This window comes from Panicum hallii, chromosome 1, assembly GCF_002211085.1.
Source record: "Panicum hallii strain FIL2 chromosome 1, PHallii_v3.1, whole genome shotgun sequence".
Lineage (NCBI taxonomy): Eukaryota > Viridiplantae > Streptophyta > Magnoliopsida > Poales > Poaceae > Panicum > Panicum hallii.
The window spans coordinates 56,584,170-56,723,723 of record NC_038042.1 but is presented as its reverse complement, the minus strand read 5'-3'; the positions used below and the strand labels follow the sequence as shown (position 1 = coordinate 56,723,723).

The following is a 139,554-nucleotide window of genomic DNA, read 5'->3' as shown; positions in this document are numbered from 1 at the left end:
AGACGCATGAATGTGTCTCAGAATTTCTCAGGTTTAAAATTTTAAGGAATAAGCCCACTTTTAGCCCCTAAATTCTTCTGTTTGTCTAATTGATTTTGACCCCTAACTCTAGTATTGTTTAAATCTTACCCCAACTGTTAAAATTGGTGCAGTTTGTACACTAAGCCTGTCCAAAGCTGTTTAGGCCTGGCGTGGCAGTGGATTTTGAATCCATGCTGGCATTGCCACATCACAGTGATGTGTGTCTCAACTGACAATTGGTTAAACTCTCACTCTCACTTCCCCTTCTCTTTCCAATCCAAATCCCTAGCCTGAGCTCGAGCTCCACCACCCAATTGTTCTCCCGCTGCCCCTGTGCCTCACACTTCACCTCTCACACCGCCACCTTGCTCCACCTTCACCAGCCACAATACTCAGCTGAAACCAGCAGCAACACTAACTCCCATCGTCGTCGCCGCTGCCGCCGCAGTCACCTGAATATTCCAACATTTGGGATGCCCCTGGGTGTCTCACTGAGCCTGAGATGGAACAGTGGCACACAGTCCGTGATGCTCTGCGAGAGTGGCCTGGACAGCGCGTTGCATAGCAGCAGCAACTTGCTGAGCTTCTGTAAAATGACACCCAGTTGGGCGTTGGGTATTCCACCAAAGAACCGGTTCTTGGGCAGGTCCAGCATGTAGAGCTTGGTGCAGTTTCCCAGAGATGACGGGTTTGAGCTGGACAACATGCTGCCCTGGAGGAAAAGCATATGCAGGGCCTTGAGCTCCCCAAGAGGCTGTTCTTGTCAAGCTTGAGGACTGTGAGGCTGCTCAAGTTGCTGAGCTCTAGCAGAATGAGTTATATGAGCTGGTCTTCCAATAGGTGTAGCTGCTCGAGCATGTCAGTGAGGCAGTTACTGGACAAGTCGAGCACCACCAACTTGGAGCCCATGAACAGAAAGGGAAAGTGAGGGAGCAGCAACTGTTGTATTTAAGTTGAGACATGTCACAGCTGACATGGCAAAAATTGCCATCATGGATTCAGAACCTGTTGCCACCTCAGGCCCAAACCACTTCTGACCGGCTCAGGGTACAAATTTTACTGTTTTTAACAGTTGATGAGGATTGTGGGGATTTAAATGGTATTGGAGTTGGGGCTCAAAATAATACAAATCTAAGAGTCAAGGGGTCAAAAATGGACTTGATCTAACATTTCAATAGCAGTTGAATTCTTGATTTTATGTATTTTTAAATGTTGTATTAAAATCTAAATTCCTTCATCAGGTTTCCATCAATGGACATAAACCATATTAAGAAAGATATAATGGAATTCTTCGAAAAACTTCCAGATGTACCAGTTGTGTGTATTAGTATGATTGGAGGAGATTATGTTGATGTCCTCGAGGAATTTCTTCTCCTTCCTTCCTCTTTTCCTGCTTGGATGTTGCTTTCAAGGTTTGATTCAGCTTGCAAACCTACTACAATGCTTCTTCCAGTGATTGCTATTTCAGAAGGTGTGTAGACTGCATATTGTGATTGCATACAGTAATATAACTAAGTCTAGGACCTTTTGTATTTTGTATTTTTACTTATTGTTGCTTAACAGAAATGCAATCTGCTGATTCTTCCATCAAAGATTTGGGGAATCCAATGAAAATTGATAAGAAGTGGCAGTGCCCTTGGGGTTATGCAATTACAGACTATGTGGCCCCAATTTTCAAAAATATACTCGAGGAGAATTTTGTATCCCTCTCTAGTGCAACCATCACTACGAATGCTGTGCAAGCTGATCACGTCAGGTGGTGGTCGCATAGAATGAAGCTCAACAACTACCTTGATAGCACACTGAAGTAAGATTACCTATGCTCATGTCAAACTGCAAATTGGCTCAATTGTTGTTGGAATAGTGTCGAAACAGGAATGTATCTTAATCTTTCTTTGTTTTGATACTATCTCATCCTTTTGAACAGAAATATGGAAAAATCTTGGTTTGGACCATGGAAATGCCTTCTCTTGGGCCACCAATTATCTGATAAAGACATTGATGCAGCCTCGGCAAGCATTATCACTGGTCTGGAAACAAAATTTGAAGTTAATCCAGCACTCATTAAGGCTATCCTTGGCGGTGCTTTGTCGGTGGATGAAGTGCAAGAATGTGTTTATCAGCTCATTTTGTATAAAGGTTACTTTGGAAGGGGAGGGTGCTGTGGGAAAGATAGACTTAGAGCTTTCTCTTCCTGCCAGATTGAGGATGAAGCTTTGGAGACACTCAAATGTTTAATAACAAACGCCCTATATGAGCTACCCGAGCCAGCTGATAGAGATCCAGTCATTTTGGTTCTTGATGTCAATGTGCAGGTGAACAGCAAAATAACTTTACTGTTAGTTGTTTCCTATGTGATTTACTAATTTTATATCTTGAGACTTTTGAATCTGTATTGCAAGTCTAGAGCTCTAGATGCAATTGTTGCTCGATTGCATATTTTGCTGGTATGGTTGAATATCACTAATTATGTTATCTATCATTTGTTTCTGTCCTGACTTGGTCCATTTCAATTTTTTTGTGCTATCTGCTAGATAACTAGATGTTGGGAGGTCTGTTTGAATGGCTAATAAATTTCCTAGTCACCTTAGCATTGCTTGCTGCTAGGCTATATTGTAGCTTCATTTGTTGTTATAAAAGATGTGTTATTATTGTGTTGTTTGTTTAGCAGTGTTATACATCTTCACTGACCTCACTTTCCTTAATTATCAACTGCAGATGCTTCCTTGGGAGAATATGCCTGTATTAAGGAATCAAGAAATTTATCGTATGCCGTCAATTGGTAGCATCTTTTTAGCGTTATCTCGAAACAAAGATGACAATGCCATAGCCCCTCCTTTTCCTGTTATCGATCCTTCCAATACATTTTATCTGTTGAATCCTAGTGGTGACCTGAGCAGCACACAAGAAGAATTCCATGAGTTATTCAGGAACTATGAGTGGAAGGTAAACCATGATTTGTCACAACCTAACTAGTAATGATATTAGAAAATCATCTCCTTTCTCTGAACCAATATCTCTCTGGTCAAAATTGCTTTCACCTGATAGTATTTTTGTTCAAAATAAAAGTTTGAACTATGTGTCTTATTAGTAAATATATTTATGATGTATAGAATTGATTAGTCCACATTTTCTTTACATTCTAAAAGTAACTTTGTTAAAAATATGGTTTACTGATAGCTTTAGTTATTACTTCTACGTTACTGTATTGTCAGTTTGGCGCTTCTTTTGATTGCACTTGATCATAGTAACAATTCTACAAAATGTATTGCTTGCCATTTAATAACTCTAGTCTTCAGAATCTGCCAATGAGTATTTCTTTCACCGTCCCATGGCATTGGATTTCAAAAGTTTACACAGTGGATAGTGCTTTAAGATATTTTCAAAAAAGAAATGACTTACTAGATGGACTTGATGGTTTGGAGTATATGGTAGAGGCGTAGAGCCTTGTCTTGCAAAACGATGGCCCTGTACTATGGGAGGAATAAGCACTTATTTAGTGGCAACACATATATTGGCATGTTTGGAATTTGGATGGTGAGGATTGTGATCCCCGTCCTTATGATTTAGTCCAAAACTAATACTACATCTTAGAAATTCTTTAGCCGCCCCCATTTATCCATATATGGGCAAAGAAAAAATGTGCATAAATGTAAGGATTTATTCAATGTAAATGCAGCAATCTAGTATAAAGCTTTACTCTTTTTTTATGGTCCATGAACTCATGAAATGTCACTGTTGCAGTTTCCTTTCATTTGCATGCTAGAAGGTAAATTTACGTTGTGCCATCGTATAACTGAACAACACAATGATTGTCTACAGGGAATGGCTGGGGCTTGGGATGGACAAAAGACCAATGAGCTCGTCTTGGCCTTGACAAATCATGACCTTTTCCTATATTTTGGACATGGAAGTGGTATGCCCTATACAGATAAAAAACATTTGTTGCATTTGGTCAGACATTTGCATTGGTGTCTTAGTTTATTTGAAATTTCAGTTCTTCAATTTGTTGCAGAGCTAGCAGAAGGTTCATCTTAAGTTGTTTAGAATTGATGTATTTTTTTTACTTCTGGGAGCCTGATGCATTTTTGCAAAGATGTTTTAACTGTGTAATAGCCCAGGCTCCATCACCATTGACTAATCTAGTACGGCATAGCCAGTGATGAAGTTCTTTTATGCAAAATGCTCTGAACCCTACCTTTATTGAATATGTTTCATCAGTGTAGTAAACTAGACTGTTTAGGTCTGGGCTATATGACATGTCTGGCTGTGCCATCATACTGGCATAGGCATAAGTTGGTAGTAATTTGCTTGTACCACAGCCAAGAATATGATATACTCTTTCATTTTTAAACTCTACACTCTCCCCCTCATTGTATATCTTGATGAAGTAAGAGCAAAAACAGCAAAAGCAAGTTAAAGGTTGTCTTGAAAGTGTAAAATGAGTTGTAACTTGAATAGTGTGAAGTATGGTGATTTTTTGCAATTTTTGCCAATAATTTTTTTAAGTGTGTTGCAATTTTGAACATATGTGGTGTATTTTGCAATTTTTGGCCAAAAGATAAATCGTTCCATACTTTTTTATATTTTGATGAAAATTGCAAAAAATCGTCATATAGGTCACTTGTAGTTTGAACAACCCCTCAAGCCGTTTTGTTGAAAATGCCCACTCAAATTTCGAAGTGACATGGATTGCAATTTGCAAAATTCTCTATTTTTGGGCTCAGAGCCTCAGATGGGTTACAATTCAGATCCACCTTTTTGTTTGTGTATTGTTCAGATACCTCTTATATAAATGTGGAGAATAACAACAATGGATGGTGGAATCAACATAATTAGTCTGTGATCTAACTAGTCTTAAAATTGCTGCAGGAACACAGTATGTATCTGGGAAAGAAATCGAGAAGCTAAATAACTGTGCAGCTGCTCTTCTTATGGGATGTAGCAGTGGAACACTTCATTGCAAAGGGAGTTATGCTCCTCGAGGGGCCCCTTTGTCCTATTTATTTGCTGGTTCCCCTGCTGTTATTGCAAACCTCTGGGATGTTTCAGATAAGGATATCGATCGGTTTAGTAAAGCTTTGCTCAATTCATGGTTGCAAGAAAATTTCACAGATGGCAACAATTGCTCCAAATGTTCCCTGCTAACACAAGAATTTGAATCCATGAATATTGCTTCCAAGGATAATGGTAGGACAAGAAGAAAAGGCACGCGAGCTAAGAAGCCACAACAAGTAAATGATAGTACCAAGTGCTGCAGCTGCAGGCAGAGGCGAATAGCTTCATATCTAAGTGAAGCTAGGCGGGCTTGCAGGCTTCCATTTCTGATTGGTGCATCTCCTGTGTGTTACGGCGTGCCTACAATTATTAGGAAGAAAGTAATGACTGATTCTGCGACAGGAGACAAGAGATGACCTAAAGTGTGGCACTATCGCCATGGTTTTGGCCACAATGATAGGTGGGGTGATCTATGGTGTTGATGGAAACGCCACTTTTGACACGGTTCAGCACCAGCTCAAATATGCTGACTAATTTATATGCTGTCGTAGGCTCGTAGCCCATGGTTTAATGAGTGGGTTTGCTGGACGACCTGCTGTGGACATGCATCTGTCATAGATCTAGAGCTATCTTAATACGTACATAGATTTTTTGTCCTATACATGTGTTGTAAAATGATGCTGAGCATTGAATAAAACTATTATGTTATGTCACAGGAAAAATCTGTTAGAGAATGTATGGTGAGGCTGTTAATTGTACAGTATGTAATCGGCAGTTTTGACATTTTTTCTTATAACATAAGCTCTTCTCCTTGTACTGTATGTCCTGAATCATACTGGTAGTTTGGTAGTTGAAGGTTTCATTTCATAGTATGGTGGTTTGGGCTTGTTAGTAACCTAGTATATTCCATTGCATTGAGTTAACAGTTGACAGCCAAATTAAGCCAATGCTGTTTCGTGTAGGACTACTAAGTCCTACCTGAGTACGGCAGTCCCATGCTAGACTATGCACATTTCTAAATTGAACAAACTCAAGGCAAATATCCGAATTCAATATCCTATAAGTACATTAGGAAAGGTTTTGAAAACAATTATTACCATTGATTCATAATTTTTTAGACAAACTTAATGCTATTAGATTCATATTATAAAAGACTTTAGTTATGATTATAATTTTGTATCACATAAATAACATATTAATAGAGTAATCATTGGTTAGAGCCTTGCCCTAAACAAATGGAATATATCTTGTAATTTCAGAAGTAGTGGACAGAAATAGAGGCTACGCAAACCGCAAAAGATGGATGCGGTGTTTTCCTTTTCAACAAAGAATGTGAGATAACATACATTGATGAGAAACAATGAGCTGATGTTAACACAACTACTTGGTACATGATCATGAACAAGTAAATTGAGGCTGAAATTGATGAATGCTAGGCACCAGGGAAGCATTTGTGCATGTACTCCTCTGGTGGTTAACCCCACCTGTACTCTCAATTAGCACCTAAGAACAATCTTCCACGGTTCCTGCGGCGGCGGCGGCGCCGCCGCTCTGGTCTGAGCACATCAGTGCTTCTACCTCCAGCCACAACCACATCATCCTCATCCTCCCCTTCCAAGGGGTAAGAGTATGGTGTGGTTCCATTGGCACCGCTGCTCACCACATAATCATCCTCAGCATTGTCAGATGCACCGGTTGCATTCTGAAGCCTTTGGTTTTGATGATGTTGAGCAACTTGGCGCATAATAAATAATAGCATCCTTCGAGTGTTTTCTGTCCCATGGCCATCATCAACATCAGCATCACTTTCTACATCCTCCAGGTCCACTCCATCCTCCAAGTCTAGCACATAATCACCAAGAACAACAGCCCTCCCCATTGTTGCAGTAATTGTACTGAGTGCATCCTGCCGCTCTCTTTCGATCTCGAGCAATCTCCACTTCTGCTCAAGGACAGGATCCACTTCCCTTGGCTTTGCAAGAGGGTGTTCCGACTTGACATGCTTGCGGAGCTCCTTGTAGGTTCCTACAAATGAACAACCATCCTGCATGCACGTTCTCCGTTTTCCATTGAGATAGCTTCGGGCTGGTTCTACCACTGTCCAACCTTTCACCTTGCCACGGCACAATGGGCATGCAAGGTCAATGGACTCAGTTTTTTCACCTGCAGTCAAAGGTGCTGAATCCAGGTTAGTGCCAACACCATTTGCCGGAAGTTCCTCAAGCAATGCACCCTTGGTGTAGGCTTTCTTGAACTGATCCAGGCAATTCGAGTGGCGGTAGCTAGTTCCACACATGTAAGGGCGGCAGCCCTTATCATGAGATGAACAGAGGATGAGCACAGCATTATGGGGGTATTCCATGCACACAGAGCAATTGGCATCTTCCCAATCCATCTTCTGCAAGGCTGGCAATGGTTTCTTTTGGTTGGATTCTTTCATCGGCTTCCATCGGTTTGAAGGAATGGGATACGGGGTGGGCCTGAGCTGACGAGCTACATGCCTCCTTGCTCTCGCACTTCTTGCCATTTTCTCAGAAATCTGTCGGAAATTGAATGGTTACATTCTTTGCTGGGGGACGGCTGATTTTATAAACTACCATGGTAAGAATGTGCCACAGATTTCCTTAAACATACATCATTCGAGATATGCAAAGCAACAGAACAAAGCAAACCTTAAAGAGTATGCACAGATAATGTAGAAAGTAGACATTTGTGACACCATGACATTATCGTGCAAGGAATAAATATACATGTATATACCTAATGCCTTCACAAGTTGTCAACTGAAGCACATTTGCTGATATAAGTGTAGCTACGGATTACAAATAACCAAAGCAGATCTACTAGGTTCCACTTCCACGAAATAATACAAATATGAGACAATTTCCACCAGATGGTATTCTTCTCACAAAGTCACAATCCAAACTAAATAAATGGACTCTACCTGGCAAAACCAATGATATGAAGGAGCAATTAGCATCATTACCAGAGAAATGCAGCTTTACCACAGCAAGACCTTTCGACAAGCTAAGGAACTTCAGATCCAGAATTGTGGATAAAGCAAACAAGGCACAATAAGTTAGATATAGACTTTATGGGGTCCAAACTGGTCGGGCAGGCAGATAAAGAAATAGGCAGTTGGATCAACTGAATACATTAAATAATCAAATCAATGGAGCATGTTAGATGTGATCTACATTCCACATTAAAAAAAGTCACAAGCATGATCCAGATATGAGCTAAGTATCGCTCACATGGAGCATCTCATGCCTCATCTCAGATCTGCAAGATTAGAAGGGAAAAACAACAATAGATGACTTTTTAATTAAAGGGAATCAAATGATTCTGCATTTGAGCCAATGATTCCGTCCTTTTGAGAAATGCCAAGTTACCAACGCAAGAAAAGAATTTGAAGCAAAGGTAGCTTCTTTAGTTTTACTTTTCCTCTTTGTCCACCCCATTATCAGTACAGATACCACTAGCACATGGATGGCCCTTGGCAAAGGATCCTCTTTGCCACAGTTTGGTCCATAATTTACCACTTTGAAGCCAACGTTGGTGGCAAAAGCATGCCCCTTCCTTCTAAACTAAAATCACCTTATCCACTCAGCAATGCACAAAGAATTAAGCAGCAGCTCTTTACCTGCACCTCAGGCAAAGAATCACGACCTTGTTAAAGCAATTGACTGGAATTGCCTGTCAGAATGCTGGATCATCTACATCTACAGTAAAAATGAGGCTAGCAATTGACACACCAACGAACTCACGAAATGGATCTCCATTGCTTTCGTGGAACATGCTGTAACCTACACGCAGGTGATAAATTATGCGGACAACACAAGCCAGTTTACCGCTTCATAGATCGGAAATGGATAATACTAGGTGTAAGGCCGGATAATTGGTAACCACAAGCACCTAAATACGGACTGGAGAGACAAAATTTCCACAGAGAGGATCAATTCTGGTCAGCCCTTGCGAGATCCCTATCCAGACCATTCCCAGCTCCACCAGAAATTCCCCGAGACCAAGTTTCGCCTAACGCGCGCCCATTCCACCAGTAGTGACACCACACAAGCACGCAGCAAGACAACACTAAGATCACCACGGGAAAACAGCCAAAATTCACCGGAAGCATGCCGAATTTTCTCCCGCCCACGGCCATAAACACAGCCAGAACGCGGAAGCGAGCACCTTATCCGAACATTCCAGGGCCAGTAAGCAAACCTAGCCAGCAATCCATCGCAGCCAAGCAAGCAAGAGAACCAGAGGCAGCCGAATCAGAGGCCGGGGGTGGGGGGGGGGGGCGGCGGGGCGTACCTAGACCGGGGGGACGGAGTCGCCGAGGCGGGCGCGGGAGGGGCCGGATCCCGGCGGCGAGCGCTAGGAGGGGCGCTGGTGACGACGGAGTGGGAGACGACGGACGCAACAGAGGGCGGAGACGAGCACAGAGAAGGACGCAAGTTAAAAAGCCCAGCAATTTCCTCGCGTAAAGAGAGAGAAAAAAGAATAGAATAAATGGAAAAGGGAAGTTGGGAAATGGACGCGAAGATTTTCAAGGTGGGGCCCGTCGGGTTAGAGAGAGAGGGAGCCACGTTAAGGCGATGCGGTGCGTTGCTCCGGCTCGCGTCGCGATCACGGCTGCTCGCGTGGTGGGGGTCGTGCGGGCGGTCCATGCACCGATCCCTCCGCGGGCGAGGCCGCGGAAAGCGGTGCGACGGGCGGCTCGGCCCCGTGGACCGCGCCCAGGAAGCGAGCGCCTGGAGGGGGTGCGGTGGCCGGTGGGTGGGTGGGTGACGACACTGTGACGGAACCGGCGGAGTCGAGGGGTGCCTTCCACGGGACGCGTGGCCGGCGTTCACCGTACAACAGGTCTGCCCCGCCGGAACTGCAGGGGGAGAGGAGAATATTCCATTCCATTCCCTCCTCTTCTTTCTCTGGTTCCATTTCCATCTCATCCAGGGCAGGGCCTGCCTAACTTTGGGTCTCCATTCGGCGGCCACTGTGATTGTTTCTGGGTGGCCCGCGAGATTCCTGGCACAGCGAACGGCGGAAAAATGGGTTTGGATCAAATCCGGTGGGGGCGGATAAGGTTGGATTGGGCTTGCTCATCTCTGGATGGACCGAATTTGCTGCGAGGGCCATCCGCGTCACAACAACGCAGCTATTCCCTACGGGAACCGAAAGCAAAGAGAAGAGGTGATGGTGATGGTGGCGGATCACATGATCTGGCGTGTGGTGGACCGGTGTGGTGCGCCACTCGATTCCTCTGAACCCTGCCGTGCCGTGAACTTGATCCATACTTCTTTGTTAATTCACAGGCCAATGCAGAATGGGAAAATGCAACCTCTAAGTTCATATACCTAGCTGTCTCACGTAAAAAAATCGGATAAATCTTTTTACTGAAATTTGAAAATCTGTACAAATTTCATCTGAGATTAAAATGGAACTACCGGTATGGACATTTGCCCATGGTGATCAGTGGGATTGAAATTCGATGGTCTTTAACGAAATTTCGAACCCGGGCACATGGTCACACTATCAGCTATACGTCTACTAATATCCTTGTACATGCCATTGGAGTTACAGTTACAAGGGATACATAGTAAATAACCCTCAAACATACAATTACCCACCATCTTATATGAGTGCACCTTACATTTTGAAAAACTGAGGACATTGGATGACCAGAGGTGATGATAACCACGTGAGTACGTAGTACAGTTTAAAACATTGTTGAAACTCCTCTAAAATTGCTACACTCCTACAAGATAGACGATCACCCATGCCAGCATGCCACCATGGCCTCTAGAGTCATATTATCGTCTTCATCTTGTCCAACATGGTAAAAAAAATACACAATTTTTCGAGGTGATGTTTTGACATAAACTGGTTAAAATTAATAAAGAAGATGAACACAACCGAGAACATCTATATGTAATTAATAATCCTTGCGGTCTCTATATATTTTTCTAACATGTCGTCAATTATAAATATGAATATATCATGTAAGATTAGTTTGAGATTATTATTTTGAGAGATCTCTAATTTTAGTTTACACATTTGCAATATGAAGTCCTATGTATTCGGTATTTCATACCTCTTAATTTAAGATGCGTAGTTATACTAGCCATGCATACTGTAAAAGCGCACATTGTTACACTAGTCTTGAATGAGCTTGCTATAACCATGCAAATATTGTAATTTTACAGTTAACAACAATTGCAATTGACCTGTTTCAAAAGAGAAACCTGAAAAATGATTACAAGCAATGGCCCAAAAAATTTCTCCAATTTGTGTTTGCCTGCCCTATCTTGATCGATTTGTTACACACAACAATTACGAACCCCTTGATTTTCCACAGTCATCTAGCCCCCGTGTCTTACTACTGAGTACTGACTAGCAGTCACGGAGGTGGAAGTGATTCAACCACCCCCCACTTGTTACTACTCTTGCTGCTGCTACTCTCCCCGTCCTTGCTGCTCATCACCTGCCCGTCTTTCCCCATGAAACTGTTGATCGCGGCGGCGATCGCCACCGAGAACTTACTCGGGTCTGACATGACGGCGCTGACATTGTCGGGCAATGTTGCCGCCTTGTCGTCGCCGCCGGTGCTCCAAAACGGCCTCTTGCTCCCTGCCAGACCACCACCACCACTGCCATGTGAAGAGTCCGATGATGACCACGGGTACTTGAGATGCGGTGCATGATGCTGAGCTAGCATGGGCGAGTGCCCGAACAGGTTCATGCCACTGGCAGCGCCAGGGACGCTGGGCACTGACGATGGCGTGGTGAGCAACGGTGAAGCGGAGGAATGGTGGGAGGTGGAGTTGAGCAGGTAGGGGCTGAGGTAGGGAGGCGCGGCCGAGCCGCCGCCGGCCTCGGAGATGGACGAGGAGGAGCTGGTGCTGGAGAGCAGCATGAATGTGGCCGCAGCGGAGGTCGTGGACGCCATGGCGGTGGCGCCGACGGGGAGCGGGTGGTTGTGCGTGCCCTCGTACGTGGTCACCAGGATCGACATGTCCTCCAGGCATCGCTGCACCTGCACGCGTGCGCCATCACAAATCAACCCATGCACACACATTCTGAATTATTGATTCGAAGCAGCCGGTGCAACGAAATCTAGCAGACTACATGCGCTGACGTGGCAAAAATTTAGTTACCTGCTTGCGCACCGGGCAGCCCGGCGCGACGGTGCACCGGTAGTAGGCTCTCGGGCACGGGTTGCCCTTGGCGACCTTCTGCCCGTACTTCCTCCATTGGCACCCGTCGTTCATCTGCACGAACACGGATTTCTCCTCAATTTGGGCGTGAAATCATGAAGCAGGCAGGTAGCAATAACTTGGTCAGTTGCGGCAGCAGCATGTGTCTTACAGTGGGGCCTTGGCAGCGGACGCGCACGGAAACCCTAGTTTTGCGGTTGGCGGGGTTGACGCTCTGGCTCGTGATCCCGGCCGCGGCAAGGTCGCCGGCGGCCGGCGCACCGAGCTTGCTGCTCTCCAGCAGCGCGTAGCCCTTGGCCTTACCGTCGGCGCCGGCCACGGAGGCGCCGCCTTCAAAGTCGCGCGCTGCTTCCTGCAGCTTCTCCTCCTCGTACGACGACGACGCTCGCAGGCTCAGGGACAGCCCAAGGTCCTCCTTGCCGTCGTCCGTGTCGTCGCTCCCCACCGACGGCCGCCGCGCGGCTTGCTCCTTGCGCTTCGGCTCCGGGAAGCCGGCTGTGGCGCCGAGGGTGAGGAACACCTCGGGCTCCTGCGCGCGCGTAGGATTAGAAATCAAATCACGAATTCAAATGACAAGGAGCTTGAGTGACTGATCAAAGAAATTGACATGGTAATTATGGTGTGTCACGTGGGAGAGACTTATAAAAGGCGTGCACGAGATTACCGCTAGCTAGCTAGCTGCAACATGGGGTAGAATCGTAGGCTAATTGGATAACACCCTAGCTAAAAATAAGATAAATTGGTTAGTAAGCTTCGGATCATTATTATTAGCTGCTCCTATTACCTTAGGCTCATCTGCCGGTTGCTGCTGGTAAGCAGCTAGCTTCATCTGCAGCTCGTAGTAGTCACGCACGGTCCGGTCGACGACTCGCCGGAGCATCCGGTTCTCCTCCTTCATCTTCTCCATCTCCTCCTGCATCGCGCTCACCTGAAGAAATATACACGCATGTCATGTGTACAGAGGAAACAAGATGAACACCCAAATCTACTACTACGTTTGCTCTTCAGGAATAACTATAGTGCATCTAGCTAGTAAAGCCGTTGCAGATTAAGCTTTACTACGGTGCTTACCTCGTCTTGCACCATGGTTGTATGGTCCCCATCGCCGTCGCCGGAGTCCTCTACCGCCACGAGCTTGTCGTCGTCCGCACGAGTTCCGGCCCCATCGCTCTCGTCGTCGCCGCTGCCGTCTTCTTCTGATTGCTTGTCCTCCTCCATCTCCTCTCCTTGTTGAGTCCTATTTTTGATCTCCTCTTTGGTGCCGTCTCCTCCTTGGTCTACAACCACTTCAACTACCTTCTCCTCGCCGCCGGTTTCCTCTTTATTGGGTGCCTCTTTTTGCTCTTTGAACTGTTCCTCCTCCTTGTCCACCCGGGCATCCTTGTCCCGGCGATCGCCGCCGCTGCGGTCGTCTTCTTCCCTCCTCTCCGCCTCTAGGGAAAGATCTATCGCCGCCCTCTTCTTCTTGGATGACATGCTCTTGACCTCTGCTATCTGGTTAGCTTGTGTACCTTTGTCTCTCTGTACAGCTAAAAGGAGGAGCGGTCTTAAATCCTAATGCTGCTTCTCCCGAGGCATCCAAGTCAATGTCCGGGTGTCTAAGACGTATTAAAGAGGCAATGAGGAGGGGAGACTCCTCTCTCAATCTCCTATTATCTCATGTCATTTCCTATTCAACAAATAGCTAGCCTTCCTGCCTTGGTAGTACATGGCTGCATACACACACGGCCTACCAAAATTTATCTGCCCGGGGCACACATGTCAGCCACACACAGGGCATCCGGTTTCCACAAGTCAATAGGGCGATGCATGAGCAATGGCGATGGCCGATTAATTTGAAGGGTTGTGCAGCGCACGGTGGTGTGATCCAAATGACAAGGATACCCAGTCAAGTGGGGGCTCCGTCATGTGATGCGAGGAGCGCTTCCAACGCCAAGGGTTGGTGTTGTATGGAGCCTAGGTCAACTCTTTGGAATTTCTCTGATCGATCGATCAGGGCTGACGTTGCTATCATCACCCACCTTAAGTTTCTCCCCATTTATCTTAGGACAGAACAGATCAAATTGTAGGCTAGCATGTATGTAGCACAGGTTTTATAAAAGCATGCATCTGCATGTCAACTTTCAGTGCTGTAGCTTATCAGAGAGCTGGCTATATTCGAACTTATTTTGTCATATGTCACAATAGTTTAGTGTCGTCCCAGTGGTTCATGCAGTGTTAATAATTTCGATGGAGAAGAGAGGTATATATAGCTAGCTGTACAGGCTTCATCAGAATAAGAATAAAGAAATGCAACATGCATTTGAATATACTAGCCTATCAACCTATGCTCCCACACAGGCTAATAAGAATTAATATAAACTGATAATTATAATTATCTATCTCACGTCCTTTTTCATCTATTAAATATTCTAACACATACTCTAAAATATATATTTATCATTATCTAGTTGCAATAGATTTCTCTATTTTTTATATCTGCTTAGTATCCTAGATGGCTTCCAATTAGTAAAAGTAAGATATTTGCTGAAATACTCCAGTGCCTTCTGAAATAAGAAAATATTGTGATTGCAGGCCTTCGGTGTTAAGAAATGCAGACGATCGACCTGGGGTACGGTCGCTTGTATGTAAACCTAGCAAAGTCCGAAATGGTTTAGAGAAAGGAAACTAGTTAAGGCGTGGCCATTTTGTTTTCCTAAGGCTTTGTGATCCACAGCTTTTCTATTCTTGCTTCGATGTCTTAATTTGTTACTCAGACCTCTGCAACGCGTTGACTCCTGGCACGCCATCGTCTGCATCCTGTCATGCAGTAGCCATTTCAGTGCCCAAGTAATAAACACAAGGCATTCAGGCTTAGCTAGTTGCAGCCAAACATACAGAATCTTGGGTCAACTTGCTTGGGCCACAGAATTTCACTGAGAATTTTTGTGCATTAGTTTTATGATCAACTACACTCTCCTCCATAATAAACTACACCTTCGATCTGATCATGTTTTTCTTTTCCCTCTTTATGCTTTCCTCATGATGATTGAAGGTCAACTGGTTGTTGGAACCAAAAACTGGCTAACCTGTTCCTTGTGGACCATGGACTTGAAATAGATCTCAAGGTTATTTTTATTAACGCCGGCAGCATAAATGTATTCCTCCTGTGTACACAATCACGCAGCTAATTAGGATAAAACCTTACTGCAACACCTCTGACTTGCGCATGAAAATATAGTAACCCGCTTTTGTTAGGGAAAAAAAACACCAGCTCTTCGGTGGAGGAATCCCGTACGGCACCAACAAGGCTTCAAGATCCAGCGGTTTATCATAATATTTTAGAGTTAATAATTATCAAGAAATATCTTTTCTTCTATCCAAGGCTCCGTTGACGATCTACTATAGTGATCCTTTCAACTCCCTTATATCCTTCATTTTGTAATTACTCCTTCCGTTCGGAAATACAGGTTGGAAATAATGGCATACATATCATTCCGACCGGTGGAATTTGCTTAGCCTAGACCAATCATCTTGTCGGAAACAATAAGTTCAACAACCAGGAGTACATGAGAAATTCTGGATCATCTCTACTTGGCCTCTTCTCATTTTAAGTAGGAGCAATTGCGCACACGGTGCGACCCGATATCCTCTATTTCACACAAACATCCAGTCTTCTTAACTACCTCCACAGTTTTTTCCCCCTCCAAAAAGCTATGTTTTTCCATAATTTTGTGTGTACACACACATGCATCACTCGGGTCTTTACTGTATAGGGGATGCAATCTTCTCTCCGCCCTAGCCGTTTTCCAACTTTTCGGCGTCACGGCCGGCGACGACCGCTGCTCATTGGGCCGTTTTCCAATCTTGGAATTTTCCACGGATCCTTTCACGTGGCAATCGGATTCTAGATCGACCCGTATTAATCAGCGCCATACACACTCGTCATTTTTCCAGCACGGTAAACAATCAATTTGTTTTTTTTTTCGCGTACGCATGCTACACCTGCGATGCGTGCGCATGCAGGAGTCGTGGACGCCCTCTTGATTTGCCCTTTCTTGACGGTGAATGCCGGGTGACAATTTTCTAGTCGGAGATGGAGTAGATAGTCACCTCTGGTTTTGTCGAGTTGCTGATCATTCCATGAGAGACCCGTGCTGGATTCATACTTACTTGCACGGGTCTTTTGCGGTGGAATGCTTGACTCAGACCATTTCCGATCCTTGATCTGGTCCTGAATTTCCATGGGGATAAGGGGGTAGCAATTTTGAGCTTAGCGTTAACTCTCACAAGATACTACCTACACGTACACGTTTCCAGATCGCTGACAAGACTGAACCTAGTTAGCTTGGTTTTACGATCACACACTGGCAGCTTGCAGTGACAGATCGAGATTAGTTTACGAGCAAAACAAAGCACGGAACACACCCTAGCTAGCTAGCCAGAGGACAGGGTCCTGCGTGTTCTTGAGACGCGACACGTATACACGTTCCCGTCCCATCCGTCGATCATCCAGACATCTTATCCCACCATGGGTCCATGGCCAACCTCTCGATGGAGCGCTCGGCACCCGATGCGTAAACAAACAGGGTTCAACTTGAACTCTGCTGGATCAATGCAAAAGCCTGCCATGGCTATCTCCACGCCACGGTGGTGATCGGCTATCTCCAACCGTCGTTCTCTATATCCTTCATTTATAAAATTCTCTATAAGATTATCTTCTCTATATCTCATTTCTCTCCAACAACATTCTCTAAATCTCGTTCTCTATACATTAAACACTATATTAGAAACGTATTTTGTTCTAAATTTTTGTACGTACGTATTTATCATACCTCAAATGCTATGGACATATTTTATTTTTATTTAATTCAGTATTTAAAACGTAAAGAAAAAATAGAGAAGAGGAAAGAGAATCTCTATATATAGAGGAAACCTGTAACGTTCTCTATTTTAGAGGACCATTTAGAGAACGCTGCTGGAGAAATAGAGAATGAAATCTTCTCTACGTATAGGGCAGAGAACGGTCTAGAAGGCGGAGACAGCCTAATACTCTATGCCACAGCCGCCGCGAACGCTCACGTGCAGAGAGCGGAGAGCTCCTCGCATCTCTCTCCCCATCCCTGCTGCAGCTGGGGAACGTGTACGGCTGGTCATTGGCCATGGCCACTGCTGGTCGCCCTTGAATCTTACTGCCGGCCGGGCGCCGGATCATCTAAGCCCCTTGATCCGTGATCCCCCTCCTCCTGTGTATCTAATCGCAAGTGGGCCTCGTGATCGATCCGGTCTCCATTTATGACGTCGGTTCGCCATGAGTTGGAGCGCCGATTCGGATCTGGTTCGCGCGCGCGAACCGCAACAACTAACTGGATCGATCGGATTAGTAGGTAGCTAAGCTAGGGTTCATCGTCGATCGGTCCGAGAGCTGAGAGAGGGTGACGTCGGAGATGCGGCATGAGTAGACGTGCGAGGTAAACGTCTACCCGGGCTCGATCGCATCGAGGCGAGCCGGGGTTTGACCCTTGTTTAGCCTACGGGCCGGGGCACTAGTTATTAATAACCCCGTCCGAGGCACAGTGCCTGCTGCCCGAGGGTTCCGAAGATATCGCCATGTGCGTCGGCATCATCAGCACGCTTGCACTGCTGCTACCGGCCCCTAGGCTGCGGGCGTAGGACGAATAGGATAGCAACCTCCTGCTCTCTAGCGTGCACTCCGTCCGTCTAGTCTCAGATCAGTGGTGTGTGCCATGGCTGCGTCCGAGACGGAGAGAGAGGAGTGGACCTGATGACGCACCGGGCCAACCAGGAGGCCTTGCTTTGAAACCGGGCTGTTTTACCTGCGGATTGCCTGCTCAGATCGATCGGATGACGACAGCTTGACTGAGAAGAGACACCGATCGAAGAGCAGCGCTAGCGCCTCCAGCTTGGTGAGAACACGGGCCACGGACGGCACCACGCGCCCACCGCCGGGCAGGTGGGCACTCGAGAGCACGGGATAATCGACAGAGGGCGGCCGGCCGGCCGACCGCGCGCACGAGCAGGGGAGAGGGAGAATCATGGCGAGGGCGAGGGCGTCGGGCTAAAAGATGGCAATCCGTATAAAATATCCGTGTGCCCGCAGATAGCAAATCCGACAGGTGCGGATACGGGTTTGCATTTATCCGCGGGCGCGGGCACAACCTTAAATCCGACGGATATCTGCTAACGGGTTTGAAAAAATAATATCTACATCGTAAACCCGCCAAACCTGCAAACTCAATTGGACTTTTTATGTAATAATGGTTTTGAACACTGACTCGTATAGTTGTATGATTTTGTTTATGTTAATGTGTGATGTATCATGTATTCATGTATGAGACTAGTTCATTTGCACAGATTTATTTATTTTTCTTAAATAAATAATATTTATCTGTAATGTATGCTTGATTTTCTAAAACTTGCGGGTACATGGGCGTGCCCCGCGGGTACGCGGATATCCGTGGATAGCGGTTACGGGTGTCGTTTCGTGCCCGTGGCGGGTTACGGACGCGGGTGCGGCACAGATTTTAGTACGCGGATACGAATTTACAAAATTATTATCCGCACGAATTTTATCCGTTGCCATTTATTTATGCTTCCGACTGCCCCCACCCCCGAGAACAGGAGAATGGACCCAACGCGACTGTTTCTGCACTGGGCCGTGCGTCCTGGCGTGGGGAACCGGGCCGGGCTTGCATGCTTTCCGTTTGTGGGCGGGCAGCTGAGCGAGCGGCAGATATGTGTTGCGAAACGGGCTCGGCCCATCTAACCGTGCACAAGGCCCAAATGAGCCTGCCAGTCAGGAGTAATTTACCCTGCCTGAGCAGTTCAGGGTCTATCTCCAAATCTCAATTCAGCCGTCAAACTTCGTCGATACTACTAGCACGTTTTCATCAGGAAACAGCGTGGTATGTCGTCAAGGATTTTACAAGGAAAGCAACGAACGAATCCATGTCCCACGGAACACGCAAGTTCACCAGAGTTTCCTTTTTGCGGTTGCTTCAACGGCTAGCTTGGCCGTCTCGCCGTCCCCGCTTCCGTTTCATACGCGGGCCTCTCCTCCCGTTAAAGAGACGGCCGACGAGAGACCCCACCCCGCCGTGAAACAAACGCTGACGCGGCCGCAACAAAACAATCGTGCCGGTGCTTCGCGCACGGCTGGACTCAATAAACCCTACGCCCCCGCCCTCTGCCCCGCGGGCCCCTTCCCGTATGGACGGGGCCCATACCGCCGCCGGCTCGGGCTGCTCGGAGGCCGGCGGGCCGCCCTCGTCGGCGTCGTCCGCCTCGTCGTACGGCGGCTCCGACTCCCGGTTTCGGCTGCACAAGGGGGTGCACCTGCGGCGGCGGCGGCGGGTGGCAGTCAGGGGAGGGGGGAGCTGCAATAAGGGCGGCGCCGGTGACGGAAGCGTGCAGGACATCGCGCTGCCCCTCGGGATGTCCTTCGCGGCGGTGCTTGCCCAGGTGATTCTCGGCCTCTTTCTCCTGTTGGTTCCCCGGCGACCCAAAGATTCAATTTTCACGCTCCGCGTGCGGACTGCGGGTCTTGCTTGTTCGCTGCCATCTTTGGGTGGACGTTAGATTAGGAATGGTGAGCCTGCAAAGGCTCCTGCTCTGAAGCTTAATTTCATGTGCTTTTAGTCTTAAGAGTTAGCGCTATCTTGCGATCAAATGTTCATTGACATTTGGCACTTCCGTTTAGACGAGGTTTTTGGATATACATTAAGCAATTGTTTGGTATGGTTGTGGCTAAATCCTTATTCCCCTGCCATTCAAGCGGGGATCATTGAATTGTAGTTATTTGAATGATCAAACTATTGCTCTGGTCTTTAATGTGGTTCGGTGGAAAAAGGTCATTTTTGTTATTTAAATCTCCGGCTTCTTCTGAGCTAAAAAAGTCGTTTTGTTCTGTGAAAATTGGGATAATATTATTTTGATGTTAAAATTTTACTTGGGGGAAGGGAGACCTCGTCGGGAATCAAGAGAATGTGTAAGCATTTTTAACAATTCAGTTCCTACAGGGGGAAAAGCGTAGGCATTTTGGCGAGTTCAAATCCTATTGCTCTTCCTCAGTCCACAGAAAAGGGTCATTTCCTTTTGTTGTTCAATCATGGAAAACATGCCATGTGTACCCTGTGAAGCTAGCTATCTCATTAGGGGATGGATATCCTAAGGATCCACTGGGAACATGATGTATCGATTTTAAATTCTGGCCTACACACCAGTTCTGTTTGGCTTGGCGGATTCTATGGTTAACCATGATTCTTTTCTGTAAATTCTGTGATTTTGAATGCCCTTGCTTGCTAGCTGATATTGAGGTGCCTAGATAAGAACATCCCATAACCTAATTGATAGAGCGTGCCTACATGTTTGATACTTATCTAGGTTTTCTAGGAGGAAGCACATTCCGTCAATAACTTAAATTGTGTAATTTTCAAAAAATAATTAGGCGAATCTATTACAGGTTCTGAATAGGTGCAGTGGTTCTGGAAGAAGTTTACAGCCTGATGTCCTCTCAAAGGTACACATGTTATCTACTTATCTTTAGTCTTCCTGTAGATGATTATGGTTTATTGGAACAAAACTCACACCAAATCTGGATGCAGATGTGTATCTCCGCTGTGAAGGAGTCCTTGAAAAATGTATGAGCAGGCCAGTTCTTGTTCACTACTCATTTTCCACTTCCCATAAGCTTCTTATCTCTGACTAATGTTGTGCTGTAGATTTATGGTGACAGATTCGAGATTTTCATGAGAAACTTTGAAAAATCATTTGGTAGTACATTGAGAACCCTCCACCTTATCAATGAGACACCTGTCTATGAACAAGATATACCTCAATGTTCTTACCAAGGTGGTGATTATGTATCTGAAATCAAGTTGAGTGGTGCTGATTCACAAAGTTGGATACATGATGTCCAGAAAGACTCACCCTTGAGTTCCATGGATAATCAGATCATTCTTCATGCGGGTGTCAATCATCAGCTGGTTCACCTTACTCGCAGTGGATCTGCTCCAGGAATTGATCAGCATGTTCTGGGTGTATTCGAAAGATCTGTCAATGAGCAAGCTCGTTCAAATGAGCTCAAGAAACTTGAAATAGGACTTACTATGCGAGAATTGCAATTGAGGGAATCTCAGTTAGCTCTCAGCTCCGACTCAAATGAGTTAGAGAAGGTTAAAATTCGTGTGGGATTTGAGAGAGCCTCTTTCAAAGAGGAGAAATTTAAGACTCAAAGAGAGGATACAAGGCATGCAGAACTGCTCAGGAAGCTTATAGATATGCTTCTTACCGCTGTGGTACTCATGTCTGCCTGTTTTGGATATGGGACATATATTTACTCGTACCAGCGGATAACTGCTGTTACTTCAGCTTGTGCAGCTGCTTCAAGGGTATGTGCCACAATATTCCATTACAAATTAGCTTCTAGCAAATTCCGTTGGTGAGAAACTCATATCATGTCCCCCTTTTTTTGCAGGAGTATACATCTTGGTGGATGCCAAGTTCAGTGTCAGCTTTCAACTCAGGGTTTCTGATTTTCAAATGCAATTTAATAGCATCGGCGAGGATATCATTTGGAGTTTTGATGATCCTATTAATCGCTTGGTTGATATTCCAGCGTTCTGCAATGACTGGACCAAACATGCCAATAACGTTCAACGGTATGTTATTGGGAGTTGTTTGTGGTTGGTTTGGAAGGAAATGTGTCGACACACTGGGTGGGGATGGAAATATATGGCTTGTATTCTGGGAGGCCCTTTGCTTCATCCATTTACTTGGAAACATTCGGCCATCTGTTTTACATCGGATGCTCTATGGTCCTATTTCTGTGACAAACAGCACCAAGGCTGTTCGTTTACCATATTGGGCTCGCCGATATGCATTTTATGTTTTGGTGTCACTTATTCTGCCATGCTTGGCTGGTTTGCTGCCATTTGCACCTCTGTCAGACTGGATAGAACTTGCAATTCAATATGTAGTGTCCATACTCAGTGGAAGTAACATTGAGGATTGACTGTTGAGATTAGGTGTCGTTATGGGCATGATAGGAAACCTGGTAGATATTTGTAAGCTCAAATCTATTTTGTGGAGGTGGAGAGGATTTGCCCACTGTTGTCCAAGTGAAACATATATGAATTGGATTTCAGGATAACAAGGAGGAAAGCTATTTTGTTTGACTTCCTTTTGTGCTCAAACCTCGGGTACCTAGACAAACTTATTGGCTTGAAAGGAAAACGTTCTTGCCTTGTAGCGAAACATCAGATGGATCAGGATGTGGTAATTGTGCTCCTTTGTGCATTGCCACTGATATCAGGAGCAAGATACTTCATTTCATTATGTAACTTCTTGTCACCAGGCAAGCTTGAATTATATTATAAGTCTGCAATTTCATTGCCCCTTTTTGTGGCCCTTTTGTCCTCGGTGATTGGAATCTGTACGTATGATGTAATTTCATCCGTCAGTCTACCATAAGATGCAGTCTTTCCTTCCATCAGAATCCAATCCACATCAAAGTGCTGCTTGTACATAGTTTCTCACATGCATGCATGTTGTAAAGGGAAGCTTACAAGCTCCATGTGTCATTTCTGTTTATTTGCACACATCATTCAGATTTGTTTTGTACATAGCAGTGATGTACAATTATGTAAATCTGTAAAGAGTTGTATCTGCTGCCACGTTGATCAATTATGTGTACCGGTTCTTCAATGGAATTTGCTTATGTTTGTGCAATGTTCTCTTTCGGAACAAGTAGCGTTAAGAATGAGAGCAGTCGAAATATTTTTACGGTGAATAGTTTTATGGATGTTTAAATTCTCTTGAGAATGCTTTCACAGCAATATAATTTTGTAAGGTTATTGAATGCATACCGCAATAGAACTCATTATCTAAAATTCTGCAATGTTCTAAGCTTAACTATTTTATGTTAAAAAATTACTTAATAGGTTGTGTTTGACCGAAGAGATTTTTTTAGTAGTGGTAACCGCCAAAATGAAAAAAACGTCAGCAAGACCCTGAGCAAAGGCTTGGTGTGCCAGCCGGAGGCTTCTCAGCCAGAAGCTCATGGCGGTGTCCGCCGCTCCGTCTCTTGCCATCCCCACACCCCCGCGCCCCACCCCGAAGCCCCGCCGCGCACGCGCACGCTCGCCGCGGGAGCGAGACGTCGTCTCCTGGACGTCTGCCATCGCGCGCGCGGCGCGGCAGGGCGACCTACCGGCGGCGGCCGCGGCGCTCTCCGCCATGCTCTTGTCCCCCGCCGCGCCGGCCCCCAACGACATCACGCTCCTTACCGTCCTGTCCGCCTGTGCCGACTCGCCGTCCTCCCCGCTCGCCCGCCCCTTGGCGCTTTCGCTCCACGCCCACGCGCTCAAGCTTTTCCCTTCCCACCTCCTCCTCTCCACCTGCCTCGTGCGGTTCTACCTCGCGTCCCGCCTCCCGCACCTCGCGCTCCAGCTGTTCGACTCAATGCCCATCCGCTCCGTCGTCACCTACAACACCATGATCTCCGGGCTCATGCGCAACTGCCTCGTGGACACCGCTGTCGAGGTGTTTGACGGATTGCCCGAACCGGATAAGGTCTCGTGGACGGCGCTCATCGACGGCTGCGTCAAGAACGGGCGCCACGACGAGGCCATCGACTGCTTCCGTGCCATGCTGCTGGACGGCATCGAGCCGGACTACGTCACGTTGATAGCCGTCCTCTCCGCGTGCGCCGAGGTCGGCGCGCTCGGGCTCGGGATGTGGGTGCACCGGCTCGTGGTCAGGCAGGGGCTGGAGCGCAATGTCCGCGTCGCCAACTCGCTGATCGACATGTACGCGCGATGCGGACAGGCGGAGCTTGCGGCCCAGGTGTTCCGCTCCCTGAGGAAGCGGACGGTGGTTTCTTGGAACTCCATGATCGTCGGGTTCGCTGCCAATGGCCGGTGCACAGACGCGATCGAGCTCTTCGAGGAGATGCGGAGGCAGGGGTTCAAGCCAGACGCGGTGACACTCACCGGCGTGCTCACGGCCTGCAGCCACGCCGGCCTCACCGAGCAGGGGCTGAGGTACTACGACCTCATGACAACACAGTACGGCGTCACTGCGCGGATGGAGCACTACGGGTGCGTGGTCGACCTGCTCGGCCGTGCCGGGAGGCTCGACGAGGCGATGTGTGTGGTGGAGACCATGCCGATGCGACCCAATGAGGTGGTGCTCGGGGCGCTCCTCGCGGGCTGTCGGATGCACGGGGACCTGGAGATGGCGGAGCAGCTGATGCAGCACCTCCTCGAACTGGACCCTGGGGGCGATGCCAACTACGTGCTGCTGTCCAACATCTACGCGGCTGTGGGAAAGTGGGATGGCGCCGGTAAGGTCCGGACCTTGATGAAGGCGCGCGGACTGAAGAAACGGCCAGGGTACAGCGCCGTCGACCTCAACGGCGACGTGCACGAGTTCGTGTCTGGCGATCGGTCTCATCCGCAGGCCGAAGAGATTGGCCAGATGCTTGGGTTGCTCAGGCAAGAGATGTATGATTATGATGAGCATGGAGGCAGCTGCTTCGACGGGGATTGAGCTGCTGAGAACTTCAAGAATGTGGAAGATGCAAGGCTTCTGCAGGCATCACCACAGGGTTCATCATTTTGCCTGTGGGGTATTCTCTGTGTAAAAAGTGTTAGAACATCTGCTGTAGATCAGCAAGAAGTGTTGTATTGTTTCTCAGTGCATTCAGCTGTTGTTAGCCCAGTGTGATTGCCCATCGTCACCTAGTCATTATGAATGGATTCAGCATGTACAGCACACAAGAAGCTCAATTGATTTCAGTAATTTTGATCCGAATTTGATGAGCTGAATCAATATAGACAATGCATGTTGCTTTTATGTGGCACTTAGACATATATGATCGGCTACAGTCACTGTAATTATGGACGCTTTCTGAACATCAGCAGAAAATAAAAATTTGAGCTGTACAGGCATGCAGAAGTGGCCACAAACAGAACACGATATGCGAGCGTTGAGCGACAGCTGCATTACACTGCCCGATTCGCTTTTGATCTAACAGTGTGATTTCCCGTTTGGCCAAAATGTCAAATACTAGTAAACACTGGATCTGCCAGATATTAGGACGTACATGAAAGGAGCCGCTCTTGGTGGTGTGCAACCAACCTGTGGTAGCAAGATGCCACCAACACACATTTTAAGCCATTTCCCTAGTTTATCTTCATGCCAACTAAGCTGGAATAGCCATAGGAACATGGTGTAAAAACCCAACAAGCTTGAAAAGAATCACTTATATCAGCCATCTTCAACCGAACATGGAATGCCCACATTACATTTACATCCCACATAATTGCTTCCAGGTGCCTGGATGTGCTTACCGGATTGAAAATAATTTTAAATCTCCCATAAACTATCAAGCATGAAAATGGTACAGTGAGCAAGGGATGACTTCAGATTGAGGAACCATTCTCGGAATTAAGGCCAAGGGGTCATCATTATTATCAGCACCAGCTTTGACATGCAAATTAAATCTATAAAATGCACAAAAAAAACCATTAGTTCTAGCAAATTCAGCTACATCTTATATTGAGTGATAAGTTAGAGGTGACCACAGCATCCTAATTATTAAGTTAACCTTTCTATTTAAGAGGATGGTGGAAGACTTACCAGTTTATGTACTATCGAATCTGTTAGCAACAAAGGAGCACATCAGGCGCCATAATGTTGTAGCGGTCTCTGTACAAAAGGGTGCTCCAATAGCTGAGCAGCAGATGGACGGTCATTTGGATTTGCTTGAACACACTTCTTTATGAAATCACGTGCATCTTCCGATAATTTATTAGGAATTTCTGGTGGTATTCCCCTACCAATTTTAAGCAAAGCGTGTGTCTGCAAAACAGAAGAAAATTCTGCATCATACACCGCGAAAGTATAGATTTTCTACCAACAGAAGAACAGATGATAATAAAATTTGCAAATACTGAAATACAGAGAACACAGATCTGCTATTTGTGCATATCATTCATAATTTTTCTCATGAAAACAATGGAATGAATCATTTTTAATAAGACTACTACTACTGTTTTGGTCCACTATATATATCATAAATAGAACAACAAATCCATAAACCAGGAAAGGTAGCCATGGATCTTCTTTCTTTCTGAATTTGGTCACATGCACACCGTTCATGTATTTCAGTGTTTAAAACTTTAAATTACAGTGTATTTCTAGTTAGAGAATTCTTAATGCTGTAGCAGGAAACTAAGAAGGCACAGACACTCACCCATTCCATATCAGGGTATGGAACTTTGCCTGTCAGCATCTCCAAAACTGTGCAGCCAAGACTCCATATGTCTGCTGGTGGTCCATGTGGCTTAGCCTTAGCAACCTGAAAATGCCCAAAATATTAGGTCGCACAACTTGCGAGACCAAATTTTATTAAAGTAACATTTTGTGACAACGAAAAATAACAGCTTGAAGTACTATCACAATTTTTTTTGTCACAGTGCTCATAATTATAGTTGCTTTTCAGTTACAACTATCTGGTTTGATTTTCGAAAGCCAGCTCATGAAGTATCGAACTTGAGACACTTGCCGTTGTCAAGTAACTGAACTACTGAAACTATTAAGGTTGAAACACCCAGGATATTTGTAAGCAATCTCTACTTGAGTTACTTAGATTTGTATTCTGGATTGTTTTAAGAATACAACATGCAGGACCACTGAGATGTAGAAACAGCACAACACAACTACACAGACTAACCTCAGGGGCCATCCAGAAGACAGTTCCCTTGCTAGATCTTGCCTGGCTCAAAATTGACATCTTGCAAATGCAGATTAGAAAGAATCAGTACAACATGTAGATGCAGAACATATATTCGCAAGTCCAAAATCTGCCAATTTGACATCTTAGGGTGTTTAGAATGTTACGGTGAATACCTCCTTCGCAAGTCCAAAATCTGCCAATTTGACCAGCCCACATGCATCAACTAGGATATTCGCACATTTGATATCTCTGGTAACATAGGGGAAGAAGAGCATACTCAATAGCCAGAAAAATTAAACGTGAGTAAATACTTGGGAATCGAAAAGGATCTAAAGCAGACAATCAAATAGCATTCTAATTCTCCTAACTCACCTATGCAGAACATTCCGCTGATGTAGATAGAGCAAACCATTCAGAATCTGCCTTGTGTATGCTGAGACTTGTGAATCTTGTAAATGGTATTTTTGATATAAAGCTGCCAACGATCCTTGAGTAACAAGTTCAAGGAAAATATATAATTTCCCACCTTCCTGCAAGACATTCAGCCCACGAAAAAGATTTTCATGATGGACAACTGCCCATATTTGGAGATAGCATTTGGCATGAAAACAGCATGAGACCGAATACAACAGAGCAATCACCACATGGGGAAAATCTTAGTATGCAACAGATGTGGACTCTACATTTTGTTTCTGTTTTTCTCCCTGAATTTTTGTAAATTTTTTACTCTTCTCCTCTATTAATACATGCTGGACAGCAAAGCTGTTGGCGGGTTTCTAAAAAAAAGTATACAACAGAAAATACAGGATTTTTTTTATTGTTGTAATAGATTTATTCTGAGAAGGAACTTCATAACCACTGCAATGAGGAAATTACCTTATCTGTTCCAAAATACTGTACTATATTTTCATGCTCCAAACGACTCAAGAGAGATATCTCCTGAAACAGAGAAAGAAAGAAAGAAATTGACTATCATCAGCGGAAGTCAAGAAAATAATGGTTGATTGAGAAACATATCGTTTGAATCAGAATAACGGGCATCATTCTCAAGCATGCATAATCCATTACTCACATGCTCAAGCTGCAGAATGCGCTGCTTTGCGTTGAGTCCCTGATCCATTAAGGATACCTCCTTGACAGCAAAGAAAAATCCATCACTGTAAAAGAAATGTTAGAAGTCAGTCCTTCAAACAGTGAGTTGCTGAAAATGTTTGGGTTCATTCAAACATTCTGAATTTTATTCACACCAAATAGCATAACTGATTGCATTGGGTTTGAATCATAAAAAATTGTGAAGTCTGGAGTTTCTAAAGGATTGTCAAACCTATCGAAACATTGATATAGCCATATCAATCTAATACAATGATCATCTAAAACTAACATGTCGTTTTTGGCACAGAGAAACCTAATGACATGAAAGCACAGATGGAACACAAGACTCTGCATGAAATGTCAGGATAGATTCGTTTTTTTATTCCTCGAACGAAAATGCCAGGATAGACTAAAGTCCAAAACGAAGACTTGACTCACTGTCTCAGGGTCTTCTGAAAACTGATGCCTAATCATATTTTCATCTGAACGTCAGCCAACTATTAGCATGCCTAAAATGAGTACGACATCGATGGCAAAATATGGGTAAACTGTTTTTCACTAGAAGCTCCCAAGTAGTCCAAACTAAAACCACAGTTTTAGGCTTTTAGCAATACATCTATTCAGCAGAGCAAAACTATAGCTGTTCTTCCTTTGTTCCCTCTGTCCCAGTTAATTATGATATAAAAAAAATACAGCATTACAAATGTGAAGTAGGCAGATCCAAACTTACTCGCTGATGGCCTCGTACACTGACCCAAACGATCCACTTCCGAGATGCTCTCCCTTGATCCAAGTCGTAATGGTTCTCTTAAACCGCCTGTGTGGCGATGGCGAGATCCAATGCTCAATGTCACGAGAAGTTGACTCTGCTACAACTTGAACCAGAGCACCCGTAGTCTCCCTTGGCGCCTCGACAACCACCGCTTTTGTTCTCTCCACTCGCAACTGATCCACCTTGACCGGATCACCCTTCCCCTTCTCTATTTCTGCATTCCCCAACTTCACCACGGCGGCAACCTCTCGTCGGGAAACTTGCGCTGTCTCCGATTCGATCACTCTGTTGCCTGTTTCAGCTTCAGGCTCTTTGTAAAATCGAGCAGAAACTTCAACGGCCTCTGGTTGGACTACTTTAGTGGCCAGCACAGCTTGCTCACCCTCCACGACTGCCTCCAGTCTCGCTGCGACCATGGCGTCCCGTCCAGATATTTCCGGAAGCTCCTGCGGCGCTGAACCCTCGGCGCCCCGGCCCAGGGAATCCTCCAGCGACTGGCGGCGGCTGCGGGAAGAGGTTGGGATGTGCGCCATGGCGGCGGCGTAGAGGGCCGGGGGGATGGTGAAGTCCTCGGGGCCGTTGAGGCCGAGCTTCCGGAAGAGGTCGTCGACCTCTGCGCGGCCGCCGTGGCCGCCGCGGATGCGGAAGCTGGTCTGCGACGCGAACTCGGAGCCGAGGTCGGCCGGCGCGGGGTCGCCGGCGCCTTCGTCCTCGCCGGGGTACGACGAGTGCCTCATCGCGTTGATGCGTGCCAGCTGCGGCCGCGGGCGCGGCCTCGGCCGCTGCGGCGTCGCCATGGGTGGGACGGGCGGGCGGCTCCTCCGCTACGGCGCGCGGTGGCGGAGCTTGGCCTTGCGTGGGGAGAAGGGCAGAGCAAGGGGGGAACAGAGGCGCACGGCGGAAAGCGTCCGCGCCAGGGAGTGGGGTTTGACGAGGAGGGGGCTTTGGCCGCGCTAGTGCGAGCGCGGAGCTGCGTGCGACCTGGGAGGCTGGGACAGGGAGGTGCCGCGCGCGCTTTTGACCCGGCGCGGGTGCGGTCGCTGCGTTGGGGGGTAGCGGGAGGGTGACGGGAGCCGAGAGGTGTGGAGTGAAAAGGGTCGGCCGCTTGCGCGCGTGTTTTTGTCACGGCGCCTCGCTCGCGTCGTGAGCGGCGGAACGAGACGACCGGGCAGCTGGCGGGCAAGCGAGCGGTCGCGGTCACATCACCGGTTGACGTGGCCTACGCGTCAGGACTCCCGGAGGATGTGGAGCAGCCAGTGCAGTGTATGTGTACCAGGCGCCAGAGCGCCAGGGGGTGACCTGTGATTCGAGTCAGCCAGCGAGCTGGTCTCGCCGGCTGGTCTCCGCCTCCGTCTCTGGCTGCGCGTCGGCGAAGCTGCAGACAAAAAAAAAATTCAAGCGTCCGCGGACGGTCGCCGGCGAACGGATCAGGACGTCGGGTGGAGGTCAGACCGGGGAGCGCGCGACGATCGCCCCCACCGAGTCGTGGTCAAACACGGAGGTGAACCGTCAAATCAAAAGCGACAAAGAATAGTCAATGATGGATGTCGAGTCACGTGCCTGTCTGTCTATATACATATTTACTAGACGTTGAAATCTCGAATCACATTTTACAAATCCCATGCCCGAATCTAGCGTGATAGATTTTCCTTCACCTGACAATGCTACGGCGATTCTGAAACTTCCAGCAAGGATCAGTCTTGAAGCAACGAATTCATGTCCTGCTCGTTCTGAACGTGACGACGTCGATCAGGCAACATGCTGTTCTGAATCCGGCAGCGCCACGAATGGATGCCCCAGCAGTTCGTCAGCAGAGTGCAGGTCGTCAGGGTTTACCCGGAGGCACTTGTGTATGAACTCGCGAGCCACCAGGGGCAATGAGCTTGGGACCGTAGGGAGCTGACCACGACCAATTTGGTAGAAGGCTGATACCTGATCCATGGAAGTCGAGCGGTTACAGAGTTTTGTATGCATGCGTGCGCAAAGCACTACTGAACCATGTGAATGCATGAGCACACAAAACAAAAACAATTTGTGGACCAATGTTCTGCAGGGGGAAAAAAAGGTAGAATGTTTGCGAGAACCACTAACCCAATTGTCGTCAGGATAAGGAGGTCTTTGTACGAACATCTCCAGGACAGTGCACCCGAGGCTCCAGATATCAGCAGAACGCCCTTATGGAGTCCCGCGAATGACCTGAATTTTGTCAAAAGGTCATAATGGAATCATAGGCTCATACAAGAAAGTTCAGCAAGTCAAACAGATCGAGGCATTGGCTAAGCACGGTCGAAGTACAGGTTTTCACATTTTGCTACTTTGGAAAAGGAAAGATACAGCCTGTATTTGCATAGTGTTTCTTTTATTGTAGTCTTGTAGATCGCTAGCATGCATAACTGCTACAGAGTAGGTGTTCATATACCTCAGGAGCCATCCAATATACACTTCCTGCACAGGACCTTTTCTGCTTCCAGACTTTGATCTAGCATTGGATTAAACAGCTTCAGGTCTCACTGGCTCTGCTAGCAAAGATTAGAAAATACATATACTTGAAAGAACCAAAAGAGAGAGAGAAAACAACCTGCTTTGCTAGTCCAAAATCTCCAACCTTCACGGTTCCATTTAGGTCAAGTAAAATGTTTGCACATTTAATATCTCTGCATTTGGACGATATTTTACCGTTACTAATGCGAACATATACTTCACTGTAAAACAGGTGTATTGACATGGGAGCAAGCTCTAGAGCAGGAAGCAAGCAAGACTAATCATGTTGATGAAACTACACAATCTCGTGTTCTTGATGATAAATTGCAGGCAAGACATAGTGAACAAGCACTGTGAAGAACAAAGTAATTTCTTTTACGTTGATTTAAGTTTGTAAAACAAATTTGCAGGGACCTGAATTTTTATTTTGGCATAATTAGGTTTTGCAATACAATCATCACATACATTAGAACTGACTATTCATCAGAATAACCCAGAAACTGAAACTAATATATATAGGTGATATCTGATCACCTATGCATTACATTATGATGATGCAGATAAGCGAATCCAGTGAGAATCTGCCTTGTATATGCGGAGACTGTTGATTCTTCCAACTGCCGCTTCTCGTATACAGATACCAAAGAACCTTCACTGACAAATTCAAGGAAAATGCTGAGCACAGTTTCTTCCTGCAAGCAAACCCAGATCAGAAATGGTGAAATAAACTCACAGGATAAGAGTGCATGGTGACATCACAGTCATGCAAATATTGTGCTGCATCACGTCTCAAAAATCTATGGTACAAATTAAATATGAAGTGAACAAAGGGAAATAAACTCCGAATGAAGCTATTTGTAAGGAAATGATGTGCTGAGGTGATTGGGAACATATTGAGGCAAATGGCTATTAGCTAAATCAGTATCATTACCTTTTTGGCACCGAAGTAGTGTACTATATTCTTATGCTCCAATTGGCTCAGAAGCAGGATCTCCTGAAATATTGAAATGATGACTGATATGTATCAGAGTAAACCCGGTGATAAGTCAGACACAAACAGAGTGGCACACATCATAGCTGACTGAAACAAATAGCTGTATATTACTAGAAAGCCCTGACGAAACTTGCAGTTGGTGCGTCATGTTTAGTATCTTTTTCCACCGAATTAGGTTTTAAACATATAAAACGAGCAGCTGTTTAAAGAAAACAAATTGACCAGCTATTAAATGCTAAGAGACAAAACTACCTGCTCTAGCTGACTTGCACTTTGCTTTGCGTTGCTTTCTGGACCAATCAACGTTGCTTCTTTGACAGCGAATATAAATCCGTCCCTGACAAGGTAATGTTTAGGATACGATTGTATCCCAATTATGAGGAACAACATATACAATTTCTGCTGATAACACGATTACATCCTCCCAAAATACCATCTAGGCAGAAAACGAGAGCAGGCGGCCAGACAGCACGGTACAACGAAGCATTGCATCAAACATTGAACGGGCAAGCCATACGAAAGAGACAAGACTTCCTCGCTCCCCGCCTTGTACACCCTACCGAACGATCCGGCCCCCACGAGCTCCAGCTTCGTCCAATTCGTGATTCTCCTCTTCACCACGGCTACCACGCTCGAAGCTGACGCCTCCGCCACTGCAGCAGTCCCGGCTCCAGTTTCCTCCACCTCCCCAACCTCCTCTTCCTTAGCTCCCGACTCGTCTCCTTCTTCCGATTCGGAATCATCTGCCCGACTCGAATCGACCGCGACGGTTTGGTCCGGCGGCGGCGAGAACCGCGTCAGGCCTGCCGGCCGCGGCACGTACGCCGACTCCCGGGTGGCGTTGCGGCGCGTCAGCCTCGGCGGCTCGTTGCCGGGAGTGCATGTTTTGTTGTCTCTCCTCGGGAGGAGGGACTGACTGCCCCGTTTGCTTGTTGACTTGGATAGCTGGGTTGCTGGCATGATGAGGATGGGAGATAGAAGTAGAAGGGCGGCGAGGCCTCGTGGCGCGCCGGGAGGTGGGGAGACGTGAGACAGCTGGGAGCGCACGTCACGGACTTCGCGCAAAATTTAATATGAAGAATTCGATGGGCCTTTAAATGCTTGTGCTGGGCTGACTCCGCTAGTATGTTATCGGCCCGCCTAAACGAGATGATGTGGGATCTCCTCCCACGACGCAAACAGGCCGGCGTGCTTGATCAGGGCCCGGCAGATCTTGTCGAACTCACCTATTGGGCTTGTACGGACCTCGGAAAGAAGTGCCACCTGGGCTGCTATAAGGTAGAATTTGGCCCATTAAACGGAAACTAGCCGTTGCGCCTCCTGCCGTGTCAACAATATCTTCTTCTTCATCCACTCCAGCGAACTGAATGGCACAGCGGACCCAGCCGGTCACATTTACTCGGAATTGAAGTGAGCCCGCAGCACAGTGATGGCAGCGCCTCTCTCCTCTCCCTCTCTCTTCCCATCATCAGAGAGTACGGCGGATTCCACACGAGACAATAAATAGATATCGATCGAGTTAGCATCGGCCTGAGCCTGACCTCGCCAAACTGGCGCCTGGCGCCGTCGCGCGGCGGCAAGCCACTGAATGGTGTGGCGTCCATGTCCATCCATGGCTCCATGCCCGCCGGCGCCCGGTGCCGAGTCGTGTAGTCCCCCCACACGGCCACACCTAATCACCTGCGCCATCATTTGCATATAATTGCCACGCCACACAGGCAGCACCACCGCGGGGCCCAGCGGGCAGCCACCATTGATGCGCTACCTGACGCCCAGGGCGTCCTGCCCCGCGGCACATGATCGTGTCTCGCCCCCACCAGGCACCAGGCGTCGTCCTCGGCTCCTGTGTGCCCGTGCATTTGCTCTGCTGGCCTTCCTCCCTCCGCAGACCGCAGAAATTGACACTTCAGTGACTCGGTCGGTGCTCGCACAGTGGCTTGCACGTCGCTGCGTACAGGGCGCCGGTCGAGAGCTTTTGGCAACATGTCGGATGGCACGAGCGTGCAGGGTGTTGGCACTGGCACTGTTCGGTGGTGTAGTCATGACTATTTAGCTGGAGCTTCCAGATAGCTTAGCTTCATGTAGCGATGCAGAGAGAAGAGAGGAAGGTCCAGGGTGCCTATGAATTTTTGGAGAAGCCAGGGACGGACATGAGAAAACGCCATGTAAAGATAAGTTACACAGGTGGCAGCCACGCAGGTACAAGGATTGAAACCGTTGCATCGCAATTCCCAGCCGCGAAAGGCAGCCGTACGATGGGAATTCCCGGTCCAGCTCCAGCGCGTACTCCGTAGGATTGTAGGTGCAGGCCGGTCGCGTGTCCATGCTGCCTAATGTCAACCGTCCAAAACGCATCTTTACAGATCTCGAGGACGCTTTGTGCCTGGGCGTTTGACGCTGGGATGCTGGGAGTGAGCGCCTCCTGGAAGCGCCACTGGCTGAGTCAGTGCCAAGAACATCGCCCTCCCAAGACCAGGTCCATGGACCACACGTCCACACCAGACCAATTCTAAACAGTAAACATTCTGACATGACGTGTCGATGAATTCACTCACCGTAGAAACTAAGCTGGAGTTACAAGGAGCCAAGACCGAAATTCACGCGGACACCCCCAGCAGGCAGCACCGCAGCAGCACCATGGGCACATGAACGTGGTCGCCGATTCCTTCCTTGATGGATAAGAAACAAAACTTTGATGGAAACCAAATGACCGGCCGGCTGCAAGGTAATGAAGGACAAGGAGTCCGGCACCGGCGCAGAACCCAGGTGCGCAGCATACAGCTAGCTCTCAGCACTCAGCAGGCGCACCATGCCACCGCCACCACCAGGCGCCTCGCCGGCCCACCCCACTGGCCCGCGCTTCTGCCATAGAACGGGCGCCCCGCGCCGCGCAGCGCCGTGCATCGGAACGCGGGCGCGAGCGCCTCTGGGGTGCCCCGACCCCGCCGGCCTCGCCGACACTGGCTGGCAGGTCCGTCCATCCCCCCGCGCGCGCCCGGCGGCGGAGGGGCGGGCGGCAGCGCGGCACCCGCCAGGATGCGTGTTCCGCGGGAGAGCTCCCCTCGGATCGCCCACGGGTCGCGGGCGTGTGCTCCGCGGACGAGACGAACCGCGCGGCGCGGGCTCGCACAGCCCGGCGGGCAAGGACGTTCCGGACGTACACCGCCACGGCTCCACGGTCGGAGTCCCCTGCGTCTGGGTGCCCTGCCAAGCTTTACGCTGTGTCGTCTGCTCCCTCGCTTGCTCTCGCTCGTTTTTATTGTCCCACCTGCCCGGACGCCAAAATAGTTATGCAAGGCTGCGGTTCTGCAGCTGCGTTGGTTGATGTGAGTACTGAGAGGAGGAATCCGGGGTATAGCTCGCCGTCGCCTTCGTCTGGACGCGTCCCCGGCGCTTTCTGCAGGAACAAAGACGTGTACCTGCATAGGGTTGTGTTCGTTTTTCCAACTTCCCAGCTAGGAAAACTTGATTTTGGAGGGGATAGTTTTCAGCTCGTTTTACTGAAGTGTCCACGTTTGTATATCTAGGCTTTTCAGCTGGTTTCAGATTTAAAATTAAGGTGTCGTCGTTTTTAACTTAGAGATTATATGCGCCTTCAAAGCTTAGTGACTCGGTTGGCTTTGAAAACAACGACGCAAAGGTAGCCAGAAGCCAGAAAGCGTGCACGCACACACTGCATATGGTCTCGCTAGTGTCATTCTCGACAGACTCTAGGCAGCAGCTAGCTAGCTCAAGTCATGGCCGCCCGCATGGGCGCGTTCGAGTTTCTCGCTCATATTTAAGGAGGCAGAAAGGCAAGACCGCAACCGCAGAGGCAGAGCGTGCTCAGCTCTCAGCTCAGCTGGACTGGACGAGCTGAGCGCCTGAGCCACAGGCCACAGCTAGCTAGGAGGTAGTAGCTGCTACCAGCAGGCCAGTACTCCTCTCATGTGGCACGTGCCAGGGAGAGGGGCCAGAGCAAATCAACAGGTAATGATGGTGTGATCATCGGGGGCGGGGAGCTCTGTCGGGCTACGTGGTGGGGGGGCCGAAGACACTGTACGCAGTGCGCGCAGCGTCTACGGATGGTCAATCCTGCGAGGTTGACCGGGAGCAACCGTGCATAAACTAGTACAGTGCCGCGCCCCTCTCGACCGTTTGATTCAGAGTAGGATCGATCGTAGCCTGCGGTTTCAGAATTCAGATCGGGCCTGCATGTGGCGAGGGCTCTAGTCACGTACATCAACTTTTCAAATTTTGAATACTGCACAACTGGTACAGTACTAGTCCACATTTATATTACAGTACAGTTGTACTGCTAGATAGTCCACATTTATATACACATTATCATTTCTTCAGTCCAATTCGATAATCCAAGTGTGAGCGCGCGCGCGCTCTTCTCTCTCTATCATGGACAAGTGTATAATGGCAACAAAAAAGTGAAAAAAAACTCTCCAGCGTCACAATTTTAACCTTTCACTATAAAAAACGATTTATAGCAACGCCTCATTTTTTAGAGGCGGGTCAAAAGATAACCCGCTCCTACAAATAGAGCGGGGGTACTGTAGCATCCGACCCGCCCATGAAATCCGACCCGCCCCTAAAAAAGTATTTTTAGATACGGATTACGCTATCACTCGTTCCTGCAAATGGGCATTATTTTTACGGACGGGTCATGGCATCACCTGACCCTAAAAATAACATTTCTAGGGGCGGGTGACGCCACCACCCGCCCCTGGAAATGGTGGAATTTCTAGGCCGGGTGATGGCATCACCATCCCCAAAAATACGGCCGGGTGATGGTATGACCCGCCCCTAAAAATGATTTCAAGCAAAAAAATTATAACTTTTTCGTATGATCTTGGATGAAGTCAAATTTGATATCTAAATTGTAGAAAATGATTAGATCTAAAACTTCGTAGTTGATAACTTTTTCATTTAAGTTCATTTAATTATCCAAAAAATTATTATGAACCTACATGTGGCTATGACTATATAGTATATCATACAACTCAAGTCATACTTTGAGATTTCAACAATCTTAACCTTATATATACTGTTGGTATCTACAGTTCACAATAACCATAGTGTAGAAGTTTTACTTTTTTATTTATTTTGCTATATGTAAAGATTTAAATAAATTTTTAGAATAAAATTGAAAAATATTTTTAGGAGCGGGTGGTGACGTCACCCGCCCTAAAAACGATTTATAGGGAAGGATGATGGCGTCATCCACCCCTACAAATTCCTTTCAGAGTTAATATGAAAAAATAACATACCCATAGAGTCACAAGTGATTGTGTAGTGTGGTGGAGAGCAAGTTATGCGTGAGGCTTGAGGTATGCGGTTCGGACACTGAGTGATGCAAGTGTGTATATTTTATCAAAAAAAATTATAACTCAATAGTATAGGCTTGTGGTGCTGGCTGGTTCCCTGCAATATTTTTTCTTTTCTATTTTTCTATTTTTGATTTTTTTTATTTTTTGGAAATCGATCTGTAGAGGCGGATCATGCCGTGACCCATCCCTACGAATCGATTTCCAGGGCAGGTCACGGTAAATTATTTTTAGGGGCGGGCGCGTTAACTGCCACTAAAATTCGTATTTTAGCTGCGAGAAGTAGAAGCAGGTACCGCATCCGCTCCTAAAAAATATATTTTTATCCACTTCTGCAAATCTTTTCCGTAGTACTGTTGGGGAGACGTTGACATTTTGGTAATGCAATTACCACTGCTTTCCTGACCCAGGCCAGCTAGCTTGCCCTGAAGGTCACTCGGATTCTTAGCTCCTGTCAAGTCACCGATGTCTCATTCCTACCACTTCATTCTTTCCCAGAAGACAACGTTTAGAAGTTTGAGCTACCTACTAGTCTACTTCTAGTGCAACTGTAGAACACCTTTAGTTTTGGGGCAGTAAACACGAAACAGGACTGGCTGGACATATTTGGCGCGGTAATTATGAGGCCCCTCTTCTCGCAAGCTTTTCGCAGACATTCCGCAGCCTTCATTGCGCTGCTGAATCGGAGCATCTCACGAGATCACCAAACTATGGTCTCGAAATAAGCTTCAAAAATAAGAACAAGAGCAGAACATTCTTGAATTTAGCACTTCAATGCTATCCAAAAAGGAATGGTCATGAACAATACTCCATTGATTTGAAGTTGCACTAAGTTAAAACGTCAGCAACATTATATTGTGCGCTAGTACACTATTGATAGTTTAGCAAAAAGAAAGTTACATTAAAAAAATGTGCATGGAACATTTTGGGGCTTCAATTACCATTAGGGGCTGTTTGGATCTCTCATTGGAATTGAAATTTACTTAATAAACTAGACTATTTGGCATAAAATTTAACATTCCACCACTTTCCAACCACTTTTCAAAGTTTAGATATAAGCATATTCTAAATTCATAGGATGGGAGATGGAAATTGATTGTATACACCACCAAGTTACGTTTCTATTCCGTAAATTATAGTATATTTTTTGGCTTACTCATTTATAGTAGAAATATAGCACATAAGTATCTCTCTCGTATGAACAAAAATAGTATACAAATATATATTCCGTATATAATCATATTAGCTTAATAAATTTATATCTAAAATATAATTATTAAAATGGAATCCAATTCCAAGATTCTAAACGGGCCTTAGTATTATGACATGAGCTAGCGATTTTTCTCCAGAATTCAATTCAAACATGTCAAAGACATTCCGAACAGCCTTTTACCCGAAGAGTGAAGAGAGGAGCGGTGCAGTTCACGAGGCATTTCTGTGGGAATTCAAATCACCACTGGAGACTGGAGTCACTTGTTTTTACTCCAGTGCACCTTTCTAGCTAGCTCCCCTCTCTGACCCAGGAAAGTGAGAGGTGTGCGCAGTGCAAAGATCGCCCACTGGCGCCTCGATCGGGCCGGCAACGCAATGGAGAAGAAGAGAGGGTATGTAGTGCAGTTAATAGCTAGGCGTTAGGGCACCCCCTGTGGCAAATGGGGCATGTCTCCATAAATTGCCATTAGTTCCCCTTCAGTCCTCACATGTACACCCTCCTCTCAGTCCTCACTACCCCTTCCCTGCTACCTAGCTGGTGCTCCTCCTCTTCAAAAACCCTCACCCTTCTTCTTCCTCCCTACCATTTGCAACTCCTCCATCCTGCAGCTTGCTCCCTCTTTCTAGCTTCTACTTCTCTATATATATGCTCATCAGATCCACTTCCCATCACTACTGCCTTGCCCTGTATACACATCTTGCTCAGCTCGTTGGTCATGGGGGCTTGTGGGGAATGTTGGCTGGCTCGAGGCATCCGCGTCCTAGCTTGCAGCTGATCGCTGCCTGCTGCCGGGAAGATCGAGAGGCGTCGGACCAGGCTTCATTCCTCGCAAGCCAGTGTATCCATGGCGTCTCATCAGTTACCTATTTAGAAGCGATGAAGTATAGTGCTGTAGAGAGAGGGCGCAGGATTATTCCATGTGCGTGCTCCATGCTTGGATTAGGTTAAGGGGATTGTTGTCTGGCTCGGGGTCTCCGGTCGGGATCCATTGGTATCTTCTGGCCTTGCCGGAGCTGTCGACCGGAGATTTCGGACCAGGCTTCAATCCCTTTAACCATGCGGCATTCGTCGGCAACTTAGATCTCGGTGGTGTCGGCAGCCAAAACACAACACATCATATCGGGCAGTAAGCTTATCTATCTATCTTGAGCCGCACATGAATTCTCAGTTTCTCTACATGGTTGAGCTCGAGCAGCTCCGCATCTGTCTCATTTTCTCTCGCAGCTCCAGATCTCCCGTTTTGCTGCAGATACATACGATGTGGAGCCTTGGAGATGACCAACTCGAATGCCATTTGGCTTATTGTTCGCTGACTAGGCTACTACAGTTGTATCTTATCTGCAATGTGTTATTTGTAGATAGTTGAAATGACGTTAGGACTAGGGTCAGCAGTGTTTACATGTTGCTTCATGATTATGCAATCATTTGAGAGCGTCTAGCTAGCTAGGTATGTATGGTGGTGTGGTGGTGGTGGTGCCGGCGGGGCGTAATTATTGGGCGCGGCCGGCTCGGCCGTGCCGTGCGGTTGGCAAACCTCTTTCCCCATGTCATTTCCAACCACAGTGCACTACTGATCATCCAGGACGGGTCCTTCTTGAGTGTGACAGCAGAGAAAAGAGGGGAGACCTGCCCTGCGCCTGCAGCCTGGTGCCTTCCTTCAATGCGCACGCTAACTTGCTCAGGCTCGGAGCATATCTCGCCTGACGCCTCCGGTGCGGCCATCATCGTCTCTATCCTTGCACCCGCATGTACAAACATGCATGCAGATGCAGTCGTGCGTATGGGCTCCTTCCGATCCTCTACTACTTGCTTGTTGCTTCTTCTCAGTTAGCTCGCTGCTGTCTTAACTTCTTCAGAAAGAAGCTAATTGTAGACCGCTATATTAGATCCATGTGTTTGTGTTCTTGCTTTCAAAAAATGTGTCTGTGTCTTCCATTCGTGCTGTGTCCCTTGGACCGACTCGATCTACTATTTGTACCTGCGCTCTACATTAGGAATTGTACGGTTGTGCTTGTCTGCCTGTCTTAATTTGTGCTAGCTGTGCGCTTATGTGCGTGTTCCTGTTCAAAGGAAGGGCGGATCTGTAGTGTGTGCCTAGTACAGGTATGTAATTATATGTGTTCTGTAGGATATATATAGTAGGGTTTGAGCCTTTGAGGTTACAGGAGAGGGGAAGAAGGTCAGGAGAAAGGGGCTTTCGGTAGCATAGCATAAATGGGAATGGCACACCAATGACTGGGCCGCCAGCGGCCGTGATGTTGCACATCATGGGCCTCTGCGCGCACTGGTGCATCACTATGTACTTGCTCTTCGGTTCCAACTCGAAGGCTAGGGTTCAAAATGGGCAATAGGGTTTGTGTACATCGTGCCGCCGAACGAGACAAAGTACACGGTGTAGGTTTCCTGGAAGTAGCAGCACCGTAAGGAAATGGCTAATGCTTAGAAGATGATGTTTACAAAAGTACCTGGATCTTTCCCAATCCCAAAACAGGTTGCTGTTAGTCAAACTTTTTTAATGTTTGATCACAATGTCTGAAACATCATATTGATTTTTTTAAAAAAATATAAGATTGATGCAAACACCCTCATAGATATTGACCTCTTCTAAAATAAATAATGCAAACACCCCCATTGATATTGCTAGTCAAATATCATATTTAATAGAAAAATGGACTACATTTTTTTTTTGAAAGGAGAGTTGTAGCCTTTTGTCCATTTTAGTTTGACCTCGAGCTGCTAGCTCATCAGCTAGCTCCTGCATCCGTGCATTTTGCAGTTGCGCCGGGGAGTACGTTGCTTGTACGTGTTCCCATGGTGTGAGTGTGACGGCTTCCCCAGCTAAAATAACGGGTCAAGCGAGACCGAAATGGTACGTGTGTCAGGGCGTGCGTTACGCCATATGTACCTCGCTCGCAAGCTAAGCCCTGCACGCATATACCACCGTACCGTACGTACGCCTGCGCGTGTTCAGTTTGACCCGGAGTTGTTTGGAACTTCGGGCGCCGGCCGCCTCGCAGTTTGCAGAGGCGCCGTGGGTCAGTGGCCAACGCTGTCTCCTCAACGCGATGCCCGTAGAAGAGGTAGTCAGATGCATATACTATCAGTACTGTACCGTGACCTGGGTAGCTATACTACTACCTACCTCTAGCTGTAGGCTGTAGCTACTTCTTCCTACGAGCTACCTGTGTTGTTCAGTAGTTCCTGCGGTTGTGCGTGCTGCCGCTTGCCAGCACATACATGCATGCATGTGTTTCCGTACGTATAACTGACTGACTTCAAGACCAGTCGCTAGGGCTCTTTCCCACAATTGCAGGGCACTTTCAATGTGTCTAGGTATGCACACACATCAATTTGATGGCAATTTGTATTTCTGGACTGTCTTGATGATAATTCTTTTTTTTTAAGAAAAACGTGTGCGTGGCTGTATTTGGATCTCTGAGATCGTGCCGGCCGAGTAGCTCGAAACATACATGGCTGGCGGCCTGACGCGCGCGCCTCGTCGTGTATGCAAAGCAAGGAAGACAAACCCGGCCTGGAGTAGTCACGACTCACGAGCAAGGCATCCAAACACCGGCGTTGCATCAGGCACAGTGATCTCTCCGGCCGCATCACTCGCGGCGCGAGGGGGCCGGGAACCAGACTAGTCGAGGCTTGATTTGACCGGGATGCTGCCGCTCCGACGAGACGCACGCGCCCGGCCCATACCTCGCCTGTCCCGGACCCCATCCCTACAGGCCACAGCAGCAGCGTCCTAGTTGGACGTTGCGGCGGCGAAAAGGACGCCGGCCGGCCGGCCGGCAGCCGCATCGGGATCGCCCGGAAACCTTCTTTCGCTCTCACTATTGCCCTTTTACGATGCTCGTGTTTGCATCCGAACAGTGAGGGTCTGGTTTGAATTGAACGGGACGAACGCCAGCAATAGAGGCGCGCGGCCAGCTTGGAATGCTTGCAGAGAGAAAAGAAAAGGGTTATAATTTGATGTAACAGCCTAGCTCGCGTCTGATCTTGTCGCTACAGGTGTCTGCCTGCAGCATCTGATCCCATCTGCCGCCTGCAGAGCAGGGCGTACGCCTAGCCGTAGGATGCAGCTGATGCGACCGGCCAGGGCAACGTACGTACACTGGAACAAGTTATCACATACTGCGCAGCAGCTGCCTGCCGGTACAGCTACAACATCTGGTAACAAAATTTTACGAGGACGAACGGGCATACTGGTCGTCGTCAGGATGCTTGGAGGTTCAGCCAACTGAACTGAGCTTTGACTACTGCACGTCTGCATTCTGCATCGCTTGGCTCTGCTACCTGTTATTCGTGACATTTTTATTTTTATTATATCGCAAAAAAATACGATTACCGAACGTGTTGGAAGGGAAGTATCTTAACGAGGTCTCAGCCCGGCCCACTAGTCACTGGCACAGACACGGCCCATGCATACCTCACGTTTTGGGAGGGGACGGGCCATCTGAAGATTCTAACTGACGTTCTGCGGGCCGTGCGCGGGGTCCGTGCATTTCGTTGGGCTTCCTCACACAAAGGCCGTGTGCTTGAAAAGTGCTCGAAACATTCGACGGCCCAAATGTTAGAGCCTAAGGGAGAAGGACGTGAAATCCGCGGAGATCACACCTCCGGCCGTAGAGATGGCGACGACGATCAGTCAGTCCGCACGGCAGTCTAGGCAGGCGTCGTCCACACCTCCGGCCTGCCACACCCCACGCAGCTCCGATCTCAGCCGAGCCGCTGCAACCGCCGAGCACCTGCACCTCACGTCCCTCCAGACTCCAGTCCCAGCCAGCCCCTGCTGCGGTGCTGCCCTTCTCCGCTCGCCGCCGACCGTTGCGTGGCTGCCACTGTATGGGAAGGTACTGCCACAGTGTCAACTAAGTAGACCTTGCAAAAGAGAAGTGAACAGGACGCGCGATCAACAGCGAAGTGGTGTTCTGGTTACAAAAGGCTTGGACATTGACAAAGATTATCCACGATCCAGAAGCAAGTAACGAAAATGATCTTCATCGCGCCATCACCCTGGTGCCTCTGAACTCCGCTGCCGGTCGCCGCGTCCGCAGGCACCGCCACGCCAACGTATCTCGCGTTGTCACCTCGGTGCCATGTGTGTCCTCGCCACCTCTCGCCGTGCTCCGCGCGCGCGACCGCGCTAGCCTTCCTCACCTGACCTTCTCTGCCCGGCGCCCGTCGTCCGTCCCACGTCGCCATGGCGTTCCGGCAACTGCCGCGCCGCGAATACCCCCGTTCCGGCGGCTGCCTTTGCGCGTGCCATCTGCACCCGACGAGGCCGCAGCTCTGCAGCGCCGCCCGCCGCCCGCCGCCGCCGGTAGGTGTCCAGTTCGCGAAGAACAGGAGGTGCTCGGTATTTCAAATAACGTCCACCCCCATTGAACATTTCTCTTTTTTTGTCTCTCCCGCTCCCTAATTCATCTGAGCCTGAGACTCTGTGGGATGATGAAACTCTACTTCCTCCTTCCGTAACAGTTTTCCATAGAAATTTTCGTGGAGAATTGAATCGTTAATTTGGAGCACAATTGAGGCAAGGGGGTGGTCGGTATTTCAAATAACGACCACCCTTGCACATTTGCCTTTTCGTTTCTTGCTCTGCCGAATGAGTCTGAGCTTGAAATTCAGCAGGATGCTGCGGATTCGTAGCCCAAGTCTCTCCATATTTTAGTAAGCTCGTTGTGATTTGGATCGAACAAAACTGATTTACTCCTCTCCGGCTGTGCTGTGCAGCGACAGGTGGACCTTTCGTTGGCATGCCGCTGATCGTGAGCACGAGTTCATGGAACTCCAGTGCGCATCGCATAAGCGTGAGGTGACATCGCGTTCGGCTGCGTCAGTCCTGGCGGCCGGCGGCCGTCCGTGCCGCGCGGCGGCCTTCCGCTGGCGTCCTCTCGCATCTCGTCGCTGGCGTACGTCCTCCACCGAAGCCCAAGAAAGCTGAAAGGAAATGCAAGACTGTTAAACTGGGAAGAAGGGCGGCTGAGTCGCGGCCAGCTCGCATGTCGACCGTCGCCCGCCGCCGGCAGGAGCGAGGACCTGTAGCCGCTTGGACATTTTACAGAATACACCCTGACATTTTACACACAACCCCCAAAATTCGATTGCGACTATTAATCATGATCCAATATGTTATACAAAACCCCCTAGTTCGGATCGTGATTAATAATCATGATCCAACTTTTTGCATCTTAGTCCCATAGTTTACATACTATCTGTCATAAACAAAATGTTAAAAATATGATTAACATATAACTAGTAGCATCATGAGCATCTTTAAAGCATAATGAAGCAGAGTTGTTTATTTATTTAACTTCTGTGGCTGAGTGTTTCTTAAGAAAGTTGAATATCTGCTATGCAATTGTGCCCTTAAAAATTTTATTCAAATACTAGACTTGTGATAAATTTAAAATATTTTGTTGAATTTTGTGACAACTAACCCGAGACATAAAATTCTTGGAATGTTTAAAAACTATTGTTTTGTTTATTTTTCTGTGAGCAATCTTGAGTAGATTTTTGAGTGCTTGTTATTGCATTGTGTTCTTGGCGATTTTATCTTCCTTCTGTAAAATTCTGGTGATTTTTGGATCGCGAGAAGTCACTATTTTTCAAGTTTGAAGTCGACGCAACGTTTTTCCTTTTCCCCTCCTCCCCGGGCCCACCCGTCAGTCCCTCACCTCCGCCTCTTCCGCGCCTCCCTAGGCGCTCGGTGGCCAGCCTGGGAGGCGGAGCCACGCTGCCGGGCGCTGGCTGGGCCAGCGTGGCCGCGGGCAGGCGAGGTGCCGCCCGGCCGCTCGCCTCCCCCTCCCTTTAAACGCCGCGCTCGCCCTTCTCTCCCAAACCCTAGCCCTCCTCCACCATTCCGCCGCCGCCACCTCCACTGCTCCCTGCCGTCTGCCATCGATCCGTCGTCTCAATTCCTTGCATGTGCAACTTTCTCTTGCCTCCTGTTGTCGATCGAAACCCACCGGCGAGCAGCGACAGGCAACACGAGGAGCCGGGAGGCTTCCGGGACGGCTGGCGGGCCCCGGTCCCTCGGTCAACGGCCTAGCGATCTGGCGCACACCCTGGCTTGGAGTTGCTAGGCGTGCCACCTGATCCTGTACCTGATCAGGAAGGTGTGATTCGTGAAATTCCTGTAAGCACAGATACTTGTAAAGATTAGTCCGAGCCGTGATCGGCTCATTACTCCTCCCCGGTATCGGCTGTAGAGAGCCGATTGCATCGGTACCGGATCGGATCTTCAGGTCAGATAACATATGTATACAATAATAAGATGAAACTCGCTTTAAAGATATTAATCTAATCCAAACTATGACAGCTAAGCCCTCACTACACGATCGGAACATCCTACACGTGATTGAGCCTAACTAATACGCAAAGCATCAGAACGAACAACCCGAACAGAGACCCTAAGAACAGCTAAAGAGCCGATTCCTAAGGAACCCCCTACGCAAGCTAAGATCCGATACTAGCATACTGCCGGAACTTTCAACTCGTTTGCAAGGTCTAATCGTGCACATATTGAACTAAATTCCTAATAGATAGAAACTAGCCATAGCAGATTGGATCTATCAACATAAACAAAGCAAGGTGTGATCATTACATCCATGGTCGGGCATAATGATCGCGGAGCGCGCAAGAACAATGGACAGGGCAAGATCATAATACAAAAATAACATTGCTCCATGCACGCTATGATAACTAATGCTACTCGCCATCTACAAGGCTTCAGAACGAGCAACATATGAAGCAAACAAGCAAGAGTTCTGCGCCCCCTGCACTTACCCGATGGAAAAACCCTGGAACAGGGGAGGCGATGCGCCGTGAGTTGTTGATGAATGAATCTCTCTTCTTGTTTATTCATGGTACATATTTATAGTCCGTAGACTTGTTCTCCTTAACTAACCCTAACCAAACACGATACGAATCCTAACTGCCTAAGCCTGAGTTTACACGGCCTTACCGGCCCCAAACACCCGTACGGGACCCGATCTGTAATCCTGCCATCAGCTTTCCCTAGGCCCGTCTTGCTCCTTGGCCCACTTTTGGCCCGTCCAGAATATGGCGATAACACATGCCCCCTGGTTTCGGCGATGGTAATTCCGAAATCATTTAAAACTACCTCGACCCTTCGGCTTCCGATCCACGCCTTTCCGACTTCCAACCGATACGACTTCTCTGTACCACTCTCCTCGGGAACCGTCACAATGCCGATTCGCTCCACCCCTCGATTTATCTTTATAAACTCTCCTATGGCGACTTCCCCAATCGTCTTCCTCTCGCAGCCATCACCAATTACTCCCTTCCTCTTTTTTACCATGGCCTCTTCCTCTTCTGCCTCCTCCGTTATTTCTTATGAATCCGAATCCTCTCGAGAACCAACTCCGGAGTATGATCCGATCGCCGCCTACGAAGCCCGTGCTCCCCTGCATTGGGATGAAGAGGAGTGGGACTTCCGTTACCAGTCAGAGGATGATGAATCCCTGACTGATGGCGAGGATCTCGCACTCCTCCTCGGAGCCGAGCTGGAGGAGGATGAAGACGACGCGTCTTGGGGGGAAGACCTTTCTTCCTCGGAGGAACGAGCCGATTCCTTCTTCTCCGAAGAAGATCCGATGGCAGGTACCTTCCTTCTTAGCGGGTCATCGGATGATTCTTCCGACAGCAGCGAAGGAGCCGAAGGCGACGACAACTTCACCAGCAACAATAGCGGGGACGACAACGACAGCGGCAGCGACACCGGCGACAGTGGCCCAAGCATTGCTCCATCACCCAAGCGCCGCAAGACCTCCGGCGTGTACTGGTGGTAGACTGTAGTGTCCTTATTAGGCCATCTTTAGGAGCAGTTATCTCCTCTTTTGTATTTGCTGTCTCGCTGTTAATAGAATTTTCTTTTGTACTGGCAACTCTTCTTAGGCGCAATCATCTGTCTCAAGAGCCGATGGCAACGCATCGGCTTCAGAATATACCGATCCGGATCTGAAATGACCCTTCAATTTACTTTACCCTTCCACTGGCCTTTCACCTGACACAAATCTCCAAGGATTCTGGGATCTAGATCAACTCTGATCCCCTTTGCTCACAAACCCTAACCGCAAGATCCCCTCTGGCCCTTGAGACACATATCCGATCTCGCGCCGCCAAACCTAGTGAAAGGATCGATGGACCAAGAGGGGGGGTGAATTGGGCCTTTTTCAATTTCTAAAACAAGATAAAACAACCTTAACCTATGCAAGAACTAGAAAGGCTCCAATTCACCAACCGGATAACTAAACAACCTACACAAGCTAGTTAAGATGAAAAGAGATAAAACCTAGCAAGGTAGATCTAACTAGTGATTCCTAAATCAAGCACATGAATGAATTGCATGAAAGATAATGTTTGAAAAAGTAAAGTGGACAAGGGACAACCGGATTTTTTCCCATGGTATCGATGTGTTGGCACACACCCCTAATCCACGTTGTGACACTCACAAAGAGTATTGTCACCTCCCAAGTCACCAAGACGAGGGCGCTCACTAAGAGTCTCCGTTCACCATCCCGGTGTGGTGGAGATCAAGCCACGTACAAATCTCTTCTCCGGGCTTCCACAATCCTTGGCAAGCTCCGCGAGAATCACCTCGATCACCAAGATCGCCTAGGTGATGCCAATCACCAAGAGTAACAAGCTAAGACCTTCACTTGAGCAAGAACCAATCACCAAGAATGGATGCACACAAGCTTCTCTCTACTCAAGTCCTTAATCTTGCTTCTTGAATGATTGAATGAACAAGTGTATGAAATGTTGAAGCTCAAGGTGGCTCTTGACTATAGTATGTGTGTTTGGATGTTGCCTGGTGTCAAGAGTGGTAGAATGACCCATTGGAGGGGTATATATGGGCAGCTCACACGAATAGAGCCGTTGGAGAAAAAGCTGCCAGAAAACTGCGTAGCGCCGGTTAATCCGACGTCCCTCCAATAGTCATCGTCGGTTTAACCGGTGAATGTAAACTGCCACTTCTGAAAACTAGCCGTTACAGCTTGGGCAGATTAACCGTCGTTGCATCGGTTTAACCGGTGAGTGTAATCATCCATTGATCAACAGAAATACCAAGTCACTGGACAACTGCACCGACGTCCAATTTCAAATAGCGTCGGTTTAACCGGTGAGTGTAGTTATCCATTGATCAACTGAAAACCGAGTCTCTGGACAACTGCACCGACGTCCCTTTTCAAATATCATCGGTTGAACCGGTGAATTGACTTGTCAAACTCTGCTGACCTTGTTTAACCGACGTAAAGAAAACTTGAGGCGTCGGTTAATCCGGTGATAAGGATTTTTCTGATTTTGCCTTTTCTGACTTGAGTCTTGAATGAAATCCAAATATTCTTGAGATATAAGTTGAGAACCACTTATTTGAGCTTCTAGAAACCTGAGTAACCATTGTGTGCATCCATTTTCAAATGACCATGTCCATACTCAAGTTACTAAGCCTAAACCCCTCTTAATAGTGCGATCACTACAAAACTATAAAACCTATACTAACCTAAGTGTCCTTCTCAACCTTATGACACTTAGGACTAGAAAGATCCTTAGTCTTGACACATTATAGAGTTGAATGCCGAGATCGCCTTTTTGAATAATGAAAATTAGGGGCCTCTTTTGACATATAACCAAATGAGCAATAGTGATCTATAAAGCTGCACAAACTCATTAGTCACAATAATGGTTGTCATTAATCACCGAAACATACCTTAAGGGCCTAGATGCTTACACCTAGATCCGCCCTCCAGGATCTCGATTCAAGATTCCCGATGGCGGAGTCTTCGCGCACCGCCGCCGATGTCTTTGGTCTGAAGGTGAACTCCGACCCCCCATTAATTTAACACAGCATCTGCAAGTTTTATTGCGCGGTTGATTAATTCCCCCTTCGGCAATCTTGTTTTTCTTGGGATTTTTTCAGGCTTCCGATATCTTCTTGCCGCACCCTTCTTCCCCCAATTCTTTCTGCCTTGGGCCTCGTTCCTATGAGAAACCCATAGATTTGATTTCATGCGAAGCCAATCGAATCCCCTTTGTGAGTCAGGATATAGACCTTGAATCTTGGTCGGACAGCCTCCGCGCTTGGCCAAATCCACCTGAAAACTGGATAGTTTGGTACAACAGAGTAGCGAGCGCCTACCAGCCCTTATGGGAATCCATCGGGATAGCCGATGCTCTGTCTCTGTCTCTCTCTCCCCTTGAAAAAGACGAGAACCTTCTGAAGACCATCGGCTATTTCTGGTCTGACGCCTTGAATTGTTTTCTCTTCGGGCATAGCCCATTAGCACCAACATTGCTAGATGTTATGATGATTACCGGTTTGGACATATCATCAACCTGCCCCTCTGCTTATCATCAACCTGACATCTGCTCCCCCTGCAGCTGTCCTCAGTGAAACCCAGTCGAGAACTCTGTGAGGGAAAATCATGTGGCCCCGCCTCTGGTAGGTCTCGTAGAAACTGGCCTGAAGAAGCGTCCAGAACCTACGATCGACCCTGCTGTCTCGTATCACGGGAAACCACTCCTCCTCCTGTACACTCCACCTGAGCCTCTTGACCTTCGCCGCATTGGCCTTGGTCAAGTTCTGGAGCAGCACACCTGGCTCCAGACGCACGACAGTGTCCATGCGGAACACTGCGCGCTCGGCCGCTAGGGCCTCGGCTCGTCGAGCTGCTGCTGCTGCTGCGGTGGACCTGCGAGGCTCCTGTGGCTGGTGGCCTCCTCGCGTCCTAGGTCCAGTGCGACGCTCGGTCGCAGGTGAGGGCTGCTCTGCGGGGGACGTCTGCCGGGTGCGGCCAGAACGTCGTAGAGCTGGTGACTGAGTGTCCTGCCCCTGAGACTGCTCGGACTGCGCTGTCTCTGTATCTGAAGCTGTCTCCGACTCTGCCGCTGAATGTGACTGACCAGACTCAGACTCTGCTGCTGCTGCTGTCACGGCTCTGGTGGCCCTGGCACCTCTGACTCTGCCCATGCCTCTGCCTCTGCCTCTGCCCCTGGCTGCCGGATCTCTGATCGCGAACGGACGAGCACGGCCAGACGCCTGCTCCTCGGCGGCCTTAGCCACCATCTCGGCCCTCTCGGCCTCTCTCGCTGCGCGAGTCCGCTTGCGCGCGGGCTCCTCAACCACTATCTCCTTCCCCTTCCTCTTGTCACGACCCATCACGATACAGTGAGTAACACGAACGCGGCGTGGCAAGCTAGGGCAAAATGTCGAACACGTGGCGTGCGCAGCGTGGATGCGTGGATGTGGTGCAATGCGCGTGGGCAGCGGCACGGTGGAAGTGCAGGACGTACTGGCGACGGCGTGGAGCGGCACTGGCGGTGGCACTTTGGAGCGTGGGCGGCGCTGTGGTGGCGGCGACGGCGCGGTGGCGCACGGGCGCAAGTGAGGGGCGGTGCGCGTGCGCGCGGGCGGCAGGTGACGGCGGCGGCGCGCAGGGTGTGCGGGTGCGGCGGTGGATGATGCGCGGACGGCGGCGCACGGACGGCGAGCGGCGGCGGATGATGCAGAGAGCGGTGGGACAAGGCGGCAAGCGGGCGGTGGACGGCGGCGAACGGGAGCGGGAGCGGCAGTAGATGAACGGGCGGCAAAAACACGAGCGGGAGTGTGAGGTCGTGACCGGTCAAGAGAGAAATATGACATGTGGACCCCGCAGTTTTTCTTATCGCCGGTTGATCCGACGCTTAGGTTTTGAACACCGGTTGATTGCGTCGGTGTAGTTTACCAGAAACCCTGCCAAATCTGTATCTGTACGCCGGTTGAACCGATGATCTGAATCGTGAACTCGTCGGTTGAACGATGCAAATAACAGTTGATTTTCAGGTCAAAATCGTGTCCTGTTCATCGGTTGATCCGATGCTGCAAATTTTGTATACGCCGGTTGAACGCCTGAAATGACTGAGCTATGGCTGACATTTAGTAACGCCGGTTAAACCGATGGGTATAGATCCATTGAACGTCGGTTTAACCGGTGAACCCAAAAACCCTTTCTCAGCTCACTTTTCTATGCTAAGTCCAATGAACTTATAAGATTCAACTAAACTCAAGTTATTGGACTTGCATAGGCGACCTTACCCCTCAAAATAGGATAGCTTAATAACTTAAATAGTTTTTCTTTTTAAAATCAAGGAAAAGTCGCAAGAGAGACAAGGCGCCAAATTAAAATGTATGAGCCATGTCATAGGAATATTGAAGGTGGAAGGCCTCAAACTCACCATGACATTGCTCACTAGGCAATAACGCACCTAACACTTTACTCTTTTCACTTCTTATGAATTAAGATCTTGTACGTAAAACAAGTCTCATTTTCATCAAGTGATCTCCTTTGTGACCTTTACGCATGCAGTGATAATGCAAGTTACAAACACATGCGAAGGAAAGGTAAACATGAGATGCACAACTATATGACAAGAAATGCATAGCGAGAATTTAAGATCTACTTGTCAAATTTGATCCCACGGAAAGCTTCATCATGATAAGCCTTTCTACAAGCCTAGAGGGAAAACAAGAGGACCACCACCTCTAGCTAAACCCTTGCTCATCACTATCTTACCATGGTTAGACAAGTGTCCTATATGTATGCATTTTTCTATATGACATGGCAACTTACATGACGTTTGCCGCATCTAATACATTAAGCTCATTTCTTAGCCTAACAAAGGTACTCTCGTCTAAAGGTTTTGTAAAAATATCCGCCAATTGCTCCTCGGATCTCACACCTTGAAGGGAAATGTCCCCCTTGGCTTCGTGATCACGCAAGAAGTGATGGCGAATATCAATGTGCTTTGTGCGAGAGTGTTGAACCGGATTCTTGGCAATTTTTACGGCACTTTCATTGTCACAAAGGAGTGGTATTCTTCCTAGTTTCACACCAAAGTCCAAAAGGGTTTGCTTCATATATAGAATTTGGGCACAACATGCACCGGCAGCTATATATTCCGCTTCCGCGGTGGACAAAGCCACGGAATTTTGCTTCTTACTTGACCAAGAAACTAGAGAACGCCCAAGCAAGTGGCAACCCCCGGAGGTACTCTTGCGATCGACACGGCTTCCGGCAAAATCCGAATCCGAGTATCCCAAGAGATCTAAGCTAGCGCCTTTGGGGTACCACAAGCCTATGCTAGGAGTGTGCTTGAGATACCGAAGGATCCTATTCACAGCAGAAAGATGTGATTCCTTAGGGTTAGCTTGAAAACGGGCACACAAGCACACACTAAACATTATATCGGGCCTAGATGCGGTAAGGTAAAGCAAAGACCCTATCATAGAGCGATAGAGGGATTGGTCAACCGGTTTACCGTCCACATCCAAGTCGAGATGCCCATTGGTTGCCATGGGTGTCTTGATTGGCTTACATTCATCCATCTTGAACTTCTTCAAGATATCTTTAGTATATTTTTCTTGATAAATGAATGTCCCTTCCTTCATTTGTTTGACTTGAAAACCAAGGAAGAAGGTCAATTCGCCAATCATGGACATCTCGAATTCCCTAGACATCATGGTAGCAAACTCATGGCTTAGCAAATCATTAGTTGAGCCAAAGATAATATCGTCAACATAAATTTGACAAATGAAAAGATCCCCGTTGACGTCTTTTGTGAACAAAGTGGTGTCCACCCTCCCGATCTTGAAACCTTGCATGATTAGGAAGTCACGAAGTCTCTCATACCAAGCCCTTGGAGCTTGTTTGAGTCCATAGAGTGCCTTGTGCAACCTATAAACATGGTTAGAATTCCTCGGATCTACAAACCCGGGAGGTTGCTCAACATAAACAAGTTCGTTAATAAAGCCATTTAAGAAGGCACTTTTCACATCCATTTGATATAACTTGATATTATGATGCGAAGAGTAAGCAAAAAGAATGCGGATAGCTTCAAGTCTTGCGACCGGAGCAAAAGTTTCACCAAAATCCAAACCTTCGACTTGAGAAAACCCTTTTGCCACAAGTCTTGCTTTGTTGCGTACCACCACCCCATGTTCATCTTGCTTGTTTCGAAAGACCCACTTTGTGCCGATGATGTTCTTGTCTTTCGGAGGAGCTTCGAGTACCCATACTTCATTGCGGGTGAAATTGTTCAACTCTTCTTGCATGGCTATCACCCAATCCGAGTCCTCAAGTGCTTCCTCTATGCTAGTGGGTTCAATACAAGAAACAAACGAGTGATGTTCGCAAAATGAAGCATACTTAGAGCGAGTTCTTACTCTTTTGGAAGGACTACCAATGATTTGACCAATTGGATGATCCTTGGAGATGCGACCATGCTTCACTAGCGGTATTTGCGTGGATGCTTGTTGGGGTGGATCATGAGTGACTTGTGCTTGTGGTGGAACATTTTGCTCTTCTTGTTCTTGGACTTGGGGTGTTGGCGTTGACACATTTTCTTGGGGTAGTGGATCAACTTTATCTTGATCTTCATTCGCTTGGGGTGCCGTGGAGGTGTTTGGTAAAAATGAGGAAGTTCCTCCCCCTTGATCATTGTCTTCATGCACCTCCTCCGGCTTGATATCCCCAATGGACATCTTCTTTAAGGCTTCTTCAATCTCTTCATCCCCTACATTTTCATAGCCAACAACCTCCTCTTGGGAGCCATTAGATTCATCAAACTCCACATCACATGTTTCTTCAACTAACCCGGAGGTTTGATTGAATACTCTATATGCTTTGGAGTTTGATGCATAACCAAGAAAGAAACCTTCATCACATCTACTCTCAAACTTACCGAGCCTTTTCTTCTTATAGATGAAGCATTTGCAACCAAAGACTCGAAAGTATGATATATTTGGTTTCCTTCCGGTGATGAGCTCATATGGAGTTTTCTTGAGGAGTCGGTGAGGATACACTCGGTTGGATGCATGACACGCCGTGTTGATTGCTTCCGCCCAAAACTTCTCGGACGTGCCATAATCATCCAACATTGCTCTTGCAAGAGTGATGAGTGTCTTGTTCTTTCTTTCCACCACACCATTTTGTTGGGGCGTGTAGGTGGCGGAAAACTCATGTTTGACTCCTTCTTCATCGCACCATTCTTCAATCTTCATATTTTTGAACTCGGTGCCGTTGTCACTCCGAATCTTCACGATTGGGGAATTATATTCCCTTTGAGCTTTTCTTGCAAATGTCTTGAAGATTTCCGGAGTTTCACCCTTATCGCCTAGAAACATGACCCAAGTGTAACGTGAAAAATCATCAACAATTACTAGGCAATAGAGGTTACCACCAATGCTCTTGTATGAAGTTGGACCAAAGAGATCCATGTGTAGTAGCTCGAGTGGCTTGGAGGTAGACAACATCGTCTTGATAGGATGATGAGTTGCAACTTGCTTCCCGGCTTGACATGCTTTGCATAGCTTGTTCTTGTCAAAAGTGACGTCCTTTATACCGGTGATCATCCCTCTCTTGTGGGCTTTCTTGAGGTTGCTCATGCCAATACGAGCAATTCTTCTATGCCAAAGCCACCCAAGAGACGACTTGGTGAAGAGGCAAGTCATGGTGCTTGTTTGCTTTGAAAAGAAATCCACCAAATAGATATTGCCATGCCTAAACCCCGTGAATACCAATGACTTGTCTTTTTCATGAGTCACTACAACACCATTCTTGTCAAAGGCACACGTTAGTCCAAGATCACACAGTTGTGCAATAGAAATGAGGTTAAAACTAAGTGCTTCTACAAACAAAACATTTGAAATGGATAAATCTTTTGAAATTGCAATTCTATCCAAACCTAAGACTTTCCCCTTTGAGTTATCACCATAGGTGACATGTTCATGATCGCCGGGGTCTTCAAGTGAGGTGAACATGCTATCATTGCCGGTCATATGTTGAGAGCAACCGCTATCAAGTACCCAATGTTTTCCACCGGCTTTGTAGTTCACCTACACACATGAGAATTTATTTTTGAGTTTTCGGAACCCAAACAAGCTTTGGGCCTTGCACATGTGTGACAAGAGCTTTTGGGACCCAAAGTTGCTTGGGGAGCTTCTTCTTCGACTCCTTAGCAATTTTGCCAATGAACTTGGCCTTCACCATGCCCTTCACTTTACTCAAAAGAAAATGATTATTTTGGAACATTGATGAGTAATTCTTGGGTAATTTAGGAAGAGGACGTGATGGTAAAGTGCACTCCCTAGTGTGGTGCCCGGTGACTTGGTAATGTTGGCAATATGAGCCAACTTCCTTGATGAAGCTTGTCTTGATCTCCGGAGAAGGAGTTGTAGCCATGTTTGGCTCCGGAAATGAACCAAGACCTCTCTTACCATAGTCACGGGCATTGTTGAAGAGAATCTCCTTGTGGATGTATTCTCCCCTTGAGAGTTTCTCCACACTACTCTTGAGTCTTGCCACTTGATCCATCAATTCCTTTTCCCTAGAAGAGGCAAGCTTGGGCACAACATTAGTGGCATATGCATCAATGAGTAGGTCATCACATGAAGTAGAAGCATTGACCTTTTCAAGAACAACTTTCTCAAGACTTGGGTCAATTACTTCATAAGCAAATTCAAGTTCTTGATACTTGTGAGCCAATTCCCTATGCTCTTGTTTGAGCTTTTTGTGGCTCTCTTCAACTTGTTTAGCAAGTACAAATGACTCATTGTGCTTTTTGAGCAAGTCATTGTACTTACTAAGTAAGTCGGAGTGGGCAAGCTCTAACTTGGCATGAGTGCTCTCAAGAACTTTAACTTTGCCCTTTTCCCTCTTGATGACGGATGTATACTCATTGATGAGGTTAGTAAATTCATTAGGATCAAGCTCTTCATCACTATCATCTTCACTATCCACCTCACATACCTTGGTGTTACCTTTTGCCATGAGGCACATAGGAGGCGGTGGTAGAGATGGTTCTTCATTGGTGAGGGCGATGGTGACAATATCTTCTTCATCACTTGAGTCTTCGCTTGATGAGACATCGGTCACCCATTCTTGTTTCTCCACCAAGAAACTTTTCTTGGTGTGCCCTTTCTTCTTTGGGAAGAGCTTGGTCTTCTTGTCATGGGTCTTCTTCTTCCTAAATTTCTTGTTTTTGTTCCTCCTTTCCTCTTCTTCATCATCGCTTGAATCATGGCGATGCTTATTCTTGTTGTCCTTGCTTCTTTTGTCCGGCTTGGAGCAATTTGGACGGATGTGTCCTTTTTCACCACAATTGTAGCAAATCTTGTTCTTGACATCCATTGGCCGGAACATTCCCTTCTTGGAGTCAAAGTTGAAGCCCTTCTTATTGATCTTCTCATTCAAGCGTGTGAACTTTCTCATCATGAGAGCAAGCTCTCCATCATCTTCAACATCGGATGAGCTCTCATGATGATCATCTTCTTCATTGCTTGAGCTTGAGTCTTGTTTGACCATCTTGAGCTTGCGGGATTTGTTTGTCTTGGTCTTTAGAGCAATTGACTTGCTTGAAGTTGGCTCTTCGGTCATACCAAGAATGCTCATTTCATGAGCGCGAATTTCCCCCACAAGTTCTCCTACTTCCATTGTGGCGAGATCCTCCTTTTGAAGCATAGCATTGATAATGTTATACTTGGGCTTCGGGAGGAGCATGAGGATCTTGCGGTTGATGGATGCACTGTCAATTTTGGATATTTCAAGTGCATTAATGTCCTTGACAATGACATTCAAGCGAGAATACATATCATTGCAATTTTCATGAGCTAGCATTTTGAAGGAATCATACTTAGTTCTAAACAAGTGATATTTTTGCTCACGAACTTTGGTGGAACCTTCATGAATCTCAATGAGCTCCTTCCAAATATCACTTGCTAGGTCCATGCCATTAACTCTAGCAAAGACCTCCTCACTAATAGCTTCGAAAATTGCATTTCTAGCTCTAGCATTCCATTTTAATTGGTCGGGGGTGGGATCTCCGGTGAACCCGACTTTAGTTGCCAACCACACTTCGGGGGCAATCGCATCAAGGTATGCGGCCATGCGAACTTTCCAATAGGCAAAGTTCTTGCCCTCGAAGTGAGGCGGCGAACCACCCATCTTGGCCATAGCTCTAGGCGGTGAAGCCTAATGATCCAAATGAGCAACGAGGCTCTGATACCAATTGAAAGGATCGATGGACCAAGAGGGGGGGTGAATTGGGCCTTTTTCAATTTCTAAAACAAGATAAAACAACCTTAACCTATGCAAGAACTAGAAAGGCTCCAATTCACCAACCGGATAACTAAACAACCTACACAAGCTAGTTAAGATGAAAAGAGATAAAACCTAGCAAGGTAGATCTAACTAGTGATTCCTAAATCAAGCACATGAATGAATTGCATGAAAGATAATGCTTGAAAAAGTAAAGTGGACAAGGGACAACCGGATTTTTTCCCGTGGTATCGATGTGTTGGCACACACCCCTAATCCACGTTGTGACACTCACAAAGAGTATTGTCACCTCCCAAGTCACCAAGACGAGGGCGCTCACTAAGAGTCTCCGTTCACCATCCCGGTGTGGTGGAGATCAAGCCACGTACAAATCTCTTCTCCGGGCTTCCACAATCCTTGGCAAGCTCCGCGAGAATCACCTCGATCACCAAGATCGCCTAGGTGATGCCAATCACCAAGAGTAACAAGCTAAGACCTTCACTTGAGCAAGAACCAATCACCAAGAATGGATGCACACAAGCTTCTCTCTACTCAAGTCCTTAATCTTGCTTCTTGAATGATTGAATGAACAAGTGTATGAAATGTTGAAGCTCAAGGTGGCTCTTGACTATAGTATGTGTGTTTGGATGTTGCCTGGTGTCAAGAGTGGTAGAATGACCCATTGGAGGGGTATATATGGGCAGCTCACACGAATAGAGCCGTTGGAGAAAAAGCTGCCAGAAAACTGCGTAGCGCCGGTTAATCCGACGTCCCTCCAATAGTCATCGTCGGTTTAACCGGTGAATGTAAACTGCCACTTCTGAAAACTAGCCGTTACAGCTTGGGCAGATTAACCGTCGTTGCATCGGTTTAACCGGTGAGTGTAATCATCCATTGATCAACAGAAATACCAAGTCACTGGACAACTGCACCGACGTCCAATTTCAAATAGCGTCGGTTTAACCGGTGAGTGTAGTTATCCATTGATCAACTGAAAACCGAGTCTCTGGACAACTGCACCGACGTCCCTTTTCAAATATCATCGGTTGAACCGGTGAATTGACTTGTCAAACTCTGCTGACCTTGTTTAACCGACGTATAGAAAACTTGAGGCGTCGGTTAATCCGGTGATAAGGATTTTTCTGATTTTGCCTTTTCTGACTTGAGTCTTGAATGAAATCCAAATATTCTTGAGATATAAGTTGAGAACCACTTATTTGAGCTTCTAGAAACCTGAGTAACCATTGTGTGCATCCATTTTCAAATGACCATGTCCATACTCAAGTTACTAAGCCTAAACCCCTCTTAATAGTGCGATCACTACAAAACTATAAAACCTATACTAACCTAAGTGTCCTTCTCAACCTTATGACACTTAGGACTAGAAAGATCCTTAGTCTTGACACATTATAGAGTTGAATGCCGAGATCGCCTTTTTGAATAATGAAAATTAGGGGCCTCTTTTGACATATAACCAAATGAGCAATAGTGATCTATAAAGCTGCACAAACTCATTAGTCACAATAATGGTTGTCATTAATCACCGAAACATACCTTAAGGGCCTAGATGCTTACACCTAGATCCGCCCTCCAGGATCTCGATTCAAGATTCCCGATGGCGGAGTCTTCGCGCACCGCCGCCGATGTCTTTGGTCTGAAGGTGAACTCCGACCCCCCATTAATTTAACACAGCATCTGCAAGTTTTATTGCGCGGTTGATTAATTCCCCCTTCGGCAATCTTGTTTTTCTTGGGATTTTTTCAGGCTTCCGATATCTTCTTGCCGCACCCTTCTTCCCCCAATTCTTTCTGCCTTGGGCCTCGTTCCTATGAGAAACCCATAGATTTGATTTCATGCGAAGCCAATCGAATCCCCTTTGTGAGTCAGGATATAGACCTTGAATCTTGGTCGGACAGCCTCCGCGCTTGGCCAAATCCACCTGAAAACTGGATAGTTTGGTACAACAGAGTAGCGAGCGCCTACCAGCCCTTATGGGAATCCATCGGGATAGCCGATGCTTTGTCTCTGTCTCTCTCTCCCCTTGAAAAAGACGAGAACCTTCTGAAGACCATCGGCTATTTCTGGTCTGACGCCTTGAATTGTTTTCTCTTCGGGCATAGCCCATTAGCACCAACATTGCTAGATGTTATGATGATTACCGGTTTGGACATATCATCAACCTGCCCCTCTGCTTACAGCCTCTCTGTGGTCCCTTATAAACTGTCATCCAAAACCGAGTGCACTAACTGGAGCACATACTTGAGTCAACACCAGAAAAGCAAGGGCCCTGTATCTGAGAAGGAGCACACAGCCTTTCTGAACCTATGGCTCGAACATTTCCTCTTCTGTGGCCCTTCTCTTGCTCCAACCAAGAACTACCTATCCTTGGCTTATGAACTGGCCAGGGGTCAATCTGTTGGCCTTGGTAGGCTATTTCTCGGGGAACTTTACAGATATCTCCATTTGATGACTTCTAGCCTTCTTTCTCAGAAGAAAATCAGGACCGGTGGCCCATGGTGGTTTATCCAGTTGTGGGCTCGTCTTTATTTCCAAAGTTCTGACCCTGATTTCCCTTCCTTAGTCGGCAATTCCTTCCCTGATCTGAGTGGGAGACAGATTAGGTGCACTAGTTTTGGGCAGGCCTTGTATGGTCTCCCTGGCGGGAAACTGAATCCTTTAGATGCTTCCCGTTGGTTCAAGATCTTCTATAAAGGCCTTGACAACCCAGACTTCCTTCCTTATGCCGATTCTGAGCTCTTTGAGAACCCGGCTACCTTCCGATTGGCCGACATTGCCTATGATGCTGACACCAGGCGCCTTTACTCTATCATGGTTCGGCCCTGTCTTCTCCCGGTTGGCATGAGTACCTCTAACCGGATTCTCAAGCCTGGTTATGAGTTTTATCAGCCGGTCGTAGCAGCTCGGCAGTTTGGCCTTGCGCAGGTGCCTCCCCACTTCCTTCTCCATTCGTTGACATCAAGCAGGGTGGACCTTCCTGACGCCTTGACCACCCAAAGGTGCTACAGCCTGTTCGCCGACCTCCCCTTATCTGTTCCCGCCAATCTTTCCTTTACTTCTTCGGTCGTCGGCTTCGAGGGATGGTGGTCAATGTGGAAAACTCACGTTTTCCGGAGAGCTCTGGGCCCAATGCTGCAGCAGATCCATCCTGAGTACGATATCCCCGCCGGAGAGGTATCGTCTTTAATCGACATCTCTTCTCTTAACTCTTACTAGGCTCCTCTTGAATCCTTTTCCTGTTTCTGCAGCGAGAAGACGGCCCAGAGCCGATGAACGACGATGGATCGCCTTTTTGCTTTCTGGCGGTTGCTCCTGTGGTCCTCTTCGGCAAGAATGCGCCTCCTCCATCAAAAAGCGTGATGCAGATTCAGCCGAGCGCCGTTAAATTGACTCCCAAGCGGAAACGACTCTCAGAGGCCGTTGCCCCCCGAGCTTGCGCTAAGACGAGGAAGACTCTTGTCAGAAAGGTCCGGAAGGAAATTACATCGTCCTCTCCTGTTCCGCCATCTCCAGTCGTCGCCCAGGTTTGGCCCTTCCTCTCGCTTTGCAATCGGACCTTTGTTCATGTCTCCTTTAACGGCACTCTCTTCTCCTGCAGCCTGCCGTTGTAGAAGTCTCCAGCGAGGAGGAGCCCCCATACCAGAAAGGTTCATCTTCAGAGGCGCCACAGGACGTGAATGCGCCTATCAGGGCCCTGTTTGCTCTCCGTGATCCGGGCGCAACCACCTTGGAGGATCCTTCTGCGTCGACTGTTGTCCCAGCTGCCTTACCAAGCCCGCAAGCGCCGATCGTGACTTCATCCCCTGCTGGCCCCTGTTTGGAAGGACCCTCCGCTGCTTCGGCTACTGCCAATTCCCCTGCACGAGAGGTACGTCCCGCGGAGTCGACTGCCATCTCATCGGCCATCCCTCTCGCAGAGCCGACTGTTGCCCCGTCGGCTGTTGCCTCTTCTTCCGAAGGTGCGGTTCAGATGGCCTCTGCTGCCATCGTTCATCTTCCGGAAAGGGTGCACCCCCGGGAGCCGATCGCCCCTTCGTTGGCCATCGCTACTTCCTTCTCAGGACAGGTATGGCTTTTTTTCTTTTCCTTCGCAATTGCTTTGGTCTCCTCCCGCGATACTTTGCTTACCCTCTTCTCCTCCAGAACCTGGATCTTTCAGAACTCCTTGCGTTTGATCCCGCCACGATTGGGTCGACCATATTGGAAGCCGACGACTCTCCCTCAGGCCTGCCCAGCACTGCCGATCGGCTCCTCCGCGTGAAGGAGCTTCTGTTGGGTCCGATCTCCGTCCTGATTCAAGATTCCAGTGCAGTTAAGAAGATCCTTGACGAGGTCAGCTCCCAGCTCCCGGTGAGTCTCCAGGCCAAGCTCTTGCCGGCCGGATACCTTTCTTCCTTCCAAGCAAAAGTGGTAGAAGCTCGCCGCAGGATCAAGACTCGGCGTTCCCAATCGCTCCTAAGGACCATCATCGCTGAGATGTGTCAGTCGATCAACAAGAAGAAGGCCGCACTCGACGCGAAAGTTGACACGTCTGCTTCTGCCCATCGGCTTCGACTTTTGGAGAAAGAGCTGGAAGATCTTGAAGCCAAAGTCCGGGCCACCAAGCAGCGCATCCAGGAGGAGAAGGATCTCATTGCGGGTTCTAAGCAGGAGGCGGAAGCTTTGACTTCCGAGCTGAAGGCGGACTTAGCCGAGCTGGGCAACTTGAGCAAACAAGTGGTGTCGGGGGCGGACGAAGATGATGAGGCGGTATTTGCTGAGGTCGACCGTATCCGCCTTGATGCTATCGCTGCTATAGACGCCTTCCTTCAGTAGTTCTGTTTAGGATAAACTTTGTATCTTTATGTAGCGGACCTAAAGTCGATGGTGACACATCGGCTGTCTGATAATTTGTGATGCTTTGATTGCCATAAGCGAAAACTTTCTAAAGTCGATGGCACCGCATCGGCTGTTCTAACGCTTTCTGTTATTGTACGGGCCGATTAGCGCTCATCGGCTTTTTCCCGTTTTCCTGTCCTGCCAACGCTAACGTCGTCGACTCAGCCTTCACCCCCCTTCTTAGCCTGTTGGTTGCATCGGCTTCTTGCCTGATGGGTGCCATCTGCTTTACTGTTCGTCAGCCCACATACTTGGGAAATATTTCTTTAGGTGTTGGCCGTTTTACTGTTCGTCAGCCCACATACTTGGGAAATATTTCTTTAGGTGTTGGCCGTTGACTGCTACTGGGAACTTGACGCCGTCCAATTCTTCAAGCATGTATGCGTTCCCGGGTAGGGCCTGGTCAACCCTGTACGGTCCATGCCAGTTTGGGGACCACTTGCCATATGCTGCATCTTTGGTTTCCAACGGTAATACTGCTTTCCAAACCAAGTCTCCTACCTGAAATTCCTTTGGCTTGACCTTTTTGTTATACGCACGGGCTACTTTAGCCTTATTCTCCTTAATCTTCTCTAATGACCATAGCCTGAGTTCCGTGAGGTCCTCCACATTATCACTCATCAGAGTCGCATATTCTTCAGCGGACAGGTCATTCTGGAATTCTATGCGCCTGGACCCGGCTGTAACCTCCCACGGTAACATGGCTTCCTGGCCGTAGACCAAATGATAGGGGGAAGTTTTTGTTGCCCCATGACAAGATATACGGTATGCCCATAATGCTTCCGATAAGACTTCGTGCCAGCGTCTGGGGTATTCATCGATCTTCCTCTTGATCAACTTGATGAGGCTCTGGTTGGATGCTTCGGCTTGCCCATTCGCCTGGGCGTAATAAGGAGACGACCTAATCAGCTTGATACCCATATCGGTAGCGAACTTCTTAAATTCTTCTGAAATAAAGACCGAGCCACCATCTGTTGTTATAGTCTGTGGAATCCCGAATCTGTGAATAACATGTTCTTTGACGAACTGAATCACATCTTTGGATGCTACTAACTTCATTGGAACAGCTTCTACCCATTTGGTAAAATAATCTGTGATAGCTATGATGAACTGATGACCCTTGCTAGACGGAGGATTGATTTTGCCGATCATGTCCATGCCCCAGCCTCTGAACGGCCACGGTTTAACAATGGGATTCATTACTGACGCTGGCACCATCTGGATTTTTCCGAATCTCTGGCATGCCTGACACCCTTTATAATACTTAAAACAATCTTCCAGCATGGTGGGCCAGTAGTATCCTAACCGCCTGATTAGCCACTTCATCTTGTGAGCTGACTGATGAGTCCCGCACGTTCCTTCGTGAACTTCATGCAAGAGCCGATTGGACTCGGTTGGCCCTAGACATTTGAGCAACAGCCCTTCCAAAGTCCTGTAAAACATATCATCTCCTATTAGGACGTACCTCATGGCTTTATACCGTATCTTCCTGGGTGCCCCCCGAGCCGAATCCTTCAAGTAGTTGAAGATATCGGCTCTCCAATCTCCCTGGTCCTGGAAGTATACCTGATGTCTGGGCCCATCGGCTTTGTATCCTGAAGCCAGCTGCGCGAGATCATTGGCCTCTGCATTCTGAGCTCTGGGTATCCAATAAAAATTTATATACCTGAACTGGGCTATCAGTTCCTGGCATTGCACCCACAATGGGAATAACAACTCACTTTCACACCTGTAGTCCTCGGTGAGTTGGGAAATTACCAATTTGGAGTCTCCGAAGACCTCCACAGCTTCGGCTCCGGCTTCCAGAAGCAATTCCATGCCTTTACGCACCGCCTCATACTCTGCAAGGTTATTAGTACAAGTGGCCGGTAACCCAATTGAGAAAGAGTATGTTGCCCCCCGGGGCGATACGAGCAAGATGCCGATTCCACATCCATCTCCACAAACGGATCCATCGAAGTACATGGCCCAGGCTCGTACGGAAAGCGCTGCTATGTTGGTATTAACCCTCTCAGCAATGAGGTCTGCCAATGCTTGCCCTTTAACTGCCTTCGCAGGTTGATATCGGATGTCGAATTCGGATAACGCAAACATCCATTTTCCTAATCGGCCTTTCAACACAGGAGCCGATAGCATATGCTTTATAACATCCGATTTGCTGATGATGATTACCTCAGCCGATAGCAGGATGTGACGAAGTTTGGTGCATGTAAAAAATAAACAAAGGCAAAGTTTTTCCATGTCGGAGTACCTTGTTTCGGCGTCCAACATCCTTCTACTGAGATAAAACACCACCCTCTCCTTGCCATCGTATAATTATACTACCACCGAAGCAATTGAGGTGTCACCGACCGATAAATATATGTAAAATGGCCTGTCTTGCTGTGGCGGCATCAACACAGGTGGTCTCGACAAATAGTCTTTGATTTCTTCGAATGCCCGTTGTTGTTCTGCCCCCCAGCGGAACTCTTCATTGGTTTTGATTTTTACCAATTTCATAAAGGGTTCAATCCGCCCAGATAAGTTAGAAATAAACCTCCTGACGAAGTTAATTTTGCCAATAAGTTGTTGGAGCTCCTTCTTGTTAGTGGGCGGCACCATAGTGCGCACGGCCTCCTGACTTTTTAGGCCGATCTCTATTCCTCTTTCATGGACCAGGAAACCCAAGAACTGCCCAGCTGTTACACCAAAAGTGCATTTTTTCGGATTCATCCTGAGCCCGAATCTTCTGGTTCGTTCCAAAACTTGCCGTAGATCATCTAGGTGCCCTTCAACCGATGCTGTCTTGACCACGACGTCATCGATGTAGATTTCTGCCAGATTGCCGATTAAGTCATGGAAGATGTGGTTCATGGCACGCTGATACGTTGCCCCGGCATTTTTTAATCCGAAGGTCATAACCACGTACTCGAACAGTCCCACCGCTCCGGGTACTCTGAACGCCGTTTTGTGTATGTCTTCAGGAGCCATGAAAATCTGATTGTACCCAGCATTGCCATCCATAAAGCTCAAAATCTTGTGGCCGGCAGCCGCGTTGATCAATATTTCTGCCACAGGCATCGGATATTCGTCCTTCGGAGTGGCCCTATTAAGATCTCTGAAATCCACGCAAACCTGCCACCGGCCATCTTTCTTCTGCACGGGTACAACACTTGAAATCCACTCAGCATATCTGCAAGCCCTGATAAACCCGGCTTCTATCATTTTCTCTATCTCTTTTTTTACTTCGACCAAGACATCGGCTTTCATCTGACGTATCCGCTGTTGGAACGGTCGAAATCCACTTTTGAGAGGGAGCCCATGCTCCACTATGCTCCTATCGAGCCCAGGCATCTCTGTATAATCCCAGGCGAAGCAATCGGCATACTCCTTCAATAGAGTTATCATCGGCTCTCGCAATGACGGATGCAGTTTCTTACTAATGAACGTTGGCCGCGGCTTATCCCCGAGACCAATATCGATCTTTTCAAGTTCATCAGCCGATGTGAAGCCATACCCTAGCTTCCCGTCCTCCGTTAGATCAATGCTGTAAATCGGAAAAGAAGATAACAAAACGATCTCCAGCCGATCGGTGGTATCGGCCGATACACATATCTCACTATTTTCCAAGTGTTTAAGAAAAGAATCAGGCCGGCTGTCGAAGCCGGCCATCTCATAAGAGCTACGTAAAACACTTGCCACCAAAAATTCATTTTTTTGGGGCCGATTGCGCGAATCGGCCTCCATGGGTACATCATTGCGACTTCCTTCATGCAACTCTTCTACTCTGTAAGGCCAGTGGATAAGACCAGCCTCACTCCGTTTTTTGTAGCCTCGATGCGGTCGCACCCTTCTAAGCTTATCCCTGAAATCGGCTCTTGGTCCTCCGCATCCCAGATACTCATGGCAGCATGTGAAATCTCGATTGAGTCGTCTGCCTGGACTACCTCCACTTCGTCTCCATCCCATTGGATCAAACATTGATGCATTGTTGAGGGGATACAACAGTTGGTGTGGATCCAGTCCCTGCCAAGTAAGATATTGTAGGTGCTTTTGCTGTTGACGACGAAGAAGGAAGTCGGGACGGTCTTACTCCCGATGGTGAGATCCACACTGAGGACGCCCTGCGCTTCTGAAGTTTGCCCGTTAAAGTCACTTAACGTGACATTAGTCTTGATCAAGTCTCCAGTGGATCGCCCCAATCGGCGCAGAACTGAATACGGCATAATGTTGACTGCCGCTCCCGTATCCACCAGCATTTTATTAACGGGCTGACCATTGATATACCCTTTGAGATACAATGCCTTCAAGTGCTTGTAATTCTTGGCTTGCGGCTTCTCGAATATCACCGGTCGTGGTCCCAAATCAAGCTGGGCTACAGATGGCTCCTCGTAGGTCCGAGCATGAAATTCTGCAGGAAGCATAAAAAACCATGTGTGTATCAGCCGATACCTTCTTCTCGGCTATTGGTTGACTTAGGCCGCCATTCTTTCCTTGAGGCATGCGGCTTCTTTCCTGCTCATAACGAATTTTGTTCTGCCAGATCCGGTCGCGCTTTTCTCAATGTCTCGATGTATCTGGTCTCGGCTTCCTCCAAGCTCCGTAGCCTCTGAACCCGACGCTTCTGCGAACGATTTAATCCATCCGGGCACCAACGTGGGCGATGATACCTATCCTCCTCTTCATCTTCTCTTCGTAGTGGTTGAATCCGCTGTTGCTGAGTTGGCACAGGTCCTAATCGCCCAAAAACCGATTCCCTTGCCTCCGTCTTCATAGGTGCACATTCTGGACAGTCCTTAACAGTAGGCAATCGGCTCATACCGGAATCCTAACAGTACCTGAAGAATGGACAGTGCCAATGATCACGAGCATCCTCATGCTTCTTCAAACGCTTTCCGGTGCGATGCTCATATTCTTCGTCTTCAGACTCCCGCCGGAGGCGCTGCTGGTACTGATACTCGTATTTCCTGAGAAGGTCAGAAGAAGTTGGACGTTGATTCCTGACATACCTTACTCGCTCTTCCGTAACATATCCTTTTTTCGCTTTTGGGGCCGATTGCTGGAATCAGCCTCTTTATTGTTAACCTGGCGTCGCGATGCCATTCCTGCCATGTTTATGCCGAGCGCGAAGTCCAGCTGCCGCCTTGCAGACCGGTCATTTTGTTCCACCACGTTTACACCAGGAAAGGGCTGAGTGTCTACCTTCATGGCAGTCTTCCCTAAGATCAATCGGCCCTGCTCAATAGCCGATTGTATTTGCCGACGGAGCTCCTTGCAGTCATTCGTGCCGTGGGTAAAGGAATCATGCCATTTGCAATATGATCTTCCTTTCAACTCCTGTACGGTGGGAAGTTTATGTCTCTCTGGAAACTTCAACTGCTTTTCTTTTAATAATAAGTCGAAAATTTGTTCGACTTTACTCACATCAAAGTCGAATCCTTTTGCAGGACCAGTTTGCTTCAGCCACTTACAAGGCACACGGTTCGCGCCACGAGCCCACTCTGCAACCGATACCTCCATGTCTTCTTCAGAGTCATCGGCTTCCTCCGTGTCGGCTACCGCCACCTGACGCTTAAATTTATCTTGGTATAACTCAGGATGACGCTGCTCATACGTCGACAGTTTCTGGACCAGATGCGCCAAAGAGGTGAATTCCAGTTGAAAAGCCAGATCTCTGATCGGCTTTAATAATCCCACCGATGCTAATTCGACAGCTTCTTTTTCTGAGATCCGCGTTGAATAACACCTGTTCTTCATTTCTCTGAAGCGTCGAATGAACTCTGCTACAGTCTCTCCACGCTTCTGTCGGAGCTGCGCCAGGTCGGCAATTCCTGCTTCCGCGGCTTCTGAATGATACTGAATATGAAATTGTTCTTCCAGTTGCTTCCAGGTGCGGATGGAATCAGGACTCAATGATGTATACCATCCAAAGGCTGGTCCTGTGAGCGACTGCGAGAAGAACCTTACTCGCAACGGGTCTGACACAGAAATCATACCCAGCTGAGCTAAATATCGGCTCACATGCTCGATGGAGCTGGATCCTTCTGCCCCACTGAATTTGGTGAACTCGGGGAGCCGATACTTGGGTGGTAGTGGGATTAAATCATAATCTCCTGGATACGGCTTAGTATAGCCGATTGCCCTCCTCTTTGGTAAGATGCCGAACTGATCCCTAAGGATAGCGCTGATTTGATCCGCTGTTTGTGACCCAGGGGCCGAGTGCATATTGTCATGACTTGGCCCGGTAGCATAGGTCGCTAGCCACGCTTGTTTATCTGCGTCGGCTCCAGAAACTCCCCCAACTGTCTTCTGTACAGGATGTACCGGATTATTACTGTCCGGTATATACATACACACATAACCATGTGGGATCTCCTTAGGTGGCTCGCTGAAAAACTGGTGATCCATGGGATGACCACCTTCTTTATAAACTACATAAGCTGGAGCACCATGGGACTCTGCAGCTGCAAGTGTATATGGTAGTGGTGGTCTGGTTTGGAACGGCAATTCTCCTCTATGACTTCCCAAGGTAGGTCCAGTTGGGGAATGTTGATGCTTCATAATCTCCTGGACCACACGCAGGGCCACACGCTCAAAAGCATTAACCAAACTTTCCGAATGTCGGTGCAATGAGTGAGCCACCGCATAATTCACTTTCTGCCGCAGCGCTCTAGTACGATCTTCAGACGGAATGGATAAATCCACCCCATCAAGAGCACCTTCAGGTGAAAATCCCTTCCACCTGACACCATGGTTGCGAGTCCTTTCGAAAGAGCCGATGAGATCGGCTTCAAACTGAGTCTTGATTTCGTCATACCTCTGCTTGTGTTCAGCAGAGAGCTCGTCGTAAGTAATCGGATCTTCCCTTGCCATCCTGTTGATCACCGCTAACGGAGTCGACGAAGACGACGGAGTCGATGAAGATGATGCCGATGACGATGACGAAGTCGATGAAGAAGGTCCCACTGGGCGTGCCAGAATGTGTTGTCGATCGAAACCCACCGGCGAGCAGCGACAGGCAACACGAGGAGCCGGGAGGCTTCCGGGACGGCTGGCGGGCCCCGGTCCCTCGGTCAACGGCCCAGCGATCTGGCGCACACCCTGGCTTGGAGTTGCTAGGCGTGCCACCTGATCCTGTACCTGATCAGGAAGGTGTGATTCGTGAAATTCCTGTAAGCACAGATACTTGTAAAGATTAGTCCGAGCCGTGATCGGCTCATTACTCCTCCCCGGTATCGGCTGTAGAGAGCCGATTGCATCGGTACCGGATCGGATCTTCAGGTCAGATAACATATGTATACAATAATAAGATGAAACTCGCTTTAAAGATATTAATCTAATCCAAACTACGACAGCTAAGCCCTCACTACACGATCGGAACATCCTACACGTGATTGAGCCTAACTAATACGCAAAGCATCAGAACGAACAACCCGAACAGAGACCCTAAGAACAGCTAAAGAGCCGATTCCTAAGGAACCCCCTACGCAAGCTAAGATCCGATACTAGCATACTGCCGGAACTTTCAACTCGTTTGCAAGGCCTAATCGTGCACATATTGAACTAAATTCCTAATAGATAGAAACTAGCCATAGCAGATTGGATCTATCAACATAAACAAAGCAAGGTGTGATCATTACATCCATGGTCGGGCATAATGATCGCGGAGCGCGCAAGAACAATGGACAGGGCAAGATCATAATACAAAAATAACATTGCTCCATGCACGCTATGATAACTAATGCTACTCGCCATCTACAAGGCTTCAGAACGAGCAACATATGAAGCAAACAAGCAAGAGTTCTGCGCCCCCTGCACTTACCCGATGGAAAAACCTGGAACAGGGGAGGCGATGCGCCGTGAGTTGTTGATGAATGAATCTCTCTTCTTGTTTATTCATGGTACATATTTATAGTCCGTAGACTTGTTCTACTTAACTAACCCTAACCAAACACGATACGAATCCTAACTGCCTAAGCCTGAGTTTACACGGCCTTACCGGCCCCAAACACCCGTACGGGACCCGATCTGTAATCCTGCCATCAGCTTTCCCTAGGCCTGTCTTGCTCCTTGGCCCACTTTTGGCCCGTCCAGAATATGGCAATAACACCTCCCTCGTTCCATTAGAGGCCTCATCCCTCTCTTTCCCCTCCTCCCGCAGGGCCTCCACCGAAGCTCTTCCACCGGCACCGCCCTTCCTCATCATGCCACCTCCTTATCACCATTCACTGATCTATGACCCGCTGGTGAGCCTCACGCCCCCTCTAGTGCAGCCCCTGCGTGCGCCATCCCTGCCTTGCTCACCTCGTCCGCTTCCCCTGCCGATCGTCGCGCCGTGCTGCGCCACGCCGTGCGCGTCGCGGGCACACGAGATCGCGTGCGGGCCGCACCGTGGCCGCGGTCAAGGCGGGCTGGTCGTGCCTTGACCCGGTCAGGGGGTTGTTTGACCCTTGGGGCTCACCTGTTGGCGCCTGGGGATCGATAGATTGGTAGATCTAGCAGTTCAGGGTGGTCTTAATTTTTTTTGTTGTGCTGTGATCTTGTAAAATTTATAGAAAATTGTGTAGATCTTCAAAAATTATGAAATTTATTTTGTTGTATTCCTATGTTGTAGATCTACTAAAAAAAAATATTGTATTGCATGTTACTTTTCTGTAAAATTAGTTATGCCTTGTCTATGCGAAAGTGGTTTAATTGCTTAATAATTTCTCTGCTGATCTAAAAATACCAAACCTAATTTTGTGAGAGTCCCTGTTAAATTCTCTTCCTGGTGGTCCATTTTTTTCAAGAAACCAACTGTTTGTTAGGTTTTATCTTAAATTTATATTTGCTGCCTGTAAGCTTGTTTATTGCATAATTTTTACCTAAAAACTGTTAAATTGGTAAATTTAATTTTGTTAGTTTTGTCTATCTGCCTAGTCCTTGTGGTAATGTCTGAAAATTGTTTAAAGTTATTTGCATATCTTTTAAGATTTAATTTATTTAGAGTAGCTGAAAATTTTCATGCTTATAAATAATTCTATAAAAAATATTTTGCTACAAATCCAAATTTTATGATTTCTTATTGATGTTCTCGGTATTCTTAAATAAATTCATAATTTATGCTTGCTATATAAAATTCTTGTTAATAATTTTTGCTTGAGGTTTTCTTGCTTTAGTGCATGAGTATGCCTGATTGTTTTATGTTAGTGCTTGCAATTGCATATCATTGTATGTTGTTCCATTCATTCTTCATGTCATATCATCTCATGCATGAGTCATGGCATATACACTCATTCATGCATTATAGTGATTGAAACGCCGGAGAGCGAGCCCGTTGAGCCCACCGAGGTCGTCGAGCCCGAGCCCGGTGTTGAGTACCTGGTTGAGCTGGAGGAAAATCAAAGCAAATAGCTAAGCATATTTTTCTCTACCGCCAAAATTCATTAAATTTAGTTATCTCACTTGGGTATATATGGCTATGTATTTATATCTAGCTATTGCATTGTTGATTCTACTTTCTTGTATTTACTTTTCTTATTTTATATATCCATGTCCTTGTAGTTAGTAACTAATTAATTAATTAGATGCTTAGTCATGCTTAGAGTTGATCTATATATTGTAATGAAATTTTGTGAATAGGATCACACTATTCTCACGTGCTTATCCTTGATCACACTTGTCCGGTTTTGAGAATGTTGGAAGGATCGGGACGGTTTTGTTGGAAAAATAGTTTTGTGGTTTGTGCGGATGGTAGAGCTTAGAGAAAGAAGTCTTGGAGGCATAGTCCGCTTGAATCGTTCAAGGACCGTTCGTGGATAGCCTCGATTTTGAGCAACTTAACATACTACCACATATCCAATCATGGTATGGATGATCCTATTACTTTCTTGTTTTGATCATTAAGGCACGGTCCTAAATGCGTGGTCATAGAACTTTGTAGAGAGGCTTAGAGATATTCTCGATGGACCTAGGTGACTCTCCCCGCAAGTTAGTCGTAATTTTCAATGGTTGAGATTTGTTGGGAACGGTTGATACGAGTACCCCTTACCTATCGTGATGGTTGGGTGAGCCGCATGGTCCTTATATCGTGTGGGTAAAGAAGTACACCCTTGCAAGATTAAATGATCAATTCAAATTGTCGCGCTCTCGGTTATGAGCAAGCGCAATATCCAATAAATTCTTCATAGACGCATCGTGTATGTTTGGTCATGCCTCATGTAACCTTATGTTACTTTAAAATGTTTATTTCGTTCAACAACTAAAATTGTAAGATGGATTGGACAAGATAATTAAATTGCTAGAGTGTTAGATGTTAGATTGGAGAGCTCATGCTTATGCAAACTTTCTTAATCCTAAAGTTTTTGTCTTGTTGTGCCCTCATTGCATACTCCTTGGTTATTAAATTATGTAAGTCTTGCGAGTATCTTTTGTACTCATGTTATTTTTTAAATTTAAACTAAGTTGCAGGTGAGCCGAAAGTTATGTTTGGCCACTTCTACCCCGCCGATCCCGGTGCGGGGGAGGAATAGGTCGTTGTGGCATCGATGGTGTCCTTGAGCAAGACGCTATTATTTTATCGTGTTTTTATCAAATTTATCCGCTGCATAGTTATTTCTTTTGGGAGTGCATGATAAACACTAAACTTTAAGTTTTATGTCTATTTTAATGCTATTTGTGAGTTCAAAGTTTGTAAGTTGTTGTTAAACCTTTAATATTTAGACCCTTCTCTGTTAAATTTGTAATGTTTAAATATCGAACCTTTAAAATGCTTAATTGCTCTTGTGATTCATTATCAATATATGTAAATATATGTAATTGTAAACGGTATGTGTATACTTGGTCTTAGGCATACGGTGAAGCACGTACCCATACTACTGGATTTGATATTATTTTTAACAAATGACGTGTCGGTTATTTATGTGTTTAAATATAGCTTAACACGTAGCACGCTCTCAGACGAGCGCGTGTTAGATCTAATCTTATTAATAATTATCAGTGATTTGCTTAAAATAATATTAAATTATTCGGTTCTTACACTATCCTCCGTACCCTCCATGACTGGCCATCGCTCCTCGCTCCCTCCTCCCCGGCGGCCGACGGCGACGTGAAGCGATACGTAGCCACTTATACAATCATATCCCCCCTCCTCCGTCCGGCGCTCGTGCCCTCGTTCCCTTTCCCCATCCAGGTGGTCCAGGGCGAGACGATCCTCGACTTCCTGGGCTGCTGATCGAGACGGTTCAGAAACAAGTTAGGCGACGTCCGGAAAGGCGGCGCCGCCACCTGCTCCGCTGTTCTTCAATCGCTGGCACTATCGCTGTGCAGGGGCGAAGCCCAGTAGCAACCCGTGGGTGCAGCTGCACCCCCAAAAAAGAAAAATCAGTTATTGCACCTAGATTTTGGCCCTGTAAGCACCCCCCTCGGCCCAATATTCTGCACCCCCTACAGGTTTGGCAGCCCAGCAGTAACCTTGCAGTCCAACTGAGCATAGCAAAAGAAACCCGTATCAAATTTCCATGTACAGAAGAGTGAGTATCGCCGTTCCATCTCCTCGTATGCGACTCCTGGTATTCGTTTTTCGTTGTGCCGCCGTTCCGTCTCCCTTCGCCTTTTCAATCGCCGCCTGCCGCCTCGCGCCCTCGCCGGCAAGCCGCAGGTCGCAGCTACAGTCCGGCCGTCTGCCCTCGCTCAGTCCCTCACTCGTCGTCGCATCGTTGGCTGCTGCGAGCCCTCCCATTGCCTGCCTGTGCGATGCACTGGCCGGCGGCCGGTGCATCACGCAGTGTCGCAGCACAAGCCAGCAAGCAATCCAAGCAGGGAAGCATCAAGGTACAAACGCTTTGCCAGTTTGCCTACAAAGTACAAAAGCTTGTTGCCTTGTTCAATGTATCTATTTGTTTATCAATTAAGATGTATTTGTTTATCAATGTCATCCGATCCCTTTGCCTATGAGGTATGAAATTTCCTCTTTTAATTTCTTAAACTAAGAAACCAGGAAACAATAAATTCAGTACATATTTATATCTCTTTTTATTTATATCTCTTTTTATTATGCACTTATGCAGATTAATTGATGGAACGATTTTTCAAGAGAAAAGCGCTAGAGCCGGACAGTGGCAATAATGCTAGGAATTCATGTTTGGATGATATCAACTGGGAAGAGGAGATTAAATATGATCCAGGATAAGAAAATTGATGATTACCATCCTATTCCTAAAGAGAGGGTGAGAAGAAAGTATTTGGAGAATGGACCTTGCCAACCTCGCACACTTCGTTTCCCTGCGACAAAGATCGGAGGAGGTTCAAGAAGATTTGTCCTAAAATGGTTTGATGAGTTTGGAGGCTGGCTCGAAAAGACAGAGCATGTTGCTTTTATTGTTTTTTGTTTAGAGAAAAGAAGGATGCCGGATATGATTCTTTTGTTAAAAATGGTTGGAATGGTTTCCATAGAAAATAGAGGCTGCGAGACCATATTGGTGATGTTGGTGACTCGCACTACCTAGCAATGAAGAAGTGTGATGACCTGTTACAAAATAATTAACATATTGATGTTGCTTTCCGTAGGAGGCATAAATCTGGAATTACGAACAACCATTACTATCAAGTAGATTGTTTTAATGATATTATTGATTGGCTACTTCAAGTGCTTGACAGCTGTTTTAGTGAGATAAGCTCTGAACTGCTTCTTTTGCTCGGCCGCTTTTAGTCCAAGAGACTCATTTCATGATTTTGATATGGAAAAATTGATGAGCTTAGCAAAGCTTTATCCATATGATTTTGATTCTGGTGATTTAAGGGACCTTAGCCACAAGCTTGGACTCTACATATCTGATGTAAGAGATGACGATAGGTTCTCTAATCTACAAACTATTGCTGAGCTTTTCCAAAAAATGGTGGAGACTAAAAAACATGATCGTTATCCAATGCGACTTTTGAAGCTTGTACCAGTGTTACCTGTTGCTACTGCTACAGTTGAGAAGCGTTTCTCAGCCATGAAGATTGTGAAAACACATTTGCGCAATCGCATTGGTGATAAATACATAAGCAATAGCCTTATTTGCTATGTGGAGAAAGAAGAGATGCTGAAAGTTACTAATGAGGCTGTCGTTCATCGCTTCGTAAAAAATGCAAGGTCGTAGATTTGATGATGAAAATTAAAGGTAATGGATTATTTTTTAATTTGCGACATTCTTTCTTCTTGAAAAAATACTATTAAATTAATTTATGAATCATCTGTTTTCTCGTTTAGGCCATTGAATCATCGATGATGTTGTCAAATTGATGTGTTTTGCCTATATTAATGTTATTTTGTTCATGCTACACCAACTTATTAACTATTATTAGTGGACTTCTTCAGTTTACCAAAAACTATTTTATCTCTTCTTCGTTGTTGCACCCCTCTTCATTTTGCTCTAGCTTCGCGCACTGTCGCTGTGCACAACGATGAGAGGCAAGGAGCTTCATCCCTGTCCGGATCGGTCCGTGGCTTCGGAGACCTTGTAATATCTAATCTAGTTGCGCGCTGTTCTTGTCTCTGCAGATGCTGACTCCTGTACGCCATGCGAGGTCGTCCTTTCCAGCCACCCGAGCATCTCGCAATGCCAAAATCGTTTGCATCTGAAATCTTCAGAGTGATGCTGCATTGCTGCTCCTACGTTCCCTTATCCTACTGAAAGTCCTTTGGTGGCTTTTGCACCTTTGCGCCCCCCACCCCTCCCGCCCAACGACCGATAGAAAGGTGACAAGCTCAAGCTGCTGCCAATGTAGAACCCGTTCGTGTGAGCTCTGAAATCACTTCTCTGTTTTGTTTCTTTTGAGGGAAAATCACCTATCTAGTTCTCTGTTTTGTTTTGCTGTTCTGCTTTTGCGTTGTTATATAAACAGTGCTGCAGACCAAATTGGTGCGTGATTGTTCTCTATACGGATTGCCAGTGTTATATAAAGAGTTGGGATCTGCAAAAGACAGTAGGGATCTGTAACACGTACCTGCGCTGCTGGGACCTGGGCCTGCATCGACGGTTCCCCATTAGCCCCACGCCGGCACGCCGCCCCCACGGCCCCACCTCAACCAAAATCGAATCGAAGCTTCTCTCGTACGCCTCCCTCCCTCCCATTCCTCTTCCGGGCGCGGCCACACACCACCACCGTGTCCTTCCCGATCCCCCCCAAATCCAAGCAATGGAGCGAGCGGTCGCCAAGGGTTCCGCGCCGCCGGCGCTGGCTCCTCCCTCCCATACGTCCCTGCGCCGCAGCGCGGCGCCATTCGCCATCTCCTCCTCCCCTCCTGCTCGTCCTCCCTCCTCGAGGATCCAAACCCTAACGAAGGGGCGCGATCGGTGGGGGAAGGAAGGAGGCGGCCTCTAGGCTGTCGCCTCGTGGTCGTGGCGCAGCTGTAGACCCACAGGGACTACACGTTACGCCTCCGCGTGGCGCCGTGGCCGCGGTGCGGCTGGAGGTCGCGCGCGTGGCGACCCCGCCGCCTTGCCGTGACGTCTCCGCTGGTACGTTCTGCGTTCTGGAACCCGCTGTTTGTCTGGTGCTAGAATTGTTGTCCTCAAACGATGGTGGTGATTTCGTTGCGGGCTTATGTCGCTAGGGCGGGATGTTTGGCTTCCAATTAAGTTGATTTGTTGTTTGTGACGTGATTTGTGTGTCCTGCTGTTGCATTTGGCTGCTAAATCGGCTGTGTGCTCTTAGGTTCAAATTAGTCAGGACTGTATTAGGGTTTCCATTAGGCTGTATGTTAGGCACACTCTCCTGCTTTATTACTGTACCTTGAAATGTAGAATACATGGATAATGAAGGGTAAGTGGAAAGTGAAACAAATCTCGTAATTCTGACTATTAAACTGCAAGGAATAGACACTTTGAAATGTTTTAAGCCAAAAATTGAACCTAGGATGGAGGAATGAACCTTGTCAAAAAGCCCAACCAAGTGTGCTGAACAGTGACCACTAGCCTGTTTTCTGCAAGTTATACTGTGATACTTATACTGATATGCTCTATTTCAAATATTTTGGCCTTTACTGTAACTTTCATGTGGCTTAATAAGATCTGAAAGAAATTGAGGTTTACTAATTAAATTGTCTTGTATAGTAGGTCTTTCAATTGAAGTTGGTATTCTAGGTGCTAAATTTGTCCATTTATAACTTTTTTCGGGGTTTCCTTGGTTTTAGGAGATATACTTGGACCAAGACTTCATGTTGTGTGATTCAAATGTTTGGTCAGCACATCTAGGTGGAGCATTTTCTGCCCTGCTTTCATAATTGCATTATACTTCTGATAAGATTAACCAAAAAAAATCAAAAAGATTGACAAAAAAAATGGACTTCAATTTCTAGTGGTGAATTGTAAGAATTAGTCTATTCACTGGTATTACTTTGCCTGTGGTTAATTGTTGGAGTGGTATCATTTAGGCAATTCTATTTCAAAATTTCTCTCACATGTCACGTTTTCATTCTTATTTACCGCTACGGCAATGTGCAAAGTGCGTTTGAAAGCATTCATGAGTGTTGCTGTTGATTTTGGTTGGCAGATTGCATATGCATAATTTCGATGTAAACTACATGATAAAGTATATTTTCTTTTACGGAAACTTGCATGTAAGATGCACCCAAATAACCAGGCTTTATGAGTTCACTTCTGGTCTTCTCATTTTCCCCTTCTTTTCTTTCTTTTTTGTTTCCACTTCTTTTATGGCTCATTAAGTTACTGCTTACCACGCAACTGTATCTACCATGGTGTTCTTTCATCAATACATGCTTATCTGCTATGGGATGCCTACTTCTTCATAAACGGGGTGATAGAAGAATCCTATTGGGTGTTTTATGGTTAAGAACTATCCTACCTATTTTAAGGGTTGAAGATTTTGTGTTGTTCAAAAGATAGTCAACCTTTTCTTAATCAGATAAATTTTGGGAACTCGAGGTTTAGTCAATGGTTGGTAATTTTCATGTCCATCCAATGCTGCAATATTTTATTGGCAAATGATGTAATTTTTTTTCTAGTCCATGAGCACACTGATGGTGATATCCTGTTTGACCCTCATTTACGTGGTAGGTCCTGCACTCCATTTTCTGATTCCAGTGGTTGTGGGACGGGACATATTGAATTGCCTTATGATCTGTTATTTCATTTTGGTATGTTCAACACTTCAAATGACTTAGATTCGAGTCTTTGTTTATGATGCTTTTCATGATGCATTTTGACTTGCTCATGCTGCCTAAGTTCTTACAATGAGTAGCTAGGAGATTCTCTGGTTTCTACAGAAGTTCATGGATATGGCTGATATGATGGCAACCATAGGATAATCCTCAGATACTCTTGCTGGTATCCCTAGGATCAACTATCATTACATGTCACACCTTGAAAGCTTAAGATACCAGGTGCTGACTCATATCTTAATCTCTGATGAATGGTTGCAATGGATGGTGTGCCATCCTTTTAGGATGTAGGCTATGAAGAGTCACCACCTTAAGCATAAAAAAATTGCGCATAAAATTTATTAAAAATGCGAGGAGCATAAGTTCGTGATGTGCAATAAAACCTAAACATGTTGATGTGACAACAAACATAAGGGCAGATATGTATGTCTTAGTGCCTCATCTTTCAGTTTTTCTAATGGTTAAGGATAGTGGTTCACAAACTAAAGCTCTCTTTTCGCAGTTTTTTTATCTATTACCCTCTTCTGACATCCTGATTGACCCTCATTTTACATAGTAGTTATCCTATTATGAATTTGTTGCTGAAAGATCCAGCAATGTTCTGGCTTTATATACTTCGTCACTGAAGAGCTTGATAAAACAAGTTACAAAGGTTACAGGACAAAGACTATAAGAGAGTGAAAGCAGGGGGTGCGAGGTGGGAGATAGTTTTGATCTTTTGTCGCACCCACTACCCTTCAATTTCTGATCTAATAACAAGCTCAGCGGCTTTTGATTTTTCAGCATAAAGGTTATAAGGCAATACCACAACGGTGAAAACATCTTGAACCACTGATTTCTTTTCTAAAAAAATGATTGATTGTTTTACAATTTTCACCTATGATAATATAGAATGGGTTAGGATACTCGGCGCTAGCCTGTTCTTTCTCTTCTTGCCCGTTAATTCATTTATCTGCCAAACTACCTTTTGTTTCGTAATATTTTTCATCTTACAGAAGGCGTCATAGAATCATGATGAGGATTGAATTTTTTTTGGTGGGAAAAAGGGTTCAGTTTGTGGTAGTTGAGTTGAACGTCCTCCTTTGATGCGAACCTACGAATTCCAAGGTATTCTGATGTTTTTACTTTGTGACAACTGTGGCAGAACAACTCTTAGCATTGCTACGTGAATGGGGTTACTCTGATTCACATATAACCATGGTTGATCTGTGCCCATTCCCCTTTGTTCTGATTCGTGCTAGTTTTTCCTTGAGCAAACGAACTTTCATGTGTAGGAAAAGAAATCATCTTTCATCTTCGCTCCTCCCGTAGTACTGAAAATTATGAGTTATGATATCAGTATTCTGCAACATTAGCTTTGATTGAATCTGTAATAGGTTGGAAATGCAGTACCCCGATTATGATATCATTATTCATTACATTCTGAAGTACCTCCATCAGCACATTGCCATGATATTCTAAGTTTCTAATAACACATATTCACTGAAGTTTTTTCTTCCTAGTTCATTGAAGTTCTAAGGTGCTGCCATTAGTGAATATGGATTCCCCGCTGTTCTGAATTTCTAATAGCCCTCTATCCTTTCATACCAAAGCTTAATTAATCAACAATGTTGAGAACCTTAGATACAAGTTTGTTGTGGTGACCAATAACATAACGTTCCCTCTTGCATGTTTTGTTGTAAATTTGCATTTGATTTGCTCCATTCCATGTCTTTAACTCTGTTTTGATCTCTGCATTTGCAGGAACCAAATGGTGGAGTTGAAAAAAATTGATGGTGATTCTTTATTTTCGTAGTTATATGCAGGGTTGGGTACTGAGGTTACCTCATTTCTTTCAGCATGTAATCTTGTGTAATGGGGGCCTTTCTATTTGTTCTGGTTGCATGTGGTATTTTTTTTGTATGATAGATTTAGGAGTCACTATACTTAGTTTTTTTCCCTTACGAGGATGAGCTTCATTAGTTATTACGAGGTCAAAATTGAATATCGCAAATTTCTGGTGTAACGTTAATCGCGTCGCGGTAACTGCGATGCGTACAGCTAAGGCTTTATATGCATTTCGTACTAGTTTTTAGGCCGAGGGGGAAAATAAAACTTACAGGCCGAAGTATAGGCCCTTTGCTACATAACCGCCCACAATCGTGCCTCGTAGGCCCACAATTGCCATAACCACGGCCCACAAAGCCCATGTAAAAGCTAAATGTGGGCCATATATGGGCTTGGTGGATTCCCTTGGCTAAATTCGGCCCGAATAGGCCCACAATACGCACAAACGCGGCCCATACAACCCACAATTCGCAAAAACACGGCCCAAAAAGCCCACGTAAGTTAAACGGGCCAAGCTATTGGGCCAAACGTGGGCTAAATAGGGCCGTGGCTAAACGGGCCAAATTAGGTCCCTCAAAGCTCAAATTCATTCAAGTGGGCTCAATTGGGCCACTTAGGTTTTCGTGGGCTTCATGTGTCCAAAAGTACTATCTGGGCATTAATGCGGCCCAAATGACTAGCCGGCTAACTCAACCTGTCTACGTCCTTTATTAGTACATTTAGGAGCCTTGGTGGGCTACAATTGAGAATTTAGAGTGAGGCTCATCCACCGACTTTCTTACGTAATTACGTATGCCTGACTGACCGTACCAGAAAAATGGGCGTCTGTTCTGTTGCGCGTTAATACTAACGAGCTCGTCAATGCGGTGCCATTGAGATCGTTTTTGCATTGCAATCAGCCAACGTTCGGGAACGCCATCTTAAAGCTGTGGCATACTCTGGCGTCATTCACCTGACCTGCTCTGGTCACCTTTCAATAAAAGTTTCAGAAGCTGTCCACAGACCAGTGTCAATTGGCAATATCACCATGCTAATTCAATGTAATCAATTATCGCTTGTGTACTCTGAATTTAATTATCTATATGTGAGTTTTTCAAAAAGAAAAAGAGATGCTTTCGTACCTGAATCCATTACTACGTGTCATTCGTAAGCTTGGCCTTCGTTTCACAGTATATGCTGCCTTATGATACCTGCAATTCGGAAGCATCAGCTGTTGCCTGTTGGGTATAATCCAACTTTCTGTAAACAAACACCCGCACTGACCACACAAGTAGTAAGTCGTGGTGGCTCACTGCGGCATTATCCACAACTCACCTATTTATATGCAGCTAACAATTACTCCCTCTATCTCAAATTATTAGTCATTTTGGTTTTTCTAGATATTATTATGCATCTACATATATATTATGTCTAGATGCATAGAAAAATCTATGAATTTTAAAAAGTTAAAACGACTAATAATTTAGAATAAAGAGACCAGCTAACATCCCGTATGTTCTAGTAACTTTCAGGGATTGGATTCCATGTTCAGCAAATTACAAGGCTCTCCGATCCACGAAGTACTGAGCAGTACATTGTTATACAGCCTCACACCCCACGCAATATCATATGTTATAAAGAAAATATTTTTGGGCTAATTTCTACAATCTAGAGTTGAGGACTACTTATAGGATTACAGGATATATTCTAAACCTCCAACTAAGATGTTAGTGATAACAAAAACGTCAAATAGAAAAGCTAATTACTTCACAAATAACCTTGCAGTTTAGGCTACTGCAGATAGTAGAGTTTAGGCCACAGAGGGAAACTTGGTTAGATAACACAACAAAAGGAAAACTCAATTTGGCATGTGCTGATGCAATCTTGTAAGTTTTGAGAGCAATATAATAGAAAAGTTTTGCATTTTAAGCAGATTCATGTTACATAATTGAAGCGACAGTTTTATCAGAACTCAAGTAACAAATTAGCAATGCAGTACTAGTATGTGAAACACGAAATAAAGGTTACTTGAAATCAAACTAAAAGATCATGTAAGAGGTAGTATTATCACTACCGCTTAGCCCTTGTACACTTAGGTTTGACAGTTTTGCATACTAATACTTGTTGTAACTTGCGAAAGCATGGAAAGAAATGCTCTACCAGAACAATCAAAGAACCCTAAAATCAGAAATACCAAGCATTGCAGGCTTAAGTTCGACAGTTTTGCTATCACTGAAAGCATGGCAAGAATTGCTCCACCAGAACATAGGATGAACGATAGGTACCACCCACACCCGCGCGAGCGTGCACGCACACACACGGCCCCACCAAACCAACGTGGAATGCTATCTAAATTAGCCAACTGGACAGCAATCACCAACCTCCACCCTCACAAAGTTGATATAAACGGTAAAATAAGCATTGACCTAGTTTTGGCAGGCTTAAAATAGATCAGCTATTGACTAAAAGCTCTAGAGTTTCAATGAAACTGAGCCACAAAAAGCAGTAGCAGCAAAACCTTTGAGTTTCGAAACCGAGCCACAAAAAGGATAACAAATTAAATAAGTTATTAGTAGTAAAAGGGGATCAATAGGGTCCGGGCACATGGATGTCTGGATTTTCATGCAGATAATTCTTTCAGTGTGTTTCAATTCTCTAAGTATCTCTTTATTGCCACCACCTGAAAATGGTTTGTTCTCAAAGTAGCCCAGACACCCATGTGACAATCCCTAAAACCATGTAAGCACTAGAGGTGGCATGATCTACTCATCAGTCATCAATCATTAATACAACAAATCAAGTATATTAGAATAATTATAAACCTAAGAGGTGGTCGCTCAGACAGACAAGCATACCGTTCTGTGTACTTTCTAATATACAAACTGCAGTATTCTTTCAGTGTGTTCCAATCCTTCAAATATCTCTTTATTGCCTCCTCCCTCATGTTTTGTTCAAGCCGTGGCTCTCTTGAAACTAATCCTTCCTTGTTTGACTAAAACCGTGCCACACATTCATCTCAACTGCGCTTCACTGCTAAACATGCTACAGCTTTAATTAAGGATGCAAGTGGGTACCCAATAGTATTTTTTTTCTCAGCTAATTAATTACGATGACATGCTACTCTAGTCCATTTTTTCTTCCAAATTATTTATGCAGAATGCTATTCTAGCTTATTTTATTAACTTTTTGGGTCGATCCAATGACCCAAAATATATATAACTTGCATCCCTAGCTTTAACTAAACATGCTACTGCTTTTATCATAACAGCAAGAATAAAACAAAGATGGGAAATCTAAGGCATGTATAGAAGCGAATCAGACGTGGTCATTTTAGCCCTTCACATTGAACTCATAGTAAACCAATGTGTACTAATCATTTTGCGACAGAAGTAAATAGGAATGAAAATATATCATTGATAAGAGTAGTATTGCTATAAGATACCAAAATGATGCTTGCTCACTACAACAGTCCAAGCAAGTAGAATTGCTACCATTGATGCATTGTACATTAATTTTTCCACAATTTTTCCCTCTATAAATCAAACGCCAGAATGTCAAAGTATGGAGAGAGAAAAAACTCAAACTAGAATGTTCAAACAAGCAGAACTTAGTATACACCACCTTTACATTACAGATCAATTCTTTATCTATTATTCAAAGAAAACTACTATAAAGCTACAAGACCCAACATACCAGAGAATACACTATTCCACCACCTTGAAATGGGATAAACAGGACTCATAGGTGATTTCTTCTGAACGTAGCCCAGCCACCACGTGGGACGACCATTTAAACCCACATAAGCACTAAAGGTGGTGTTATCTACTGATCAATCATTTCTATAAAATCAAGTATGCCAGTATAATTATAAAGCTATAGAAAACAGGTTGCTGCTCAGACAGATCAGAGACCATCCAGATTAATTTTTAACATGCACACTGCAGTATGGCTTCCGCATCCAAAGTGATCGTAAGAATTAGTACAGCCAGGCAGTTGAATCCACAAGGTTACTGAAATTACCATACGAAGATGCCTAACTTGTTCCAGCAGACAACCCCGACCAATTCCAATCCAGGAAATCAGGCCAACAGCAACTCAAATACCCCGATCCCACAATAAATTAAAAACCCCGAAGCCAATCTGGACTCAAACATACTGCCAAATGCCCCAACAGAACCAAACCCTAACAAGGATAATAGCCAAATCGGCACTCGAACGCAAATACAGGGCACACGAATCACGTCGCGACCCGTCCATCGAACACCACTACGAGAACGCATTCCATCAAGGGATCGCAGAGCCAACGTATCCACCGAGGCGTCACGGCAAGGCGGCGGAAGGCATCTCACGCCGTCGCCGTGCTCCACCCGTTGCGCATCGACTCCCCGAAGGCGGCGCGGCGGCGGCGGAGAGGTCGCCGCCTTCCCCATTAGGGTTGGCGGGCTAAGCGGCGCGGAGAAGTGGAGTCTTCGGCCGCGGAGACCCCTCCCCACGCGCCGGCACCTCTCACGATTGCTAGGCCCTGGAAGTGAGGAGAGAAGCGGCGAAGGCGTAGGCCGGTCGCGCAGCCCCGCGGGGAGGCATCTATCGGCGGAGAGGCCGCTGCCTTCCACACGGCGCCCTCGTAAGCTTCGAAACCTCGAGGAGCGGAGGAGGGACACCAATCAGGAGGACCACCGCGGTGGCGGCGCGGCAAAGCGCACGGAACCAAGCCCCAGCGGGGGTGCGACGTTCCTTCTCCACTTCGCCGCCCGCTCCATTGCTAGGGCGACAGACGGAGAGAGGCGTCGCGGTGGGGAACGAATCGAGAAGCTTCGGCGGCGATTCGATTTCGATCCCATTCGATTTGGAGGAATGCAGGCAGATGGACGGGCCCAGATGGGTCACTCGCATCGAGCCAGCCTTTCTTGGCTGGAGGTCCGAGGGACAAATAAAGCCAGCCTCTCCAGTTCCATCGGCCTGGGCTGAGAAAACATGCTCCCGCCATTCACATTATTTTTCAATTTCTGATTAATTATACATGTATATTCCTTCAAAAAAAAATGCTGGATCGTGTGGCACTCATTCTCATGATAGAGTAATAGACAGGTGCCGGCCACTGGACGTCGATGAAATCCGCGGAGATCACACCTCCGGCCGTAGAGATGCGACGATCAGTCCGTCGACACGGCAGTCTAGGCAGGCGTCGTCCACACCTCCGGCCTGCCACGCCCCACGCAGCTCCGCTCTCAGACTGATATCAGCAGCCCCGCTATGGGACCTTGCAATTTGAAAAAAGCGGTCCGGTCCAGTCCTCAGCAGCGGTGGGATCCGTTTGGCAAAATAGGAGCCCGTTGAAGTGGAAGTAACGGCCCGCACCAGCCACCGACGCATACCACTTGAGCCACCGACAGGCTAGGGCTTCGCACGGGCAGTTACTGCGCGGCGGCTGTAGCGGCGGTGGCGGCGGCGGCGGCGGCGGCGGCGGCGGTCTGGCGTCGCTACAGGAGGAGGGGTTCAACGGCACCCCGAAATCAGCTCGTCCCCGCGATGATGAGTCGGAGGACCGGGCCGGGCGGAAGGAGCCTGTCGGCGGCGAGGCGCCACCAGCTCCACTAGATCTACCGCGGCAACCTTCATCCTCAAGCTCGTCGACCTCACCTGCAGCTGCGAGGTACGAATCCGACTCAGTCTCACTCGGTGAGGGCGTCTCTCTCCTCAGGCGGTAGATGCTCTCGAGAAATCTCTCGAGCTCGGGAACGCAAGCCATGCCGGGCCGCAACCTACGTCCTCCGCTCCCCCTTCCTCCCGCCCGGCGCCGAGTTCTATCTCAGCAGCTAGGATTTTATTTGAGTTCATGTAAGGACCGGGTAGGAATGTTCCAAAACTCCACATATCCGTGGCTTACGATGTCAATGGTCTCACCTATGCACTCTGATTTGATTTCCCCTTGTTCTCGCCTAAGCTGGAATCGCACCGCCGCTCCCCTAGGTCGCGCCGGGCGCGCCGGGGGACCGCGCGTCCGTCGAGCCAAGAGCCGCGGCACCCCTGCACGCTGTGTCCCCCGCGCAGCAGTGACCGCTGCGAGAAGGGAGTAGGTTGGATGTTTAGGTTTAGGGTGTTGAGTTAGTTTGTTGTCTACATTGTCGATTGTATGTCGTACTTTATATGACAGCTAGTAGAATTTTGTTGTCTTGGTCATAGGTTATCTACTATACCGCTAGTAGCTTTTCATCTTGGTGTTCATGGAGCTTGGCGTTTGGATCAAGTTGGTATAAAGATCCCTGTAATGTTGATCTTTTGTCATAGTAATATGTGCACTGAACATTATCAAAATTATATGCAACACCATTTATAGTTTCACTTTTGTGCAAAACTCAAAATTTGGATGGATTTATAGGGTACAAAAGAATCGTAACTCTCTATTTTGTTATATATCAACACTGACAGTCCATTACAGCCCATGATGAGAAAAGAACATGGCTTTTAAGAAATATACCGGTCCCATGTTAGGACGCCGCGCCTGCAGTTTTTAGTAAATACTAATTGACTCTTCCCAACCAAAAGCTTATTCAGATTTTTCTCTGATACTATATTGCGCATCAAAGTACAACCCCACAAATCACACCCACAAATCACAGTTCAAATTATAGTACTCTCCACTACTCCTACACATGTACTTTTTCAATGGTCACCGTCTTTCGGTAGTTAGCGTAAGACAAGAGACACACTTGCCAATGCCCTTCTCTGCTAATTTATATTCATATTTATTTTATTAGTTCTTGTTTTCAGTAGGAAAAATACGATGATGAACAATAAATAAAAAAAATATAATTGTTGTAATTGGGTCACTACTCCTGCGTTCAGCTGTGTTCCTTGTGTAGCCCTGTCAAATTGGGTCAGTACTCCTGCGGAAATCATTATTAGGAACTAGTCTGTAAAGTACTGAATCAGTTGCATCAAAGCGACAATTGCGTCTAATTCGTATCCTAATTCGTATCCTAATTTGGATGGATTTATAGGGTACAAAAGAATCTGAACATGTTCCTGATTTGCACTCAGCATTTGCTAGTTTAGAACACTACTTACATAGACTGCGATATCTTTATTCATCTTACTTGTACTAATGTACGTTGTTGACATTCAATGTTACAGAAATCATTCAACCGGCTCAACTTCTCCAATGGATGCGCGTACCGACACCTTCTGTGGTGGTAACCAAACCCCCCAGTACCCACCATACACACCAGCCTTTGACCTCGATCCTATGCCGCCGCCACCGCATTCTTCCGACATGACAACTTTGCACCTGTCTCCCCTGCTCCCACAACTTGGGTCGCCTCAGCCTTGGCCCAACCAAACTGCGTCCCAACAGTTTGTGTTTCCTGAACCTAGCGCGCACATACATCCTGCCTTCAATGAGCCAATTCCCAGCCCACCTGGACGCTCTACCAAAAGGACAAAATCGAAAGCTTCTTCTTCAAGGGGTCCGTCGTACTCTACCGCAGAAGACAAAGCACTATGCTCCGCGTACCTAAATGTGAGCCGAGATCCTATCGTTGGCGCCTATCAGACTGCTGAAACCTACTGGGAGCGCATTGCCAAGTACTACAATGAGAACAACAAGTTCAGAGTCCCCCGCACACCCGACTCTTTGGCAACCCGATGGCATAACATTTCCAAGGACACAGCCCGTTTCTGCGGTAAAAAGGCGGAGGTTGATCGGCGAAGGGAGAGTGGGAAAACTGAAGAAGACAGGGTACTAACTTTGTAACATACTTTTATCAGGGCACAACCATCCCGTAATCATACATGTGCACTTAATTTAAGTTGCTGACTTGCTTATGCAGATCGAAGATGCGCTTCAGCTATTCCTTGGACAGGTTGGCAAGCCTTTCCAGTTCATGCATTGCTGGACTGTTCTAAGGAACACTAGGAAATGGGAAGATTGGATTGCAACCAAAGGAGCAGATTCTGCAGGGGACAGAGAAGCACGGAATGCTGAAGAAGGTCAGGAATTCCATGATGGAGCAGGGGAGCTTTGTAGGCCTATTGGTCGAGACAAAGCCAAAAAAACGAGACGTTCTGAAGGCAAGCAATCGTCCGAATCATCTGCCTGCATTGAATTGTTTCAACAAATGGCCAAGAACAAGGAACTGAAAAACCAGCAAGAAGCTATGTGGGCCAGCGAATACAAGCAGGTGCAAGAGCGTCAGCTTGCATTAAAGGAAGAATCTACGAGGCGGCAGCTTGCATTACAGGAAGAGCAAACTCGGATCCAGCGCGAGCAATTGGAGTACCAAAGGCTGGAACATGATAGCAAGATCATGATGATGGATCTTAGCTCCTTCTCTGATGTTGCCCGTGAGTACTTTTTAGGCATGCAGAGAGAGATCCTAGAGAAGCGCCGGCGAGGGGGGGACAACAATAATGCAAACTAGACCTTATTCAAGCTGAACTATGTACTTGTTGCATGTACCTATATTTCAGTCTAGGAGCAGTGTATTCGTGGCTGTGATTGTTTGTTTGCTTGTTCTCCGAATGGACTATAGTCGACAAAGATCATGTCTGTTTGATGCACTCTGTTGTCAGAGCAAACTTACTATCTACATACATGTTTATCTGAGTGTTGTATTGTCTGGATTCTGTATGTTCTATTGTCGACAAAGATCATGCAGGTCTGCTATTCTGTATGTTCTATTGTCAACTTTGAAATGGTGATTTGAACATACGATATATTTGAGTATTCAGTGCTTGCCTGGATAACGATATATTAGGCCATGCAGTGGCCTAATTCATCAGAGTTGGTTGAGAGCAAATAAGATGAAAGGGACAGGAAAACCCTCCCTCTAAGGTAGTTAGAAAACCCCTCTCAGTGTCAGGTCCCTCTCCAACAAACTGTTTGCATTTGCATGTCAATCAGTCCTTGCATACATGTAGTGCAGTGGTCTTCAATTAACGGCAATATCCAACCACCAACTGGTGCAGCTAGCAACAGAATGAGTACTTGAAACACCCACAGCCATTGGATAGCTCAAACAGCTTATTCAGCAAAGCATATAGAAAATGATGTGTTTACATGGCCACAGGATATACATCATATATAAATATTGAAATGAATTCCCTTTGTTCTCTATCAACTAGGCATGCATCATTAATATATTGTCCATGTTCTAAGTTCATGATATGGCAGCTAGAAAGCAGTAGAAAATTTTAACTGCCTTGATCACACCAGAATCTAAGCTTAGGCTCAGCAGTTGGAAACAATTGTATTTGAATTGATTCCTTAACTACCTTAACTAATGTAAGAATGTTATCTGCAAGAATAGGATATTATGGCATCAGAATATTTGCAGTAACCATATTGCGTGGAACACAGGTAATAGCAAGTAGGGCCCCACAGAGAAGTACAGAAACTTGATATGAATAAAACTGATCCCCAGGGCCTCCGCTATCGGACCAGTAATTCGCGAAGTGGCAAATTAGTAAAAGAAGAAGGAAAACAAGCTGTACAAAGCATGGGGATGATACAATCTCCAGAGATAAAGACACTTCAGAGCTGACCCAGTCTATGAGATTGCAGCTTGGCCTCTTTTCTTGTGTGGCAGGTCCAGGAGTTAATGGATGGTGTGATGCCCTCAAATATCAATGCATTCCTTTGTTTCCAGATATTCCAGCATGCTATCATAAAGATCTCCATGAATATCCTTGAACGCAACATGGCGAAATGCTTCAACCTAGATTAGTAGCATATTCTCGGAATGCTGAATTCATAAGCTAATTGACACAAGCTTGGGCACCTGGAAAATGGGAAAACATATTTGCTCATGGAACTAATTTATATCAGTGCAAAAATTGTAGTGCACGAAACAGTATCAAGCTGATTCTGTTAACTTTCTTTCCCTTTAGCTGTTAGCTAACTTCATGTATATAAGCAAATAACTTCTCCTTGAATTCTCAGACATTTTCACACATATGTAATAGAGATCTTCTCCCTAATAAATAACTTCTCCCTTAAGCCATAACTTCATGTATACATAACTTCACCAAAGTATTAAAGCCATAACCGCAAGTAACACATATATGTGTACAGCAATGTATTAATAGATACCATCAACTGTATAAAAAAAATATAGGCAGATTTACATAGTTAATTTTGGACAAAGGTTAAAAGCAAATGTCTCATGTGACTTAGCAGTTTCTACAAGCAAATGTCTCATGGCAAAACTTTAGAACCTTTATCCCTCCAAATTTCGTGGATAAAAAGAAATATACCTGAAACACCCTGCAGTAAGTGCAGGTCCAATCGCTGAGACAATGAACGGAGATTAAACATAAAGAGTGAGCAAGTTAAAACAAAGACACTATAAAAATACCAGAATTCTCAAGCAATGTATCTAAAGCATAAAACTTGAAGCAACCAAGCAATGATTCTAACAGAAACAAGCAATGAGCAATCCGTTGTCCTTACCCCAGGTGCTGCCACACTCGTTCCACACATGCTCCATCAGGTCTTCCTGCAGCCGGTGATGCATGCCTCGATCTTCGATTTTTCTGTGGTTTGCTATCAAAGTCTGTATGCTTGGCACGTTCCTCGGGAGAAGCACAGGTGCAGTGGCATCTTCGAAGTCGTCAATGGTCGCCAGCGGAAGTCCTCGCTCATCCGCAACTGCCATGTTGTGCAGGATAATACAACAACTCATGATGTTCTTTAAATCTGCTACCATGAACATTCTGGCAGGACATTTGACAATTGCAAATTTTGCTTGTAGCACACCGAATGCTCGCTCCACATCCTTCCTGTAAGCAGACTGCTTTAAAGTGAAGAGCTTCTGCTTCTCAGTAACTGGACTAGGAACTCCTTTGATTAGTGTCGCCCAATCCGGGTATATGCCATCTGCCAGGTAGTACCCCATGTCGTAATGGTGACCATTCACAGTGAAGTTGAAAGCAGGGGCATTACAAGAGGCGAGGTCATCAAAAACAGGGGACCTATGGAGAACGTTGATATCGTTTAGTGACCCAGGGAGACCAAAGAAGGCGTGCCAAAACCATAGGTCGGGCCCGACCACAGCCTCCAGTATAATGGTTGGCTTCTGTGTGTGTCCTCGGTGCTCACCGTGCCAGGCAACAGGGCATTTCTCCCACACCCAATGCATACAGTCTAAGCTTCCAAGCATTCCTGGGAACCCTCTGTCCTCAGCAACCTGCAGCAAGGCCTGTATATCGGTCTCATTTGGGCTACGTAAGTAGCGTTGTTCGAAGAGGTCAACTACACCCTGGATGAAATGCTTGAAGCTTTCCATAATGACAGAGCCAGACATACGAAACTCTCGGTCCAGAGAATCAGGTGTGCAGGCGGTGGCAAGCATTTTCAAGCAAGCAGCAATCTTCTGGTAAGGATGGCATCCCATCTTCCCGGCAGCATTTTCCTTCTCCTTGAAGTAGTCATCGTACTCAGTAACAGCATCTGCTACACGGCAAAATAGCCTAGGTGACACACGAAACCTGGAAAAAGCTTGACGAAATGTCAACGCAGACTCTCGTCACAACATAGGCATGAGAAACAAATGAAAATTGGCTCATTTGTGCTCACCTCCTCCGGAAGAATGCGTCGGGGTAAACTTTATGGGGGTCAAAGTAGTCAAGACGCAGACGATGCCAACCCTCCCGGATGTTTCGCTTGACCACGATGCGTTTGACACTGTAACGGCTCCGCTTGGCCTGGCTATGAGCACCAGCAAGTAGGCCATTTGCATATGCTGCGAGAACCTGCTGTTCGTCTTCTTCACTCGTCTCCCCATCCGGAGGTAGCCCTTGGTACACGCGCATCGCACGTCGGTAATGGTGACCCATTGCTCGGCTGCAAACTGTAACACATGGGACAAAGAATGTTTATTATAGTCCATGAACAATATGGAAAATGTACAAACACCAATAGAGTGGCTCACTAAACTAAATGCTAAACCCAACAAAGCAACTATACTTCTCAGTTCGCTTAAACCAGATACAGGACAGTAGCATGGAAATTGAACTTGCTACTACACCGCAGCAGTAGCAATAAGCAACCCTACTTCTGTGCCGAACTAAGCAAACTATTTCCTCCTAAACCACTGCAGTAGCAATTGACATTTGAACTAATTCTATTGCGAAATTAGATACTCTGCTTCTGAGTGTGCATGTACCCGAGCAGTCGGCTGGGTGGGGATGGGATGTTGACGGACACGAGGGGATGCCGTCGGCCGCCAGCCGCTGCCGGCCTGGCGGGCAAGGGACGGCGTCGACCGGCGGGGAAGCTGCTGCTGTCGGAGGAGCGGGGATCCGACGCCGTAGGCCGCAGGGGAGCAGCGGGTGGTCGCCGGTTCGCCGCCGGGGGGGAGGGGGAGGGGAGGGGGAGGGAGCCGTCCGACGCAGGGGCAGAGCGGGTGGTCGCCGGTTCGCCGCCGGGGGGGAGGGGGAGGGGAGGGGGAGGGAGCCGTCCGACACAGGGGCGGAGCGGGTGGTCGCCGGTTCGCCGCCGGGGGGGAGGGGGAGGGGAGGGGGAGGGAGCCGTCCGACGCAGAGGCGGAGCGGGTGGTCGCCGGTTCGCCGCCGGGGGGGAGGGGGAGGGGAGGGGGAGGGAGCCGTCCGACGCAGGGGCGGAGCCGCTGTCTGCCGGGCCGATAGGGGACGACGGCGGCCGCAGGGGAGGAGTCGGTGTCGCCCGGGCGGGGAGGGGACGCCGCCCGCGGCTCCGGACGAGGCGTAGTTGGCCGGGCGGAGAGGTGCTGGATGCGAGGAGGGGCTCTCGGGCGGAGGATGGCCTGGGCGGGAGGAGCTGCTCTCGGGTGGCACATCTGCTGGGAAGATTGCGGGAGGAGCGCGGGGGAGTCACGGAAATTTCAATCGGCGCGCGGGAAGTTTGCAAACGCATTTTCACACTCTGCTGAGATGGCCTCCGACGGGGCTGGCAAAACGCAAACGAGCGAGCGTCTGCGATTTTACACAGGCGGATAGCAACTCTGCTGATAGCAGCCTCAGCCGAGCCGCTGCAACCGCCGAGCACCTGCACCTCACGTCCCTCCCAGTCCCAGCCAGCCCCTGCTGCCCTGCTCCGCTCGCCGCCGACCGTTGCGTGGCTCCGTCCTCTTTTCAAAAACAAGACGAATCCCGCTTTCTCATTGAGACCCTATGCACACACAGTCACTGACAGGCCGGCCGAGGTAACTCCGGTTCCATCGGTCATTGAGGTATCCTCGAAGCCAGCGAGTGGCCGCGGGAAAGACCTGCGGCCTCTGCTACCTTTCCCTCTTCCCCTAGCTTGGCACAGATTCGCAGCGCTGCCAAAGCAAACAAACCCCTCCTCTGATCTCTCCCCTCCCGCCATTACACACCGGACACCGACGCGTCCTTTGTGACGTCTCTCTGACACGCTGGCCCCACGTCGCCTCGCCCCAGACTGGCTTACAAACCAAGCTTCTCTAGTTCTCTGCTCTCGCCCACAGAGTAGTCACACGCTCCACAGTCCAAGCTCGCCCTCGCGAGTCCGACCCGAAGGCTATCTCTCGGGAATGGCGGAGCTGCGGGGCTTCGTGATGGCGGTGGCGGCTGTGGTGTTGGTGGCGGTGGTGTCATTGGCGCCGCGCGCCGCGGAGGCGAAGACGACGATCGAGCCGTGCTCCGGATCGGACTCCTGCCAGGCGCTGCTGGGCTACACGCTCTACGCCGACATGAAGGTGTCCGAGGTGGCCGCGCTCTTCGCCGCCGACCCGGCGGCGCTGCTGGCCGCCAACACGCTCGACTTCGGGGCACCCGGCGCGGCGCACCGTATCCTGCCCATGGGCCTCTTCGTCCGCGTGCCCACCCGCTGCTCCTGCGCCGACGGCGTCCGCAAGTCCGTGTCCGTCCGCTACGCCGCGCGACCCGCCGACACGCTCGCTACCGTCGCCGACGTCGTCTTCGCGGGGCTCGCCTCCGCCGACCAGATCCGCAACGAGAACGGGCTCGCCTCCACCGACCCCGACGCGCCGCTCGACGCCGGCCAGAAGCTCGTCATCCCCCTGCCCTGCGCCTGCTTCAACTCCTCCGACAACAACCTGCCCGCCATGTACCTCTCCTACGTCGTGCAGGTCGGGGACACCGTGCCCGCCATCGCCGCAAGCTACGAGACCACCGTCACGGACGTCATGAATGTGAATGCCATGGGCAGTCCTGTGGCCGCACCGGGCGACATTCTCGCGATCCCGTTGCCAGGTACATACTAATCCCAGACCAATTCATGTCTGATCAAATATGCAACTTGATCGTCTTTGCTGAGCCTTTTTTTTTTTTGAACTGCTATGTATGGACTAGATGGCAGCAGTATATACTTGACGTTGGAATGTGTGAATTTACTAGAAATGCCCACATACACAATGTGCGTCTGGTCATTGGGAATTTGGGAGTTTGAGTTGGTATTAGGTAGTTTCGATGCAAGTCTGGAGATAAAACTGGATAAAGGAAGCTGTTGTTCCTTACGTTGGATAGTTTTGAGTCAAACTTTGCAAACAAGCCTCCAGTTTGTTCGGCCAGCGTGTTATGTTCTGAAGAATTAATTAACGAGTAAAGTAGTACCCTAACGTGAGTTCGCAAAGTATCTTGAATTACTATTTTTTTATGTGGGAGGCATGATTGTCTTATTTGCTTATCTCCCAGTTTTGAACAGATTCATATAGCCCAGAATCCATCAATTATGTTGATTATTTTGCTGCAGAATGAAACCTGTTTTCAGAGTCTTTCCTTGGTTGTAATTAAATAATGTCCATGAACAGTACATCTGCCAAACTTACAACATTTCATATTTCAGTAAGAATCAACAGGAGCAGAATAATATGTCGGAAATGTTTCTGTAATTTGATTGTTGGGTAAATGGAAAGGTTTTCTTAACATATCAATAGTCAGTTTCCAAAATGAATGCATGGGTATCCTACTGTTCAAAATCAATCTGATGGTGGTTGTTTGTTTCTGCGTCAGCATGTGCATCTGCATTTCCAAAATCTGCTTCAGACCATGGATTGATTGTAGCAAATGGAACCTATGCGCTTACTGCTGGCAACTGTGTGCAGTGCAGCTGTGGACCAGGCAGTCTCAAGTAAATTTTAGCTAGTATCATTTCGTTCTTTTCAGTTGTTCTTTCATTACTGCTAAATTTAACTTTGAACCATTTTCCCTGTTTTCTGTTGTCAGTTTATATTGCACACCAGCTTCATTATCTGGATCGTGTCCAAGCATGCAGTGTCCTAACAGCAATGTGATGCTTGGCAATGTGAGCACCCATCCAACCGGAGCAGGATGCAATGTTTCTTCTTGCAGCTATGGAGGTTTTGTTAATGGAACTATTACTACATCGTAAGCAACATGTTGCCCAATGTTTTCCATTTTGTTCCCACTTACTAGTATCAAGGTTACAACTTACTTTTTCTTGGCAGGCTAAGTGCAGGTCTCCAACCCAGATGCCCAGGTAATTATTGTTATTGTCTGTGCAGAATTGGGTGCCAAGGCAGTGATACCTATACACACACTACCTGTCACAGGCTCACATTCATTTGTGTCCAGATATTCACAATCTCTGTTTTGCTCCCTCTGTTCATTTGAAAATATATTATTGAAGTAACAGGTGCATGCTTTATGAATGAATGCACAAACTAGTCAGATTGTCCAGTACCTGTGGCGTGGTCTTTATAACTTGAACATTGGTAAACTGGCAAATTGGCTAACATATGTTCACTTCATGGTTACCCTTTGTCTCTTATTGTTCTACTTATGATCATGTGCTATCCCATTTCATTCATGTGGTCAGCATACCAGCTTTACTTTGATACACTTCCTGTTTCTGAATGTTTCTTTATGCAGGACCACATCAAATTCCTGCGCTGACTGATCCACCTACCACTGTGAACCATGATTCCACGTATCTTCCTCCGCTGTCAGCTCCTGGACCTGCAGAAGCTGGTGGAGTCATGCCTGAACCAGGCTCAGCAAGCTCGCCGGTGCAAGGAGGGTCTTTCACACTCCCGAAAGTCTCTACGGCCAATGGCCCTGTTGGAAGCGTTTCAGAAGCTCCTTTGATGGATAAACCACGTCATATTCTATCTTTTTTCGTCTCTTGCCTAGTTTTCTACTTGCAGTTGTGAATCACCACGTGAAGAGTTCTTTGTTGTATCTTCTGTAGTGTAGTAAACTGGAAGCCTCATTTAGGCCGGCAAGTGAGAGGTATGATGACGGCAATGCTTTTGAAGCACCAATGGTTATCATTACCCCCAGAGCTCTGACTTTATTTCGCAAAATTTCCTGCTATTGTGCCTAAACAGCATCTCTGAAGATGTCTTTGTAGCTTTTGTACAAAAAGATGAGACCATATTCTGATGCTTGGAAAGTGGTTGCTATTGCTCTTCTCTGCAAACCATCCAGGAACTGCATTTTTATCCTCTTTGATCACATGATAAGCTGCTTTTCTACAACTGCCTTGTTTTGCCGGCTCCACAGAAGAAATTCCTCGGTGACGGCTCAACTGCTTGCACTACGGGTTATTCGTCGAATCAATCCTCTTGCTCATCTCTGATCTAGAAACCCAAAGAGACCAAGGGACGAAGAAAAGGAGAAAAGGCAATACCTGGTCTTAAGCACGGAGCTTTCCACCGAGCACAGTATAAAACTACTAGTTGGCTGGAGCATCGCGTTATGATATGCTGATCTGCGTATTTTTACCAAGACGTCCTTGACCAGAGAGTTTTTTTTGAAAAAGGGATAAAAAAATTAAATTCGAAAAAGGGGTGCTGATTGGCAAAATTTCGGAAAATGGGTACCTCCAGCCCGATGAACGGGCGGGAGGCGTGGGGCCGGGCACCTCCCGCCCATCCAACAGGTGGGAGGTCCTAAAATTATTTCCAGACCCTTCCTGAGGGCCTCTTCGCGAATAAGAAATTTTTCTTATTCATGAAGAGACCCCTGACGCGGGCGCGGGGGCATCCCGCCTGCCCAACGGGCGGGAGGTCCGGGACCCGTAGACTGCGGAGGGGCATCCCGCCCGTTAGGCGGGCAAGAGGTTGCGCCAGCCACGTGGTCCGCTAGGCTGTTCCCAGCAGAGCTCCGAAAAGGCTTCCGGTGCGGTATTTGCTCACACGACTGCACGGTAGCATGTCCCAGCAGCATGCGGATGAAGGAACGAGAAAAGGGACGACCCCTCCGGCAACCCGTAAATCCACACCCTCTCTCTCCAAACTCCGATCACTTCCCACCTATTCTCGGCTGACGCGTGGCGATGGGTCAGGAGCAGAGGAAAGCGGGTGAGTGGAGGTGGGCCAGCAGGGTGGCAGATGCGGTGCCGCATCCGCATGCTGCTGGAAGCAGCCACTGCCAATCACACGGGCCCCACATACAGCCTCCCCCTGTTTCCCGATGGGGAGGGGCGCATTGCTGGGAACGGCCTGGGGCCGCGGGAACGTGGGGAATTGGCCCGGTCTCCAACAAGTAATCACCGGGCTGTGGAGTGCGGTATACTTAATAACATGTGGGTCCGTACTGGAACAGCCCGTGCGTTCCGCTAACCCAGGCTACTTTCCGATTACTTTATCTATATTTCCTCTGCTAATTAATTCTAAAAAATTTCACGCGTGATCGAGCGGGACCCACGTACGAACCGCATGGCGATGCAGAAAGGTCCATGACGAAGAAGTAGTGCAGTCTGGGTTACAAATATACACAATTTATTTTTAATAGCTTGATGTATCGTACTATCGTAATATTTGGATTCTACGTTGTAAAACGTTATCGCTTAGCTATTTTCATACGAGTTTTAGATACCGAATCTTCTTCGTAAAATTGAACTAAATTTAAAATTTATGTATACAAAAGAGTATGGCGAATAAATCTTGTATTTGAAAAAGTATGAATTTTAAATAGTTTGTAAAACATAAATTCTAACAAAAAATAATAAAAAATTAAAATTTATGTATACAAAAGAGTATGGCGAATAAATCTTGTATTTAAAAAAGTATGAATTTTAAATAGTTTGTAAAACATAAATTCTAACAAAAAATAAGCGAGGTGGGCACCTTCCGCCCGTTGGGCGGGCGGGATGTCTTAGGGGTCTCTTCGCGAATAAGAAACCTTTTTTATTCGCGAAGAGACCCTCGAGAGAGGTCTGGAAATAATTTTAGGGCCTCCCACCCGTTGGATGGGCTGGAGGTCTCCGGCCCCACGCCTCCCGCTCGATGACCAGACTACGCCAGTTCATGGCGGCCCATCCTGTCAAGTGCCAAGTGCCAACCATCCATCGAGCAGGACCGTAGCAGAGCAGTCTGGGCCCAGGACTGGTGAGATGCCATCGCTCTTTCAGCACAGATCACAGGTGCGCTCTCTATTTCGCATTTCGCGAGCATCTGGGCTGGGTTGGAAGTTGGAGCTGTTGACTCAGCGGCCCAGGAAGATGCGCCGCTCCCAATTCAAATCGGTCCGGGGGCGATCGATCGGCAATTCAGATCGGAACAAAAATCCGGGACGCACAAAGAATATCCGACGGAGCCTGGCCATCTGCTTTATGAAGATAAGCACGCTTTAGCAAGTGCGTTTACGACACCAAGATGCCGCCGCAACGCCGCGTGCACGTGGTCGTTATCCGAATTTGGTGGCGGTGGCGATCAACTTATCAAGAAGAAGAAGGCGAAGAATCAATTTACATCCCTGGGGCCGAGAGAGGAGCCGCGACCGAGGGAATTCGGTCGAGCACGAACGCTGGCCAGTAGTTTCCGTGTTCTTTCTCACAGCCAAACTTTTTTTTTCTCTCACACGCGTGACCTTGAATGCCAAAGGATCGCCGTGACATGAAAGGCTACAGTGCGGCTACACCGGCCAGCACCTACGCCCAGTGGTGCTACTGCATGCGCCTCGACACGAAACCTAACCTACTGGTGGATACGGTGACAATGATTTGGTTCGGCAGATGATTGTGATCCTCCTTTTCCTTTTTGGCCAGCCTCGCCGTCGGAGTCTCCCGTACGGTACGGGAGGACTCATGCAGTCGTGCCGTGTTGGCTGTAGACCAGTGCAGCTGCATGGGCACCATTACATCAGCGTAGAGCCTTAGGCTGACTCCAACAGGCGAGCCATTCGGTTGGGCAAAAGCAAAATACCTACTGTGGGAGTACTATAGCACTAGATATCCGTCTCCAACAAAGTAGGCATAAAGGCAAGGTATTTTGACTAGTAGGGGAGAGGGAAGTTAAAATGCATGCTCTGCCAGGCCAAGCCATCCGCGGCTGGACCAACGGTCAGTTGGGTGGGAGGAGAGAGAAGGTTGTGTGGCAAGGGAGAACTCGCCGGTTCGGGAGGAGAGAGATTTCTTGCCGTTGGCGGAAGCCAACTACCAGTGGAATGCAGTATACTTTTGCCTATGCTGTTGGAGGTCAGAAAAAATAACTACCGTAGCTATTTTCTAACCGGTAGCCAAAACGTGTATTTGCCTACTCCGAATGGCTTCTTTTGTTGGAGTCAGCCTTAGAAAACGGCTCCAAGACCAGCTCCAGCTGAAGGCCTGTCAAATAGGTAGTTTTGGAACGGCTCCATGCATGAAGCTGTTGGTAAAATCCAAAACGGTTTCCACTATGGTGGTGGAGCTACAAAATATGGTTCCAATCGGCTTCTCCTCTTCAATTTATTCATAAAAAGCAGGTTGAAGCTGTTTTGCTAAATATTTTTCAAAACAGTTTCAACTCTAATAAAGAAGTCGTTCCACCAGAGGAGCTAGAGCTGGAGCTATTTTTGAAGGAGCTGCAGCCTTGCCAAACAAGCTCCTACTTGATGAGCAACTCAGCACTGTATATATGCGCGCAACTGGTTATAGGAATAGCTGTCCTGAACTTCGATTGATATAGTGCAAGCAAAGTTAAGCAGGACAAAAGCAAACATATATAAAAAACTCTAATATCAGAAAATACTAGAACCAAAAGACGTTGCTAAAGAGCCTACCAAGCTAGGTCAATAGAGTATTGAGAACCATTTATATCGTAGGTCTTGATCTTTTTCCATCATCAGATCTAGATCCAGCCATCACATATGGTTTTTTCTTAATGGTCACGGGAGGGAAGAGCATCCCCACCTGAACTGTATTCAAATGGTGTGGCAAGCCACAGATCAAAAGCTTCATTTTTGGGGAAAATGAGATAAAACCTTAGTGCTCGGTTAATTTTGGGAAACCAGGCTAAAACCTCGACATCAACCTAGCTAAACTAGGTCTAAACCAACATCAAACCTAAGTACAAGGGCAATTTCATGGCATAACCACGAATAGAAAAACAGTACTCCCCCGCGTAAGGGTGGAAATGTGGCAGAACCACATATAGCAACAACATAGGTGTTAGAAAGCTAGGGTAGTTGCTTGCGCCATCTTCCGACGATGTACTGCACCGGAAGAGCTCAGCAAAGCTGAGGCACCCCCTCAGTCTGCTGCAAGCCTAGTCGTCCCGTGCTGCAAGCGCCGTCCTTCGATGCAGCCCCACGCCGCACTGTCAGTTGCCAAGTAACGCTAGCCGTCGCGGTTTGCTGCAAGCAGCCAGCCGACAACGATGAGACAACCCCTGGCCGCCACCCAACCGCCACCAGTGGCCGAGTTGGGTCTCAAGAGACGACGCCTCCAAGGAGGAGATGACGCTAGTGGCGCCGACGTCGCTCGTCCAAGCATGGACAGGGTTTTCACCAAAGAACTCCGTGCAGTAGGGATTGAGCTCTAAGATGACGGCCCCAACATGGAGAACGACACTCTAGGCTGCTCTAGCACCGACGACACGACACCTTGTTGGTGGTGACGTCGAAACTCGTCAGTTCCTTGGCGGCCTCCGCCACGAGCCGTCGTGGGGCCTCGCGCGCTGCCAGAGGGGCCCATGCGCGTGTCTTCTCCAGCTCGCCTGCACTCCCACGGGCCCACGCACGCCCATGTGCCCCGCGCGCGGCCTCACTTGCGCTTGCGCCCGCTGCTCGCGCGCCTACTGGCTGCACGCGCCCGCGCCGGCGGCCGCAGCGGCCGCTCGCACTCCCTCAGGACCCACACGCCCGTACGCCCGCGCCGGCGGCTGCAGCACCTCGCATCCTCTCCAGCCACCTCGCCCGCGCAGCCCCGGCCACCTGGCAGCTCCAGCTAATCGCGGCACCGGCGATGCTGGGAAGCCGCCACGGTCCCTATGCGTAGATCCGACTCCGGGGGCGCCGGATCCGGTCCCCAAAACACCGGATCCGCAACCCCGGCCGCCGCCGCCGCCTCCATGCCCGGCGCCGCCGCCAGCGAGTCATTGACCAGAAGCGACTGGATCACACAAGATAAGCCTCGCCGCCGCCTTCCAAGCAGGCGCACAGGCTTACGGCACCTGCAAGGTGCAGAGGAGGTTGGGAGGGGGGCGGGGAAGCACCGCCCGAGTCGTCTCGCCTGAGATGACATGGGGGTTGCTTGTAGCAAACAACTCAACCACTTCGATTTTCCACAGGGTTATCTTCTTGCTTGTCCCTTCTTTTTCTTCTTATTTTGATTTGTTTTACCCCTCGACACCCTGCGCTATCATGATATCATCATGATGCCCCTGTCTCGACACTCCCGCCTGTCAACCTCCGCAACCTTTTCTGTTGGTGGCGTCCTCCTTGTCCCACCAACTGGACGTTTCCACCAATTTGCCCACATTTCTTCTTTGCTTTCTCTCTATAAGCCCAAGGATTGAAGGAAGACTTAGTAAAACATAAACTCTTTAAACCACAGAAGTTTAACGCAGACAGCTCATTATAGAAGCCCCATCGGCAATGAAGAAGTCTCTTCATTGTGAACCACTCGGAATATGGAGAAAGTAGTTAGAAAAATAAAAACCAGACGTGGAGGAGCGAAGAAACATAAAAAAATAAAGTATTTTCTAAACATTTAGGATATTTAGTTTCTTCACCACTTACAATCCATTTCCTTTTCACTGATCTAAATAAATATTTATAAATATTCCTTAAAAGATGCAAATGGAAGCAACACAAAATTCATTCCCCACCAGCAATACAGCACTCTCACCATTTCCAGCTAGTCTCAAAAGTATATATAATCATACACAATATAAGTAACTATGCTTATGCAATCGTAGAAACCCTACAAATTCTTAACGATATAGTACTGTCAGCACTAAATATTAATAAATATTTCGTTAAAACCTGCCGGTGGTACTAGGAGAAATTCGTCTCCCCGGATTAAGACTGGCCGCCCAATGGCCTCTGGCTACGCCGGCCGGGGATCCCCGAATTCCGATCTCCACTTGGGCAGCAGCGGCAACTAAACAAGCAGCTCGTGGTGTCACCTCTGCCGATGACTTTACGCTTCATCGCTTTGCCCAGTCGGCAGTGAAAGAGCAGTATCCACCTCCGTCTTGGATAGAAACCACCGAAACCTAGCTAGTGGCGCCAAAAAATGCGGCCATTATCTTCTCTTTGGCAAAAGCAAAAGCTCGAGCAAAGCTAGCTTAAAAGAGCTCGGCAAAGCAAGCGACCCGGCCGGGATGAACGGGCGAGCCGGGTTCGAGCTCTTTGTTTGACTCGTGCTGGAGTTGAAAGCTGGGGTTAGAAGATTGGAGAGCAGCGAGTGAGCTCTGCACTTGGGGTGATTCTTGGGCTAGTAAATCTCATCCGCTCATTGTTTAGTGTTTAATCCAGAACAAAAGGGGCTCAACTACGCATACGTACGGATGAGGAGTTTGTGATTTTTAATCAGCGAGAGTCGATTATTGGTACGGGCATGTACAAGTTGACAGTGGGATAGAAGATCACTTTATAAGAGTAGCTGCAAAGAACTGGAGACTTCAGCTCGCTTCAGCTTTTCACAGCACTACTGAAAACCAACTTGCATACACAGTGACACCCAGATGTTTGTTGCTCAAGGTAGACCACTTGTGCCCTTTGAAAAGTTTCAAGTGTCCACATAGTTGGAATCAGAAGCAAACTGTTCTACTGATCGCACTTGGAGCTGACGATGCCGTGAGGGTGCGCAAGTGTCGACCTGCCGTTTGCCTGCTACGGCCAGAGGACGCGTGGCCTAGTTATCAAGGATCCATGGCCTACTACGCCACGCTAAGCACGAGGTGGTAGGGATTAAAGTGCCAGTTCTCGTACAGGCAGAAAGGGCGTCGTCCTACCCCTGAATAGACCCCCGGGCAAGATGCCGCGTTGCCTGCCGTCCCTCGGCCCTCGCCTCGTCGGCCTCTGGCTGAGCTCCGGACGACGAGACGACGAGTCGACGACACGGCACGAATCGACAGGAGGAGAGCAAGTCCCACCCGAAAGTCCCGCGAGGACACTAGGCGGATCAAGAGGGGACCCGACAAGTCAGGAGCCGAATCCGACAGGTCAGGAACTCATGATTAGTATGGTTGAGCTGCGCAACGCGTTGGGAGCGGACAGGACAGGACCGGACGGGGTAAAGGGAAAAGATGTCTGGAAGCACTGAATTCCTGATGCATGGTGCCCCTCCCAATTTGAGAACGATGCCTGAATTCCTGATTCCCCCCTCACGATCGATGTTTCTGCGCTGTTGCTGAAGGGTTGCTGCAGGTTCTTGCAGTCTGCACGCCGGATCATCATCGCCGCGGAATCGGCATTCATTTGCGCAACGAATTAGCTGGGATTTGAAGCGAGGAAACAAATGGAGTAGTGAAGAGCTGTATCTGTATGAGAGTGTCAATTCAGCTACTAATTATACATCGATGCATCTATATAGTACAAGCGCATCGGCAAAATCAGACGCAAAAAGAGAAGGCCAAAAGCCAACACTCGAAATCAAAGAGGAAGCAACCCAAGACTCTACAACTACTGCCTCTGTCTCTCTCTACACCTCCGGCTCGATCGATGGGCATGGAGCCATGGACTCCTCGCGGTCGCGCCGCGCGGGCACGACATGATGAATGGAAGCCGAGCTCGAGTCGAGTCGACCAGGCAGGCCCTCCTGACGATCAAACCATCTCAGGAGCTGACCTTGGCGCGGGTGCACGGGGAGAGGGAGTAGTGCCCGTGGCCGCCGGCGTGCACGCGGTGCGAGGAGGAGGAGGAGGCCGGCGCCGCCTGCGTCTCCCGCTCGACGAGCGCGCGCAGGCGGAGGAACTCGTCGACGGAGCACGGGAGGCGCAGCGGCCCCGCCGAGTAGTCGTAGCCGTAGGCGTCGCGCGCGGCCTCCAGCAGCCGCCGGAAGAGCGGGTGGTAGAGGTAGGCGATGGGGATGACGAACCGCTGGAAGCCGCGGTCGTCGCCCTCGGCGCCGACGCGCACCGCCAGCCACCCCTTCTTCACCTTCCCCCTCTTCTCCTCCCCCTGCATGGCGGCTAGCTCAGCTCAGCTCCTCCTCCTCTCAACGACACGCCCGCCGCCGTCTCTGTGCGCCGCGCCGCGCCTCGCTTCCTGGCTTCTCGGCTCCCGCACGACGTCGCGCAACCGGTGCAAGTACAGGCGTTCGTACCCGCCCGCGCTAGAGGCCAAGCCAAGCGGTTGTTTTTAATTGAATCCCTCGGTGTGGTGCACGGTGTCTCGTGGCACCTCACGGTGGTTTTTATAGGACTCTGCTGCTGGGAGCTCAGCTCGAGGGGGGCTAGTGGGGGTGCGAGTGCACGTACGTCCTTTGTTACGGAAAGGCTCTGCCTTTCCTTGGCCACTTGCAGGTCGGCTCGGCTCGGCTGGGCTCTGGCCTCCGGGTGAGACAGAACGCACTACGGCCTCGACCCGCTAGGTAGCAGCGAGCTGACGGGGAGGGGTCACCGGCCGGTTGTCGTGTCAGCGTCGGGGCGGGCACCGTGCGATCGCGTCGTGCGCGCGCGTCAGTTGTGGTGGTGGCGACGCCGTGGCGACGAGGAAGGGGAGCGACACATATGGTGGGGAGCAGGCGGGCGACCTACGGAACCACGGACGGACACGGAGGGGTGGATGGCTGTGGTGGACACGGTCGAGGGAGAGGCGCCGGCGGCGGTGGTGCGCGTCGTGCAGGGCCGGGGACCTCTCTGTGGCCGCCTCGCGGCTTGCTCGTCGTCCTCCTCCCCGTGAGCCACGGGCGGATCCAGCGCCACCAGTGGCTCGTGGTGGAATCGAGATCCCGGCGAGTGGGGGCAGATCGATGATGTGCCGCCGCCCGCTGGCGCTGGCTTCGCCAATTCAGTTGACCGCTGCGATCTACCGGCGATGCGCTAGCCGCTGGTGCTGCCCCCACGATGGCGGGAGAGATTGACCTAGCGAGCGAGCTAGCGAGTGGGGTCGATCGGCGGATGAGACGGTGGTGGATCGGTCGCTAGCCAGACAGACACGAACAAGCCTATCCAATCCGTTTGTTGGCCGCTGCGGCTAAGTTGGAGTTGGAGTAATCCTCCGGCTCCGGATTTGGTTCCGTATGATCTGCGTACTGAAAAACGAACAATGCACTCCTACCTCACTACATGTGCATTTCCGTAGCGATCAACAGTGATCGGCGCATGTAACGTCAACCTTTTTTTCGAGATGTTTGCGTGCTGATGCATCTATATATCTGGGGGTGCAGATATGTGTAGTGATGTGCCGGCCGGGCACGAAGAGGAGTTGTCAGGTTGAATTGATTTGTTAGGGCCACATCAGTTCATGGTTGTTCCTGTTCTTTCATTGGCTACTGCTAGGACTCTAGTGTACGAGACCGTCAGACGAGATGAGCGCATAGATAGAACATCTCCCTCAGCTCGCACTCTTCTACTTTGGATACGATACGTAACCTAGCAAGGTTTTGAGAAAGGAACAGGTGCCCAGCTAATGGGTGTCGTCCTCACATGGACGTATACATGACATCGTGCCATCACGAGTAGATTGCCATTTTGGATCGGAGCAATTTTTTTTCTTGCTGATACTACATCGTGGTGATCACAAGATGATGTCCTAGTTTTATATCCCTTTGCTTTTAGTTTCTAGGCGGACTAGATGTAAACAATACCCTGAAAGTTAGGACGTGCCCTTGGTGCAAACTTTCCGTGACAGCGAACGCATTGAGACTGGTAATAGTATACAGGCTATCATGCCTCCCTGCTGTAAACCGCTATGACGAGTCCCATTGCCCATGGATTAGCTCTTAATAATACTACCTTGTTTTGGGCTATGCAAGTTCGGATACATTTACGCGTAGGCAGAATTTAGTAAAAAAAAATCATTTGTGAGATATATATATATATATAGCTAGAAAATTCAGCAATTTTCAGGAGCAGGAAATGTGTTTTACTTTTCGCGCACTATGCATGGATATCATGCCAAGGCCAATCCGATCCATCCTCTCCTACCACCATTTTCCCAGGACATGGATGAAGATGAGCCACCAGGCTAGAACCCATGCCCCTCAGACATCTCAAACGCAATCTACACGATTCCAGTCACGTATCCCCCTTTTTTTTCACTCGCGCCGCTTTTCTTGTGCACGACCACAGCCTATCAGCTGGCTAGGCCCCTGAGAAAAAGGCACGAAGCCAGGCAGCGCGCACACCAGACACGACGTCGAGCTCTTTTTCCAGCGGGAAGGCAGCCGCACCTCCGGCGGCATAAGCATAATCCCCCGGCGGCGGGGCCAAGTGGTGTTGCGTGATTCCATTCCGCGCGCCCCCAGCGCGACGCATCTCGCGAACCCACCACCGCAGACGGGGCCCGTACGCCCACCCGTGTCGCCTGTACGAGGAGATAAGGCAGGCAGGCAGGGCGACGCGGGCGGGCACGATGGACGCGTGCGTGGCCGTCGCCGTCGCGCGCGCTCTTTGTTCCGGCGGCCCCCGCCGGGGCGACGGGAGCCCGTGACAGCGAGCGCCGGCCCGGTTCGTGCACGGAGAAAATTCCTTGATGGACTTGCCACTCGGGGGGGGGGGGGGGGGGGGGGGCGGGGGGCGGGCGTCGGAGCCACGCGCGCGCGCGCGCGAACGGGCTCGCTCTTTTCTCGCACCGGCTGCTAGCTAGTACTCGTCCAGTAGAAATGGTCCTTGCTGCCGAGCCGAGACGTACGGACAAGCGGATAGTAGCGGGGAACTTCTTTTTGACTCGGCGCACGCGCCGTACGTCGGCAGCCTGGGGGAATTTGGCCGATCTGGGCGTGCCCAGCGCTGTTCGATCGGGTCAGCCGGCGGCACGCGCGGCATGGGCACGCGGCGTGGGTGGTGCGCGCGTGGGGGGCAGCGAATCCATCGCCCACGCGCCAACGGGAGTGGTACGGAGCACGATCACTTTCTGTTAGTAGATCGTGCGGTAGAGTGTAGACCCATGATCAACGGCAGGAGTAGCTCGCCAGCTCCTACTTGCGGCGAGAGCATGATCAGCGCCCCCATTCTTGCATGTTCTATGGCCACGCGACACGCAAGCTGTCAATCTTATTTTTACAGAGCAGTCTCTGTTACCGCGTTACGGTCGGGTGATCTCGAGAGTTACTTTAGTAGTAGGTAGGTGCCTACTGTCTAGACCATTAGCTAGTTGATATAAATAAGATATCTTCTGTAAAGAACCATTGCGCATAAGATAACTTTTTGTGGGTCAGTTGCGAACTGAATCGTACGTACACCTTCTTTGGTAATCACCACGTACGAAACTGATAAAGTAAAGCCTGCTGCCATGTCGTCGCGAGTGGCAATGACCTGCAATCAACTTCGCGTATCATCCATCATATATATCACTACGAACTGCGTTCGAAGCTTTTGCGGCAGCCAATCAGGTGGCGACGTCGCCCGGTCCTTTTCCTGCTCGGCGACGACGACGGCTCTACCCGCACTTCACGCCTCGTACAAGAAACCGCAGGATCGTTACCTTCCCGTAGGGAAAAAACAAATTTAAGTGCGTGATTAGCTTGGCAACCCTCGAATGATCAAGGGCTGCTCGAGTAATAGAGCAGGTTCAGTGGTTAACTCCGGCAGAAAGCGGCGGCGCAGGGAATTCAGGTCACGACCATTCAGCAACTGGTCGAGAAAATTTGGTGCGAGCGCGTGGAGCATCTACGCGCGCACCTAGCGCTTAGCTAGCTTGCAAGCGAAAGAAAGCTACCGGGCGGCCGGACCGGCATCTTCTCCTTCGTCCTTCTCCTTCCCTAGGGCGCACGGCTCCCGTCCCATTCGTCCCCGACTGACTGAGCACAACACGCTTGCAAACGACCTGCGACGGGACGTGTCCCCCGGCGCGCGCCGTGTCGTCATCTCTTCTCGGTCACGGTCGAGAACCGGACCCTAAATCCAAATCCAAGGCCATTGATGAGTACTCTGGACCTGTACGATTGGGGCACGCCGTTGTCGCGTGGCGTCCGAGACTCCGCGGGTCCGGATCACCGTCGAGACGAGCGCCTGTTCCAACAGCGGCGACGGCGATGCGCCTGCGCGGCCGCACGCACAGCGCAGCCGCGCAGGGATGCGCCGATCGAGATCGAATCGATGATGGAGGTAGGCCGGAGGCAGCGCCAGCCAGCGGCACGCGGGCCACCGAATCTGTGGGGCTACCCGCCTCGCTTTTGCGCGGAGGGCGACGGAGCCACACGCGACGAGGACGACGCCTACGGCGACGGCGACCGGGCCCGGCGGAGCGAGAGCCACCATCCACGGCTATCGAGCAAATATTCCTTCGGAAAAGCTACTCGCCCTCCTCCAGTCAGTCCCCGCCCGCTACTGGGGCTACTGGGGTCGTGGGACGTGACGCCGACCGACAACATCACAACAATGGCCGGAGGGCGCCGAGGACGACGAACTGGCCTTCGCTTGTGCTCCGGGCCGAGCCTTTTGGACCACCCCTGAGGCTCCCATGAGCCGGGCGGCGAGTGCCCCCCTAATCCCCTGCCTGATCTTCTAGAAAAGAAGTGGTCGCCGTCGCGTCCGGGAAAAGCCTCCGGATACTACCTGCTAGCTAGCGCTGTAGCTTTTCTCCACGCGCTGTAGCGGTGGCTTTCGGCCGCACGACAGCTCCGGGTCGCGTCGCACGGCCACCGACCTCACCTGATCCTGTGCTCCGAAGGTTCCGTTGGGATTTCTTGCGCGCCTGCCAGGGTACGTGGCTGGACGGGAGGGAGCACCTGCCTTCCACCCTTCGCGCATCCGGAAAACGAAACTGCTCCGTACGTCCGTGGTGGCGTTCCCTTCATCCCTTGGTCCTCCTCCGGCTTCCATGGCCGCACCTGCCGTCCTGGACTATGATTTGCTTTTGCAAGGGCGTTGTTGATCCTTCTGACTTTCCTCGTGCAGGTACTCGGCTCAGCCGATCCGCTCATGTCATGGCAATCGCCCGTGAGAGACAGACCGAAGGTACAGGCTGCTGCTACGAAGAAAAGTTTCAGGCATTTCATGTTAGAATGACCTCAGCGTATTTTACCGTCCGGAGGAGCTCGTGTATGTATGCCGTTGGAAGCTGAACGCAATTCTATCTTGAAAAACTTGACGCCATTGCCGTCAAATTCACGCGTGCAAGTGTGCCCAGGCCCACAGCGTAAGATTTCTTTCATCCGATCAAACAGATGCAAGCGAAGAGAAGCGCAAGTGCGAAGAGAGATAAAATTGCCTGATACGTGACGTACGTTGTCTATCAAAAACCGTTCGACACGACGCACAGAAATAACTGAAACAAGAACAATAACAAAGCACTTTTGAGTAGCACAACACATGAAACGTGGCTGTACTCTAGTAGATTGCTACCTCGGCAGCGCCATAGCATCCCGCAAGCAGTCATTTACAAGAATTGCAGCAGAAGAATTTGAAAAAAAAAACATGGTGCCTTCAATCCCTTTTTATAACGAGCAGTTGAAAATATGTGCTGCGTTCCAGTTTTTGAAAAAAAAAACAATTGAAAATATGAACCACTGCAATCTGAACAGATGATTTTAAATATGCTTAAACCAGAGGTTACAATCTGGACGGCAAGCAGAAAACGCCTGTCTCAGATCAAATATATCAGGATCCCATATATAAGTTCTAAAAAATCAACTATCATACCTTAACCTAAGAACTTACAAGTTAATTTCCCCATTGCTGCTATCTTGACATAGAAAAAACCGTTAACTTTGGAATAAGTAAAGAGATCACTATTTCCCCAAAACAAAAAGGCTCTCGGAAAGCCACCAGTTACCAAATAGCTAAGCCTGTACGATACTACTTACCACCACCTAGTCTGCAAACGGCAGTAACAGCACCTTGATTTTGGGCACTTTTACCATCCCTACAGCTAACAATCAAGTAAACGCTTCTGTCCATCCAATGTTGCGGGTCAACACCACTGCATTTTGTCCTGAACCAAGCTTATGGACCAATGTAATTTCCTTATCTTGTCCAACCTAAAAGGATTGGCAATTCCTTTTCTTCCCCTGCATAACTAAACTAGCATCTGAAAGGAAAGTATGTACAGGCAATTTTACAAAATCTGTGATCAGAAATGAAAACCCATATATATACAGTTGGTAGGCTCTCTTTGGTAGCCCAGGCAGGTCAATTCACACATATTGCTGATCATCCGAGTTACCTGTTGGGGCCAGCCTTCTTGTTATGGTGCCACACCATAAGGTCGCACAATAATTCAGTCTGCACCATTTTGCAACTTGGGTCCAAAAAGATCACTATTTGGCTGAAACCCTTGTGGCAATTGCACTGGCCAGCCCTGCTTGCTGCTGGTGGTTTTCAGTTGCAAAGAACAAGCTTGCGAAATTTTTTATAGCCTTCCTTGAAGAAAAATAACCAGCTTGATCACAACTGATCCTATCCACCGGGCTCTTGTGGAGTATGGGGCTGTGTATTTCGATTCCAGGGCCTCTCTTTAGATAGAGAATCTCGAGGAACATAAACATAACCCTTAGGAAGGCGCTGATTCTGTGTAGAAGCTTGATCAGATGTCATAACAAGCTCCTTTTGAAACATTTCTCTCTGTTACATAGTTATGTGCTCCACAAATTAGCATGGCAAGGCAAAGAAAAGAAACCTAGAAATGAGGAGTAAAAAGGCACAAACCTTCTTATCATTTGTCTTCTTTTCTCCATCTTCTAGTTTCTGTGAGGTAATAGCTGGTCTCTGTGGAAGTTGCTTACCAGCATGCAGGCCCCTCTCACTCAACTTGCGTTTAAATGATATCAATGTCCTGGAGCTATCAGCTGTATTTCTCTCAGCATCTCTGCTATTCAGAGAAAACCTTATGGTTTTCTTCCCAGAAATAGTACTATCTACTGTGACATCATCAGATCTTTGTGCTGTTCCACTGTACGATCTGTTATTAACTGAAGTAGTGGCAGATTCTGAACTTGCTCCGCATGCCAGGTAGGAGAAAACAACAGTATCCTTTGTTTTGGCAATTATGTCATGGTCACACAAAACCGTCTCTCTCTGACATTAATACACAGCAGTGTTAGGCTATGATGTCAGATGGAAATATGCTGACCAGAACATCCAGTAAATGTTTATAAGCCAAAAAACCAGTTTTAAAAATCCCAGTTTTAAGTTCAGATTATCAATTATCAATAGTTTTGCTTTCCAGAATCTGAATCACCGAGCACAGGAAACAACACACTCACAACCACTTCCCTTATCATAACATAAAAACCTGTCTGTTTTACTGTATATATCTATAAATGAAGTACGTACAAGTCAAACTGACCCAGTAAACAGTTACGTTTATTTTGAACAAAGATTGCAACTGCAACATAAGAAAAAGAGGAAGTCGCATGAACCAGATATTGCAAACTTGTGGAGCTGCATTGGTCCAGCTGCTTAAGCTCCAAGGAATGGAGCTGGTTAACCCCAGCTCCCACACAAACCTTCAGAAAAGGTAGGGACTAAGGCCCTGTATCTAAAAAAAATGATATTGCGAACTTCACAAAGATCTAAGATGTCAGCTATTAGGTGCCGGCGCAATGCCGTACTGGTGTCAGCCTGTCAGGCTGTCAACAGCTGGGTTTGTTATGAAACTAAATTGGGGCACCGTGGAGGATACTATGACTTCCCTCTGTCCAAGGCCAAGAAGTGTCCCAAACCTCCATCCACCCCATGCACTTATTCCTTAACTCCCCCTAATTACCCCATGCACTTATTCCTTAACTCCCCCTAATTAGCCTAAGCACCTGTAATTATTCAAAGGGTGGTTGATAGTTATTCCATTCTCTGGTCTTAACAAGGAGAAGGTTGCAACAGTTGAGTGAAACAAATCAGTTGGGGGGTTGCCGAGGGGGGGGGGGGGTAATGAATACACTATGCCCCATTGTGTATTTCTAATTCAAGCATGACTGTCATATACTCATATCTCAACTTTTAGCATCATATAAGCACAAAAATTTCCATCTATACATACCTTCACCTTCTCTCTCTTAATTACCCTCTCACATAAGAGGCGCAATTTTTCCAATTCAACCTGCAAAAGGATAATATGTGTACTTATAAGAACTAAAATAGAAGGGGGCGTCCTCTGAAGAAACAAATTCAAGTAGTAACTGAGTAATGACACCCAGAAATTACACCTAGATGCTCCACGAGTTAGCAAAGTGTATCGATATGAATGAATCATGCGGATAGCAAAACAGAAATGAACTTGAGTATGATGACAACAGGATTGAACCTGCTCCTGGATCTATTATTCATATAAACACTGTTTGATTATATTGCGTGCTGTGTTCTCCACCTAGTGTAGGGTGCTTTGTGCAAACATTACCTTGTATACGTAACCCCTTTGGCTGCCTATTTGGTAACAGAGTTCATGTATATTCATGTATATCAATTTACCACTAAAAAAGTAATAAGTAACAAACAAAGGTCATTTAAGGTATTCCATTACCTCCTAGGAGGTAAGAGGTCAAATAAATCTGAGCCCTTGATTTTTAGAAGCGATGAAACAATTAGCTAAAGGTAAAAAGAGAAATAACCGACTATCCCGGTTTCCGTCTCCACGCTCACATCCAACATCGCAAAGAGTCGGCATCCACTGAGCCACTCTGCTTCTTCCTCCAAGTGCTCCTGCGACCGCATGACTAACACGCTCTGCTCCTTTGCATGATTTCGTCAGGCTCGCTTCAGTGCGCCGTTGATTTGTGCAGAGCTCAGGTTGGCTCGAGATGATTGCTTTACTAATCTTCACCATATTATAATTCTGTACATGCCGTAACGTTTCATTGCCTGGCTAGAGCTACACGTCTACTGTACATCTGTACCGCATCACAGGCATTCCCGTCATCTGTCATGCATCACAGCCCGCTGTGCCATGTCTGGCAACAGCACCAGGGCAACACCTGGGGTACGTAGCAGCTGCAGTCAACAGAAGAAAGATTCATTCCTATCTTCTCTAGTAACTAATTTGGCATGTAATCCGGTTGATTAGGCAACCATCCAACCTGTACTACTACATATGCCGGACCTGGCAAATCAATGAATTCATTGCGTGTGTCATCCAAGTTATCAAGCTTTCAGCTTAGATCAGTAGTGATCTTACGATTTCCTTCTCGAGTCGTTTCTCAAATCATGGGAATGTTTTTTGTCAAATTCGAATATGTTTCTTGTTCCAATTAAACCTAATCTAGTAGGCACATTTCTTATATTTGCATCACAATCAAACGTACATATTTCACATTTGTTTATGTTGCGTCATATTACAGGACACATGTAAAAAAAGATTAACATGTGGATGCACCTATACATTTATTTCAAACTAGATCTAAATTTGCTAATTTATCCTATTTTCTAAAATAATATTAATAATGGGCAACCTATTACCTCGTTCGTCACCTTTTTTCAGTCGGATCTAATCAAATGGATGTTCCACAGTTATTGGGAGTACCATAGTGGGAGCCAACAAATAAACAGTAATAAATCATGATGGCAAGAAAATAACACACTGGAAACATGAACCACTCTGCACAAACTAGCTAGCCAATGCACACAAACTTTTACATTGTTCTTGCCCAAGATTAGTTTAGCAACATGTTGCAACTTCTGACCAGGATATATATAAAAAAGCATCTACGAGGAAAGTGCTGGTATATGTATGAAATCCTTTCTGCATAAGCCATACAAACGCCATGTCTCCCATGAGCTTAGCTCCTTGCAAATCATGGGAGGATAGAATCTAAAAGGATCCTTATATGCATCTTAAATCGGTGCTTGGAAACAACCAAACAAATAAAACGGAGAAGTGCATGTCACAGGAGTACAGCCATTCCTGGAGGATTTATAAGGAAAATAACCTATGTGTACGAGTAATAACTGATGAGATTTGCCCCCATTAATTGCGGTGTTGGTATAATGTAGACCAAGAAAATGTATGTAGCTAATTCAACAAGATACAGGCAAACCACATGGTTTTACAAGGTAGCTAAGGATAACTTATTAGTTTCAGACTGATCTCCACATCAAAACTTGACTGATGGGGGGAAAGACCGCCCCACAATTATGCATTGAGAAGAAACACCAGCCAAACCAGCTGAGTAAACCCCTGAACCCCAGCCAGACTGATCTCCACATAACTGACCATGATTCATGAGCTCTTGTATCACCAGAAAATTGATATTTCAAACACAGCATAACAAAGCCCTTGTTTGGAGCTAATATTAAACAGTATAAATAGTTGGAGAACAGAAATGAGCATAACTCTTGAGTGATTTAAATAAAGCAGAATGTCAGCAAATATAGGTGTTCAAACACTTGGACTTGAAGCATTCAAAACATTCTACAGTAACATTTGCATTATTTTTTTAGTAATTGAGCAAACACTCTAAAGTTACCAAACACAGGAAAACAATATAAAGTAAATAAGAAATACTAACCCTCATCCGTTTCATGTTCCTGAGCTCCTGAGGTCCATATCGCTGCGCATCATCCTGCATAAAAATATCCAGAAAGAAGGTAAGAGACAGAAAAGTGATTACACATTTATACCAACACACGACTACATGCAGCATACAATGCACCTTCTGGTCCATGTGAGGAGCAAAACAAGCATCACACAGATCAAGAGATCTATAACTCAAAAATACTCAGATTTACCTCCTTCTGTTGTGCGCTGTGTTTGGCACAGTATGCTTTGTGCTGTGACGTAGTACCAAACCCTTTTGTGTTCATGTAGAAACCAGAGTTTCTAGCACAAGTAGGATGAAAAGTTATGTGGCAGTCCCCACTACTACACTGCATATTGGAAGAGACAAAATTTAGCAAGATTCTCAGTGTTTGGTTTTCTACGTCTAGATTAGATAAGCAGGAATGTATGATGTGTACCCTTAAGCACATGCCAGCTTTGCGGAGGCAGAGACAACAAGTATCTTTTCCCTCTACAAGGCTTTCCTGATAGAGTTGAGCAGCCAATAAATGAGATGGTATAAACGACATGTTACAACAACACTCAGAAATCGGAATCAGATACAAATTCTCATTAAGTTAACAGAAAAAACAGTTGCAGAAGTTCTATTAATTCTAATAGATCAAAACTACGAGAAAAACACAATAATGGATAGAGCTGTGTACCATTCCTTCCACAGGATTTTCTTGTCCCCTTACGTACTTGGTGTCCAACAACCACTGTGAAAATATTTGAAAAAAATATAGGACTTAAACAAGAAAGGCAATTAAATAAAAGGAGGTTATCGTATATAATTACCTCAGCACAAAAAGCATGAACCCACTGCCCATCTGCAGTTTTTCTAAAAGCACCTGATGTGCCATGACACATACCACACCGTGCAAAGTGTAATTTTTTGCCATTACAATCTGATTTATCACTAGCAGTTGAGGTTTCTAAAGAAATATCTTGATCTTCACAAAGTTCACATTTCCAGGGGCCAATAGAATTCTCCATATTTCTGTAGCAATCTATGTGCACAGCAGCCTGGTAAAAAGGTCCGAGTTAATAGCGCAGTATAGTAAAATACATGAGAACTCAAACAAAATCCAAAGCACCTTGCATCTGGAGCAGATGAATATTCGGTTCAAGACAGTCTCAGTTCGCATGCATACATCACAATAGAGTTCATTTTCGTTTGAGGAGATTGGCATATGAAAACTGCCAAATTTGTTATCTGGTTGTACTTTGCTGTTGGATGACTTTAATGAATCTTTAGTCCGTTGCCCAACTCTTGAAGATCCAGCAACAAGTTTTGGAGAATTCTACACGCAAGAAAAAGGTGAGATCGATGAGATCTGCATCACATAGTAATTTCTCAATTGACAAACCAAAAACAGCAAAAACCTCTTGATTAGCAGGAGCTGCATCTTCCTTTGCATCTTTTCTCATGATTGAATTCCGTGAAGAGGATGCAACAGCAGCTGCAGCTGCAGCTAGTACAGCTTGGGCTTCCTTATGTCTCTTTTCTTTTCTCCCACGTTTCTTAGCTTCTCTAACATCACGAAGAAACTGATTCACAAAAATAAGGTCCCATTTTCTTCTACTGAATGCATCCAGCTCACGAGAAAGATTCTGTACAACCTTTGCTATCAATTTTTCTGCAAGAACCAAATAGAAAGCCATTTCAGGAAACTAATGAAACAACAACTGCATTGAAGAAACTGAGGAATCAACCACTTCATTTATCGGACAGTTTCATGCACAGTATTGAGGTGAGAGAAGCTTGGAATACAGGCAATGAAGTCAAAAGATTGTATCATTCTTTATATGTGTATGTTGAAGCACACAGGATGCACAAAATAGAAACAGTGAGAAAAATACTCTTACCGCATCTGTGCTTCAGAACAACAGCATTGTCAAGCAGCCTAGCTTGTAGGTATACCATCTCTCCTTCTACTTCATCATCAGGTGCATGCTCGAGAACTCTCATGGATTTTGCTTTCAAAACTTGATCTGATGTAGTTGTATCTGTTGCATCCTCATGTTCTTCAAAGGAATCGACAGGTAGTTTCTCGTGAGGACACGAATGTTCTTCTAGTAACATTTGACATAAAAAATGTGAGATCAGTCAAAGATTGACATGACAAAAATACTATTTGCAACATTAACATGCAAAAATTGAAATTTCTACCAAGAAATTTAGCTTAGAAAAACCAACAAGGACTTACCATGATGATCCAGAGCTTCCTTGTTCTGATTGAAAGTAATGTCCCAATGATGAGATATCTTTTTCTTAATGAAGGGATGAATATAAGAATGTGAATCATCAAAGCTGCATACATCAAGAGAGGGGTGAACAACTGCTTCCAGCAGTGCCTTTTTGGTTCAAAACAACAGCAGAAGTACCAATATTCGATCAGTTATACTTATGCACGTGCAACTTACTTGAAAAATGGCTGTCCATGAGAGCAGCTTGAATCACAATCACGAGGAGTGACAGAGCTGTTTTCAATTGAATTTTCGCCATCTCTAGCATGATCACCCTGAGAAAAATAATGATCAAGTGAAGATACTCCTTCCTTCGAGTCTGAGCCAAGTCCAGCCTCAATTAAATTATCACTTTTCCTTCCAAGTAGTACACCTGCTCATAATAGTAAGACCCACAAAATTGTGTGAATAACTACCATAAAATGAATGAAGAATAATACATAAGAACAAATATCGGAAATAATGCACATGGCCTCCACTTGACAAGACCAGGAGTTAGATCAATGTGATCCATGTTCGTAAAAGATGTCATGAATAATTCCTTACGATTAATCACAATGCGGAAAATTCTATATCTGTTATGGGCCTTACACCTGCACGACAGTACACTACCAGGTAGAAGCAGAAGCACATGCATGGCAATGAAACTAGCTTTGATTAGTAAGTTTGAAGAAAGTTCAATGCACAATTGCTTTGATCACTTGAGGTAATTTTTGGGGCTTCATTCTAGGTTGCAGAACTAAGATTGATCAGTAATGCTTCAACTACACCAATTGCTTGTGTACTTGATCATTTGAGAGAGCCCACAAAAATGAAACAGTGAATGCTACAGGGCAATGAAACAATGGTCACTATACCTACAATATCAGAGCTAACTTAATATCCAAAACACAGCCATGGGCAAGTAGAGAGGACGCTGAAGCAGCATGATTACAAATTCAATTTCAGTAGTTAAGTGGATCGGTCAACCAAGTAAAGCACCGTGAGCAAATGTACTGTCTTCAATTTCACCTATTTTTAATTTGGCTTCAACTGAAATATTACAAATTCAGTAATTCCAATTCCATGGCTCTAAAACCCTGAGGTGAGTTAGCCCAACAAATAAGGCACCTACAGCTCGCAAGGTCACAAGGTGGAACTTGCATGCAACTCTATCTTACATCATGAAATATTATTAGCCACAGAATATTTATAGTTCCTGTACATAGCAGTATTTACCAACATGGAAATGAGAACTGTTAGCATTGGTATGATGATTCCTCCTGAATGGGAAAGGGCAATGAGGTGCCACACGGCCAAACATTGTTGACACCTAGATTATCTTGTAACCTTCTCAACCAGTCACTATTAGTGAATAATGAATCGACACTTGCACATGCACAGAGATTCTTTTTTGAATGAACAGGTCTAAGGTAGTCTTTTTTGCTATTAAATCATTATGGAGTGATTCATTTGCTTTATTTGTTATTTCAAATAAGATAACCCAAAAAGAAACCTAGCGATTATTGATAAATCAATAGAATAAAAAGTCATAAGTAATAGATCACAGAAGATTTTACCTCGATTTTCATTTGGCATCTCCATGGAAGTACCAAATTCTTTATTTCCACATGTGTTGTTCAGTATCTGTCACAAGGATGTGAATCAAATTGCATCCATGATGAAAGATTACTTCGCTAGGACCATAAAACAATGACAACACAGCATCCCTCGGCAGACAAGGTAAATCGGAGGGCTACAACTTCAGAAAAGTGGGAGACATGCTAATGGTGAACAGCCCTTATAGCCATCAGTTCACTCTATGGTCAGCTCAACTATATGCCATGGAAAGAAATATGACACCTTTCAGAGAGACAGGGAGGTTGGGGTGGGTGGGTTTGGGGAAGTGGAAGAAGGGGGGCCTTCCATCACAAGTGGCTGAAGCTTTTTATTGCAATAAACTGGCCATTTAGCCAAAAAAAATCATTTAAGGTAGCTGACAAGTGGAATTTATAGTAATCCTAATGGAGCAACAAAACAAATGTCTTCCCACTTCTAAATCTCTACCGGAAAAGTCTTAACATATTTCAATGTACAAAAAAAAAGGAAAATGCCACCCATGCAGTGGAAGTGTGAAACTTCATGCTCAAAACCAGTTCAGAGGCAAGAAACAAAGCCTTGCATAATGCTCATAGGTCATATTTCTTACCAATTTTCCCTTTTCTTCCTTTGAAACACCATTGCTGCCAATTGGGGAGAACTCTCGAGTAGATTCTTTTGCAAATTCTTTAGCAGGAGAACACTCAAGATCAACCCCCTCTTTAACCATATTCTTGTTTCCATTTTGTAAAATAGTCACACCAGTTGCACATGTTGTATTATCTCCTTCCAGAATCTTACTGTTACTTTTAGATCGTGTCAGTGTGGGCTCAGTTACAGCAGAATCCGACATATCAACAAATGGTTCTTTATCATCAGCTGGGACCAATGGAATTTTTGTATCAACGGTATCTGTGGTATCAGACCCATCTGAATTGTTATCTTGCAGCACCACCGAGTTCCCTTTTCGAGCATTTCCTCGAATAGTATGCATATGCACAGAATTTTGGAGCCACTTGATAATTTTTAGCATCAAACCATGGGAAAATGTGGTAGTTTCACCCTGCCAATCAGAAATTTAGCAAAATAGCTTGTAAATAAGCTAACATAGCAAATATATAAGGTATCTGCACGAAGTACCACGAGAGCAGCTTCCAAGGATTCCGAAGAAATACCCACTTCAGATGCTATATCACCAACACTAACCTTTCCACTGTCAATTAGCTGCAAAAACAGTGCGGAGATTAGTGTTTTTGTTTCGTGAAAGTTAGGAAGTAAATTCATGTGCTCTAACTGCGCATTACATCAGTAACACTTACCTTTCTAAGCACTACAGCAATATCACCAGAACTTCTCATACGATCCCCACCACCAGATGGATGCCCAGTATCTGTTTCCCAGCTTCGAATTGGTTGAGCATTTGCATTTCTAACTGTATAAGCCAAAGTATCTTGCTCTATAGTCTCGACCCTGATCAGGTTACCAGAGCTAGAGGCACTGGTTTCACTGTTCATGAATTTGTCCTTGTTTTTGCGTGTGAATCTTAGTTTTGGAATTTTTCCGGTGATGAGGTTTGTAGTATTTGGGCGAGATTCTGTAGGACTCTGTTCAGAAGCATGGTTACTGTTCTTGACTAAGCTGGTGTATCCAACTGCGGAATGCTTTGAGCAAAATGCTCTCAATTCAACCTGCAAAAGGGAAGCAAAAAAAAAAAAAGAGAAGTGAGCCACATTTACCTCATTTAAGTTTAGTGGCAACCATCAGAACAAAAGGTCTAACATTAGAGTGTTTAGATTTTCCCCATATCTCCATTTGATGCTTTGACTCTCTTGCGCATATAGGATGAAAAGCCGCCCGACATGTCCCTACAAGACACACGAAACTTAGTAAAAGGTATTGAGTGCTAGTATCAAGAACATGAACTAGGGGAAGATTGTGAAAGAGCTTGAAATTGAACATGCTTACATCCTAAAACCTACGATTAACTGTTGAGATATAAACCCACTGGTTTTTCCATCTTGAGTAGCTCCTTGGAAACTGGCTTGTGCCAAATATCCAATAGAGCTCCTTTCTCAAGTTATGAATGCTTAATACAAAAAATTTGTGATATCAGGTTCAAAGATATTGTTTGAAATCCAGTATGATACATTTTGTTTTACCAAAACCAATTATGCATCATTGCAGAAAGAATCAATTTATTTTAAGGTTCCCACAATCAAATGAAGAGCATTGGAAGAAGATTTGAGCACACAAATAATTAAGTTGGCCAGTTAAATAACAACAACATGCTCCATGAACTAGTTTTCTGAATTCTGATGACAAATGCCATGTAAGAGGCATTTCCTCAGAGAGCAATGGAGCACAGTATTTAGCAGGAAAATAAAATATTCAGCACAAACATAGCATCATAGCCTTGCTGTTTTCATCAGAAAACTTTTGAATACTAAGAATACTGTGTGGTCCACTCAGCTGGCTAAAGGGCAATCCAACTTGCTTAAAATCAGATAGCCATAGAAGGAAAAAAATCCACTATAGCAACTACATAAGCAACAAAGAAGCAAGCATTTTTCATGTAATGTGTTCAAGATAGTCATGGTACAAAGTCAATCAACACAAAACAAAATACCAGCAAATTCTACCATATCTATTGAAATATATATGCATATATGGATTCTATAGTAGTTTAAAATGTCAGAGTAACACTTAATTGAGATTTGAAATGAACGGCTGGTTACACGATATCAATTATTGTGTCATTCTTGGTGGGATGAATAATGCGTAGTAAATTGATGCATATGAAGGTATACCAAAACTCAAATATAAGGCATATCACAGATTCTCCCAAAATATTGCACAATAATTCAAATTTTGTTGAGAAAGGCATATCGCAGATTCTCCCTAAATATTGCACAATAATTCAAATTTTGTTGTGTTGCTACAACCAAGAGTTGATTGGTGTGTGCCAGTTCCCTTTCCAAAACAAAATTCAATTATATCACACTCACTACGACAAAGTGAACAAGGAATGAACTAATTATCTCACATCACATGCCCCTAGCAAATATAAAAAAGAATAGTTTTCAAGGCCAGCAATTCAGAAGACGATGCCCCATGTGGAAGCTTGCATATAAAAGGGGCTAAACGCAAACCTATTTTAGCAAGCATTTTGTGCTGTGACCTGGATGCCTGGTATTGATGGCAGAATGCCATGATCCACACAGCGTAACAAGCCTAATTTTGAAAAATTGCCCCTTTATGCGCAGCATGCCAGTATGGATTGCATGATTTATAATTGAAAAGAGTAGCAGGCCCAAGTTGTGAGGTATCATGTGATTGGTAGGTCGAATTTGAAATCAAGAAAGACTGTTGATAAGCACCAAAAATACCCAGAGCCTAAACCAAAGCTGAAGTCATAAACTAATGCATCTACAGACCTTTTACATTTCCTAAATTACAAGAGAATGTATTTTCATAAATACCGATAGCACATAAACATAAGAATGATATATGTCAATTATTCACCATCTCTTTTAAGAAGAATCAGAGACATGGGGTGCAAATACATACCATGACTACATCGAACACATGCTCCATGCTTAATCTTGCAAATACTGCATGTCAACTTCATTCGATTCTCTAGGACGCTATCGAGATTAGTTACAGGTTCCATTGACTCCATGTCCTCCACAAAAACCTCTGGCGCCCAGAGACTACAAAACAAGTGCACAAATTTCAGGTGGCTAACATCTGCATTTTGAGTAGGCTCCACTTCAATAGGTTTAAGAGCCCCTTTCTCCTTTGGACATAAAACACAAGGCGTCGATTGGGTGCTGCCAGAATCTTTATTCGACTCCAAATATGTACACCAAGCACACAGCCATTGCCCATCAGGCACAACACGCAAACCATAGCACTTCTGGTGCACCGACACCTTGCAGTTGCTGCAGTTAACTATCCTATTGGAGTCCATGGAACTCTCTCCAAGACAACAAACATCACAGCTTGAAGACTTCTCAGCTCCCAAGCGTGGAAGCAGAACAAGCTGTTCTAACCCAGCATCCACACCCAAAAGCTTTCTCTTCTTGTTGGGTCGCTCCGAAGTGAGGACAAACCGGCCTGTTGCTCCTAACAACCAATTAAGTGAACTTTCTTCCTCTTCAACACATTGTGCTGACACAATGCCATTCCTCCCAGCTTGATCCACTTCAAATGGCCGTTCTCCCGGTTGTACAGACACTCTGCTTCGCCTACTGAGGTCTTTGTCACTGACCATCTGTTGCACGACCACATCATGTATGTCTGGATCCACACTTTGATCCCTTTTCTCTTTCTGGCTAAGGAGATGCACACTTTGCTCACCACGCTCTCTGTTACTGACCACCTCTGCACCGCCCACACCCAGATACGAGCTTGTTTCAGCGACAGCCACGTCATATGTCTCGGCTTGGTTTACCAATTCCTTGCCACTGCCCAGAAATGGTATTAGCATACATGAGTCGAGGTTGTTGTAGCCGAATGGGAGCTTTGGTTTTAACATTTCGACATCAGCCAATGTTACTGGACGGAAATAGGCCTCAAACTGCTCCCACAAGCCAACCTTTGCAGCTGGCCGCGGTGGAGGCTCGACAGCAGCATCGTCCGGCGGGGGGAGCTGAATCTTCTTGTGCTTCTTCCGGGCGTCCCCCGGCCCTGCCCAGCTCACGAGCCTCGCGGGCAGCGTGGGAACCCTGGATGCCGCCTCTTCACCCTCGAACGGCGTCCGCAGGGCCAGAGCCTTGGTTGCCTGGGCGTACAGGTCGGCCCCGAAGCCGGGGGCCGCCCCCTCGGGCGAGACCTCGGCGCGGGCCATTTCCCCGCTCATACCGCCTTGTCCTGGAAGGGGCGCATCGCCGCCGGAGTCCCCCGGCGGCGGCGGGGTCTTCGGGGTAGCCTCCGGCTGGGGAGGCGTGGCGGAGCTAGGGTTAGGGTTTCGTCTCGAGCCCGAGCTTGTGTTTCCCTTCCGGGCGTTCTCTTTCCTCGCGATTTTTCCCGGCCCGGGTTTTTCGCGTGGGTCTCGGATCCGATGGGAGAGAGAGGGCCAGAGGGGAGGAGGACGCGGGACACGGTGGGGGAGAGGGAGCTCAGCGTCCGGACACGGGTTTGGTTTTGTAAAGTGAGGCGGTGCTAGCACGTCAGTCCGTCAGTCGCTCGCCTGGCTGGTTGCTGTTACCGCCAACTTTATTGCACCGTCCGTTTCACGCTTCACGCTGACGCCAGTTGCAGCGTGGGCTGGGCTGGGCTGCTCTTGGTACCATTTTACCCGGTCGGTGCTGAGCTTGGTTTTGTGGTGGGATGGAGAAATGCCATGGGCCAGCCCGGCCCAAAGTCTAACGCACGCTATGAAAGTTCATTTTTCTTTGTTTTGAACTAGAATAGAAAGTATTTTAGTGTTGACGATTGACACAATTTTCCAGCGCGCTTTGGCAAGTAATAGGAAGTATCAAGTGCAAAGATATATCGGTGAACATACGCACAACCTGTGGAGTTTGTTCAACGTAAGCAGCTTGATGCTACACTCGTCATGCATAAAATTCTCATTCACAGCTTCACGCGTCTTTCTCTAACTAGAGTATACTTGTGCTCTTACGGACACCTGTTTTAAAGTTACTTAGTTTGCGATATAGCTAACATTTGGTCCTAGTAAATCAGTTTATTTTAAGAAAATGAGTGCACAGTGCATGTTACGGGACCAAACTAAGTTTCGAAGAAAAGGAGAACACTACAAGTTTGCTAGGGTAGTTCAATCTACCTAGACATCCAAACTAAAGCATTGTTTATTTCACATCAAGATCATATAATCTAGCTTATGGTTTAAGGGCCACACAAATGTAAAAAGGGCTAGCCAATAATGCAAGTATCGAGCTACATAAAAGGTTGCAACATCATCAATACTGTTGAATTCCGGTAATCGTATCCGACAATTGCCTACTTATTATAAACCTCTCTCTATAAAACGCTATGTTCAGAGATATTATTCCAAATCTAGCAATATGGTTTTCATATGGCAAATTTTGACCGCAAGTAACAAAAATTGACATGAATTAGTCCAGAACGTCAAAAGAATAAGTAACTATGACATAGATATTCCAAATAAAAACACATGTGGTTTGAAGAGAATTTCATGCAGAAGTTGTTTATTGCTTGTTGGGTTCAAAAATGGCGCATGGCTCAGTCACGTTCGAGAAACATTGTGAGGCAGAACAAGCAAGCGGGCGGGCAGCCGGGCTCATCACGGAACACAACTATCCGGCGCAGCGGGCGTTGTCACCGATCCCCGGCGACTTCCCCACCCCAAGCCTGCCGAGTCCACGCCCCACAGAGGCACAGAGCGCACGCCCTCGCCACGCCACGCCGCGCCGCGCCGCGCCGCGCCCCGACCACGACCCGCAGCGCCCCCCGCCCCGCCCCGCAGCGCCGTGACGATGTCATCCGGGCGCCCGTCCGCATCCGCCATGGACGCCGACGCGGGCCCCTCCCCTCCCAGATCGAAGAAGCGCCCGTCCGGCAAGAGCGACAGCGACTGGAGCCCAAACCCTAGCCCCCGCGGCTCCCCGAGCGAGCATAAGCGCAGGCGCCGTACGTCCGCGGAGTCCGCCGCGCTCGCGCTCACCGCGGTGGCCGCCCGCGCGTCCGCGGCCAGCTCCGACGCGGGCCGCGGCGCCGTCCGGAGGAGCCTACGCCCGCGGCGACGCGCGGCCCGCGTTGACGGAGGCGACGGGGGCATCCAGATGCTCGGGGACGCGGCCGCCCGCGTCGGCGGAGGCCGTGGCGGCGTCAAGAAGTACTGGAGCGACGCCGACGAGTTCACGCTCCTCGCCGCCGCCGTTGCCTTCCGCGAGCGCAACGGCCGAGCCCCGCGCCTCCCAGATATGGCCGAGCTGTTCGACTCCATCAGCGATTCCATCTCCCCGGACATCGACCAGTTCATGGTGTACTACAAGATGAAGCGGTTGAAGAGCAAGTTCCAGCACTCTAATGGCCCGAGCGACCGTCGCCTGCGCAACCTGTGCTCCATCCTGTGGGGCGTCGGCGTCGTTCCCTCTTCCGAGGACGACTCGGACGCCGCCGAGAGACGTAGTGTCCCGGATGCAGCAGCCATGATGCCGGTGGTCACCGAGGTGCTCGGTGAGTACTGGAAAACCAATGAGCGAGTCATGGCGCCGGTGCCCCTTGAGAAGGGTCTGTCACTATTAGGCAAAAAAGAGGGCAGATTGCTTGAAACCAAGTGGAGGCAGCAGCTTGATGAAGAGATGCAATCGCAGATGCGGCAGCATGATCTGGCCAAGGAAGTCTGCGGCTTGCTCACTGATGCCATCAAGGGCCTTGGCCCTTAGCTTGGGTATGAATGCCATACCATGCTGCAATAGATATGTAGGCGATTTCCTTCCCTAGTTTGACTGTGTGCCGTGTGATTAGTTTAAATTTGTTGCTCATTTCAGATTTAGTGCTGGGTCAATTACAGTAGAATTGTTCAGAGAAAGCTTGAGAACAAACATTCTTCCCGATTTGCTGTAGCATTTTCTTTAAAATGATGGCAGAGTTGCATTGTCTGACTTCTGTAACAAAACGGCACGGCAAGAATGCCCTGCTTTGGTTAGTGAATCGGTTGTGTTTTATTCAGCTGGTCTGCAAAAGAGCTGAGCTTCAACAAACTTAACCATGTTGATTTCATTTTGTTTACTTGTTTAGTACATCAGGCCTATATATCTGCTTTGCTCAGATCTTCAGACTAAAATTAGCTATGTTATTTCCTTGTGTCATCCTTGTGCACATCCAGAAATTGCTTATGCTGATCCTGAATGGATGGTAACCATGGACCAGTGTTGTGAAAGGGATTTTTTATATGAAAGGCAACTCCCTTTTTTTCAGATGGATTGTGGAAGTATGCACATTTGCGCACAGATCTAATTTTCAGATACTGCGCATTCTCTGAAACCAGGTACTGATAAATTCGTTGGAACTTAGCTCAATCTGTCCAATATTGTTTTTTCTTTCCTTTTTTCGATATGTCCAATATTGTGGTGCAATGATGTCTGGAAGTTGTTCGAGCTATGTACATCGAAATGTAATTTCCATCAGCATACAGTTGGTTTTTGTGTTCCTGGGAGCAGTTTAATCCATCTCTTCCCGACTGTCAAATTATATAACATTTGGTTCAAAAGCCTCCCGCACGTCAATTTTTCTGTGTTTGCTTGCAAGTTCGTCATCCCAGTAGGTAACATAACAGTTCACAGCTAGTAACAGAATCGTTTGCAGCTAAACTTTCGAACGTTTGCAATGTTCTTTTTCACGCCTACTGAGCTTTAGCCTGAAAATGGCGTTTTTTTAAGACGATGCTCTCTTCTTTCTTGCCTCCTGTCGACAGGTGTTTGGGGTTGCGGCCGGGCCCTCGGTGCGCGGCAATGGGTTGATAGCGAAACCTGTGACGCGGCGCGGCAAGTTCTGGCTGCCATCCAAATATACGAATATTGTTTCAGTAGAACCAAGTCTCTTCATACGACTCCAAATATTCTTTTTTATGTACGCTGACAGTAGGAATTAGAATTGGTAGCATCGATTCTACTGTCAACTAAGAAACATAACATGCTATCGCTGAAATATTTCAGTAGAAAAATCGGAATTGATGAGGAATTCGGAGAATTTCGTGGCAAGGTTTGGCTTGCACTCGCAGCACAGGCAGGCACCCAGAAAGAAAGGGCACACCGAACAAGCCTGAGCGGAGTAGGTAACACAGCGCACTTCGGCACCACCAGTGGCAGCTCCCTTCCTCCCTGGTCTTCTCCGCCCCGACCTCTCTCGAGAATCTCGATTGCTCAACATCGCAACCGACCCCTCACCCACCACTCCAAAGAGCGCTCGCCACGCCGCCGCAATGCCATCCGATCAGCCGTCCGCATCCACCCCGTGCGCTGACGCGGCGCCGGCGCCCCTCTCCAGGCTTGAGTCCACGGAGGACGCCAAACTCGCGCTCGCGCCGGCCACGTGCGGGTCCGATGCCAGCGTCGCTGTCGACGGAGTCCGCCAAAGGCTCGGGCTTGCGCGCGTCGCTGTCGACGTAGGCCACGGCGCCGCCCAGAGTCTTTGGAGCAACGCCGACGAGGTTGCGCTCCTCGCCGCCGCCGCCGCCTTCAGCAAAGCGCACCGGCCACGCCCCGCGCTTCCCGGATGCGGGGGCGCTGCTGTTTGGCTCCGTCAGGGACTCCGTCTCGCCGCTCATCGACGAGGCCAAGGCGTACGACAAGCTGTGCCGCCTCGAGAGCAAGTTCCGGCAAGGTGCGCTGGGGGAGTTCCGCCGGCACGATCACGCATGACCGCCAGGTGCATGACATGTCCACCAAAGTGCGAGGCGTCGCCGACGGCCGACGTCGTGTTCCCTCCCGAGGACAACCCGGTCGTTCAAGGCTCTCCAGTGATGAGCGACGCCTGATCACAGAGAGCGCGCCCAAGCCCGCACCTGCGCCACGTCTCGACGCGCTGGTGCCGTCCGACGCGGCACCCACGCCTCCTTCCCCTCCCATTTCAAAGGAGAGCTCGCCCAGCCCTCAGCCCGGCATGGGCGACGGCCACCAGGACCCCGACTCTAGCCCCCCGCGCTCTCCCTCCCGCAGGAGCGACGCCGTGGTTGAGGGCGTCGCGCCGCGACGCGGGTCGCCTGAAGGCCGCAAGACGCGTGCCGCAGAGGACGAAGACGCGGCCACGATTGGCGTACTGGGTTGAGCTTGGAAGGTGGAGAGATCTCTGCGGCCTTCGGGCATCCTCCAGGACCACGGTAAGCGGCATTCGTCGGCAACGATGCGTACGTCGGAGCCCCGGCGCGGCATCGACAAGAAGATAAACGAGAGTCTATTTGTAAAATTACGAGGATCTATACGTAAAATATTGGATCGCGATCATTAATCGCTATCCGAATTAGGAGTCTTTTAAAAATATCGGATAGCGATTATTAATCGCGATGTAATCCAAAATAGGGGAATTTGTAAATGTTGGACAGAATTAGGGGCCAATCTGTAAAATAGGTCGTCGATGGAGGCGGAGGCCCCCCTGGCCGTGAGATCGCGCGTTCTCCACGCCGCGGCCGGCCACGAATTCTCCCTCCGCGCGGCCCGCGCGTCTCGGCCTGCTCTGGGGGATGACGGCATGACGCGCTGTGCCAGAGGTGGGACTGCCGCCGCGCCGAGGCTGTCCGGCACGCCGTCGAGGCACTGCGGGCGCTGGATGTGCCGTTTCTGAGACCGCACGTCCGCGGAGAGCACCGTGGTCGCGCTTGCCGCGGCGGCGGCGCGCGGGTCGAACTTCGACGGAGGGCATGATGACGTCCAGACTCCAGAGGCTCGAAACCCGCTGGCGTCGCTGGCGACTTAGGCCATGGTGCTGCCCGGAGGCTCGAACCCGGGGACGACAGGGCCACGGCGCCGCTCCTAACCGCACCAAGACATGGAGCGACGCCGAGGAGGTCACGCTCCTTCACGCAGCCGCTGCCTTCCGCGAGCGCACTGGCCGAATACCGCGCAATCGGGGCGGCGCAACGTCCGACGCAGGGGTACTGCTCTGCTCCATCTCCCCGCATACCAACGAGGCCAAGGTGTCCTACACGTTTGGGTGGTTGAAGAGCATCTTCCAGCACGAAGGCGCCGGGTAGTGTAATGTTGTCTGGAAGTTGTTGTGTAACTCAAAAATCTTCGATGTGTTTCACATGTATTGCCAGTTTTGGTGTTCTTTATTCCGACTTCTGGATGTAACAATCCAACACCCAAAATGCTGTTTGATGGCGTTGCAAAAGACTTGCTTAACGGCCTGAAACTACATTGGCTCAGTTTACTCGTGTCCCGACTTCCTAAGTGAGTTTCCATTTTTGAAAACATGCTGTTACACGTACATCTTTACTTTTTAGAGGGAGAGAGTGATACACCCAAGATGGTTGCTAAAAAGAAACATTCATCGCAGACGTTGCCGTTATGGTAAATGCGCTCCAGAATCATTATTCACCCGACAAGATTATTCCTGTTACACAGTTCGCAAAAACGTCTGCAAATGAAGAGGCATGCTTACAGCATACAAAAGGACATGCTTAAGAAAAACGCGGTTCAAAGAATGTTGTGGCTTCCCATGGACCCAAGATTAGGCTAGTGAGAGCTCTCCAGCAGGGATATTCCTCTTCACCAATTTCTCCCATGATTCGTTGGTTTCCTGAATGACCTTCAGAGCATATTCCTGCCTCAGACAAACAAGGATACCATAAGATTGCAAGAATAATCTCAGCGCTTCAGGCTAAACAAAGAAGTTGAGTTCAGGCTTACTTTGCTTGTGGGCTTGTTGCCGAGACCAAATCTGTTGGCAGGCTTTCCATCTGGTATCTTGTAGTCTCTGAACCAGTCTCTGATGGCAGTCAGTGTCCCCTGAATAGACATCATAAAATGGCAAAAAAATGTAAGAGAAAGTGGACATTGACTGCACGCGCAACTTTGTAGTATTGACTCTGATTGAACTCAACACATCAGCCTAACAGCAAATATTGAGGTATTACAGGTGTAACATTTATCTCTTTTCAAGGCCAAAGTTTGCTACCAACGATCTATTTTCAGACTCTTCATCTGAAGCTAAAAAAACTAAAAACATAAAGCAGTAGTGAGTAGTGGCATGATATGAAGGCATCCTACTTTTCAATCCATGAACAGAAAGCAAGTATTCTATGCAATATTTGCTTTTAAAATCTTCAACTGAAAATAAAAAAAGCACAGTACCGAAAATGACAGCTTTTTCTCAAGAAAAAAATAGAAATAAAAAATAATAACAGTGACATAACATGGAGAAATGCCCCACTTGTCACCAGGGAGATTGGCAATAGATAAGGAGAACAAGGACAAGCACTAAAAGAGGAGGACAAGGACCACAGTCATACCGGAAAATGCTTCTCTACATCATCCACATCATTAACAAGAGATGCTTTGGGGTCATCCAAAGAAATGGCCACAATTTTCCAGTCGAGCTCCCCCTCATCAATCATTGCTAAAGCTGCCAATGGTTTAACCCTAAGGACATCCCCAACATTGGCACGTCTTTCACCTATCTCAACAACATCAACTGGAAAAGAAAGCCATAAGACAGAAAGATTTAGATAACCTGAGGCTAATACGAAAACCATGCTTGACAAAGATAACAAATAAAAATGTTCATTACCAGGATCATTATCTCCGAATGCTCCTTCAACATCAGAATTTGCAGAAGTTGGGTCTTCCCATGTTTGAGGAAATAATCCATAGTTCCAATTGATATTGTACCTGATGTAAGAAGTAATGTCAAAGACAGCTGTGACAGCCACAAGCATTCGACCAGAGCAGTTCCGATATACCACTAAAGCCATTTAATTGTTTCCATGACCTTACATGTCGGACTGAAAAGATTAGGAGTATTCCACATATAGACCAACGTCAAATCTGAATTCCACCAAGCTAAGAAGCCAGACTAGCAATTTTCAGTTCCCATCGTAACAATTATAGTAACCTTTGCATAGCCAACCCAAAAGGCACTAAACAACGGCACCCCCATTGCATTCAGGATCCATCGGATGGGATCAAGAGAGCAAAAACATTTTGAAAATGCCGATTTTTCAACTGGACGATGTCATTCAATTGAATCAATCAATTTACATGTTTTTAGTCCCAATTCACATGAATTCACATGAAAGAGTAAGAGGGTACCTAATAGTATTTTTCTGTCACCTAATTAATTACGATGGCATGCCACTCTGGTCCCAAATTATTTATGCAGAATGCCATTTTATCAACTTTTTAGATTGACCCAGTGACCCAAAATATATATAACTTGCATCAGGTGATACCGTTTTCTAAAAGGGAAAAAGGAACAATAAGCAAGAACTACACATTTCTTATCCAATTCCTGGTTTCATAGTCCTTACGGGTAATATCGGAGGTTGCCCTTCTTGGTGTCCTGCTTGATGGGCGTGAAGGCCTCGTCGGTGGCGACCTCCATCTTGGCGCTGCTCTCCTTGGGGATCTCGACGATGAAGTGGAACACCCCGTCCCCGGCGCGCAGCGGCACGTCGTGCCACGGCGACACCTTCCGGCCCCCGCCGTCGACGAGGAACACGCGGTAGTCGAGCGTCTCGGGCTGGCCCTGCTCCTTGGGCCGGAGGTCGGCGGTCTTTAGGAGCGCGGTGGTGGTGAGCCCCCGCTGGCGCTGGAACCGCACGGCGGTGGAGAGGCGGCTGGCGCGGCTGCGGAGGCCGGCGCCGGCAAGGAGCGTGAAGCGGGTCGCCGCCGTAGCGGACGCCGTCGCCGCGGTCGCCATCTGCACGGGCTCCGGGGTCCGCCGGGGATAGGGGACTGGTGGAGGCGGAGGAGTTGGAAAAAAAGAGGAGGCGGCGGCGGCCACTGGGAGTGGGGGCTGCGGATGACGCACGAGGCTAAGGATTTGGACGGGTTGGTCTCTCGCTCGCGTCGCGTGGTGTGTGGTGGCTAGCTGATCAGGTGGGCCCGCCCTGGTGTGGGCAGGCATGCTGGATATCCGGACATTCGGGAATGTTTCGTGGGCCGGGCCAGTCGAGCCATCCAGACTTGGGTAAGCCTGGCCCAGGATGAAGTGGGTTGCAGTTACATCCAGCCCTGGGCTTTTATTTATCGCGGACAATATCCGGTCCAGGATACACGGCCCAGATCCAGGCGTAGCGTAGACGTAGACCAGACCAGACCAACATAAGTTTTTTTCATGAAAATCCTCATATTTATCCGTATTTAGCATCTCTCGCGTAGATTCCGCGGCCGGCACCGGTTCAGAAGCCACGGCTCAACCACGCCGCCGAAGGCATCGGGACAGTAGCATCCCCGCCGGCGGACGGTGGACGCAGCCATGGATGGCATGATAACATTCGTCGCCGCTCAACCAGTGCCGTTTCATTTCTACGCCATACAGGCAACCTCTATCTCTATCTCTATTATTTTTTCAAGCAAACAATAATTTTTTAGTCCGTCGGTCCGAATCCTAATCAGAACATGGACAAATTAATTGAATTTCTAATCGGAATCCGGACAAATTAATCGGAATTCCAATCGAAATCCGGGCAAGCAATGTCTCGTACGGCCACGGCAGAGAAGAGCATAAAGTTGATGATCTTGTATAGATCCGGATAAAATTTATATTACCATTAGCAAAGTACGAATATACTAGTTAAGTTAGTATAATGTAACCAGCCTTCCAGCAGCGCTGGGGAAGGGACATGACGAAGTGATAATGTACGCGACGCATGACTGATCGACAGTGACGATAGTGGCTGAAGGTTTCCAAATATACTAGAAAAATGGAGTATTATTGTGCCAACGTGCTGGGAGACGTAAACCTGGGTTCAGCGTCACCGAGCCAATCCAACGGACCATTGGATTGGATCCCATGCCACATCGTCGTCTTCGTGTGTCTGGCAGAGCTCGAACTTCTGCCAGTGCCTGGGCCGGGCACTGCAGGATCGGATTCGGATCTCAGAACTGGATCAGTGACCACTTTTACAAACTCTTCTGAAATCTCCACCACGGTAGTGAAACTTCCAAGCCCTACCGTGTAGGTCTCGGCGATCCATGGCGATGGCGAGCAGCGATGCCAGTCCGTTCGATGGCCTCGGTTACGGGGCCGAGCAACTCCAACTCCAGGACGATGGAAAAGCAGGACGCAAGGATGACTTGATTGGTGCCCCGGCCCCTTCGAAACGCTTGGTTTGGTAACCTGCAGATCCGTGCCATCCCATTTTCAGGTTTCAGCGCTGGTCCTTGCGAGCAGCAACTTTTAGGGCAGTGGGGGTGAACTAGGAAAACCAGCATCTTGAATTGAAATCGATGAATTGCTTTTTGCCTAATGGATTCTTTAGAAAGATTCCCGGATAAAGTTCGGTATAATATTTAGTTAGAATCTAAATAAAGGCGCATACGTGGGCGGGCAGGGGCTCTAGAGTGTGGAGTGTTTAAATGGAACATGATGTAATATTCATATTGTCCCTAACAAAAACTGAACTTCAACAAAGGAATTCTTTTGATTGAAGCATCTTGGCTATTTCAGGACATGTGAATGACTACTCAGCTACTGATTAGAGAGGAGAAATTCAGTTGCATGTCGATCGTGATCTACGGAAAATACTTCTGACTCAAACTTGTGTGTGGGACATGCATGGCATGATGGCTATGATCTGTGGGAGAGACCCTTAAGAAGGAACTAATATAACACACAACTCTGCAGTTATAGGAACAATATATTATATCAAGAACAGTAGAACGACAACGGCTTTGCACATATAACCACATAATAGGCTTTGTTAAATGAGTCAAGTTTGGTTCAGTTACGAATTTTGATGAGATGCCAGCACTACTGCTGATAGCTGATTGGTGGCAAGCCTCAGCGTGGCTTTATTTCGATGCCAATTTCGACTTGATGAAGCTGCGCCATGACTGTGTTTAGAAAGTAAAATGCCGAAAATACCACTTGGTCGCAACTACTGCACGCAACGTTATCGGTGAAGCCTGTTATGGGTGAATGTTTGGCGAAGTGCGTTAGCCTCACTGTTGGTTGGCTCTGAATTAATAAAGGAGGGACACGTTTGATTCCAAAGCTCAGCCGAGACAATATAAATAACTATGGAAGTGGCTAATCAGTAACAAATACAGTGTTTTTTTTTGCGAAACGTAACAAATATACAGTGTTAAGTTGTATAAAAAATACATTGTTAAATGAGAGAAATTCCAAAACCCATTTTCCTTTTGAAGTAATGAGCTGCACAGGACCGCGTCAGTCCCAGTTTCACTGAATAAGTAATAAAACTTCCGTTAAGCACTTTACTACACTGAAGTCCGAACTTTAGACGTACTTCTTCACTTATTCATATCATTATTGAATTAATCAGAGTTTCAGATTGGGCGATGAGAATGCGGAATGTACGCCGGTGGATAAGAACACCAAAAAGAGCACTATTCTTCCTTTCCAACAAAGGGGAGCACGCATTTCCGATAAAAGAAAGCAAAGGCAGATATTCCAGAATACCGCGGATATCGTAGGGGCCAAGAACTCCATATCTTAAGCAAGAATTAGGCACAAAAGCCGCAAATAATTGATGCTAATGACATCACACGATTCATGTAAGCATCAGCTTTCAGCTGAATATTCGTTGGTTCTCCGTTAGCTCCATGTGACAAGGTTAGCATTACCCGGCTCTCCATTAGCTGATCTGATCTGATCTGATTTTTAATAAGAGATCGAAGCTGCTGCCGAAATCATTCTGAGCACGACTGATGGTATCAAATGCGTTTCTGTTGCTTCAGTAGTGCTGCCCTGATTGCATATTTACATGGAATAAGGTGGTGGACTGGTGGTAGTAGTCATGCAGATTTTTATTACTCGTTTAGGCAGGCAGTTGTGCCGTCGTACAGGGAAACAGTGTGGAGTGCAGCACAGGCGCGGGGGAGCAACTTGCATTGGCAGCCGAGAGGTTAATCGAACTGCCGTCGTCTCCGACAAGCCCACTTGTTTGGCGTGCGGCCGGGTGCTGCATGGATGGATGCGCAGCGCACCATGGCGTTGGCGTCGGCGTCGTCGGCACCAACAACTGGCTGTGGCGCACGTATTCTAACCCTTTCCGCTGTCACAGATATTGACCTGAGGAAAGGGAAAGGCGGGTAGCGGCAGTGCGTGTGATTCAGGGCCAGATCAGCCGGCGTTGTGGAGCGTACCATGCTTCCTCCTCATGCTTGCACCAACAACGCCGGCTGGATTGCTGTGTTGCCTGCCACCGTCAGTGTGAAAGGAATCGGTGTTTGTTCCGACGGGTCGGAACTTTCGACACTGGACCGAAACTTCCAACAAAATTAAAATTTATAAAAAATTTAATATTAAACTGCAGAATCTGACTGAATCAAAAGTTGTACAAAGATACTAGGAGACTTCTGCAGATGATGTTTGCAAGCACAACAACTCGAGTACATAGATCGGCACAAAACAAACTCTAGATCAACAAGAACTAAATAAATGCAATAAGCACAAGACACAAGAGATTTGTTCCCGAAGTTCACTTCCACTAAGTAAGCTACGTCTCCGTTGAGGAGCTCACAAGGAGCCCGGTCTTCCACTAACCTTTTACCTCACTCAATCAACCACAAAAGATGATTGAGTCACTTACTATGAAATCCACAAAGGATAGAATAACATAAACTTCCTGGGGTGCATACACACGAGAGGACGCTTCACAGGCGATACCAAACCATCTAGAAACAAGCTTCAAGAGTAATAAACGCTAACCGAAGGATGAGGATACTTCAAGTGCTCTTGAGATGAACTTGGATGCCCTTTCATTTAAAAGTTTGAGTCTCACAGCTCAATCTTGCTCTCACCCAAGCGCTAACTCAAATCAAGGGTTAGCTCAAGGAGGGATTGGGAAGGAGTAGTAAATGTTTTTGGAAGTATTTATCTCGGGTTAAGTCAGCAGCAAATGAAGGAGGGACTGAGGGGGTATAAATATCCAAGCCCAAGAACTAACCGTTAGTGCACTGGTTAAGTGATTGTCGGAACTTCCGACATAGGGTCGGAACTTCTGACACAGGATCGGAACTTCCGACCATTTAAGAACAGCTGGTCGAGGACCCCCTGTCGGAAGAACCCAGCTACAGGGTCGGAACTTCCGACACACACTAAAACAGTCAGAAAATTAGGTGCACAAGTGTGTGATTTTATATCTCTCCTTGATGGTTAGCATCTCAAATAAATACTTTGACACATTCATGCTATCCATTCACATCCCTCTTGTACGGTGTTTTCTAAACTCAAATTCAAAATATAAAATAAATAAAGATCTACTTTCAAGCCTAACACCGTCCTTTAAGCAAATTTAGCGTCTTTTTTTGCTTTTTTCATTTTATTGAATTTTAATTTGTTTATAACTCGATAAACTCATTAGCTCCTTAATTTTATATGTCATCAACACCAAAACCCACTTGGGGAGCCAAATGCACTTTCACCTCAAACTAGTTAGCACAAAACATAAACTAAAATATATTAACTAGTTGTGCAACTAGGATTCACCTAGTGTGAAAACCTCATCCTAAAATTTTTTGCAACATATAGCCAATCCTAGCAAGATACTATACTAAAAATATAAAAGCACACAAGATTGCAATAAGAAATATAGAATCTTAAAGGAAGGGGATGAGGGGAAGTAAACTCTCGATACAAAGATTTATCCTGTGGTATCGTAGGCACAAGGTCACCCCTAGTCTACGTTGTTGAAGCATTCACTAAGAGTGTTGCTTTTCGGTTACCAAGTCTCTTCTGGGACTCTTCTTGACTTGCCACAGAGGCTTAGCCACCAAGGCTCACGCTAAGTCCCCGATCACCTTGATATCGTCTCCACTAAGAAGCTTCTCCATAAAGGAAGGAGGTCTCCACGTCCCCCGTGCGCCGCCCGCAATGTTCCGAGCATTCGGCTCGGAGTTGCATCGGGGGTGCACTGATGCGGACGGCGGCTGGTGCTGCCATCGCTGACGTAAGTCCTCACCATGCGCCTCGGTGTTAGTCAGGGCCTATGCACGAGGGTATGGCGGGGTGCGGGTGTCCTCGGTCTCCACTGGAGCCGGCTGTCGCCCCTGCACATCGCGCCATGGCGTATTCCCGCAGCGCAGGACAGCCAGGGGACGACACGTTGCCAACGCTGGAACCCTCGGTCAGGAGGTCATCGTCGGAGAAGAGGTCATGGAATGAGGTAGGACTGTACCCTGTTATGCCAACGAATTCGGTGGCGAGCAGGGAATATGACATAATCTTCCGAAGCTCCCTGGCATACACGCTCACAGTGTTTGTGAGACCAAACGAGAACCGTCCATGCGGCGAGCGTGGCGGGGATAGTGGGGTCCGTCCGGAGAGTTGGCGGAAAATGTTGCGCAGCGAGAACAGGAGTAAGCCCACGTTACTCGCTGAAGGTTTGGCACCGAGCATGAGCTCGATGCGCCACACAAGCACCTCGATGTCGAGGTCAGCCAGCGGGTCGATCGAGGTAGCATCTCCCTCAAACGATATAAGAGAAGTGGCCTCCTCGCGGAGGCGGAGCGTGCCGAGATGATCGGCGACGAAATCCAGGCTTCCGAAGCGGAAAGCCTGGAAGGGCGTGAAGATGGGGTTTCCCACGGTCCAATGCGAGGTCATGGTAAACTCCAACGAGCCGAAGCGAATCGTATCGCTCAGGCACGTGAGGCTGGATGTGTCGAAGACGAAGGCCATCCGATCGCCGGGGTAATGGACGCACGATGCCCTCCCCACAGACAGTGCCAAATTGTCGGTTCCGAAAATGGTCGGCAGCTAAACCAACTCGAAGTGTGTATCGCATGTCGTGATCGGAGGTGGCCTAGCACACAATGACTCAAGATTTATATTGGTTCAGACAATCGTGCTCTACGTCTAGTCGGGGTCAGTTGGTTGTATTGTTTGAGCCCAGGTGCTCGTGAGAGTTAGGGGAGTTACAAGCTTGCGAGCGGATGATGTGGTATGATCAAGATTTGTCGAGGTGTCTTTCCTTGGCGGATGATCCTCCCTTTTATAGTTCAAGGAGGGTCTCTGTTATAGGGGAACCAAAGGTAGAAAGAGTAAGGTAGAAAGAGAGAGAGTTCCTTGCTTCACCGGTCGGAGTCGCTAGCTCTGTCAGTCGGAAATACCAACTCTATCAATCGGAGCCTTCCGATGACCACCGTCCAAGTCCTGCGTCATGGGGTGTCCGTCTTATCTTGTCTCTGTGCATCATGCTCCGTCGGTCGGGGGCGAGTGTGCGACAATAAGTACGGTACTGTAGTCATGCTCCGTCCCTAATGCTACGCCCCGTCACTCCGTTGTGATGGAGGTGTGTCCGCCGCGTTATGATGACGTTGTGTCCCATCCCTTCGTGAGGATGGGCAAGTGGAATAGTGTTCCCCACTATGGCAACAGAGGGGACTGTAACCCCTGTAGAGGGAATGGTTGGTCTGTATGGCAAGTTGACTCCGGCGTGTTCGTCCTTATCCTCAGCACCTGGCCCCGGGGGACGGTCAGCGAGCGAGGCCTGTTCGGCCCCCGACCTCGTTAGTCGAGGAAAGTGACACGTGCATGGCAGAATTTGGTTGGTGTCTTAGGTCGGAATCCT

At 47.4% G+C, this 139,554-nt stretch overlaps 12 protein-coding genes, 2 long non-coding RNA genes and 1 pseudogene across 28 annotated transcripts in view; 6 read left to right on the top strand and 9 right to left on the bottom strand.

The window, feature by feature from the left end:
• The window catches only part of LOC112882964 (separase), a 15,310-nt gene extending 9,475 nt beyond the window's left edge, over positions 1-5,835 (top strand). The window contains exons 21-27 of the mRNA XM_025948169.1: positions 1-31; positions 1,263-1,492; positions 1,585-1,828; positions 1,949-2,336; positions 2,740-2,967; positions 3,844-3,937; positions 4,894-5,835. The exon at positions 1-31 is cut by the window's left edge and continues 25 nt beyond it. Coding sequence (XP_025803954.1) covers positions 1-31; positions 1,263-1,492; positions 1,585-1,828; positions 1,949-2,336; positions 2,740-2,967; positions 3,844-3,937; positions 4,894-5,435 — 1,757 coding nt within the window. The 3' untranslated portion in view covers positions 5,436-5,835. The remainder of the gene's footprint in view (positions 32-1,262; positions 1,493-1,584; positions 1,829-1,948; positions 2,337-2,739; positions 2,968-3,843; positions 3,938-4,893) is intronic.
• Positions 5,836-6,294: 459 nt separating this feature from the next.
• LOC112882974 lies at positions 6,295-9,506 on the bottom strand. Of its 6 annotated transcripts, none has more exons than XM_025948184.1 (3): positions 9,337-9,506; positions 8,006-8,825; positions 6,295-7,558 (listed from the first exon to the last, which is right to left on the bottom strand). In XM_025948184.1, the coding sequence occupies exon 3, from the start codon at positions 7,544-7,546 to the stop codon at positions 6,512-6,514; it is 1,035 nt and encodes a 344-aa protein (XP_025803969.1). In that variant the 5' UTR covers positions 7,547-7,558; positions 8,006-8,825; positions 9,337-9,506; the 3' UTR covers positions 6,295-6,511. The 6 variants fall into 6 exon arrangements, with proteins under 6 accessions (XP_025803969.1, XP_025804001.1, XP_025803977.1 ...); XM_025948216.1 differs by having other exon boundaries at positions 8,663-8,670; XM_025948192.1 differs by having other exon boundaries at positions 8,006-8,662.
• Positions 9,507-11,179: 1,673 nt separating this feature from the next.
• LOC112902414 (probable WRKY transcription factor 9) lies at positions 11,180-13,864 on the bottom strand. Its single transcript, XM_025971487.1, has 5 exons — positions 13,311-13,864; positions 13,024-13,167; positions 12,391-12,768; positions 12,180-12,293; positions 11,180-12,058 (listed from the first exon to the last, which is right to left on the bottom strand). Exons 1-5 carry the CDS (start codon positions 13,713-13,715, stop codon positions 11,423-11,425), a joined length of 1,677 nt encoding a protein of 558 aa, XP_025827272.1. The 5' UTR covers positions 13,716-13,864; the 3' UTR covers positions 11,180-11,422.
• A 5,511-nt stretch (positions 13,865-19,375) lies between these two features.
• Positions 19,376-22,967, top strand: LOC112878605 (protein CPR-5-like). Its single transcript, XM_025942855.1, has 5 exons — positions 19,376-19,700; positions 20,701-20,757; positions 20,843-20,878; positions 20,960-21,628; positions 21,715-22,967. Exons 1-5 carry the CDS (start codon positions 19,449-19,451, stop codon positions 22,249-22,251), a joined length of 1,551 nt encoding a protein of 516 aa, XP_025798640.1. The 5' UTR covers positions 19,376-19,448; the 3' UTR covers positions 22,252-22,967.
• Positions 22,968-23,258: 291 nt separating this feature from the next.
• On the top strand, positions 23,259-25,094 carry LOC112901810 (pentatricopeptide repeat-containing protein At1g05750, chloroplastic). The gene is made up of 2 exons (XM_025970732.1): positions 23,259-24,865; positions 24,951-25,094. Exon 1 carries the CDS (start codon positions 23,298-23,300, stop codon positions 24,786-24,788), a length of 1,491 nt encoding a protein of 496 aa, XP_025826517.1. The 5' UTR covers positions 23,259-23,297; the 3' UTR covers positions 24,789-24,865; positions 24,951-25,094.
• Positions 25,095-25,227: 133 nt separating this feature from the next.
• On the bottom strand, positions 25,228-29,838 carry LOC112901794 (mitogen-activated protein kinase kinase kinase 1-like). Its single transcript, XM_025970731.1, has 9 exons — positions 28,802-29,838; positions 28,052-28,136; positions 27,856-27,918; positions 27,352-27,509; positions 27,153-27,228; positions 26,977-27,036; positions 26,497-26,601; positions 25,881-26,102; positions 25,228-25,744 (listed from the first exon to the last, which is right to left on the bottom strand). Exons 1-8 carry the CDS (start codon positions 29,638-29,640, stop codon positions 25,923-25,925), a joined length of 1,566 nt encoding a protein of 521 aa, XP_025826516.1. The 5' UTR covers positions 29,641-29,838; the 3' UTR covers positions 25,228-25,744; positions 25,881-25,922.
• Positions 29,839-30,423: 585 nt separating this feature from the next.
• LOC112876555 lies at positions 30,424-31,336 on the bottom strand. The gene is made up of 3 exons (XR_003225336.1): positions 31,263-31,336; positions 30,935-31,039; positions 30,424-30,775 (listed from the first exon to the last, which is right to left on the bottom strand). It is a non-coding gene; the product is annotated as an uncharacterized LOC112876555 (long non-coding RNA).
• A 534-nt stretch (positions 31,337-31,870) lies between these two features.
• On the bottom strand, positions 31,871-33,278 carry LOC112898948 (annotated as a pseudogene).
• A 43,541-nt stretch (positions 33,279-76,819) lies between these two features.
• LOC112879462 lies at positions 76,820-80,964 on the top strand. Of its 3 annotated transcripts, none has more exons than XR_003226076.1 (3): positions 76,820-77,310; positions 78,868-80,078; positions 80,715-80,964. It is a non-coding gene; the product is annotated as an uncharacterized LOC112879462 (long non-coding RNA). The 3 variants fall into 3 exon arrangements; XR_003226075.1 differs by having other exon boundaries at positions 77,985-80,078; XR_003226074.1 differs by lacking the exon at positions 76,820-77,310 and having other exon boundaries at positions 77,322-80,078.
• Positions 80,965-91,189: 10,225 nt separating this feature from the next.
• LOC112898940 lies at positions 91,190-92,588 on the bottom strand. Its single transcript, XM_025967264.1, has 2 exons — positions 92,353-92,588; positions 91,190-92,264 (listed from the first exon to the last, which is right to left on the bottom strand). The coding sequence occupies exons 1-2, from the start codon at positions 92,586-92,588 to the stop codon at positions 91,190-91,192; spliced, it is 1,311 nt and encodes a 436-aa protein (XP_025823049.1).
• Positions 92,589-94,253: 1,665 nt separating this feature from the next.
• On the top strand, positions 94,254-97,060 carry LOC112873569 (lysM domain-containing GPI-anchored protein LYP6-like). Its single transcript, XM_025936577.1, has 5 exons — positions 94,254-94,988; positions 95,748-95,865; positions 95,961-96,122; positions 96,203-96,234; positions 96,627-97,060. The coding sequence occupies exons 1-5, from the start codon at positions 94,307-94,309 to the stop codon at positions 96,905-96,907; spliced, it is 1,275 nt and encodes a 424-aa protein (XP_025792362.1). The 5' UTR covers positions 94,254-94,306; the 3' UTR covers positions 96,908-97,060.
• A 7,370-nt stretch (positions 97,061-104,430) lies between these two features.
• Positions 104,431-105,319, bottom strand: LOC112893928 (auxin-responsive protein SAUR32-like). Its single transcript, XM_025961462.1, has one exon. The coding sequence runs from the start codon at positions 105,090-105,092 to the stop codon at positions 104,742-104,744; it is 351 nt and encodes a 116-aa protein (XP_025817247.1). The 5' UTR covers positions 105,093-105,319; the 3' UTR covers positions 104,431-104,741.
• A 5,254-nt stretch (positions 105,320-110,573) lies between these two features.
• On the bottom strand, positions 110,574-124,468 carry LOC112879074. Of its 5 annotated transcripts, XM_025943409.1 has the most exons (20): positions 123,964-124,135; positions 122,934-123,832; positions 121,146-121,231; positions 120,686-121,054; positions 120,507-120,590; positions 119,977-120,429; positions 119,348-119,414; positions 117,966-118,161; positions 117,749-117,852; positions 117,408-117,614; positions 116,925-117,178; positions 116,636-116,842; positions 116,337-116,564; positions 116,204-116,257; positions 115,958-116,023; positions 115,730-115,867; positions 115,510-115,563; positions 113,049-113,108; positions 111,719-112,087; positions 110,574-111,634 (listed from the first exon to the last, which is right to left on the bottom strand). In XM_025943409.1, the coding sequence occupies exons 1-20, from the start codon at positions 123,999-124,001 to the stop codon at positions 111,470-111,472; spliced, it is 4,098 nt and encodes a 1,365-aa protein (XP_025799194.1). In that variant the 5' UTR covers positions 124,002-124,135; the 3' UTR covers positions 110,574-111,469. The 5 variants fall into 5 exon arrangements, with proteins under 5 accessions (XP_025799194.1, XP_025799193.1, XP_025799192.1 ...); XM_025943408.1 differs by having other exon boundaries at positions 117,408-117,611; positions 122,934-124,467; XM_025943407.1 differs by having other exon boundaries at positions 122,934-124,466.
• Positions 124,469-125,618: 1,150 nt separating this feature from the next.
• Positions 125,619-127,992, top strand: LOC112900770. 4 transcript variants are annotated; one of them, XR_003230208.1, is made up of 3 exons: positions 125,619-126,744; positions 127,275-127,344; positions 127,771-127,992. XR_003230208.1 is itself a non-coding variant. In XM_025969590.1 (2 exons), the coding sequence occupies exon 1, from the start codon at positions 125,828-125,830 to the stop codon at positions 126,737-126,739; it is 912 nt and encodes a 303-aa protein (XP_025825375.1). In that variant the 5' UTR covers positions 125,619-125,827; the 3' UTR covers positions 126,740-126,744; positions 127,771-127,992. The 4 variants fall into 4 exon arrangements, 3 of the variants coding, with proteins under 3 accessions (XP_025825375.1, XP_025825361.1, XP_025825369.1); XM_025969590.1 differs by lacking the exon at positions 127,275-127,344; XM_025969576.1 differs by lacking the exon at positions 127,771-127,992 and having other exon boundaries at positions 127,275-127,742.
• Positions 127,993-130,327: 2,335 nt separating this feature from the next.
• LOC112873946 (soluble inorganic pyrophosphatase 6, chloroplastic) lies at positions 130,328-132,815 on the bottom strand. Its single transcript, XM_025937061.1, has 5 exons — positions 132,322-132,815; positions 131,583-131,683; positions 131,305-131,486; positions 130,703-130,801; positions 130,328-130,616 (listed from the first exon to the last, which is right to left on the bottom strand). Exons 1-5 carry the CDS (start codon positions 132,711-132,713, stop codon positions 130,524-130,526), a joined length of 867 nt encoding a protein of 288 aa, XP_025792846.1. The 5' UTR covers positions 132,714-132,815; the 3' UTR covers positions 130,328-130,523.
• Positions 132,816-139,554: the final 6,739 nt, after the last annotated feature.

Bases quoted from the DNA above. Each gene is read 5' to 3' on its own strand.
- LOC112882974 (XM_025948184.1), bottom strand. From the start codon at position 7,546: ATGGCAAGAAGTGCGAGAGCAAGGAGGCATGTAGCTCGTCAGCTCAGG.
- LOC112901794 (XM_025970731.1), bottom strand. From the start codon at position 29,640: ATGGCGACGCCGCAGCGGCCGAGGCCGCGCCCGCGGCCGCAGCTGGCA. The intron at 28,137-28,801 runs GTAAGTTTGGAT...TTTCTTTTACAG, and splicing joins GTGTACGAGGCCATCAGCGA to TGATGGATTTTTCTTTGCTG. The intron at 27,919-28,051 runs GTGAGTAATGGA...TCTCTGTTTCAG, and splicing joins GCATTCTGCAGCTTGAGCAT to GAGATATCTCTCTTGAGTCG.
- LOC112901810 (XM_025970732.1), top strand. From the start codon at position 23,298: ATGGCGGTGTCCGCCGCTCCGTCTCTTGCCATCCCCACACCCCCGCGC.
- LOC112898940 (XM_025967264.1), bottom strand. From the start codon at position 92,588: ATGCGCGTGTACCAAGGGCTACCTCCGGATGGGGAGACGAGTGAAGAA. The intron at 92,265-92,352 runs GTGAGCACAAAT...AGCTTTTTCCAG, and splicing joins GACGCATTCTTCCGGAGGAG to GTTTCGTGTGTCACCTAGGC.
- LOC112873569 (XM_025936577.1), top strand. From the start codon at position 94,307: ATGGCGGAGCTGCGGGGCTTCGTGATGGCGGTGGCGGCTGTGGTGTTG. The intron at 95,866-95,960 runs GTAAATTTTAGC...TTCTGTTGTCAG, and splicing joins TGTGGACCAGGCAGTCTCAA to TTTATATTGCACACCAGCTT. The intron at 96,123-96,202 runs GTAAGCAACATG...TTTTCTTGGCAG, and splicing joins AATGGAACTATTACTACATC to GCTAAGTGCAGGTCTCCAAC.
- LOC112878605 (XM_025942855.1), top strand. From the start codon at position 19,449: ATGGACGGGGCCCATACCGCCGCCGGCTCGGGCTGCTCGGAGGCCGGC. The intron at 20,758-20,842 runs GTACACATGTTA...ATCTGGATGCAG, and splicing joins AGCCTGATGTCCTCTCAAAG to ATGTGTATCTCCGCTGTGAA. The intron at 20,879-20,959 runs GTATGAGCAGGC...GTTGTGCTGTAG, and splicing joins TGAAGGAGTCCTTGAAAAAT to ATTTATGGTGACAGATTCGA.
- LOC112900770 (XM_025969590.1), top strand. From the start codon at position 125,828: ATGTCATCCGGGCGCCCGTCCGCATCCGCCATGGACGCCGACGCGGGC.
- LOC112873946 (XM_025937061.1), bottom strand. From the start codon at position 132,713: ATGGCGACCGCGGCGACGGCGTCCGCTACGGCGGCGACCCGCTTCACG. The intron at 131,684-132,321 runs GTAAGGACTATG...TTCTTACATCAG, and splicing joins GGCAACCTCCGATATTACCC to GTACAATATCAATTGGAACT. The intron at 130,617-130,702 runs GTAAGCCTGAAC...TGTCTGAGGCAG, and splicing joins GCAACAAGCCCACAAGCAAA to GAATATGCTCTGAAGGTCAT.
- LOC112879074 (XM_025943407.1), bottom strand. From the start codon at position 124,227: ATGAGCGGGGAAATGGCCCGCGCCGAGGTCTCGCCCGAGGGGGCGGCC. The intron at 116,843-116,924 runs GTTTTTGCTGTT...TCTTGCGTGTAG, and splicing joins CAGCTCCTGCTAATCAAGAG to AATTCTCCAAAACTTGTTGC. The intron at 115,564-115,729 runs GTAAATCTGAGT...ATTTTTATGCAG, and splicing joins ACAGCGCACAACAGAAGGAG to GATGATGCGCAGCGATATGG.
- LOC112902414 (XM_025971487.1), bottom strand. From the start codon at position 13,715: ATGTCATCCAAGAAGAAGAGGGCGGCGATAGATCTTTCCCTAGAGGCG. The intron at 12,294-12,390 runs GTAAGACACATG...GTGTTCGTGCAG, and splicing joins TCCGCTGCCAAGGCCCCACT to ATGAACGACGGGTGCCAATG. The intron at 12,059-12,179 runs GTAACTAAATTT...GCACGCGTGCAG, and splicing joins GCTGCCCGGTGCGCAAGCAG to GTGCAGCGATGCCTGGAGGA.
- LOC112893928 (XM_025961462.1), bottom strand. From the start codon at position 105,092: ATGCAGGGGGAGGAGAAGAGGGGGAAGGTGAAGAAGGGGTGGCTGGCG.